General features: G+C 43.5%; 3 protein-coding genes across 3 annotated transcripts; all 3 read left to right on the top strand.

Moving 5' to 3' along the window:
* Nucleotides 1-12,798: 12,798 nt before the first annotated feature.
* Nucleotides 12,799-20,047, top strand: LOC144493662 (uncharacterized). Its single transcript, XM_078212953.1, has 6 exons — nucleotides 12,799-12,954; nucleotides 13,213-13,329; nucleotides 13,412-13,595; nucleotides 15,154-15,299; nucleotides 17,268-18,237; nucleotides 19,939-20,047. The coding sequence occupies exons 1-5, from the start codon at nucleotides 12,907-12,909 to the stop codon at nucleotides 18,207-18,209; spliced, it is 1,437 nt and encodes a 478-aa protein (XP_078069079.1). The 5' UTR covers nucleotides 12,799-12,906; the 3' UTR covers nucleotides 18,210-18,237; nucleotides 19,939-20,047.
* Nucleotides 20,048-39,818: 19,771 nt separating this feature from the next.
* Nucleotides 39,819-76,193, top strand: plrg1 (pleiotropic regulator 1). Its single transcript, XM_078212942.1, has 15 exons — nucleotides 39,819-39,998; nucleotides 44,098-44,204; nucleotides 49,041-49,174; nucleotides 50,672-50,725; nucleotides 51,203-51,296; nucleotides 53,316-53,406; nucleotides 53,557-53,658; nucleotides 57,798-57,890; nucleotides 59,110-59,259; nucleotides 59,398-59,499; nucleotides 59,709-59,811; nucleotides 67,604-67,712; nucleotides 68,535-68,674; nucleotides 69,228-69,421; nucleotides 75,474-76,193. Exons 1-15 carry the CDS (start codon nucleotides 39,990-39,992, stop codon nucleotides 75,531-75,533), a joined length of 1,542 nt encoding a protein of 513 aa, XP_078069068.1. The 5' UTR covers nucleotides 39,819-39,989; the 3' UTR covers nucleotides 75,534-76,193.
* Nucleotides 76,194-81,861: 5,668 nt separating this feature from the next.
* On the top strand, nucleotides 81,862-130,421 carry dchs2 (dachsous cadherin-related 2). The gene is made up of 6 exons (XM_078224929.1): nucleotides 81,862-87,188; nucleotides 100,499-100,690; nucleotides 104,315-104,546; nucleotides 110,860-111,096; nucleotides 128,315-128,326; nucleotides 129,280-130,421. The coding sequence occupies exons 1-6, from the start codon at nucleotides 85,404-85,406 to the stop codon at nucleotides 130,287-130,289; spliced, it is 3,468 nt and encodes a 1,155-aa protein (XP_078081055.1). The 5' UTR covers nucleotides 81,862-85,403; the 3' UTR covers nucleotides 130,290-130,421.
* The last annotated feature ends 13,758 nt before the right edge of the window (nucleotides 130,422-144,179 follow it).

Raw genomic sequence — 144,179 nt, 5'->3', positions numbered from 1 at the left:
AACACCATTATTACAATAAGCTAATTACAAACCAACAAATGTTACAATAAAATATTCGCAGATCTGAGATATATTTCAATAGTAGGATTTCCAACGGCTCATTAGTATAAATCGCAAAATGGCAGGTTTCCTGTAAACATTGCTTTACTGAATTAGCGGGGACCGTGGTTCAAGGGCGGACCCTACATCCTGCCTCCAGGTGATCCGCTTTTTCCATCGACTGAATTGGACTGTGAGGATGATTAGATACACCAGGGTGAACAAAATCAGTAATTCTGCCAGGTGTGACATTATGCAAACAAATGGGTGAATTTGGATGTTTGAGCCCCAATTCCAAAGATCATTCCATCACGAGGTGACTTTAATTTCTTTAATTCCCCTTTTCACCTCTTGTTCTGCTGTATTACTTTGGTGAAGGTTCTGTGGGCTATAGGCAATTTTATCCGAATCTGGTTCAACTCCTCCAGCAGGGGTTTTAGGCTTGTGTCATATTTCTCATGATACTCCCCTAGAGCCTGTCGGAGCTCGTCAGTGGCATTCAAATCTACCCGCTCCCTCTTATAAATGTTGATTAGTTGAATGAGGCCCACCCTGGCTGGAATGTCTGGTTTGATGCAGAATGTAGTGTTAGTAATGTTACAATGTGTCGCGCCAGTTTCAGGGAGGTGGTGAGACAGTATCTCCTTGCTCCCTTGTAAGCCACCCGAGTTATGTCTGTGTCCAGGCTACGAGCTTCTACTGAGCAATTTGGATTAGTGTTTGTTCTGAAGCCACACAGTGCATGCTCATTTAAATAAACTGGGTACGGGCATGCGATTATTTAGTCAGTTTGCTGACATCTGTCTAGAGTAGTGCCTATGAGCCTCCCTTCTTTCTCCACTGCGTACGGTAAAGTGCCGTCGTGCCCTGTCCAGGTATTCTCATGGATAGTCCCTATATTTTCCACTTCAAAGACCCTCAGTGCGACCCGGCCGTCAGTGATTATGGGGGAGCCCTAACATCATTCCCAGGGCTTTCCCTGGAGTCCCTTTGCAGTCGTCATTGAACCAGACTTTGGTCAATTGTCGCATCTGGCAGCCAGATAACTCAGGGTGTTTCTTACCCGTAAATAGGTGTTCCATCTGTTCATCACTAATCCAAGATGGAACCTGTCCACTGCGTACCTGCTGTAGGTTTTCCCTTGGCTGTTCTATCATCCACTGTCCATATGCACTACATAAAGTCCCGTTCTGTTGTCGCTCATCATCCTCTCATTTTTCCCTGATAATTTGATTGATTGTCTTGGTGTGTCCTTCTAACACAGCTACCATGTGGCTGCTGGCTGCGTTCCCAGTCAGTTCCCCTTCAGCATCTTGCTGATTGTCCTCATTGATGGAACTTAGTGTCTGTTTAACCTGTTGGGTCAGAATCCGAAGTTTATTTTCCGGGTCAGCTAAATCAAGGGCGTTGATGGTTGCTACCCCTGCCCCGTATGCTGTGATGTGGAGATGCCGGCGTTGGACTGGGGTGAACACAGTAAGAAGTCTCACAACACCAGGTTAAAGTCCAACAGGTTTATTTGGTAGCAAATACCATAAGCTTTCGGAGCACTGCTCCTTCGTCAGATGGAGTGGATATCTGTTCTCAAACAGTGCAAACAGACACAGAAATCAAATTACAGAATACTGATTAGAATGCAAATCTCTACAGCCAGCCAGGTCTTAAATGTACAGACAATGTGGGTGGAGGGAGCATTCAACACAGGTTAAAGAGATGTGTATTGTCTCCAGACAGAACAGCTAGTGAAATTCTGCAAGTCCAGGGGGCAAGCTGTGGGGGTTACTGATAATGTGACATAAATCCAACATCTCGGTTTAGGCCGTTTAGGCGGTTTAGGCCGCAACAGACACCTCCAGACGCTGAAAGATGCCCTCATAAGAACAGGATATGGCGCTCGACTCATCGATCAACAGTTCCGACGCGCCACAGCGAAAAACCGCACCGACCTCCTCAGAAGACAAACACGGGACACGGTGGACAGAGTACCCTCCGTCGTCCAGTACTTCCCCAGAGCGGAGAAGCTACAGCATCTCCTCCGGAGCCTTCAACATGTCATTGATGAAGACGAACATCTCGCCAAGGCCATCCCCACACCCCCACTTCTTGCCTTCAAACAACCACACAACCTCAAACAGACCATTGTCCGCAGCAAACTACCCAGCCTTCAGGAGAACAGTGACCACGACACCACAAAACCCTGCCACAGCAACCTCTGCAAGACGTGCCGGATCATCGACACGGATGCCATCATCTCACGTGAGAACACTATCTACCAGGTACACGGTACCTACTCTTGCAACTCGGCCAACGTTGTCTACCTGATACGCTGCAAGAAAGGATGTCCCGAGGCATGGTACATTGGGGAAACCATGCAGACGCTACGACAACGGATGAATGAACACCGCTCGACAATCACCAGGCAAGACTGTTCTCTTCCTGTGGGGGAGCACTTCAGCAGTCACGGGCATTCAGCCTTGGATCTTCAGGTAAGCGTTCTCCACGGCGGCCTTCACGACACACGACAGCGCAGAGTCGCTGAGCAGAAACTGATAGCCAAGTTCCGCACACACGAGGACGGCCTAAACCGGGATGTTGGATTTATGTCACATTATCAGTAACCCCCACAGCTTGCCCCCTGGACTTGCAGAATTTCACTAGCTGTTCTGTCTGGAGACAATACACATCTCTTTAACCTGTGTTGAATGCTCCCTCCACCCACATTGTCTGTACATTTAAGACCTGGCTGGCTGTAGAGATTTGCATTCTAATCAGTATTCTGTAATTTGATTTCTGTGTCTGTTTGCACTGTTTGAGAACAGATATCCACTCCATCTGACGAAGGAGCAGTGCTCCGAAAGCTTATGGTATTTGCTACCAAATAAACCTGTTGGACTTTAACCTGGTGTTGTGAGACTTCTTACCCTATGCTGTGGCCATGTCATTGACTAACTCCCTCCTGGATCTTTCCTGTCTTTCGTCCATTCCTATCTTCCGTCCTAACAGTCTGCGAGTCAAGTAGAGGTATAATCTCTTAAGTTGGGGAGAGCACCACTCTGGCAGTTGGGTCCCAGCTATATCCACCACCACAGATACCAATTTGTGGTGAATGTTGTCATACAGGGTTTTCCCTGTGTGTTTCAGTATCCGTCCATTCTGTGGTCCGGGGGTGGCTTCAGGACAAATCGAGTGGGATGGGTCTGGGGTTGGCTTCGGCCCCTTTCTTATTTCGTACAATGCAAAGTTCCCCTCTGAGTATCCTGGGGAATCGCTGCCCGAGCTCCAATCTTTTTTCTGGGCTGTTGGCCAGACATCCAATTTTGGGGCACCCATTATTTGAAAATCCCCACCAATCCCCTGCTACGGTGACACTCAGATAACATTCAGTTGAACTGCCATTTGGTCTTTTGTATATCAGCCGCTGGTTGTTACACCCAAACATTATACTGGAGAAAGATGGCCAAAGAGTACGGTTTTGGACAGTGTAAATAACCCGGTTAATCGTACTAGCAGTATACAAATGGTATGGAATGAGTTGGTTGTATTTAACCGTGGACATTTTACTGTCAGTCGGTCATGGTGGACCTGCAGGTTAAGGGGTTTTAAGTGGGTGTTTCCATCAGAGATTCTTGTACCTTGCATTGGTCTGCACTGTAAGCTGAATTTCATCATTTGGAGCACCTTATATTCCTTCATTCAGCATTTCCGTAAACAAATTGCCCAATGGAGACTCATCCTCTGAATCATTTGTCTCATGGGGCTCCATCATTGCCTCTTCATCTGGCCTTCATACCCGTGTCTGTTCATTGGACTGCACTGTGGGGTCTGCATTTGGATCTGGGTTCAGGGGTCCTTTATCCTCGTCTTCCAGTCTAGTTAATCTATGTGTCTGGTCCCTTCCCATGTGGGGGTGCAGCATCGGGTGTCCCCATCAAAATAACCCGGTGTCATTTAGTCAGGGCCTCACTGTTGGGCCTGGGGCTAATAAGGCTTATATTTATGGGGGAATCCATAATGCTGCAAGGGCCAATATCTAGCAAGTCATGCCAGTCCTCTAGGGTGCAGAAGTCTCCTGTTATGTCTGGGTCAATCAGTACCCCTAGGGGCACTTCAGATGTAGATGAGGCTCTGGGCAATAGTGTGGTAGGGGTAAGGGTCTGGTCTGAACCTGAAAGTGGATGAGAAGGTGTCCGGGGAAATACATTTCCTGGGTGAGGCCATTCCGGTCACCTAGTGTCATCCTCCCCTATCTCTAATGAGAGATGGTGGAAGTGATTATTCTGAGTCCCGTAAGCTTTCAGTTGATTGACGTGGAACCAACCGGTTTTCCCGTTGGCGATCAGGACCTTATACACTGAGGGGCTTATTTTGTCAGTGATGGTGTGCGGGCCTGCATATCTCGGGGACAAGAAAGAACTAAGGTTGTAGAGTGAAATCTTCTAACTTTAATAATTCCATATGTACACCCTTCGGTGGCCTGCAGAATATATTTTAATAAGGGGGCTGATGGTAGGGGCTTTCCGTCCGCAGAGACGAAACCTCTGGCTTCCCATAACGGTAGGAACTCAGTCAGGCTGTTGCGCACGTACATACTATCGGACTGTGTGTTGGCAGGGGTTGGAAATAAATCTGGGTGACTCACTACGTATGCGACTGCTGCTAGTTCGGCAGCTTGAGCATCAAATGGCTGGGTAGTTTGAGGACGAGTTGTATTAGTGGCTGTCCCTCATAATTTTCCACATAAATGCCACATCCAGTGATTCTGGTCCCATCCTCTATGGTGGATGAACCGTCTACATAAATTCTCATGGCTGAGTCCGCTGGGTGGCTGTCTGATTTTTCCCTGACCGCGTCTTCTATTGTTTCGGGATAAATGGACCTGTCGGGTCCTCTGTGGCTACAACCTGACACTCATGCGGATCTCCCCCATAATTTAAATTATCTGCCAGGAACGTGGACACTTTGGTTCACTTTACGGTGATGTCCCTACCCTGCAGTAGGGGCAGCGCGGACCTGGCTTACTGAGCTGTCTTTAAGGCGGCCATCCAGCAGAAGCTGGGTTGGGGTGTGTTCAGTGAGGACGGTTATTGGGTTCAGTCCGGTGATTTCGGCGAAATGCTGTACGGCCCAAACTACATATGAGCAGGTGTCGTTCGCACCCGGAGAAGCCCTGTTCGACTGGGTCTAATACTCGTGAGGCGTAGCCTACTGGGCCTGGTCTACCATGTCTTTCTTGTAATAATATTGCTGAAAATGTGTGGTCAGTGGCTGCAACTTCTAAGGCGTACGGTAGATCTGGGTCGAGGGCTAGTAAGGCTGGCGCTGTGGCGAGAGCGCGCTTTAAATCGGTTACTGCAGCTGTGTGCTACACAGCCCACTTCCAGGTCACGTTTTTCTTTAGCAACTCGGAAAGTGGGGCTGCCTTGGTGGCGAAGTTATCTATATGGTTCCGACAGTACCCTACTAGACCTAGGAAAGATCGGAGGGCACTCACATCTCGGGGCAGTGGAAGGTGCACTATGGAGTCTATCCTTTTTTATTCGATCTCCCTCTTCCCATGGGTAATCACTGTATCTCGGTGATGCGCGTTATCACACACGAGGCTTGAGATGCATAGGAAATAAAGGCTTTTATTTGCTGTTACAACGAAGCTACTAATTAGATACACGATCCCAGACTGAGGGGTCCCAGACAGAGCAGTGACCTTTATACCTCTCCCAGGAGGCGGAGCCCGACTGGGATGTACCACAATAACTATAATACAAGGTGTAACAGCCCAACCCTAACCCCAACAGCAACAAGTAGAACAACCCATCCCTAACCCCAACAGCAACATATATACATACTTGTAGTACTGGCCAGACCCTGTCTCAGTACTATCTAGTGGGAACCAACGATGGTTCACCACACTCGGTATACTGATCTTGGGTTGCAAAGTTTGGGTCTTTTTAGGGTTGACTTTGCAGCCTAATGAATGGAGCAGTGCGAGCAATTCATCTAACAATGTTACATGCTCCTCTTTGGTGTTAGTCTGTAACAATAATTCGTCTACATATTGGACCAAGCACTCGGGTCAGGAAAACTTTTCTAGTCCGGTAGCTAGTCGCCTGTGGAAGATGGATGGGGAATTATGGAAACCCCTTGGTAGGCAAGTCCAAGTGTATTGCTGTCCCTGGAAGGTAAAGGTGAACTTGTACTGGCAGCAGTGCTGGATTTAGGCATAAGCTAAACAAGCTACAGCTTAGGGCCTCACAATCCGCAGGGGCCTCACAAAATTTCAGAAGGTTTACAATGAAGAGAACATTTAAGAGCGGATACCAGAAAAGAAAAAGAAAGCACCAGCTTGAAGAGCAACTCAAAAAATTACCAAAAGTTGACAGTTACTTTACTCCAGAAACAGATAAGGATCCACAAACCCAAGGTGATCAGAAAATAATTTGTATTTTTCACTTTAAATACCTTGCTATTAAATGATTAAAAGGATAATTATGTTTTCAATTTTTTTGTGGCGACCCAAGGTCCTGTTTTGGTACGCAACTTTGTGAGACCTTTTGGTGTAACTTTTTAACAAGGGGCCTCCAAGCTTTATATAGCTTAGGGCCTCACCAAGTCTAAATCCAGCACTGACTGGCAGGACCGATTTAAAGGAATGGACCAGAAACCGTTACTGATATCCAGCACTGTGAAAAACTTTGCCTGGGCTCCCTGTCTCATCATGGTGACGGGGCTTGTGGCTACTTGGGGGCCATGAGTGGGGTAACCTTATTTAATTCCCGATAATCGATTGTTAACCTCCATGATCCATCTGCCTTTTTTACAGGCCATATCGGCGCATTGTTTGTGGATGCCACTCGTCTCAACACCCCCTGCTGTAATAGACTATCAATTACTTTGGTCACCTCCCCCTCTGCCTGTCTGGGGAAACCGTATTGTCTCTGTGGTTTCAGATCCGGCCCTTCAATTAACACCTCCCCAGGTATCTGGTCACAATCATGTTTATGCTGCGCAAACACCCCATTCTTCCTTTGAAGCATCTCCCTGATGGCTGGATCACTGCTAATCGTTAAGGGATCAAACCAGAATTCCCCTATTGTGCTAACCTTATTAGCATACGTCCCGACTCGAATGATTGATGGCGCTCTGCTAATTGTAGCTATCTGCCAAATGCATCGATTAGCTGGATCAAATGAAATATTACATTTATTCATGTAATCGGACCCAAGAATGTGTTCAGCGTTTGGAGGAAGGTCAACTAACACCACCGGATGGTCACACGCCATGCTGCCTTGGCGGACCTGTACAGGGGCTGAAATGCACCCCTCCTGCATGTGTCCTGTGCATCCATTGAGCGTGATTGTGCCTGTAGTTGGCCAAGAGATGTCTGTTTTTAATTTTGATATATTCAGGGTAGTTTGGGAGCCTCCGGTATCCCAAGGGAATTCTACGAGGTGGCCTCTTGCCTCGCCGTTAACTAGAGGTCTCCCTACGCTATCCCACCTGGTGCTACAGACCCAGGTTGGGGAGGCCGGACACCGTCAATCTAGGGTTCCATAAGCGGGGACAGTTGGATATAGTGGTGGGCTAACGCTTACAGTATGCATGGGGTCACCAGAACCTTTTATCGGTGGTGGGCGGTGCTCTCTCTTGTACCTAGGGGCTGGCCTAACTGGTGGAGCCGGTGGTCCTGCTAGTCTCGGGGACCGTGTATATGGTGGTGGGGGTCTCCTACAATCTCGGGCGAAGTGTCCTGGCTGCCCGCAATTAAAACATGTCCCTCTATCTCTCCCCGGGGCTGCTGTGTAAGGTGGAGCTGTACCTCTCTGGTGTTGGGGATCCCCTCGACCCTCGTTTCTCCATACTGGACCCTGACTAGCCCTCATCGGAAGCATTCTCGCCTCCCTTTCTGACCATGACGTTGGGGCTCCCTGAACTTCCTGTTCCCAGACTCGAGCTAACCATCGGAGAACCCATGCTTCATTGTGTGTGGTCTCTGCGGGGTCAAAATTAGCGCAGGCTTTCTTGCCTTCCTCTGTGGTGTGCGAGACTAATGTCTGAGCCCATTTGGATGAATCAGCCTCATTTAATCCAGCCCGATCTAATTCCCCATATACTCCCGTGAAGTGAATCCACAAACGACCGGCAAAGGCAGTCGGATGTTCCCCTTTCCTCTGTCTACATTTATTTAACAGGATCCCCTTTATTAAACCCTACCGCGGTCAATATCGCTTCCTTAATTTCGTTTAAGGTTCCTTCCCCGACATTTTGAGGGGCTGGCAGGGCAGACCGTACAGACTTGCTTAAGCACATGACTATCAGCTTCACTTCTTCCCTTTCATTTAGCCCGTGCATTATCTTCTGCTGCCTAACATCCTCAAAGAAACTGTGGGTCAGGCGATGGATCAAAGGTTGTGATTTTATTTGCGATTTCAGCCAATTGTGCCACCGTAAACGGGGTCGTGTATGTAATAGCTGGGCCCTGAGACTCTCCTACCCAATGATCAGTCGTCACTGGGTGCATCGGTACTGGAGGTGAATCTGGGGGCACGGTGGGTATGACTTCCCCTGGGAAAGATGGTGGTGGACTCCAATCCTCGGTTCGTGTAACATAAAGTTTAGTATTCTCTTTTAACTCTCTCCAATCTGCACTCTCTATCTCCTCTTCCTCTACTGTCCCGAAGGTTCACATAAATCCGTTTTGGACCGATGATAGGGATTCCAGCCGTGAAATTTCTCGCTGGCATTTGGAGTGGTCAGCGGTTGCCTGTCTCTGTTCTTTACTGGCTTGATGTAGCGCTTTTATTGCCACCTGCAGATCAGTGCACTTAGCTTCCAATCGTGCTACCGCCTGCTCGGCTTCATCTTTTGCCAAGACAGCGCGCTGGGCGTCTTGGTAGGCTCTCTCATACTGGGTTTGAAAATTGTCCAGATGTAATAAATTTGCCTGGTTGGCTCTTTTTAATTCATCTACCTCTTTGTCCTTTTCGGCTCTTATTTGCTCTATCCTCTCCTCCTGCTGTTCCTTTAGTTTCTTAATCTCCTCCTCCTTTTCCTCCTGTGCCCGCTTCGATTCCTCCAGTTTCTTACGAACTGTGTTTAATTCCTTTTCTGTTCCTAACAGCTCACCATGGCAGTTGCTTTCTCACATTTGCCCGCCCGTTTTCCCTGAACTTTCCTCAGATCGTCCCAATACTTCTGCCCTAGAGATCCCGGTCCCGTCTCAGTATTGGCACAAGATTCTGCCCATCAGGGCCACCCTTCTTAATATATTCCCTGATTTTTGTTTCCCATGTGGGACACTTCTCTGTCTCTGTGCTGCTTCCTGCCATTCTATATTCAACAACAAGGGGTAGGGAGTTGATCGGACTGCGGGTACGACTTTGGGCAATGTTCCGGTCCTAATCCCTCCAGATTCTAATGTAAACCTACGGAGTTTCCCTATCCTCCTTGTTAGTAACAACCCATGTACAATAACAACTCCTGAAAGCAGTAATTTGTCCAATAGGGAGTTTACACCAGTTGGCTCTGAGTTTTAAATAATTGTTCAATATAGACCTTTCACACCCTTTGATTTACTTGAAATCCTGGCCATCACGTGGGGAATTTGCCATCTTAATTCGGGCTCAGGCTAAATCTTCAGGAGCATTAGGTTCTGTGGGATTCAGTATCGGAGCAACAAAGTTACTTCTTGCCAATGTCTCACCAGAGTCGCCAATTTGTTGTGCCTGCCGCAGTCTGTTTTAACCCTTATACGGTGGACAAAGAATTGCGAGCAGACTTCTTGTTAGTACAACAATATTTATTTAAATACACAATCAATAATCACCCACCCAACCAACAATAAGTTATCTTACAGAAATATTAAAATTCAAGTCCAATACTAGACCTTGACTTAACTTTGCGTGACTGACAAGTACCCAAGCAGATATTGGCCTTTATCTGTGCGCTGGTCTCGGTCGTCCTCTGCGTGGTCTGGTCCTTTGGTCTGGTCTGGCACTCTGGCTCTGGTCTTCCTTCCTTCTCGGGTGGCTCTCCATGTGCTGGCCGTTGTTGGCGATGATGACCACTGTTGCAGCTCATTCGTGGGGTCAGAGAGAGATTCTTGGTTGCGCAGCACCCTTTATACCCCATTGGGTTTCGTGCCCCTTTTGGCCATTGCCAATCAATCGATCAGGACTTGATCACTCTGATCGATAAAGTCCAATCATGTGCTGCCACACCAATCTCTGGGTGTGTCCCCAACAGCCATGTCTGTAGATGCTGGGGGCACGTAGGACACACACCTCCCTCCAAAATAAAGGGTTAAGGTGCCCCTATGTCTGGTAAACAACCCGATTTGACCAGAAAGTCCCCTTTGTCCTGGAGATGGCCCACATCCTGTGTATTCAGTCGTCTGAGCTGCAGCCTGTTTATCCCTGTCTTTTAAGCTGCTGTTTTAGTTCTTGCCCAATTGCTTTATAAATCGCCATTTTAGGTGGCCCGTTTGGCCAGACAGGGTAGAACTGAGGGCCAGATTTTACCATCACGTTGCACCCATTTTCAGGAGCGAAAACTTGGTAAAGTTGAGAGTGAGGTGAGTAGCATGATCTGCACCCGCTTCCGCGCTGGTTTTCCCCTTTACCAAGGCCTGAAAATGGCTGTGATCGGGACTGTGCCTGAAACAGGCGCGACGGCAATGGGTTGCACGCCCAACTTTACCAGCACTTCCCCCTTTACCACCGTGTTCGCCCATCCAGAATCGGTATGAAACAGACATGCTCCAGATAAGTCTGATTCGGGCACTCCAGTTAGTGAGGAGGTAAGTGCCGAGCGTCTGACGGCTCTCTGCTTGAGATCGGTCGTGGCGGGGTGGCGGGGGGCAGCATCCGCTGCCACTCTGCCTGAGATTAGTGGAGGGAAAGGGGGGTCTCCTGCCACTCTGCCTGATATCGGTGGGGGAAGGGGGGGTCCACTGCCACTCTGCCTGAGATTGAAACGTGATCGGTCTGGGTGGCAGGAGGGTGGAGGATAAGGAGGTCAGTAATGCTGTGGGGGGTGGGGCAATGTCTGTGGGGGCCAGGGGGAGGCATTATCTGGCCCAGGAGGGATATGGCAGGGGAGATGCATTCCATCATCTTTTTTCTGCGAATGCGCAGTTGGAGGCGCCGATCGGAGCTGCAGGGTTTCGGGTGCGTTAAGCCCCGCTCACAGGCTTGTGCAGCACGATTCAGACTCGCTAATATTTCTGCAGGCAGAGTGTTTATGGGGGCACCTGAGAACGCGTCTAAAAGTCAGATCTGAAACACTCCCAGTTTCAAGTCTGCCCAGGACTTAGAATCAAAATGGTAAAATAAGGCCCTGAGAGATTGTTTCTGCCAGTTTGGGGGTGGGGGGAGAGGGTCTAAAACACAAGGGCATACTCTAAGGATAAAGACAAAGAGGAAAAATTACTTCAGTCTTGCGTTGTGAATTTTTGGAATTCCCTGCCCCAGAGAGTTGTAGATGCTTCATCGTTGATTACCTTTAAGACTGGGACAGACAGATTTTTGTTCTTACAGGAAATTAAGGGGAACAGGGTGGGAAAATGGAGTTTAAGCCCCAGAGCAGCCAGGATTGTATTGAATGGCAGAGCAGGCTCAATAGGCCATGAGGTGTACTCCTGCTCCTGTTATTGTGTTTTATGTCCCATCTGCTGGTGAGTGTTGCAGCCTAAATTCCTGTGTGGCATCCTTGCTTACTCGTATCCTTAGACTGCCTGATGCCCTTAGGAATGTCGTTTCCAGTGAAGAGAAGTTGCACTTACCCTGGTGGAATACAGCAGATCATTCATTCTCTTTCTGCACTCTACACTGGTCCCCACAGGAGCTAGCCTCTGCTGTGGCCTCTGCCCAAGTCATCCTAATCAGCTGTCCCAGGTAAACAGTAGCTCCGGCCTCCCCTGGAGAGTCTCCAGGGAAGTTGTGTTGAACAGTGGGACCGCATGTTTCAGTGACATCCAGGATGACCCCCTGAGGTAAGGGTAGGGAGGGCAACGTCCTGCAGCGCCAACCATATGAATTTCCATTCTCCAAATGGATGCAGTAATGAGCTGAATAGTGCAAGATTGCATACGTTCAGCCATCCTGCTCTCCAAGAGATATTGCTCCAATTTCCTCTCCCCCTCGCATAACTTAGACTTCAGATCATTAGACTTGGTTACAGCAGGGATGACTTGGTAAAATAGAGCATGATGAATGAAGTGAGGGCATGTGCAATGAACAGTGGAGGACACACAACTTACAGGCCCAAGGCTTTCTCTAAGGCCTGTGCAGTTGTTGTGCCCAGGGATTTGAACCTGCTGTGACTCACTAACAATGCAGTTTGGTACATCTACATCAACTGTTCATGCAGTCTTTTCACAATATACCAAGCGGCTAGTATAGTTTGGCGCATCTGGAGGCACCCACACCATAGTGCTATAGAATTCTCTTATTGAGTTGCAGGTCACAATGAAGAGGGAGTTTTCTGCAGATGAACAAAATCTGAAGTCCACCAATGACTTCCTCATTTTGTGTTCTGACTGGGACTTGCTTCATTAATTTATTTTCTATACTTGATGATTCTTGCAGAATATAATGTTCGACTCATCAATTTGAGGAGGTGTTTGTTGAAACTGCAGAGGCACATTGAGGCCACGCAAAAGCACTGATCCTTAAAGTGTCAACAGCAATCTGGAACAGTCTGAGATAGGGACAGAGCATTGTGCAACATTTGAGTAGTAAATAATTAACAGGGTGTCCACATTTTGGGTAAACAGGATGTCCATGCATGACTGGCGCTGATTTTAGGGTTGAAATTGGATGAAAACAAGGGAAAAGAGACATTTCCTCAAGTGGCTGTCGCAGAGCTGGTAAAATGAAAGCAGTACTGGCCTTGGGTTTGCAGCTTTGTCTCGTTAATGTGGTAAGTTTATTTTCTTTGGCCAAAATGCAAATTTAACCATTCAGTAACTCAAAACCGCATGTGTTAATTTCTGGAAATTGCTTCTTCCACATGTTAAAAGTAAATGAGTCAGTTATTCAATTTTTTTTCTCCAGCAAACTCTTCATTCACACTCCCAAGCTTAAATTGATCTAGAGAACTTTGACGAGTTGAATGTTGGCGAGTCAGTGTTGTGTGCGTTAAACTAATGCCCTATTCTTTAATTTCTTACACTTGAAGATTCTTGCAAGCATTGTCATAGAACCTCGTGGCCCTCGACCTATCGAAAATCGTGACCGGTTTAAATCCAAGCAATGTTTAGAGAAGGAATGGCAGATTTGCTCAGATGAGGACTGGGTAGGTAGTACAAATGTCATTTCATTTATTTGTGAAATGATACATTATAAATAATGGGTCTAATTCTGTCTTATTGCAATAGGGCCCTAAATGTCCATCTGGCTGCAGATTGCAAGGACTAATGAACACTGAGAATCAGAAAAGTGCTGACAGAATAAACGACATTCGACGAATGTTGGAGTTGTATTCCGCATCTTTTGGGAAAACTCATATTACTGTGAATGAAGCTGTTAACAGAATCAGACACACTCTGAATGGACTTGGAGGTGAGTGGATGGTGTGTTCATGGTGCCTAAAAAAGGTTTCAGCTTTTATTTCCACATCTAAAAGTTTTTAAATTGTTGACTTTTGGCAGTTACTGGGTTTTGCCTTAAAATCAAATTGCTACCTGACTCAAGTTGTTGAAATTTATGGATTTTTGTGACTGGTGAATTTTTCCTCCTGTGTCTGCAGTTACCTGTGGTTTTCTTTCAACTACCACCCCTATTCCTGCACAATATGTGAACCCGCTATCAGATTAGTATCTTTATTGCAACGGTGCTTCTTTAACTGCAGGATTTCTAGCTAATATTGTCCAAAGTCTGGTATTGTGACTGCTAATAGTCATTCCATCTGCTTTGATTTCAGCATCTTTCATCATAGAAAACAACTTGCTAACCAATTTTATTGTATTATATCATCATAACCACTCCTTGAGTCTCAGCAGTGGAATCCTCACTGGCATTAGACTGTCTAGACATTCTGCAGGGTTTATTATCATCTTTGTCTATTGAATCAACACTGATGTATTCTTTTAACTCACTTGATAGCCTTTTAAATCGAGTCAATCTTCATTGTTAGCACAAAGAATACTTTTCAAATAATAAGTTATATAAGAGCATAAGAACTAGGAGCAGGAGTAGGCCACCTGGCCCCTTGAGCCTGCTCAACATTCAATAAGATCATGGCTGATCTTTCCGTAGACTCAGCTATACTTACCCGCCCACTCACCAAAACACTTAATTCCTTTACTGTTCAAAAATCGATCTATCTTTGTCTTAAAAACATTCAATGAGGTAGCCTCAACTGCTTCACTGGGCAGGGAATTCCACAGATTCACAACCTTTTGGGTGAAGAAGTTCCTCCTCAACTCAGTCCTAAATCTGTTCCCCCTAGTTCCCCCTGCCAGTGGAAACAATCTCCCTGCTTCTATCTTGTCTATTCCCTTCATAATTTTATACGTTTCTATAAGATCCCCCTCATTCTTCTAAAAATTGAAAACTTCTTCTCGCCATTTTGCCACACTTAACCAGTTCCATCATTTCATATTGCCATGCCTTCTACACCCGTCCCTCCCTCCCATGCTCTACCCATTCCATGCCCTTCCATCCTTCCCATGGCATCCCCATTCCATTCCTTTCATCTCTCCCATGCTATCCCCAATGCACTATTGGTTTCCCCATCCCTCAGTCCCATCTCAGCCCTCACAGACACAATCCTTCCAGCTAGGGTAACTTTGTTGTTGGTCTCCCCTCACCTGTCTGTTTTTTTTCTCCACCTCCACACTTGGCAGCCACATGTGTGTCAAGTGCTTCGGTTCTCTGTGTGCGACTGGTACTAGGCACCAAATAGATCTATCAACAGATGTAGCCCTTAAGTCGACCCATCAGATTAGTCCAGGTATTCTCTAGTGTAAGTAAGGCTACCCATGAAAATCCATAATTTTATATCTGTAAAATTAACTTTAATCTTCTCTTGGAATTTAAATAAATGAAGGGCTTTTTGCAGCTGGTTCCACCATGATTATTTCTAACAGAATTCTTGTATCATTTGCTGCATTTTCAGGATATGGGAACACTTACAATCAGCTGGTGGAACATCTGAATAAAAGACTTATCATCCTGCGGAACAGAGTCAATGACCAAATTGTTGAACTAAATCTGATCAAATCTATGTTGATCGAGCAATTCAATGAGGTTACAAGATTGGAGGTAAGCACGTTATTTGCTTTAACATTTCAATGCTGCAATTAATTCCTTGCTTTGGGGAAGTGGAGGTTCAGTTCATATTTTAGGCTAAATTAATTATTTCTGTGGCATATTATCAAAATTTATGGATTTTGACCCGTCTTGTTTTGTTAAACCTTAGATAGTTTCCCCTTTTTGTTACAAGGCTCTGCTTTCAAACTTTGCACTCACAAAATTGCAATTCTATGCATTAGATCATAGATACCCTATAGAGCAGAAAGAGGCCATTTGGCCCATTGAGTCTGCACCAACCACAATCCCACCCAGGCCCCACCCCCATATCCCTACATATTTACCCACTAATCTCTCTAACCTACACATCTCAGGATACTAAGGGGCAATTTTAGCATGGCCAATCAACCTAACCCGCACATCTTTGGACTGTGGGAGGAAACCAGAGCACCCGGAGGAAGCCCACGCAGACACGAGGAGAATGTGCAAACTCCACACAGACAGTGACCCAAGCCAGGAATCAAACCCAGGTCCCTGGAGCTGTGAAGCAGCAGTGTTAACCACTGTGCTACCGTGCCACCCGGTTAAGTGCAAATCTGTCTACGTGGGTTTCCTCCAGGTGCTCCGGTTTCCTCCCACAGTCCAAAGATGTGCGGGTTAGGTGGATTGGCCGTGCTCAATTGCCCCTTAGTGTCAGGGGAATTAGCAGGGTAAATACGTGGGGTTATGGGGATAGGGTCTGGGTGGGATTGTTGTCAGTGCAGACTCGATGGGCCGAATGGCCTCCTTCTGCACTGTAGGGATTCTATGATTCTAAATCTCTTCCTGCTCAGGGTAGGAAAAAGTACAGACGAATAGCTTTTGCAATCGAGGCTGTGATACAAAATGTAAAATGTTAGCGAATTGTTGTTTACTATTTAAAATAATCAAAGACAGAATTAATTTTGTTAGATGCACGAAACTGGATCTTCGTGGAGGTTTACAGGTCAGTACTTACAATGATGAAAATATTATAACTTCAAAGCTGAGCAATGAAAAGGAAATTGAGCTGGATTTTCACTTTTGGGATCGCGAACAGGAGTCGGGACAGATTGTGGGAACTAAACCTTCCCCCCAGAATGCTGATTGAAACAGACTGGGGCAGGAATAAAAACTGGCATGACTAAAACTTCTGTGGAGTGAATGCTTTGCCGGGTACCATCTTGAATTGGCAATTGGGCCGGATAACACAGGATAGTAACATATTAACAGGGTCTAATCCTTCCTTAGATGGGCATTCCAGCCTCTCACTGGTCTGCCTTGAAGATGACTGCATTGATCACATCATCAATGACATTCCCCACCTTTTTGAAAATTAGTAGTGCCCAGTGCCTGGGCGAGTGATGTCAAAAAATCTCTTTAGTGTCGGCTCTCTGCAGCAAGCACATGGAATAGAAATGAGACTGGAACAAAGCATTCATTACTCAATGCTATCGCAAATGGGAACTTCAGATACTAATAAGCCTATTTCCTTACAATCACTCACAACTTGCCTGCTGTCAGGAAAATAGGCCTTCTTGGGGTGGGAGCAATTTGAGCTTAGGTTCCATGACCTTCGGATGGAGCTGCTAGCTCTACAAGCAAGCAGCAGCAAGGAGCACACATTCCGTGTTGAAGCTATTGTAGTTCCCATTCACATGATACAAAGTTCCTCCTGATCTTGTAAATTCAGGCAGGGTCAGCTTTTAAGTTCATGACGAGATATAAGTTTTGCCCTTTTATCTTTATAGCGGCAGAGTGTGATCACAGATTTTCGGACCCAACAGAGCAACATATTGCACCAGCAGCTTGGTTTGTCTGAATGGAATTAAGTGTTTTTAAATTGTTTTTAAATATGTTGGAATTTGGCAAAGAACAATATTTCAATTTGGAATGTAAAATAAGCTGTCAATGTATTCTTTACAACATTTTAAAGCACTTTTAAACTATGCTTATTTTCAGGTTGACATTGATATGAAGATACGGGCTTGCAAAGGATCTTGTAAACAAGCATTTACTTACAACATTAACAGAGAACAAAATGCACAAATTGAGAAAAATCTTAGATCAGTGACTCATACCAGGTTGGAAAGGATTCAGTATGAAAGAACAACAAGGATATTCAAAATGAAGCCACTAAAGGAAGCTTCGACGGACACCCGTTATAAATCTGCACAGCCACTCGATGAAACACAAGGGAACTATCCTAAATTCTGGCGCGAAATAACTGGGCTAACATATTCCCTAGAATCAAGTACTGCAGATGCAAGTGTTAGTCCAACCAGTAGTGTTGTTAGCGATAGAAAAGGAGCCAGTCTAACTCAATTTTCGGGTGGAAAATATGCAAGCCAGGCAGGCAGCAGAACAAGTGAAACAAGCACAACGCATTTCTATGGAATAGATCAGCCAAGTTTTAATTTCACAAAAAACTTCGGCCATAGTTCTTTTTTTGAAACACACTTTAAAAATAGGTCTGGAATGGCCATTTCTCATCCTCCTGACTTTGCGGAATTTTTAACGGGGACAAGAATAAAAACTGGCATGACTAAAACTTCTGTTACCACTTTAACTCACACAAGTGAATTACAACATACTAAACATGGTGGTACAAAATCAACTAGATTTCAAACTACTGATCACAGAATGATAGATACAAATAATGGTGACTCAGAAGGTGATTTTCTAATTCGAGGGGAAGGCACCGATTTCACTTCACATTTTGGCTCGTCATTTCCCGGAATAGATGGGGCTAGCAGCTTCCACCTAACTCATGAAACACAACCTCAAACCCTGGGTGGTTTTCCCAAGGGATTCAAAAGTAGCTCAGGTACTACTCCTGCCCGTCTTTCTGATGATGAAACTGGAGAAAGCGATCCGAGCGCCGATCTTCTTCACAGAAAATAGTAATGAAATGAAAATAACACTGCAAAAGGTGGGTTTAATAAGCATAATTTCATGAAGTAAAAACTAGTAATTGCTTATCTTTTTGTGTGCAAACTCAGGAGAGAAAATTTATCAGTGGAAACTGCATATAATTTCCTTAGTAAAGCTGACAGATGGCTTAGTAACAGAAAAGAAAGGGTAGTGGTCGATAGCTGCCCTTGTGACTGGAAAGCTGTTTCAAGTGGTGTTCCAAAGGGCTTGGTGTTGGGACCCCTTGCTGTTTGTTTTATATATTGATGATTTGGACTTGAACTTGGGGGGCACATTTGGGAAATTTGCAAACGCCACAAAAATTGGCTGTGTAGTGGATAGTGTAAAAGATAGTTGTAAGCTCCAAAATGATATAGATGGGTCTGCGGAGTGGGCAGGAAAGTGGCAGATGAAGTTCAGTTCTGATAAGTGTAACTTAGGGAGGTCAAGCAGTAAAATGGAATACACAATAAATGGGAGTGTACTGTGAGAGGTAGATGAAGTGAGAGATCTTGGTATGCAAGTGCACAGGTCCACAAACGCAGCTGTACAGTTAGATAAGGTTGTAAAGAAGGCATAAGCTCTCCTTCACTGGCAGAGGTATGGAATACAGAAGTAGCAATATAATGATGGAACTGTATGACACTGGTGAGGCCACAACTGGAGTATTGTGTGCAGTTCTGTTCGCCACATTACAGGAACGATGTAATTGCTCTGGAGCGAGTGCAGAGAAGATTTAGCAGAATGTGCCAGAGCTGGACAATTGTAGCAAAGAGAAGAGATTGGGGAGGTTGGGGTTGTTTTCCTTGGAACAGAGAAGGCTGAGGGGGTGACATGATTGGGGTATATAAAATTGTGAGAGGTAGAGATAGAGTAGACAGGAACCTATTTCCCTTGGCACAGAGTTCAAAAACCAGGGGTCATAGATTCAAGCTAAGTGGCAGGATTAGAGGGGGCATGAGGAAAAGCTTTTTTACACAGGGGTAGTGAGTGTCTGGAATTGGCTCCATGAGTTGGCAGTGGAAGCAGAGACCCTACACTCTATTAAATAGTACCTGGATCTACACCTCAAGTGCTGTAAACTGCAGGGTTATGGGCGATGTGTAGAAAGATGGGATTAGAAAGGGCACCTGGGTGTCTTTGGGTCAGCATGGAAAAGATGGGCCAAATGGCTCAATCTATGGAGTATCATTTCTATGAATGTTGTATTTTTAGTTACGACACTGAGTTTGTCACCTCAAAAAATAAGTTTAGACATTTTCACACTCTTAAAGAAGCATCCAATGACTTCTGAGATTTTAGTTTTCAAAATGAGAAGCTTTGATATTTGCACAAGATTAATACTTTGTTTAAGCAGAGACTTCCACATACGCTTTCATTCTGCTTACATTGGAATCAAGATAATATTAAGTAAACAGCCATATTCAGATTTGTCATTTACTATTTTCTTCAAGCATCAACTGTTTGTGTAGTAACAGAAAGTAGAGTTTATAAAGTACAATCCAATTCCAGACATCCTACTCAGTCTTAGCCCCAAATTTTCTTGGGCTTTATTAAAATTAACCATCACCTATTTATCATCACTAATTGCAGTGTTGGGTGAGGGATAAATGTTGATGCCTGTTCTTCTTTGAATATTGAAATTGCATCTTTTTTTAGCTTTTCATAGGTGCAATACAATTTGTCTAAATTTTCAATGTGCCTCTGTTCTATTTTGCAGCAAATCTACACAGATTTCCAGCTCTTCGCAGCAATCTTCCCATTTTGCTTATTGCTTTAAGAAAGGATGTTCACCAAATGCAGGTCAATAAAATATTTTACAGCAGAAAGGAGTCCTGTTTTTGTTCTCTTACTGGCATTTCCAAAAGAGAATTCGAACATTGGAAAGGGTTGATGGATGTGAGGGTTCAAAGGTAGAACTCTTGAATAGGATTGGATAATTGCTTGGAAAGAAAAACATGTTGCTCTTTGGGGAAAAGCATTGGATTGGGACTAATTGAATAGCTCTTTTCAAGAGCTGATAAAGGCCTAATGGGTTGAATGGCCTCCGTGTTATATCATTCCATGATTCTATTTTGATGTGCAAAGTTGCCAAAGCAAACAGTAATTTAAAAAATCAGCATTTTCAATGTGAAATCAAACTTGAAGCTGTGAAGAAGAGTCATACTGGACTCAAAACTGTAATTGTTTCTCTCAGATTCTGCCAGACTTGCTGAGGTTTTCCAGCATTTCCTGTTTCCATTTCGATTTCTAACATTTGCTGTATTTTCCTTTTATGAGAGGTTTTGAAATTGTGCTAGTTCATCAATCAGCAAATCACTCATTAACCTGGTCCTCACTCGGGTCAAGCTGCTCTCCCTCCTCCTTGGTCATTGAGTCTCTAAAGTTGAATTTTGTTTCAGCATCATTCTCCTGCACAAACTCCATCACTTAGGCTGGAATGTTTGGCGATCAGTGGTAAGAATGACAGGCGGGAAGAACTTACTTTGATGTGAGACCAAAATCCCAATTTCCCAACGTTGGGACAAATCTTTAAAATTTTGTTCTTGGGACTTTTAAAGTGGGTTAAAGGCAGGTTGAGCCTCCTGGCGAACTATGTCGGGAAACCCTTTAGTATCCATCAGCATATCACACATGCTCATTAAAAGACCACCTTGCCAGAATTAAGTTCCTCCTCCAAACTAAGCCCCCCCACCTATCAGAAATCAGTACATTCAGATTTATAATTTGATTTGATTTATTATTGTCACATGTATTTGTATACAGTGAAAAGTATTGTTTCTTGCGCGCTATACAAAGCACACCGTAGTTAGAGTAGGAAAGGAGAGAGTGCAGAATGTAGTGTTACAGTCATCGCTAGGGTGTAGAGAAAGATCAACTTAATGTGAGGTAGGTCCCATTCAAAAATCTGAAGGCAGCAGGAAAGAAGCTGTTCTTGAGTCAGTTGGTATGTGTCCTCAGACTTTTGTATCTTTTTTCCGATGGAAGAAGATGGAAGAGAGTATGTCCAGGGTGCGTGGGGTCCTTAATTATGCTGGCTGCTTTTCCGAGGCAGCGGGAAATGTAAACAGGGTCAATGGGTGGGAGGCTGGTTTGAGTGATGGACTGGGCTTCATTCACGATCCTTTGTAGTTTCTTGCGGTCTTGGACAGAGCAGGGGTCATACCAAGCCGTGATACAACCAGAAAGAATGCTTTCTATGGTGCATCTGCAAAGGTTGGTGATAGTCGTGGCGGACATACCAAATTTTCTTAGTTCTCTAAGAATTTAGAAGCGTTGGTGGGCTTTCGTAACTATAACATTGGCATGGAGGGACCAGGACAGGTTGTTGGTGATCCGGATACCTAAAAACTTGAAAGTCTCAACCATTTCTACTTCATCCCCATTGATGTAGACTGGGGCATGTCCTCCACTACACTTCCTGAAGTCGATGATTATCTCCTTAATTTTGTTGACATTGACGGAGAGATTATTTGTTGTCGCACCAGTTCACCAGATTCTCTATCTCTTTTCTGTACTCTGTCTCATCACATAACTGCAAATGCGTGGCATTTACCCAACGAGTTTCACTTCTTCCATGACTTTGAGGTCAGCAGACATTGCCGTCACCTTCTTGGGAACTGCTCATAACTTCATTCATATTAGGTGTTGCAGAAAAAGTTGCATCAAGGTTGGTGATGGGAGGCAGGCAAGGATGGAAGGTGGGTATAGTGGAGCAAGGGCTGGAAATGGGAAGCATGTGAAAGGTGGAGGGGACTAAGCTGGAAACATGGAGCAAGGACTGGGCAAGGGTTACAGGCAAAGGGTGGAAAGAAGATTAGGACGGTGCGAGGGCTGATCATGGGAATCATGGAAAAGGGTAGAAGGGGGTCCAAGACTGACTGGGGAGGAGGGAAGAAATTGTCTAAGAGGGCAGGGTCGATGCTGTCAATGGTGGGGTCCTGAGGATTGGTAGGGAATTGGCAGGTGTCAGCTTTGAAGTAAAGGAAGGCATGTGGATGATAATCGGGTCCAAGGTAATGGGGACAGATTAAAGGGTGACAAAGGGGAGAGGAATTATGACATTGGGTGGGTCAAGCATTATGGGGGACGTTGGTGAGTGACCTGAGCTGGGTGGAAGGTGGTACAGTGAGTTTCAAAGGTGACACCATTCATTTTTCTAATCTTACCTAGAGAACATTGTTAGTCGGTAAGTGCGATCCTTCAAAGTGGGTAGAGGGTCTTTTCGGGTGGATGGAGTTCGATGTCAGTACAATTGGCTGACAAGTGGAACATCCTAATAATCAAGAAGCAACTGGATGTCCAACATGCACATTTTTGTTCTCACTGTGGTGAATCCCGTACAACAGCAGGTTTGTCCCTGAGTCATGGGTCTCATTGCAGAGATGGAGCTGCTATTCATTCTGTGTTGTTTGCCATCAACTGCCATCAGGGCAGGGGAGAAGGGAGGAAGGGGGATGATACCAAGGTGGATGGCAGCCAACTCATGACTCTAAGCCTCCATGCTCAAGGGTGAATGGTCATGACTGAAAAGAGCTCATATGGTTAGGCTTTTTATGCTGCCAAGCCAATAGTCTCTCCATAGAGTCTCAAGTGTAGCAGAGGCAACAATATAGTGTCAGAGGAAGGCTTCTTGCATATTGCTCTTATCACCCGTGGTCAAAGAGCAATGTCTCCATGCAGAGTCATGTATGAACTGAAGGAACATCCATCTCTGGTCCTCCAAGAAGTCCTTCAAGGTGGGGCGGGGATGCAAACATTGGTCCGACCACAGGTGTAACAAAGGTGGTAAAGTTATCGACAATTGAGCTAAAGGCAATGCTAGAGGCACCTTTAGATGTCCGAGAATGTGGTTGCTCATATCTGATAATCTCGCCACAACAGACTGAGGCTACAGGAACTTGTAGAGAATCCCATGCCGAAGGCATTGAAGATTGCCACAACCTGGAAATTCTTTGCCAGTGGATCCTTCCAGGGCTCTGATGGGGCCAGTGTAGCAGTTGCCAGTCAGTGACACAGAAGTGCACATGGGAGACAACAGATGAGAACAATGCGGAAACATAGAAAATAGGAGTTGGTCATTCGGCCCTTCACACTTGCTCCACTATTCTACATGATCATAGCTGGTCCTCTATCTAACTGCCATACTCATTTGCTCTTCCTGTACCTGTTGATGCCTTTGGAGTCCATAGAAACATACCAATTTGTCCAATTCCATCAGAATACTGAAAGCCAGTCTGCAAAAGGATTGGGTTTTGCACCAATCTCAGGTTTCCTGCAAGTGCAGAGCGCTATTGATTGTACGCATGTGACCTTGAGAGCTCGCTGGCAACAACCAGTCACATTCATCATCAGAGGTTCCACTCTTTGGAATGTGCAGTTCATATGTTTATGCACAGTTCCTAGAAATGTCCCACAACATCTACATTTTGAACCACTACCAGGTGCCTCAACTCTTTGAAGGACCTCGGAGATTGCAGAGCTGGTTCCTCTGGGGCAAGGGATACATGATGTGGAGATGCCGGCGTTGGACTGGGGTAAACACAGTAAGAAGTTTAACAACACCAGGTTAAAGTCCAACAGGTTAAACCTGTTGGACTTTAACCTGGTGTTGTTAAACTTCTTACAAGGGATACCAACAGTAGACCTGTCTGATGATTCTGTCCGCAATGCTGTTGTGGAGAGCAACAATGCTGCCTTCACATGCCTACACAAGGACCACAACTGACCAAATGTTAGGTTTCCTAAAGATAAGGTTCAGATGTTTGGATAGCTCAGGTGGGGCACTTCAATACTTCCCATGGAGAGTGTCCTGGATTATCATTGCCTGCTGTGCCCTGCACAACCTAATTCTACGAGGTGGGTATCTCCTGGCTGAGGGAAACAAGGAGGAGTGAGATGTCTTCTCCATGATGAGGACAGTGAAGGAAATGGAGCTGAAGGAGGCCAGGGTGTTGTGAAACCACATACAAAGGCCACAGCAGGACTACAGCGGGGCAGACACACTTGTGCCAATCTAACAACTACCACATTCCAGGCAGAGCAAGCTGCTGAAACATTTTTTAGTTTTCTATTCTCTGCTGGCTGGAAGGTCCCAGTGTTGTTTTGGTAATGGACATTATTTTTCCCTAATATATCTGGATTTATGATAGCTGAATTAAACTGCACTAGTTACTGTCTGCCCTGCTGTTGGTTTGTTCATTTGATCATCCGGTTTCCTCTCATAGTCCAAAGATGTGCGGGTTAGGTTGACTGGCCATTTTAAATTAACACTAGTGTCAGGGGGATTGGCGGGGTAAATGTGTGGGGTTACAGGAATAGGGCCTGGGTGGGATTATGGCTGGCGCAGACCCGATGGGCCGAATGGCCTCCTTCTGCACTGTAGGGATTCTATGATTTGCATTTGCCAAACTATATTAATATGCAAAGACCTAGTGCTAAATTTGCGCATCAGAATCTGCAAAGCATTCAGTTCTCCTGTGATCTCAGAGGTCTGCAAGTGGAATTGCGATTTTACCCAGGCCTTCACAAAGTCTGTGTGCATGGCAATTGGAAGCAGTATCAAATCTAGAATTGGCAGGGATGTCAACCTCACGTCTGCTCCCAAAGGGATCTGGCAAAGAGCTCTTTCAGGCAGTACCAGATAGACGTGTCCAGGGGGAGGAGCAGCATTGGGCTAGTCAACATTGGCCCATGCAGATTGATCAGGGACAATCGTGTTCCTGGTGTCTGATCACCATTCACACACTGTAAGCTCATATCCCTTCCGTGTCAAGCTGAGAAGTTTTAAGGCAATTTTGTAATCGACTTACTGGGAGTCCCTCATCCACACTATGTTGAGGTGCAACCACTCCAGCCAATCACAGAGACCCCTATAAGTCTCAATCTAAGATGGCCTTGGCGTTAGTGCAAGAGTGCAACCCATCATTGTGGACACCTCAGCCAAGGTAAACTTCTTCCTAGATGGACACTGCAGAGGCCTGCAGAGTCGCAGATGTTTTTCTTGCATAGGCTCACAGTCCTTGGCACAGACCAGTACACAGTCCCATTACTCCCTCTCTCCTCATGCACTAAAACACCGATCCTTCAATTATGACAAAGCACTCTTTGCATCACATACTCATGTATTTTGTGGGAAAAGCCAGTGGGACAATAGATGATCAATCAGGAGTTAGATGCTGATAGAGAAACTGAATAGGGAGGGCTATTTTGTCTCGAGGCCAACTGCCCAAAGAGGGTTCCTGGCGCTGAAACTGTCCAAAAGGATTGAATAACTGGAGGGATGTAAGAACAGTGGATGGGTAGGAAAATCCAACTGGAAAATTTCAGAATTGGTTGAATTTCCAGGATGATGGACAAGCAGTGAAGGTCATGGACTGGGACAATGGAGTGTGGGAATGGTAAAAAAGGAAGAGTAGTTCGACGTACAGTAATTGGCTGGGTGATGAATCCTGGTTGAGGAAACGTTCACCTATGTGGAAAGGGCCTCAGTGGGGCCCACAGGGGATCTAACAGCAGTAGCTCAGAAAGACTTCAGCAGGTGAGTAGAGGTCACAGTCTGACTAGACAACACAGTATACACAGGAGAATGCAGAACAATCCCAACAAAATAGCAGAAGTAGATGTCGGTGCAGGCTCAAGGGGCCAGAGGGCCTTTTCTGCGTTGTATGATTCTATGATTCTAAGTCCCCATGACCAAGCCATTTTTGTAGCTACCAACAAGTTAGGGGATAAAGCAATACGGGAAGCTAAAGAGGAAGAGCTAGGCAATTGGTGAGAGTTTGGCGTGTATACAGATATCCCAGCTAGGAGCTAGGCGTCAGGCAACATTATCACTTTGATGCTTTTACACAGAAAAGGTGCTACCAGATGAAATTTAGAAGGTGATGACTCGGTTCATGGCCCAGGATTTTGAAGAATGCTTAGGAGACAAAGAGATTAAGGTGGACTCACCCACAGAGGGAAAGGTCATTTTGATTTTTCTTTGGCACTTCTTTTGGAAATGTAAGCATATAGACAAAGCTACAGGGGGAGCACCTCCAGAGGGAGGTTTTCTCCAACTTCCTAAGGCGCTACCAGATGTAGAAGGAAGACTTTGGAAGTTAAATAAGTGTGTCTAGATTTGAATGATGTTTCCCGAATATGGTATTTTTCAGTTACATCAGTTTGTTAAAATAGGGTGGTCTCCAACTGAAGGCAGATCCTGCCATGTTTTATTGGCACCATGGTGGGAACCTTTATGATGCAGGTTAATGACTTCCTATTTCACATGAGAGAAATGGGCAGAGACAAGCCATCGATTCTCCAATTGCTTCACCAAAAGAAATGTTTCCGGTGAGAAGTTATTGGCAATCGTAGAAGGGTGGCTCCTAATGTGAGTCTTGAGTGTGTACAGTTTATTTCTCTTTCTTCAGTTTTAAAAAAAACTTTTGTCTATAAATATGTACTTTTTTTTCTAAGATAGAGGGGAATTTGTTAATGTTGCAATCCTGTCATAATGAAGTGAAATGAAAGGTTAGGGCATTATTCTTCAGTATATAAAAGAAACAATTTGCACCTAGGGTAGGGAAGGTGAGGAAAAGGGAGTCTGTGCCTGTGTCCTCTGGGTTATGTGAATAACACAATGTTAAAGAAAGACTGGCTCCAGCTTTCTCCTTTAGTCAATGGGTGAGCAGTGAATTATAACACCTCCCTCCCTTCATCCCTGCCCCTAATAGCAGCAGTTGCCAAATTGTACAGAACGAACATCAATTCCAGACCTTGCTGTGTTCTCGCTGGAATGTGACCCATTAGTCATGGAGCAATAGGACAGATTGGGCCTGTACTCGTTGGAGTTTAGAAGGATGAGGGGTGATCTTATAGAGACATATAAGATAATGAAGGGGCTGGTTAGGGTAGAGGTGGAGAGATTCTTTCCACTTAGAAGGGAAACCAGAACTAGAGGGCACAGCCTCAAAATAAGGGGGGGCCGGTTCAGAACAGAGTTGAGGGGGAACTTCTTCTCTCAGAGGGTAGTGAATCTCTGGAATTCTCTGCCCATTGAAGTGGTGGAGGCTTCCTTGTTGAATATGTTTAAATCACGGGTAGATAGTTTTCTGATCGATAAGGGAATTAGGGGTTATGGGGAGCGGGCGGGTAAGTGGAACTGATTCGCTTCAGATCAGCCATGATCTTGTTGAATGGCGGGGCAGGCTCGAAGGGCCAGATGGCCTACTCCTGCTCCTATTTCTTATGTTCTTATGTTCAATGCTGGGTTATTGGGCATCATAACCTTGAGAGCAGAACTCAGCTGAGCTTGGAGTAGAGTGGAATAATAATTAATAGGGAGCTGCTACACTCAGCCCAAAAGAGGAAGCAATAACTCCTTGTATAAATTCTGTGATCATCTCTAACCCCCACCGCCCTACCATATCATGAGGTGTTTGAGAGGTTTTACAAACTTGATAGTTGAGCAACACCTTGAGAGTTTCAGCATGGTGTGTGTGTGTGAGGTTTGCCAATAAACCAAGCGCTTTCCAAAACATCCCCTGTTACCCACCAAGTTCCTATCCCCTTCCACAATTTTGTCATTCCTCTCCCTCCTCTAACCATTCAGCTGCTTCCCTCTTCCTGCCCCTGCCTTACCCTGGGCCCTTTTTCATTAATGTTGACATTCCTGCTCACTTCTCTGTTCCCTTTATTGTCCACGTGCTCATGTCCCTCCTGACTCCATCAATTCTTGAGATCAGATGTACCCTGGCTTTTTGCAACTTTGTCCCCCACCTGCCTCCCATTAGACCATCCACTAACAATCCATAAGACTAGTACTTCCACCTTAACTGATGCAAATCTGCCCTCTGACTGTGACTGTCCATGTGAGTTCCAGACCCTCCTTCAAATCTCTAGGACTAAGTGCAAGAACTCACAATCCACACCGTTTATGATGCTCACTTCCCAGAGAGGTTTTCCACTGGCCTACAATGTGACCAAGACATTCAAGAAGGCCTGAAAGAAGGCACAAAGTAGAAGCAAGCTGCAAAACTCATTAATGCAAACGTTCATCCAGCTATAAGAAAGATGTTATTAAATTGGAAAGGGTGCAAAAAAGATTTTACAAGGATGTTACCAGGGCTGGAAGGTTTGAATTATAAGGAGAGACAGGACAGGCTGGGACTTTTTTCCCTGGAGAGTAGAAGGATGAGGGATGACCCTATAGAGGTTTATAAAATCATGAGGGCCATGGATAGCCAAGGTCTTTTCCTTAGGGTACGGGAGTCCAAAACTAGAGGGCATAGGTTACGGTGAGACAGGAAAAATTGAGAAGGGAAAAGAACAAAGAAAATTACAGCACAGGAACAGGCCCTTCGGCCCTCTAAGTCTGCATTGACCATGCAGCCCAACTGAACTAAAACCCCCTACCCTTCCGGGGACTATATCCCTGTAATAATATTCATGCATTTGTCAAGATGCCCCTTAAAAGTCACTATCGTATCTGCTTCCACTACCTCCCCCAGCAGCGAGTTCCAGGCACCCACCACCCTCTGTGTAAAAAACTTGCCTCGTGCATCTCCTTTAAACCTTGCCCCTCGCACCTTAAACCTATGTCCCCTAGTAATTGACTCTTCCACCCTGGGAAAAAGCTTCTGACTATCCTGAAGGGCAACTTTTAACACAGAGAGTGCTGCGTATATGGAATGAGCTGCCAGAGGAGGTTGTCGAGAATATAGCATTTAAAAGACATTTGGACGAGTACATGGATAGTAAACGTTTAAAGGGATATGGGCCAAATCCAGACAAATGGGACTAGTTCAGTTAGGAAACCTGGTCGGCATGGATGAGTTGGGCTGAGGGGCCTGTTTCCATGCTGTATATCTCTATGACTCTATGCCACTGGGAGGCTAATTTTGGACTCATGCCAAATTAGGTTCTCCTGCCCGCCAAGCTTCTTGCTGCAGGCAGGCCTGAAAGATTCCAGATAGAAATGTACAAAGTGGAAGCAAGCTGCAAAACTCAGCAGCCATCTTGTACAATTATGGTGGCAGAATCTGCATTAGGCATAGTACAGAAAAGATTCACGAGAATGGTTGGTTCCAGGGATGAGGAACGTCAATTACATAGATAGACTGGAGAAGTTGAGACTATCTTCCTTGAAGAAAAGAAGATTGAGAGGAGATTTAATAGAGATATTCAAAATCATGAGGAGTCAGGACAGACAGGATAGAAACTGTTCCATTGGTGGAAGAATTGAGAACCAGAACACATAGATTTAATGAAATTGGCAAAAGAAGTAATGGCAATATGAGGAAAAATCTTTTCATGTGGTTATGATCTGGAATGCACTGCCTGAGAGTATAATGGAGGCAGGATGAATTGAGGCATTCAAGAGGGAATGACATTATCATCTGAAAAGGGCAGGGTTACAGGAAGAGGGTGGGAGAATAAAACTTTAAAAAACATTTGGAGTCCTTACAAATGTGAGGTAATGCATTTCGGAAGGACTAATACAGATAGGAAATATACAGTAAATGGCAGAATCCTTAATAGGCAAAGGGATCTGGGTGTACAGGTACACAGTTCACTGAAAGTGGCAATACAGGTGGAGAAGGTAGTCAAGAAGGCATATGGCATGCTTGCCTTCATCGGCCGGGGCATTGAGTTTAAAAATTGGCAAGTCATGTTGCAGCTTTATAGAACCTTAGTTAGGCCGCACTTGGAATATAGTGTTCAATTCTGGTCGCCACACTACCAGAAGGATGTGGAGGCTTTGGAGAGGGTACAGAAAAGATTCACCAGGATGTTGCCTGGTATGGAGGGCATTAGCTATGAGGAGAGGTTGGAGAATCTGGAGAAACTTGGTTTGTTCTCACTGGAACGATGGAGGTTGAGGGGCGACTTGATAGAAGTCTACAACATTATGAGAGGCATGGACAGAGTGGATAGTCAGAAGCTTTTTTCCAGGGTGGAAGAGTCAATTACGAGGGGGCACAGGTTTAAGGTGCGAGGGGCAAGGTTTAAAGGAGATGTACGAGGCAGATTTTTTACACAGAGAGTGGTGGGTGCCTGGAACTTGCCGGGGGGGGAGGTAGTGGAAGCGGATACGGTAGTGACTTTTAAGGAGCGTCTTGACAAATACATGAATAGGATGGGAATAGAGGGATATGATTCCCGGAAGGGTAGGGGGTTTTAGTTCAGTCGGGCAGCATGGTTGGTGCAGGCTTGGAGGGCTGAAAGGCCTGTTACTGTGCTGTAACTTTCCCACTTGGAATATAGTGTTCAATTCTGGTCGCCACACCACCAGAAGGATGAGGAGGCTTTGGAGAGGGTACAGAAAAGATTTACCAGGACGTTGTCCCACCCTGGAGATCTGATTAGTTGGCAGCTCTGGCAATCCTAGCAGTCCCAGTTCCAGCAAAGAAGAGGACATGGCCCCTGACTCTCAGAACCACAGAATTGTCACATGATAGGAGGCCATTTGGTTCTTTGTGTCTGTGTTAGCTCTTTAATTCACCCACCTTTTTGTTATAAAGAACAAAGAACAAGGAAGAACGAAAACTACAGCACAGGAAGAGGTCCTTCGGCCCTCCAAGCCTGCACCGACCATGCTGCCCGACTGAACTAAAATCCCCTACCCTTCCGGGGACCATATCCCTCTATTCCCATCCTATTCATGTATTTGTCAAGACGCCCCTTAAAAGTCACTACCGTATCCACTTCCACTACCTCCACCGGCAATAAGTTCCAGGCACTCTACTCTCTGTGTAAAAAACTTGCCTTGTACATCTCCTTTATACCTTGCCCCTCGCACCTTAAATCTGTGCCCCCTAGTAATTGACTCTTCCACCCTGGGAAAAAGCTTCTGGCTATCTGCTCTGTCCCTGCCTCTCATAATCTTGTAGACTTCTATCAGTCTCCCCTCAACCTCCATTCTTCCAGTGAGAACAAACCAAGTTTCTCCAACCTCTCCTCGTAGCTAATGCTCTCCATACCAGGCAATATCCTGGTAAATCTTTTCTGTACCCTCTCTGTGGTGAACCATAGTTGGTTACCACTATGAGTGCTGAGCCATGGATGGTCAGCACTATGGGTGTTTGTAGATATGTTACTGTTGTCACTGTTGGGGTTAGGGTTGGGCTGTTCTACCTGTTGATATTGTTCTGTGGTACATTCCAGTTGGCTCCGCCTACCTGGGGAAGTATAAAGTTTACTGCCTTGCCTGGTGACCCTTTAGTCTGGGATTGTGTTGTATATAGTGTGCTCCATTCTTGTTAGTAATAAAAGCCTTTATTTCCCGGGTACAATCTAGCCTCCCGAGTGATTTAATCGCGCATCAATTTTATTACTAACAAAATTTTGAAAAAAAAACCATGGAGCAAATGTTGAAACCCGAGCGGCTTACTTTAGATCCACGTGCGGCAGGAGCGTCGAACACTTTCAACCATTGGTTAAAGTGTTTTCAAGGCTACATCGATGCCTCAACAGCCATTCAAATCGACGCCGATAGACTGCGGGTCCTCCACGCGAGGGTAAGCGACACCGTATACTTATCAATCCGCGATGCCCAAGACTACAAAGGGGCCATCGAACTACTTAAGAAACGGTACAACAAACTGCCAAACGAGATCCATGCTCGACACCTTCTAGCCACTCGACGGTGGCAGCCCGGCGAAATGACAGGACAGTACCTGTGTGAACTTCAGCAGCTCGCCAGAGCCTGCAACTGCAAGCCAGTGTCGGCGGCCCAGTATACGAACGACTTGATCCGATATGCGTTCGTGGCGGGAATCGGCTCGTCGTATATTCACCTTCAGCTGCTAGAGAAAGGTAATCTAGACCTCGCTAAGACAGTAGAATTGGCTGACGCTATGGAAACGGCCTCCAGAAGTCTAGAAACGTACCCCACCGACCACGTGGGAACATCGTGGCAAGTACAGCCACCGACTCAACTTTATTCAGCGGTTACGAAAAACTGCGCGATTGTGTTTCCAACCTCGGATCTGACGATGGCGTCAGCTCCAGGAGGCCCGCGGTGTTACTTCTGTGGATGGGCGAAACACCCTCGGCAGCGATGTCCAGCTAGAACGGTATTGTGCTCCGCGTGTGGAAAGAAAGGGCATTATGCCAAAGTCTGCAGGACCAAACCACTCTCCAAACATAGCAGCGCGGCGTGTGATTCTCCAGAGCCTGTCTCCTTGTCTCCAGCGTCTTCCAGGTCTTCCACCACGTGCGATTCCAGAGCGCCGCCATTCCTGACGACGGAGACGCAAGACACGTGCGACCTGCAGGGGCCGCCACTTTTAGCGCCACCGACCACGTGTGATCCATGGGCGCAGCCATTTTGGTCGGCACCGACCGCAGACGACGAGCAGGGATCATCATCATCAACCATCTCAGCTGCCTGCAGTTGCACCCAAGATCCAACGGTGGCATCAATCATCCTGGACCAGGCCAAGCCTCACAGACTCAACAAGTCCATGATGGGCATAGAGGTAAATGGACGCCAAATTCATTGTTTGTTTGACAGCGGGAGCACGGAGAGCTTCATTCACCCTGACACCGTGAAACGGTGCGGTCTCCGAGTACGGACTGTCAGACAGACAATTTCGATGGCGTCGAGGTCCCAGTCTGTTACCGTGCTAGGGAGCTGCGTGGTCAACCTAATGGTGCGGGGCACAGTTTACGAGAACTTCAGGCTCCTTGTGTTACCGCACCTTTGCGCTCCGATACTCCTGAGACTAGACTTTATGGTCCACCTGAGGAGTGTAACCCTGCAGTACGATGGGCCACTCCCTCCACTTTCAGTGGGAGCACAACAGCCTCCAAATTGCCCAGCGTGCTCCACGTGTAGCCTCTCGACACTCAGAATCACCCCACCATCTTTATTCGAGAATCTCGTGCCAGGCTGAAAGCCCATCGCAACCAAGAGTAGGCGTTACAGCGCTGAGGATTGGATCTTCATTCGATCTGAAGTTCAGCGGCTCCTCAGGGAAGGGATCATCCAACCTAGCTCTAGTCCATGGAGAGCGCAAGTAGTGGTGGTTAAAACTGGACACAAACCCCGGATGGTCATAGACTATAGTCAGACCATTAATAGATATACGCAGCTGGATGCGTATCCTCTCCCGCACATATTTGACATGGTCAATCAGATTGCGCAGTACCGGGTGTTCTCCACCATTGACTTGAAGTCAGCTTACCACCAGCTCCCCATTCGCCCAGAGGACCGAAAATACACGACCTTTGAGGCGGATGGTCGTCTTTATCACTTTTTAAGGGTTCCCTTTGGCGTCACGAATGGGGTCTCGGTCTTCCAGCGTGCTATGGACCGAATGGTGGACCAGAACGGGCTGCGGCCATGACCAGCAGGACCACGATGCCAACCTCCTTAGATTTTTACGCACTGCGTCTCGCCTGAATCTGACCTACAACAGGGAGAAGTGCGTATTTCGCAAGCGCCGCCTAGCAATTCTCAGATACGTGGTGGAAAATGGGGTCCTTGGCCCTGATCCAGACCGTATGCATCCCCTCCTTGAACTTCCCCTGCCCACTAGCATCAAAGCACTGAGAAGATGCTTAGGCTTCTTTTCATACTATGCACAGTGGGTTCCCAATTATGCGGACAAAGCCCGTCTGCTCATCAAGTCTACCTCCTTTCCCCTAGCAGCAGAGGCTCGCTTAGCCTTTGAAGGGATAAAAGCCGACATCGCGAAAGCCACGATGCATGCTGTTGATGAATCCATCCCCTTTCAGGTGGAGAGTGATGCATCTGATTTCGCCCTGGCCGCCACACTTAACCAGGCGGGCAGGCCCGTTGCCTTTTTCTCTCGCACCCTCCAAGGCCCTGAAATTCGGCACTCTGCGGTGGAAAAGGAGGCCCAGGCCATTGTTGAGGCTGTTCGGTATTGGCGCCATTACTTGGCGGGAAAACGATTCACTCTGCTCACGGACCAGCGGTCCGTGGCGTTCATGTTCAACAACACATTACGGGGTAAGATCAAAAATGATAAAATCTTGAGGTGGAGAATCGAACTCTCCACCTACAACTATGATATCATGTACCGTCCGGGGAAGCTCAATGAGCCCTCAGACGCCCTGTCGCGTGGAACATGTGCCAGTGTGCAAGAGGATCGGTTACAGGCCCTCCACAATGATCTCTGCCATCCGAGGGTCACTCGGCTCTTCCATTTCGTAAAGGCCCGGAATCTACCCTACTCAGTGGAGGATGTCAGGTCCATAACCCGAAGCTGCCAGGTATGCGCTGAATGCAAACTGCACTTCTACCGACCTGATAGGGCACACCTCATTAAGGCCACTCGCCCTTTTGAAAGACTGAGTGTGGACTTCAAGGGCCCCCTTCCTTCGACAGATCGGAACGTGTACTTTCTCAATGTGATTGACGAGTACTCACGATTCCCTTTTGTCATTCCCTGTTCTGATACGACCGCTGCCACGGTTATCAAGGCATTACGGGATCTTTTCACCCTGTTCGGTTACCCCAGCTATATCCACAGTGATAGGGGCTTGTCATTTGTGAGTGACGACTTGAGGCAATACCTGCTCTCAAAAGGGATTGCCTCAAGTAGAACTACGAGTTACAACCCTAGGGGTAACGGACAGGTTGAACAAGAAAATGCTACAGTCTGGAAGGCTGTCTTACTGGCGTTGAGGTCTAAAGGTCTTCCAGTCTCCCGTTGGCAAGAGGTACTCTCTGATGCGCTCCATTCCATCCGCTCACTCCTGTGTACGGCAACCAACGTTACTCCACATGAGAGGATGTTTTCCTTCCCTCGCAAGTCTTCCTCTGGGACCTCATTACCGTCTTGGTTAATGTACTCAGGACCTGCCCTCCTGCGGCGGCATGTTAGGACCCGCAAGTCCGACCCTTTGGTTGAGCAGGTCCATCTCCTCCACGCCAACCCTCAATATGCCTATGTGGCATATCCTGATGGGCGAGAGGACACGGTCTCTATTAGAGATCTGGCGCCTGCAGGGGACTTGGAAACCCCAGTCGCTCCCACACCCCTAGTTAGGGACCCCCTGACCCTTATCTCCCCTCCTGACATGGCACGGGCAGTACCGGGACCACCACGTAATCCTCTTACTCCCGTGTACAGCTTGCCTGAGTCCAGGAGATTGTCACCACCTCGAGGCGTGATCGAGTCCAGCAGATTGTCGCCACCTCGTGGTCCACCTGTCCGTGAGGAACTGGAGGAGTCACTGGACACCGCCTTGGAGAGAAGGTCACCACGGTTACCTGAACCGGCGTTACCGCCAGTGTTGAGGAGGTCGCAGAGACGGTGCGGTCCCCCAATACGACTGAACTTGTGAATATATGAACAGTTGTTCTGTTTTTTTTGCCCCGCCGGCCATTGTTTTAAAGGAGGGGTGAATGTGGTGAACTATAGTTGGTTACCACTATGAGTGCTGAGCCATGGATGGTCAGCACTATGGGTATTTGTAGATATGTTACTGTTGTCACTGTTGGGGTTAGGGTTGGGCTGTTCTACCTGTTGATATTGTTCTGTGGTACACTCCAGTTGGCTCCGCCTACCTGGGGAAGTATAAAGGTCACTGCCCTGCCTGGTGACCCTTTAGTCTGGGATTGTGTTGTATATAGTGTGCTCCATTCTTGTTAGTAATAAAAGCCTTTATTTCCCGGGTACAATCTAGCCTCCCAAGTGATTTAATCGCGCATCACTCTCCAAAGCCTCCACAGTTTGGGCGACCAGAATTGAACACTATATTCCAAGTGCGGCCTAACTAAGGTTCTATAAAGCTGCAACATGGCTTGCCAATTTTTAAACTCAATGCCCCAGCCGATGAAGGCAAGCATGCCGTATGTCTTCTTGACTACCTTCTCCACCTGCATTGCCACTTTCAGTGACCTGTGTACCTGTACACCCAGATCTCTCTGCCTATCAACATTCTTAAGGGTTCTGCCATTTTCTATGTATTTCCTATCTGTATTAGACCTTCCAAAATGCATTACCTCAGGTGAAGCAGTCCTTCATGTGCACCTCCTTCAATCTGGTTTATTGCATTCGCTGCTCCCAATGTGGTCTACTCAGAGAGACCAAACGCAGACTGGGTGACCGCTTTGCTGAATACCTTCGGTCCGTCCGTAAGCAGGATCCAGACCTTCCTCTCGCTTGCCACTTCAACACACCACCCTGCTCTGCTGTCTCCACATGTCCATCCTTGGCCTGTTGCAAATTTCTAATGAACCCCAATGCAAACTGGAGGAACAGCACCTCATCTTCCGTTTGGGCACTTTACAACCTTCTGGACTGAACATTGAGTTCAACAACTTCAGAGCATGAACTCCCCCTTCCACCCCATTTCCATTTATTTTATTTAGTTTCATCTCGTCCTTCCATTTTATTATTCTTCTTTTTCGCTTCCATTTTTCCCCTCCTCCATTCCAGCTCTTCTTCTTGCACACTCCCCTCGCCACTTTCAGTTCAACCGGCACATTCCACAGGCAGTTCTTTAACAATCTTTACCTCTGTTCTACCATTCAAGCATTCTGATCACAAAATGGACAACTTTAGCACCTTCTCAGCTTTCTGTATCCTCATTTACATTCCCTTTGTCCCATTTCACCCCCCCCCCCCCCTCCTCATAGTATAAATCTCTGCTGATTCTCTTTGCTCTCAGTTCTGATGAAGGGTCATCTAGACTCGAAACATTGGCTCTATTCTTTCCCCACAAATGCTGCCAGACTTGCTGAGATTTTCCGCCATTTTCTGTTTGTTTTCAGATTTCAGCATCCACAGTATTTTGCTTTTAACTTGTAAAATTCAGCTCTAAACCATAACTTTTTCCCACCTTTTATGATTAGTCTGTTTGATTTTATTTCCCAGTCCATATCTCTCTTGCTAAATTATTTTCTGCATATCTTCATCTCCAGTATTTTACCCTTTGCAATTAGCTGATTATTATAGGTTTTATTTTCTTCCTCTTTCCAAATTCAATCTCTTTGTTACTTCCCAATTTAACCATTTTGCAGTATTTAGCACCCTCTTTGCTCAGATGAAGTCCGTCCTCCATGAATATCCTTTGTGCCAAAATTGCTGTCATAAAAGAAAATTCCTTCTTCCCAACACAAACAATTTTATCCTGCATTGATTTCTCTAATCTTGCTGCCCGACCCTAGTCTAGCACCTGGGTGGGGAAATAATCCTGATCACATTACAACTCCTGCACCTGCCCTATTCGAATCTCTAAAGTTTACCTTGCAGGATTTTTGGCCTTTCTTTATCAACATCATTGGCTTCCAGCAATGCTGTCGGTGCCCTAGGACTGCTCTGCCTGTTCCAGCTTCTCGTGTGTGTGTGCGTGCTGTGCCCTCGTCACTTTGCACAACCCTTGGAACCAACAACCTAATGCCCACTGACGTGTGAGTATCAGCGTTGGTGCCTAGTTCCGAGAGATATTTGTGCAGGAGCAATGTCTTCTTCTGAGGTTAACAGTGGATCCTTGGGGTTGCTGGCACAGAAGAGAGAAGCGCTTAATGTTTCCAGTACCCACTGCACACGCATATGTAACCTGCAAAAATAAAAAGAATTAGTGGACCAACACATCCATCATCACGCCTCACTGCCTTCACATTCCACTTAGAAAGCAAACAGACTCTTCATTGCAAGCAACAGGTTTTTATTGTCCATCTCTTATATTTTTAGTGCTAATACAAGAAAATATTCAAAGAACATGAAAAAGAACTGTGTTATGGAGTTAATCATGTTTCCTTCCTGACGAGACCAGCCCTTTCCCTGATTGAGGCTGAGTCAGACATTTTGCAAACTTTTTGTCCTCCTGGAACCTGAGGTCTGCTCCACCAGCATCAAGATTGCCTACTTCCACCTCTATAACATAGCCCAGCCCATCACCCCCGCAACTCACCTGACACTGAAATCCTGATCCTTGTCTTTGTTCTGACTCAGCTATTTCAACACAATCCTGGCATACCTCCCATTTTCCACTCTGCATAATGAGTTCATTCAAAGCTCTGCTGCCACATCCTAACTGGCATCAATCCTTGTTAACCTATCACTTCTAGGCTCACCGACCTACATAAATTTCCAAGATCTACCACCCCCATCCTCAAACTCTCACCAGCGCAGACCCTGCTTCTGAGGTCTTACCAGTAAGCAATCTCCAACCTCCTGCAGCCCATGCATCCAAAGTCTTGGCACCACTCTGCTCCCAAGGTCCCACCAGCAAACACCCCCATTGCAAAGTTCCCTAATTTTCTTCACCCAGAGTTGCTCACTCTGCAGGCCGGCCACTCCTCAATTTTAAAATTCTCATCCTTATTTTCAAACTGTCTCACTCCCTCCCCGCCTTTGTAGTCTCTTCCATTCCAATCCGAGCACCTTGAGTGATCTCTGTGCTCAGCCTTTTGTGCAGCCTCAATTTTAATTGCTCCAGCATTGGCAGCCACATCATTAGCTACCCAGGGGCTAAGTTCCCTTCCTAAACCTTTCCACTTCTCTGTTCTTTTCAGATAGTCTTTGATGAAGTTTATGACATCTCCCCAACTATCACCTTAATGTGGCTTGTTTTCAAATTTTATTTTGAGGGCCATGGACGGCTTATGGTGTTAAAGCTGTTGTTATGTTACTATGGACGGAATTTTACCTGCTCGCCTCGCCCATCGATAGGCAGAGCGAGCCGGTAACATCGCATGAGAGCCGCGAAATCAGGATCACGCCCGATTTCTCGGCTATCGAGATTTTATGAGAGCCAGATTTCCGGCAAGGTCAGCCTCTTGCCGGAAATGGGCGAGAGGCTGAATAATTTGCTTATTTGCACCTGTTTAGTGGGCCCGGCACTCAATCATCCGGGTTCACTTGTCCTTATGGCCTCGCTTGGACAGGTTCTCTCCTGCGAGGAAAACACCTGCTCGACATGAATGGGGAACTGCTGTGTTGCTCTTGCCGGTGGAACTGGAGGCCATTGGCCCCCTGGGATAGTCGAGGGCAAGGGGGGTTGCCCCTTGGACAGCACCAGCCTGATACCTTGGCACTGCCAGTCTGGTATCTGTGTCGGGAGCTCCCTCTGCAGGCAGACTGGTGTATTAAGCCCATCCCACTACCTGCAGCAACTAGAAATGGTCTACATCATTTTTTCAATGACTAAGTGCATAAGATTGGGTGTGAAAACTCACCCAAAAAATAGATCAGGCACTTTCCCATTTTCATGCTAGCTGGACACTTAGAATCACTCTCGTAACATTCTGCCTTTATATCTGTGGATCCAGGGTATAATTTGAACAATCTCCATCAATTGCCAGCTTGTAGCTACAGAATGATTCTGGACAGTGTGAAATCTTTTTTTAAGTTTATTTATTAGTCACAAGTAGGTTTACATTAACACTACAATGAAGTTACTGTGAAAATCCCATTTTAAACTTTGTGGCTGAAGAATGATTCTGGACACCGGGAGGTTGGGCATCCTTGGGATTGATGCTCATACACTGCTCGGAAGTTAGATTATTAAAATACTCTCCATAACATGCAGCAAGTCCATTATTATGAATCCAGCTGAAAAGTGGTCTTAAACCAGGAAGGAGCATGTGTTCAGCACTGTCTGTATGCTCCATGGCCGCTAAAGGGGAATGTCGCTGTCGCTGGCGGCCAGACCCAATATTGAAGCTTTCCTTGTGGTTCCGCGGCCTCCTCCTTCAAAGGGAAGGCGCGGCTGATCTGGCGAGCGGTGTTGGCTGTTGCCAGCGCGGGGAGGAAGGTGCCGGAATTCCAAACCCGCTTTGGGAAAGCGGCTCAAGCTGCAGTCATGGTGGAGGTGGGAATCTAGGCTCTTGTTCTGTATTAAATGAGAGAAAGTTGGGTTCTCTCTCTCTCTCTGCCCTGAGGCTGTTGGGATGGGCCTTGCAGCAATCCATAGAGTCTCTTGAGTATTCCGGGCCTTGCCCGAATACCCCGCACTGTAGAGCAAGAGGGAAAACTCTCAACAAGTGGCCCAAAGAAGATACAAGAGGGAAAACCTTTCCTGTTCCAGAGGAAAGAAGTCTGGGAACGCTTACCTTGCAGGCCTCCCCCCATTATCATACTGAAAGTAAAATGCATGCTGATTAAATACAATATATATTTCTTACACCCCCCCCACACACTCCACTGTGGTCTATCACAGAAAAGAGATGCACTGGACTTTCTTAATGGAGTGACCTCACACATACTGTTTTAAAGTTTATTTATTAATGTCACAAGTAAGGCTGTAACACTGCAATGAAGGTACTCCGACGCCGGTTCTGGTCAGTGCAACTAATCAGCACGTCTCTCAAACGGTGGGAGGAAACTCATGCAGACATGGGAAGAGCATGCAAACTCCACACAGACAGTGACCCAAGCCGGGAATCGAACCCGGGCCCCTGGTGCTTTGAGGCAGCAGTGCTAACCACTGTGCTGCCCACTCTGCATAATTACTCAATTGTTGATCCTATGTTTCTCTGATCCTATTAAGTGGGAAAGTGGTATTGAGATAGATGATCAGCCATGATCTTATCCTAACTGAATGGCAGAGCAGGGTTCAAAGATGTATAGATTAGATTGATTGGCCATGCTAAATTGTCCCTTAGTGTTAGGGGGATTAGCAGGTTAAATATGTGAAGTTATGGGGATAGGGCCTCGGTGGGATTGTTGTTAGTGCATGCTCAATTGGTTAAATGGCCTCCTTCTGCATTATAGGGATTCTATTCTATGGTTCTATGATTGATGGGCTAAATGGTTACTCCTATTCGTATGTTCCTGCTCTTATGTCCCTAGCCAACTTTCAGTTATACTCCAGTTTGTAATTATTGGACATTTTTCTTTTTTAATCTAAATTCATCTCTCCCTCACAAATTAAGGTTCGTCTGAATAAATATTGGTCATGCACCCAATGTGTAAACCTTTAAAAATGTGACTACCCTTTTTGAAATAGAGGATGTAACTGTTAATGAAATATTTGTGAAGAGATGGAAAGAAGTGGATGGAAACATTCCATGCTTGAGGGATGGAGAATGAGGGAACAGTGGATTTCTGAATGATTTACAGGAGGGTTGTGTTATGCATTCTTGTATATTTATTAGAGGTTGTGAAGCTTTGAAATTTTCTGCGCCAAAGAGCTATGGAAGCTGAGTCATTGAATATATTCAAGGTTCAAATAGATTCCTGAACTGTAGGGGAGTCAGGTGTTTGGGGAACAAGTGGAGTTGAGGCCACGTTCAGAGCAGCCAAGATCTTGTTGAATGGGGCAGGATTGGGAGGCCATATGGCCTACTTTTTCTAGTTCTTATGAGCAAGAGTGTTACATTTATATCAGTGCTTTAATCATATACGGTGCTTGCTAAAATTAGGAAAGTCAGTGCTGAGGAATGGATTCTACTCCACTCAAGTTACACAGTGCTAGTATTGAACATTTTAGGCTAGTTACAGTATCATCAGAGGCAAAATAAAACTCTTTGACTCTACCCAGCAGTGTGCTTTTGTGACAACTTGGAAATATATAGCCCACAACACATACAGAAATATGCCTTGGGATGCTTTTGACAAAAAAAAAATGAGTATAGTAGACACCAAATATTTTGATTTGATTTATTGTCACATATACCGGCACGGTAGCACAGTGGTTAGCGCTGCTGCTTCACAACTCCAGGGACCTGAGTTCGATTTCCGGCTTGGGTCACTGTCTGTGTGGAGTTTGCACATTCTCCTCGTGTCTGCGTGGGTTTCCTCCGGGTGCTCCGGTTTCCTCCCACAGTCCGGGTTAGGTCGATTGACCATGCTAAAATTGCCCCTTAGTGTCCTGAGATGCGTAGGTTAGAGGGATTAATTAGCAGGTTAATATGGAGAAATATGGGGGTAGGGCCTGGGTGGGATTGTGGTCGGTGCAGACTCAATGGGCCCAATGACCTCTTTCTGTACTGTAGGGTTTCTATGAATCTATGAATATTAGTTTACAGTGAAAAGTGTTGTTTCTTGCTGCTGTACAGACAAAGCATACCTTTCATAAAGAAGGAAAGGAGAGGGTGCAGAATGTAGTGTTACAGTCAAAGCTAGGGTGTTAGAAAGATCAACTTAACATAGAGTCATAGAGGTTTACAGCATGGAAACAGGCCCTTCGGCCCAACTTGTCCATGCCGCCCTTTTTAAACCCCTAAGCTAGTCCCAATTGCCCGCATTTGGCCCATATCCCTGGATACCCATTTTACCCATGTAACTGTCTAAACGCTTTTTAAAAGACAAAATTGTACCTGCCTCAAATACTACCTCTGGCAGCTTGTTCCAGACGCTCATGTGAAAAAGTTGACCCTTTTGTATCTCTCCCCTCTCACCTTAAATCTATGCCCTCTAGTTTTAGACTCCCATACCTTTGGGAAAAGATATTGACGATCTAGCTGATCTATGCCCCTCATTATTTATAGACCTCTATAAGATCACCCCTCAGCCTTCTACGCTTCAGAGAAAAAAGTCCCAGTCTATCCAGCCTCTCCTTATAATTCAAACCATCCTAGTAAATTTCTTCTGCACTCTTTCTAGTTTAATAATATCCTTTTTATAATAGGGTGACCAGAACTGTACACAGTATTCCAAGTGTGGCCTTACCAATGTCTTGTACAACTGCAGCAAGACGTCCCAACTCCTGTATTCAATGTTCTGACCAATGAAACCAAGCATGCTGAATGCCGTCTTCACCATTCTGTCCACCTGTGACTCCATTTTCAAGGAGCTATGAATCTGTGCCCCTAGATCTCTTTGTTCTGTAACTCTCCCCAATGCCCTACTATTAACCAAGTAAGTCCTGCCCTGGTTCAGTCTACCAAAATGCATCACCTCACATTTATCTAAATTAAACTCCATCTGCCATTTGTTAGCCCACTGGCCCAATTGATCAAGATCCCTCTGCAATCTGAGATAATCTTCTTCACTGTCCACTATGCAAACTTACTAACCATGCCTCCTATATTCTCAACCAAATCATTAATATAAATGATAAACGTGAGGTAGGTCCATTCATGGCTGTAGGGAATAAGCTGTTCTAGAGTTGGTTGGTACATGACCCAACTTTTATATCTTTTTCCCAATGGAAGAAGGTGGAAGAGAGTATGCCCGGGGTGCGTGGAGTCCTTGATTATGTTGGCTGCTTTTCCGAGGCAGTGAAACTAGATGGAGTCAGTGGATGGGAGGCTGGTTTGCGTGATGGACTGGGCTACGTTCACAACCCTTTGTAGTTTCTTGCAGTCTTTGGCAGTCAGGAACCATACCAAGCTGTGTTATATCCAGAAAGGATGCCTTCTATGGTGCATCTGTAAAAGTTGGTGAGAGTTGTAGCGGACATGCCAAATGGAAGATTGGTTGGAAATACTAAAATTGGGAACCGATGACCCGGTTGAAAATAATTTTAAAAAGGAAGTTGCCAGAACAGAGACTGAATAGAGAATTCCAGAAAGAAGAAATGTAATGGTGTGAAAGTATCTCTGCTCTCCAGGAGCACTGCCATTCTCACAATGTGGGCAAACCAATTTTCTATGCCAAGCATTTCTAAAGACTGTCTGAGATTGTCTTTTTGATAATTTTGTGACGTGGATCTACTCTCGCTGTCCAAACACATGTCGCATTAGAATTTGGTAGCAGGAGGTGAATTATCTTTTCAATTTGTTTTTAATTCTATTACCAGAGATAAAGTGTCATTGTACTAATCCATCATAATGACTCAGTAAGGTTGTTGAAGTGTCTGCAAGATATATTCTATAGTAACATGGTGTATTTAAATGTGTAATTATGTGAAATTGATCAATACACTTTGTTCAGTGATTCCATTCATTTTGCATTTGTTTTAAATATTTTAGTTAAGCTTCACTATTGGAACTTCATATATGTTAAATGATTTTCTTTCTTGGCAGGAGGTGCAGAAACACTCTGTACACACACTGGTGTTCAGATCTCTGAAAAGAACCCATGACATGTTTGTTAGTGATCATGCTAAGCCCATTGCAGTAGATGAGAAAAGGTGAGTGCCTATTTTGATCTTAAAAGTATAATATTTACTGAAGGCATAAGTATTCTCTTTGGGCTGCAAGTGCATTGATACAACAGGCACCTAACCTTATTAGCATCGATGTCAAAAGCCCAAGTGTTTTATGTTTGTTGCATAATATGTGCAAGTTTTGCAGAACATTTAGAACATCTGTGTTGTTGTTTCCTCTTGCCATGCCTTAATTTTATATGCTGAAACCACTTATTTGTATTGATATTCATACCATATTTCTCCGCCGTGTACTCTGTTTAAATCCATGGACTGCCCTTACATAGTCAGCAACGTCATCTGCAAACATGAGATCAATTTCCACACTCTGCACCACTTCTCCAAAGCCCATATCCACTTTGTTGCTGTTGTACGTGTCGGCCATGGCTCAGTTGGTAGCAAAAGGTTGCGGGTTCAAGACCCACTCCAAAGAATTGAGCGCAGAACTCAAGGCTGGCAATCCAAGTACGGATTGTTGCACTGTTTGTGATCCCAACCTTCTGATAAAATATTAAACCAAGGCCCATTCTTTCTCAGATGAATGTAAAAGATCCGATAACATATTGAACAAGAGCAGGAGATTTATTCCCAGTGTTCCAAATGATATTTATCCATCAATCAACATCAGTAAAGCACATTTTCTGGTCATTGTCACATAGCTCTTTGTGAAGATTCGCTGTGCACAAATGGACTACAGCGTGTTTAACATTAAAACAGTGATCACACTTCAAAAATACCTCATTGGCTGTAAATTCCTTTTGAAGATCCTGAGGTGCAGACAGATACTGTCAGGTTCTCGGGATTTGGGGTCAGCCTAACAAGGAAAAATAGAAAAGTTGCAGCAGTGCAGGAGCCTGTTTAGCCTATTGTGTCTATGCCAGCCAGAAAAGAGAAATCCCCCGACTAATCCACTTTACAGCTCTTGCTCTGTAGGTTCCAGCATTTCAACTATGTATCCAAGCATTTTATAACTGCAGTGAGGGTTTTTGTCTCTACCCGCCTTTCAAGCAGAGTTCCAGATCCCCCAGGGATGGTAAATTTCCATCATTTGGCAGAGTTCTGAATTTTCAATTTTTGAATCCCGCTCTATGAAATGTTTTTGCTGATCTATTTATCTTCTATTCTCGTTGCTACTTCTACCATCCTCTGGGTAAAAATATTTCTCCTTGACTCATGTAGGCTTGCCAACCCTCCACAATTGGCCTGGAGTCTCCAGGAATTGAAGATAAATCGCCAGGACACTTGTGTACAATCCTGGAGAAAAATCATTAGAGAAAAAGTCTCATTAGGTTCCCTTGTATTAGGGTCTTAAAATAAGTGGTTGCAAAGATAGTAGTTGCATTGGGTGCATTCTTCCATAAATTTCCTAGATTCTAAAAAAAGTCCCAGCCAATAGAAAAACAAAATGTAACACCTCATAGAAAGAAAGGAGGTCGAGACTAAAAGCAGATAGGCCAGTTAGCCTAACATGCATCATTTTTCAAAATGTTGGAATACAATATAAGAAAATAGTTGCGGGACATTTCGAAGATCAGGCAGAGTCAACATGGTTTTATGAAAGGGAAATCATGTTTGACAAATTTATTAGAGTTCTTTGAGGGTGCAGCAGGCAGGGTGGATAAGAGCATAAGACTTGGGAGTAGGCCTTTCAGCCCTTCAAGCCTGCTCCATCATGCAGCCAGATCATGATTGATATGTGGTCACAACTCCAACCTTTCCTCATATAACTCCTTCATGCTAGGAGTCGAGAGAACCTTCTCTGAACTGCTAATGCAGTTACATTCTTTCTTAAATAAGGCAATCAAAACTGGACACAGTACTCCAGATCTAGTCTCACAAGGCACTGTACAGCTGCCATAAAACCATCCTACTTTTTCCATTCCCCATTCAATAACGCCAACGTTCCATTTGTCTTCCTAATCACTTGCTATACCATAAAGATTTTTTTGCGATTCATGTACCAAAACAGCCCAATCTCTGTACTACTGAGTTCTGTAATATCTCTCTATTTAAATGGTATGCATTTTCTATTCATCCTGCCATAGTTCTTCGCACATTTTACTCCATCTGCCAAATTTTTGCCACTCACTGAAACACATTCAGGAGAACTCTTCTTAGCCAATGAGTAGAAAATCTGGGTTTAATTTTAGAAAATGAAGTTGGGCAGGTGGAAGAGATCTGTTGGAGGATATTTTTTTCAGAGACTTAGTAATGCAGAAACTTCAGCTAATACAAAGCTGTGAAGAAGAAACTTCAGTTAATACAAATAATGCGAAGTCAGTATCCTGGTTAAAGATGTATCTTTATTTCACCAATGATCGCTGGGAGAGATAGCATTTGGCAGTCCAACACCTCTCTGAGAGAAGACCCTGAGCATTCCAATACCACTCTAAAGTTACAATACATCAGATAGGACAATTATACGTTTTCAAGTTCATTTTTCCCACCTTTCCATTAGTTATGAACCAGTCATCATTAGTACAAATCAATTATTGTTAATAGCTGTCATATACCTTAGCCAATTACATTCTACCCTCTGACATCATGGGATTTCATTGGTCTGTAGAATCCGGATGCTTCCTCCCTCTGTCGCTTAGCAACTCCTGATGCTTAGCTATAGGATTAAAAGGTACTGTTTCCATCAACTCTTAATGACATCAAATGGTTGAGTCAGACAGTTGATATTCCCATGTCTAAGAAGCACTGTCAGATCAGTACAAATTGAACAACTCTATTCATACTATGGCTTTGGGAACCTATACTGTCCATAACTTATGCTGATAAGAATAAACACATTCTGTGTTTTCATTGTTCCAAAGAATGCGGTTTGTCTCACTAAGTCTTCATCCCATCGTGCCCTTGGAGCAGCCTGCTTTTAAAAATACATATGAAATACATTTTAAAATCCAAAATACATGTTTAAATCGGAAATACCTGTTCAAATCTCTTACTATGATCTTTATGCAGACAGTATCTCTGCTAGTCTGTAAGCCTGATCTGGAATCATTTCACTTAGTTCTAGTAATTTTGTTAATGTCTTAAATTCCTGATTATTTGAAATTTCTCTAACAGGATCTTAGGCGAGAGCATTTTGGTGATAGTGATTATAATTGCATTCCATTCAGCAGTCATGGAGGAGGACAAAGACAGGCCAAAAGTTTTAAATTGGAGACAGACAATGTTACTAAACTTGGGTATGATCTGGCACAAGTGGACAAAAACCATTTCTTGGGAGGCATGTGAGGAGGTGCATGGGATTCACAACAAGTATCTTCCTGAAAAGAAAATTAGTTAGATTCCCAAATCTAGGTCCAGCAGGATGTCAAAGAGCAGAGTCTAGGAATAGTTTTTTAAAAAAAGGGAGTCTTGTGTCAGATATTGTAATCACTCCAGTCTGGAAATCCAAAATCCAAAAACATCAGTTGTCTGGAATTCTTTCAGCAGGTCCCACAATTCACAGACTCGCCACTTGCAATGTTGCAACCAATTGCAAAGTAGGAGAGGGACAGGGTGGGTGATGGAGGAAATACTTCAAAAAAAAATTATTTAAAAAAGTTTTTTTTAATGTCCCAATAATTTTTCTCCAGGATTGTAGTGTCCTGGAGAGAAAAAAAAATATTCCCCAACCAATCACCTACCTGCTGTCTTTGTCTTGTCGCGTTTGATTCTTTTAGATGTTTTTGGAATTACTGAATGTATACTGCAGTCACTTCTCAGATCTTCTCTCCTCTGTTTGAGCTTGGCTTATAATTTTTCATCTTTTAATACAGTAATTAATCCAATTTAAATAAAAGGTGAATTTGATTAAATGTTTATCTGTAACACAAACCACCAAATATTGGAGGCAAAAAGCAGCGTTTCCTTCTCTCTACCACATTTCCGACTGTTACACTGTTTGCGATGCATTCTTTATCACTCCGTGAATCAGCAAATTATGGGTGGTATTTTACCATTTTTTAAATCTAAGTGCTGGGTGGACTTGAAACTGGGTGAGTTTCAGATCCTTCTTTTGGACGTGATTTTAGCACCCCCCCCCCCCCCCCCCTCTCCCCTCCCCCACCCCATGCACACTCTGCCTGCAAAATTCTGAGCGAGCCTGTTGCGCAGAGGCCTGTGGGTGGGGTTTAACATGCTCAAAAGTCTACAGAAGGAGGTACAGGCCTCTGGTGCTGCACATGCACATTAACAGTAGCTGACAGACAAAGATGTGTTTCCCTTGTGTCCTCCTGGACAATAATTTTAAATGCCTTTTCTGTATTCCTAATTTCCTCCTCCATTTTGCACCTTTTTATAGTTCTGTAGATGAAATGAGTAAAAAGAAAAGTAACTGTCAGTGCAATAGTAATTTAAGAGGATTTACTTTTATAATTTATAGTTACTCACTTGTATAAGCCCTGCAAAACTCCTTCGACAGCACCGTTCAAATCTGTGACCCCTGGAAGACGGTAGATGCATAGGAACTCCACCACCTACAAGTTTCCCTCCAAGCCACACACTTTCCTGACCTGGAACTACATTGCCATTCTTTCACTCTCACTAGGTTAAAATCCTGGAATTCCCCAACAGCACTGCAGCATTTTAAGAAGGTGGCTGGTCACCACCTTCTCGAAGGCAATTTGGGATGGGCAACAGATGTTGGCCTGGCCAGTAATGCTCCCATCCCATGAAGAAATATTGAAAAAAAAAATTATGGCTGAGGTTGCGCACTGCATCAGCAATAAAGGGCTTTAAACTATTTGATGAAAATGTTTATAATGCGTAGCTGTTTCAGAGAACTGTTTTTTCTATTCATTCACTGTTTTTGCATTTATATTTAATTAGTTACAAGCTCAAGATGAATGTGAAGCTTCAAACAGAGTACAGTCCTGTGCTTCATATGCCTATTCTTAAAGAAATCAGAGAAAAAAGTTCACAATCTGATTCCTACAATCATGGACATTATGATCTTAATCATGGTATGCTTTTACTTCACAATAGAGAAAATATTTTCAGTTTTATAGAAATGAATGTGATTGCATGTTTATGACCTTAGTACGCAACTTAAGATATTAATCCGTCTTTAACATCTGGAGTGTTAAATGCTGTTCCCGATTTCTTAATTGATCCCTGTGTCTGTGTTTCTGGGAGAAAACTCTTGTTTTTAAATAAATTTCATTCTGGAACTGTGAAATGAGAGAGATTTAGGAACAGTTTTCAGTGGTGCTTGGAACCAAATTGATATAAAGGAAAGCATATAAAAGTAATGCTTTCCTAAGATAAAAGTATTTTTGTAACTTAAGAAAAGCTGACTGCTCTAGTAACTATAACACTCGGGCTCTGAAATCAGTAAAATGAATGTTTCTAGTGGAGGATTTCATGGAGTTATAAGTTGTATTCTTCCCTGTTTTGGCTACTAGTTGTAAATTTCTGCCTTAAATTATTTTCTCACGCAGCAGCAATGTGGATTATGTATAACAGCTATTAAAAGTAATGTGCCTTTGCATTTATTACTGATACTTTAGTATAAGCCACTTTAGTGTAAATAAATCTTAGTTTGTAGTATCCTTAAAATATTTTTTAAAAATTACATTCTGCATGATATTCAAGGAAGTCTTTTCAGTCCAAGATAGGTTGCTTCAGAGTGCAAATTGCAACCAGCAATGCTAGAATTATATGTCAGTTGCAAACTCGCCTGAGCCTGCCAAACAAGTAATCTGTGCATTTACTCAAGTTTTTTCCTAAACTTTGGAAAGTCCAGGTGGCATTAGATGTTTTTGATATTCTGCCAAGCCTAAGCCTACCATTGGAAGTAAAACTGTATCTATGTGATGTTGCCTTTTGTTTGGAATGGCATACATCCAAAATTGCCATCTTTGCTTCAACAAAATGCAAATGTAGTTGAACTTTATGCCTAGTGTTTTAGTGTAATTACAATCATGTAAATTTCATGATAATTTAACTTGCAAGTGTGAAGATCGAGTATTTAATCATGCGTCAAGGTAATATGAATTGTGTGGAGCCTGAGCCTTAGGCGTGGACTAAGTTGCCTACTTCTGTGCTATAAAATGATACATAAAATCTGGAATGTGCTGTTTAGTGCAATGTTTATAGTTGAAGTTAATTAAATGGTTTTTGTATTAATCTTGTTGGTATTTAATGTTATGACATTTAAAAGGCGCCCTCAATTATAATTTTATCAAGTGTTATTGTAGCATGTGTCTAGAACATGAGTAATCTTGGGCTATCAGTGTTGACCATTACGTGTGCCACCTTTTAAAGTTATATTTGAATGTTTGTATGTAATTTTGCGCTGTTTAAAAGTCCCTTAAAAAAATCTTGAAGGAAGTGATACATCATCTGCATAATTTTTAATTAAAATATAATTAAATTATAAAATATAATTTATTTTGCTGTTAAATGACTTTCTGAAATCCAGGATAAAAATTTTATGTCTTGGCTGTACTATGTTTTAGGTGAGGAGTCTGAATACATTATAACTGGTACACATCCATATCCATCGGGTCCAGGTCAGTAGCATTTTTTGAAAAAGAAAAAAATGTTTTTGAGGTTTATAATCTGCAGTGAGTTCCAGCAATGTCCGATGTATCAGACTGCCTGATTCACTGTTACTGAGCTGAGCTGTGGGGCAAAACAAAGCAACTGCAGAAAAAAATGAGGATGCAAACAAAGTTTTGCTTTACTGTTTAAAATGGTTTAACTTGAATTTTGCAAATGGGTGGTCTAGTCATGATGTTCAAGTAACGCTACTGCGGACTTTTATCAAACCAAATCTCTTCTAAATATGCTTATTACAGATAGGGATATGTTAAAAATGTGTGCTTGGTAACCAGAAACACTGCAGAATTTTCAAGGTAACTGTCAACAGTTCTGAAATTACGGATTTTGCATTAGTATTTATTGGCACAGCAGCATAATTTAGAAATAAAGTATGTACTTATTCTGCTTTAATATGCAATTATTCATTAAGTCTCTGTGAATTGTAGGTGTTTCTCTAACAGCTGATACACAAGTTCAGAAAATGCCCAGTGAGACAAGTGCTCAGGCCTTGGCTCTGGCGCTTCCTCCTTCACAAGCTAGGTAAGTTCCTTGTTTAAATTCTGGGAACAATTATCAGTGCATTGACTGATTTAAATTAATATCATTCTTTGAAGCAAAGAAGGAATTGAGTTGATAGTTGCTTTGGAATATTTAATATTTTGGAGTCTAAATTGGGAATGTCATTGTGAAACTGTTTAGTTGCATGCAGTTTACTGGTTTCTACAACTAAATATATAATAAACTTTGAAAAAGTTGTGTTAAACACTTATCGTTGGTCAACTCCTCAAGTCTACTAAAGTACATCTTGCGGAATAGACATTTGACATTAATATTTTTTGTTTTTTTTATGTGATTCTTGCATACATTCAGGGCAAAATTTTTCCAGACTGTGCAAAGGTCCATTGACTTTGGGCAGGATTTTCCGGCTTTGGGGCAAGCGCGGTCAGAAAATCCCGCCCTCGGTGTGAATGACAACACTCAATGGCCTCCTGTGCCATAAATAACTATTTTAAATGGAAACATGTTTTGGTTTCTTACGGATCTTTTAATAAGATCAAATAAAGTATGAGGAATAGGACAATATAATGAAAAATGTGTTATAGTGGGGAAATGGTTCACATTTCCAGAATTTTAATGAAGTTTGTTAAAGATTGTCCGAGAGACAGGGAACTGTCTACAGAGGGTGGAAGTTCAGAAGCTGGCTAGAGGTGTGCTGGGATAGTCGAGTCTAGAGGTAGAAGACATGGATAAAGGTTTCAGCAGCAGATGAGTTGAGTTGGGTAGTGTTGAGTAATTTAGAGGTGGAAACAGGCATCTATGACCTGAATGATCAGAGTAACTAACTATGTCCTTAATCAGTCCGATTGAAAGTTAAAAGGAACAACTAAGAAGGAAATATCAATTAGAATGGGTGAATTCAATGTTAACTCAGATATCAAAAGAAATTTGGAAGAAAGATTGGATCGAGAGGGAGAAGGGACAAAGGAAAAATACATCTTTACAAAAAAGGTTCCATTTTTTAAATCTTTGACCATTGATACCTAAGGGAATGAGACACCATTCTTGTAATAATTTTTCAGCAGCTTTGAGGTTGGTGATAAGAACATTGTAAGAAGGTTACTTAGAAATATTGACTTAATTTTTTTGGTGGGTTTCATTCATATGTATTATACAACTGCAGCAACTTCATGCAGTTTAATGCACGTCAGTGATGAGGCAGACCGCAAACTGCATTTGTTGTGCAACTAATGGTAGAACAAAGTGGTACAAATTGGACAGTACCTTCTGTGCTGTAAGTTGGTGTACTATTTGTGCATAAATAATGACATGCTGCTTTGGCATTTCTGTTATTTGACAGCAAGATCAAGCCTATTGATAACTTTTGAAATATGTATCACTTTTGAATTTTGATGTTGCTGTTCCATTACTTAAATGTTCTTTTCTCCAATATGCACTGGAAAGAATAAGAAATCCAACCCAAACACGAATTTTAACTGGCTAATAAACAAGTTTTAGGTAATAAGTAGTTAGCTTATTTGAGTTTGATATGATTTTGTCATAAAAGCAAGTGCTCCAACTCCAGCACATTCTCTACATGATAATGGAGCATTTGGGTAAGAAAAGTCTTCTCCATGAAATCACCGAGGACATTGCAGTCTGGTATGAAAACTAGTCCAAATGTAATTACAATACATTAAGTTCTGAATCCGATGGCTTAGAAGCTCAATAATGAAAGATTTCAGTTGAGTCTGTAAAGAACTAATTTCTGTGCAAAGCAGTAAGATTTCTCAATTCATTGTTTCCATTAATTTACCTGTTGATTTGGAGTATTTATTAATTGTAGCTGTGTAAGGAAACTAACTGACCTACAAATTTGAAGCGCGAGCTCCTTGGCTGAACGCTGAATATTTCAGCATTTGTTGTTTAAGAACAAGTTATTAAGTGACATTGAGGGAATGTTGAGTGACTTTTGTAATTTTCTGTTTTTAATTGCATACTAATATTGACTCGTCTCTATATTTTATTCATCAAGTGGGATACGTTTTATTTCCATTTCAGACAGGATGCTAATCGTAATGCAGCCAGTGTTGCTGATATCCACAGACATGCAGGCATTGCTGAACGGTCACAACCTCCAGTGTCTTCCATGGTAAGATTTCTATGATAGATACAAAAAATTGTAAATGCTACCACAGATTGCTTATGATGGAGTGACAGAATTTCAACAATAGATTTTAAAAGAGTAAAAATACACAAATTTGACTTCTCTTACCTCTGCTTATGTTTGAACGTATTACAGGCTCTAATGGAAGTTGGAGGCACAAAGAATTCTTCACTAATTTCAAGGAAACTTCCTACAATGCCAAAACCACAATGGCATCCACCTTGGAAACTGTACAGAGTGAGGAAATGATTGTGTGAATCTTTTGTATAAATAACTTATTTCTAGATATTCAGCTAAAAATTGTTCAGGATGTGACAACAAAATGTCGTTGTTTTTGTCTAATTACATACAAGAATGTTTTCAATTCAAAAGTGACTTGTACAAAAAAAGATTAGCAGAACTCAGGGCGGGTAAGTCAGTAGCCCTGATGGCAAGCACATAAGGCTTTTGAGGGAAGAAAACAGTGACGGCTTGGACCACAGTTTTTGAATCCGCAAATATGTAAATTGTGCCAGGAGACTAGAGGTGAGCTAGGGGAATGATTCTCTTTTCAGGGAGAGAAAAATAAATCGTGAAAATATGGACTTGCTATACTGTCAGTTATGGGCAAACTCTGAATCTGTAATTTGTGATAAAATTGAACTTTTAGAAATTAATTAATCGGCGAGCACCAACAACCTTGGAGCGACTGATTAAGTAGGTAAAGAGAGTGCAGCAATAGTGCATATGGATTTTCAGAAGACATTGAATAAATTGTCTTAGAAGAAAAATTCAGGTATTTGTCTAAGAGGAATAGGCACGTATAGGAGGGGATGACAAGCATGTATAAGAGAAGCTCAATTTGAAATTTGGAGACCACACAAAAACAATGGGTTGGGGGGTGGGGTGAGGTTGTGTGTTTGCAAGCAACAAAGAGGACTGTAAAATATTTCAGGAGAGCAGTACAGCTCAACAAAATGGCTAGACTAGTGGGAGATGCAAATTAATGTCGTTAGTGTTAAGTAAAATGAGGAATGTGAAAAACACTGAATGATGTGAATGAACAGGAAGACCTGGGGTTTAAGTATATCCCTGAAACTTGGTAGATAAAACCATTCAGAAAAATCTAACTGTATTTTGGATTTTTTAAATAGGATCTAATGAACAAGACTACATTTTTATATAGTTCCTGTATAGATTTCGGTATTGATTTGTGAATGGAAATTAGCCATAGATAATGATTTTGGAGATATGAAACTATAGTTATAAGGAAAGACTTGAGATGTCAGTGTTATTTCCACTTGAGCAAAGAAGTTGAACAGATTTAAGATTTTTAAATTGTGATATTTAATAGGAAAAATGTGGAGGGAATGTTTCCTTTTGGGGTGACATGGTGGCTCCAGCACCAAGGACCTGGGTTCAATTCCAGTCTTGGGTCACTGCCTGGCGTTTACATGTTCTCCCCATGTCTGCACGGTGCTCCAGTTTCCTCCCACAGACCAAAGATATGCAGGTTAGGTGGATCGGCCATGCTAAATTACCCCTTAGTGTCTCAAGATGTATAGGTTGGATGGATTAGCCGTGGTGAACGGAAGTTGCTCTTTCAGACAGTCAGTGCAGACTCGATGGGCCACGTGGCCTCCATTTCCCTCGTCATGCCATTATCAGTTCAACTTCCCCATCCATGAGCCAGTCTAATGACAGATGCCATTTAGATGCCCTGCAATAGCAAAATCGGGACGATTGTGCATTCTTTTTAAATCTATGAACATAATTGATAAAAACATGAATAGAAATATTTCAACTGGAAAATTTGGGAAAAGTGGTATGAAAAGCTCTTGAAATCTTTTGCAATAACGTTCAGTCAAAAACATGAGAGATTTTATTTTTTCATTAGGAATGATTAACCAAGTAACACATTTGTAATTTTATCTTTTGTTCATTCTTCACATTTGATTTGGTTTATTATTGTCACATGTATTAACATAGTGAAAAGTATAAATATATAAAAAGGAATAGAGTGGCTAGAGTGAATGTTGGACCCTTGGAGGACGAGAGGGGGGAGTTAATAGTGGGAAATGAGGATATGGCTGAGTCTTTAAATAAGTTTTTTGTGTCGGTCTTCACGGTGGAGGACACAAATAGTTTGCCAAATATTAACGATAGAGGGTTGGCAGCGGGAGAAATACTTAATACAATTAATGTTACCAGAGAGGCAGTGCTGGGTAGACTAATGGGACTGAAGGTGGACAAGTCCCCGTGTCCGGATGGAATGCATCCCAGGGTATTGAAAGAAATGTCAGAGGTAATAGTGGATGCGTTAGTGATTATTTATCAAAACTCGTTGCATTCTGGGGTAGTGCCGGTTGATTGGAAAACGGCTAATGTTACGCCGCTGTTTAAAAAAGGAAGGAGACAAAAGGCGGGTAACTATAGGCCGGTCAGCTTAACGTCTGTAGTAGGGAAAATGCTGGAATCCATTATTAAAGAGGAGATAGCAGGGCATCTGGATAGAAATGGTTCGATCAATCAGACGCAGCATGGATTCATGAGGGGAAAGTCGTGCTTGACGAACATGTTGGATTTTTATGAAGATGTGACTAGGGCGGTTGATGGAGGAGAACCGGTGGATGCGGTGTTTTTGGATTTCCAAAAGGCGTTTGATAAGGTGCCCCATAAAAGGCTGCTGAAGAAGATTAGGGCACACGGAGTTGGGGGTAGTGTGTTAAAGTGGATTGGGGACTGGCTATCCGACAGGAAGCAAAGAGTCGGAATAAATGGGTGTTTTTCCGGTTGGAGGAAGGTAACTAGTGGCGTGCCGCAGGGATCGGTACTCGGGCCGCAACTGTTTACCATTTATATAGATGATCTGGAGGAGGGGACAGAGTGTAGGGTAACGAAGTTTGCAGACGACACAAAGATAAGTGGAAAAGTGAATCGTGTGGAGGACGGAGAAGATCTGCAGAGAGATTTGGACAGGCTGAGTGAGTGGGCGAGGATATGGCAAATGGAGTATAACGTTGAGAAATGCGAGGTTATACACTTTGGAGGAAATAATAACAAATGGGATTACTATCTCAATGGAAACAAATTAAAACATGCTACCGTGCAAAGGGACCTGGGGGTCCTTGTGCATGAGACGCAAAAGCCCAGTCTGCAGGTACAACAGGTGATCAAGAAGGCAAATGGGATGTTGGCCTATATTGCGAGGGGGATAGAATATAAAAGCAGGGATGTCTTGATGCACCTGTACAGGGCATTGGTGAGGCCGCAGCTGGAATACTGTGTGCAGTATTGGTCCCCTTATATGAGGAAGGATATATTGGCATTGGAGGGAGTGCAGAGAAGGTTCACCAGGTTGATACCGGAGATGAGGGGTTTGGATTATGAGGAGAGGCTGAGGAGATTGGGTTTGTACTCGTTGGAGTTTAGAAGGATGAGGGGGGATCTTATGGAGACTTATAAGATAATGCGGGGGCTGGATAGGGTGGAGGCGGAGAGATTCTTTCCACTTAGTAAGGAAGTTAAAACTAGAGGACACAGCCTCAAAATAAAGGGGGGTCGGTTTAAGACAGAGTTGAGGAGGAACTTCTTCTCCCAGAGGGTGGTGAATCTCTGGAATTCTCTGCCCGCTGAGGTGGTGGAGGCTACCTCGCTGAATATGTTTAAAGCGCGGATGGATGGATTCCTGATCGGTAAGGGAATTAAGGGTTATGGGGATCAGGCGGGTAAGTGGTACTGATCCACGTCAGATCAGCCATGATCTTATTGAATGGCGGGGCAGGTCGAGGGGCTAGATGGCCTACTCCTGCTCCTATTTCTTATGTTCTTATGTTCTTATTGTTTCTTGAGTGCTATTACAAAGCATACCGTTCATAGAGAAGGAAAGGAGAGAGTGCAAAATGTAGTGTTACAGTCATGGCTAGGGCATAGAGAAAGATCAACCTAATGCAAGGTAAGTCTGACAGCAGCAGGGAAGAAACTGTTCTTGAGTCGGTTGGTACGTGACCATAGACTTTTGTATCTCGTCTGGGAACCCCATCTGGGCCAGTCACTTTCCATGGCTTGACCGTTGAGAAAGCTGCTCTGATATCTGCAGCGGTGACCCCCAGATACAGGTTCATCCAGGGTGGAGGGCATGCTGTTGCTGACCTCTTGCTCAAAACGGGCGTAGAATGCATTGAGCTCATCAGGGTTGGAGCTGGCAATTTTACATGCTTTCATCTTGTAGCCTGTTATGTCTTGCAGACCTTGCCATAGTCAGCGGAGGTCGGTGTGGCTAGCCTAAGACTCTAGCTTGGTCTGGTACTGTCTTTTGGCACCTTTGATGGATGTCCTTTAAGGTCGAAAAAGTATGATTTAGTGTTTCTAATCTTGAATCTCTCATTAACCTATAGGTCATCAGCGGCCATTTGGGTTGGGTCAGATGTCTTGCAGTTGAACCTGGAAATCAGTGGTTTGTTACTGGCTCAGCTGACAGAACTATTAAGGTAAGATTGGATGTTGAAAGTGCAATTTTCAAATGAGATTTTGTTTCTTTTGGAATACCCAGGTGAATTCTCCTTTATTTCCAATCCCACTTTTCCTTCCTTGTCTGATGCAGCAGGCACGCCTGATGCTGTTATAATTTACAACCATGTTTTACAACGCTGACCAGCATTAAATATAATGCTGGCAAAGTGAGATTCTCCACTTTCTAGGAGATGCTGCAGTCTTCCCTGTAAAGTACCATTTTTATTTTGTTTGTTGTATTTTTGGGGATTCACGGTTTCAGATATTTCACTGGAGTGATTTACAGCTTGTCCATGTTTTGTTGGACTTTGCGTTTGGCTTTGACTTGACCAGTTTCCAGAATTTCTCCGGCAGTCAATATCATTAACCTTTCAATGGGGTCTTTGCAGACATTACCTCGTGTCAGAGCTCATGATGAAGAGATAGTAATTCCATGATGCTTATTTAACAGCATTATCAAATCCATTTACTGTTATCAGTGAGGCAATTTTCCTGTTTCAGAAACATTGAAAAAGAAGCTGTGAAGAGAGGTTGGGGGCGAGGAGGCAAACTGGAACTGTTGAAGTATAGGAAATAAATAAAACATCTATCGTTGGAAATAGTTGAATGCCAGGGCATTACTACCAGAAGAAAAGAAAAAGACTTCACATAAAAGTGGTTCAATATGATTTAGTAAATACTGCACTTATAATTGACTCCATTTTATTGCATAATCCTTTTAAGAATGCAGTTCATCAAATAGAAATAACCCAATAGATGATATTGAAGTAAAACAAATATTGCAGATGGTGGAAATTCAAAACAAAAATATAAAATGCTGGAAATATAGGGCAGTCAACATTTGTAGAGAACAAAGCTTGATGTTTTTGCTGCAGCCCTGGATCTGAAGGGTATTTATCTGAAAAATGAACCTCTACGTGCTGACTAATCTGTATGTTCACTGCATTTTGTTACTAGCACTAAATGCTATTTTAAAATGAGATTTTTTATTGTTGATGGCATTTGTCTAATTGTACTTGAAGTTTGTAATGCTGATTATGGCAGAGGAAATAATTCTGTAGTTGTATAATAACTAAGCTATTGTTTTAGCAACTTGAAATGATTCCTTGTAAAATCTGGCAAAAATTATAACATAAGAGACTATATTGATTTAATCTATGCCTTCAATGCTGTTTGGTTTTATATTTTTCTGCATAGATCTGGGATCTGGCAAGTGGTAAGCTGAAGCTCTCTCTGACTGGGCATATCAGCACTGTACGAGGAGTGGCAGTCAGTTCACGTAGTCCATACCTTTTCTCCTGCGGAGAGGATAAGCAAGTGAAATGCTGGGATCTGGAATATAATAAGGTATGAATTTTCACAGCATGGGCATTACTAAAATTAATTTGAAGTTCTACAGTTTGGCTTATCACGCTTGGCACTGAATATGCATATTTTGTAAATTTCTGAACAATTGTACATATTTATTTCTGTTTTTTAATTTAGGTTATCAGACATTACCATGGTCATTTAAGTGCAGTGTATGGGCTTGATTTGCATCCAACCATTGATGTCTTGATAACGTGTGGCAGAGATTCAACCGCAAGGGCAAGTGATTTTCTAAAATCTTTACGCAACTCAGTGCAGATGTAAAACATGCACCATGAATCAATTATTAACCTGATCATTGATTAATGTCTCTTGATAATGTGATGTATAAAACTTTCTTCTCCATTTTATCAGAAATACTGAAGCTTGGTTTTGCATTGCAGATTGTATTTCCTCTAAGAATATTTTTTCCTTTGTTTTTGGCATAGGTTTGGGATATTAGAACAAAAGCAAATGTACACACGTTAATAGGGCACACAAATACAGTAGCAACTGTGAAATGTCAAGCTGGAGAACCACAGATTATTACAGGTAAATGTAATTGTATATTTATTTTAAACATTAGCTGGTTGAATGAAGAAAGATATTTCATCTTATTTAGCTTCCCTTGATACTTAAGATTATGCATTTTGTAGTGACTGAGTATTTTCACCTCCCTCCTACCTTGATTGAAGTTCAGCATTCAACTTGATGCACTTATTGGTAATTGCAAACCTTTCGAAATGGGAAGCTTCAGATGAATTTGAAAATGCTTGATCTCAAATGATGCTTCTAAGCTCACAGACATAATTAAAATTCTGATTTTAAACTTGTTGGTGAGGGATGATTACTTCAGCTATCCTTGAGGTTACCTTTGATCAGAAACTCAACTGGACTTGCCATATAAACACAGTGACTACGAGAGCAGGTCAGAGGCTAGGAATACTGTGGCGAGTAACTTGCCTCTTGACTCCCCAAAACCTGTCCATCGTCTACAAGGCACAAGTCAGAAGTGTGATGGAATACTCCACACTTGCCTGGATGGGTGCAGCTCCAACAACACTCAAGGAGCTTGACACCATCCATGATAAAACAGCCTGCTTGATTGGCACCTCATCCACAAACATCTACTCCTTCCATCATCGATGCTCAGTAGCAGCAGTCTGTACTATCTACAAGATGCACTGCAGAAATTCACCAAAGATCCTTAGCACCTTCCAAGCCCACGATTGCTTCCATCTAGAAAGACAAGGGCAGCAGATACATGAGAAATCACCACCTGCAAGTTTCCCTCCAAGCCATATATCACCGTTCCCACACAGTCGCTCTGTCAAAATCCTGGAATTCCCTCCTTAATGGCATTATGGGTCGACCCACAGCACATGGACTGCAGTGTTTCAAGAAGGCAGCTCATCACCACCTCCTCAAGGGCAGCAAGGGATGGACAATAAATGCTGGTCAGTCAGCAACACCCATGTCCCACAAATGAATAAAAAATTGCAGGATCTCTAAAGCCATTTTACTTTGTTTACCTTGCATGATTCAATTTGCTGATTTACTCCGAAGCTGCCCAGTTTGACAAATGGTGACCCGTAGAAAGATTTGCTTTGTGCCTTATGGCAGAATCTTGTAACAGTAGTTACAGTTCTAGAGGCTATAGCACAAGATCACAGATTTTGGGGAGGGTGTGATAAGGCTACTGTTTATGCTTGAGGAGGCTACTGCAAAGTTTGTGTTACTATAGTTTGCTGGGCAGATTTTTGTTTTAGTTTACTATTTGAAATCTGATTTTTCTGATCCCTTGTGCCCTTTGTGATTAGTTGTTTCCAGATGTCCTTGATAGCACTTTCCTGTCTTTTGATTCGTACATTCTCCATCAGATGTCATGATTTGCTGCTGGTTTCCTTTGTGCTAATCAATAAAGTCATAAGGCAGGAATGTGGTCACCAACCTAAAGTTGGACTAACAAGAAATATGGGCAAGATGCAAAGTCGGAAATCGGTGCAACTGACACATCTTGAGTCCTGTGTAAACACATCTGTATGATATTTTACCATTTATATGTTTCAGTACCCATTTTTAATGTTTGGACGAAATCATTTTCCTTTCATTCTGTTAGGTAAATGCAGATCTGAGTTAGATAGATTTTTGATCCAGCAGAGAGTCAAACAGGCTGGCGAGAAAGCTGCGTTAAGGCCAGAATCACCACCATGATCTTGTTGAATGGCAGGGCAAGCGTGAGGGGCCAAATAGCCTAGTCCCGCCCCGATTTCTCATATTTCTTGTGCTTTTCCCAATGCATCACTAAAAATGCTTTATAGGAAATGTGATTTAAAATTTTGGCCTGCCATTTCCCCAGTTCAGTATCTGATTTTTAAAATTTCAAATATAATGGTTTCAGTAAAATAATACATTTTACAGTAACACAATTACACTTAACCTACTGTGTATATTTGTCTTACAATGGCTTAATTAAAGTTTTACTTGAAGATCCCAAGCTCTACTAAAAGACTTACCTATTGGGTATCATTGCTAATCTAGAGCAGCGAGCTGAATTTGAGGTAGGAAGTCTGAGCATTCTGCTTTGATGCCACTCAGGCAGTGTTGAATACGAACATACAAATTAGGAGCAGGAGTTAGGCCATTTGGCCCTCGAGCCTGTTCTACCATTTGATAAGATTATGGCTGATCTGATAGTGACTTCAATTGTACTTCGTATAACCTTTGATTCCCATGTCAATCTAGAATCTAACTCGGCCTTAAAAATATTCAGTAACTCTGCCTCCTCTGCTCACTGGGGAAAAGAATTCAACAGATGAATGATTAAGATAAAAAATCCCCTCGTTTCTGTCTCAAATAGGAAGCCCTTTAGAACAAGCTTGTCCAACTTTTTTGAGCGGGAGACATTTGCACATTTTTCACTCAAAGAACTGATGAACAAATATCAGAAAGATGAGATTGGCACAAAAATAAATTGAATTTTAAAGAAAAAACAGTAAGGTTTTGCTGAGCAAGAGTATAGCAATGTCATTGTAATTAAGTTTAAAAAAGTCATGAAAATAACCAGCGTGCGTGTACATGGCAGATAGAGTCACACTCACCCCCATACACATACTCAGCTATTTGCTTCTCCCTGACACTTTCACTCAGCCACTCGCTTCCCCTGATACACACACTCAGCCACTTGCTTCCCAAATGCCACCCACCCAAACATACAGGGTGGAATTTTCCGATTGCGTGTGTCCAAATGCCAGAAAATCCCGCCCGAGGTCTTCGGACTTTCGCATGTATTGTTACAATTTACCTGCCGGGCAGGACAGGAAAATTCTGCTCTCGCACTCTCTCTCTCGACCACTCCCTCACCCCCCCCTCACACACTCTCACTAGGTCAGCGACAGACTCTCTTCTCTTCTCCCTCACCCCCCCCCCCCCCCCCCCCCAATGTCCAATCTTTCTTCATGATATAACCCCTTCATCCCAGATCAGTCGAGTGAATCTTCTCTGAACTGCTTTGAATGTAATTATATATTTTCGTAATTAAGGAGAACAAAACTGTACACAGTACAGCAGATGTGGTCTTACCAATGTCCTGTACAACTGTGACAAAATTTCCTTTTGTAATCTATTCTCCTTGCAATAAATGGCAACATTCTGTTTGCTTTCGTAATCATTTGCTCCATCTGCGTGCTAACTGTGTGATTCATGTATAAGGACATCAGATCTTTCTGTTGCAGAGTTCTAGACTCTCTCCATTTAAATAATGCACTGCTTTTGTGTTCTTCTGCCAAAGCTACCTAGTTCACTTTTTCCTACTTTATACTCCCATTTGTCATTGTTTTGCCTGTTTGTTTAACCTATACCCTTTTGTAGACTCCTTATGTGCCCTTCACAACTTACTTTTCCAATTACGTTTATGCAATCAGCAAATTTAGCAACCATATATTTGGTTGTTTCATCCAAATTATTAATAGATTGTAACTCATTGAGGCACCAACACTGATCCCTGTGGCATTCCATTAGTCATGATGTGGAGATGCCGGCGTTGGACTGGGGTAAACACAGAAAGAGGTCTAACAACACCAGGTTAAAGTCCAACAGGTTTATTTGGTAGCAAAAGCCACTAGCTTTCGGAACAGGCTGTTCCTTCGCCTGATCCGAAAGCTAGTGGCTTTTGCTACCAAATAAACCTGTTGGACTTTAACCTGGTGTTGTTAGACTTCTTACTGCATTCCATTAGTTACAGCTTGCCAACTTGAAAAAGACCCATTTATCCATGCTTCCTGCTAGATAACTAGTCCTCCGTCTATGCTAATATGTTATCCCCTACATAACTTTGTGCATAGAACCATGGAATTCCTACAGTGTAACAGAAGGCCATTTGGCCCATCGATTCTGCACTGACTCTCCGAAAGAGCATCCTATCCAGTCTCATGCTTCTGGCTTATGTGCATAACCCTGCGTATTTACTATGGCTAATCCACTTACACATCTTTAGACACTAAGGGGCAATTTAGCATGGCCAATCCACCTAACATGCACATCTCTGGACTGTGGGAGTTCCCATACAGACACTGGAAGAATGTGCAAACTCCACATAGGCAGTCACCCAAGTCTGAAATTGAATCTGGGTCCCTGGCGCTGTGAGGCATCAGTGCTTGCCACTGTGCAGTAACCTTTTACGTGGCACGTTATCAACTGTCTTTTGAAAATCCAATTGTACCATATCTACAGATTTCCTTTTATTCACATTCCTTATTTCTTCTTCATTCTGAATCTGAATAGAGGTGTCACACCAATCTGAATAGAGATGTCATATTTGTGGTTTTCTAATTTGATGAGATCTTTCCAGAATCTAGGAAATTTTGGAAAATTCCAAACAATGCATCTACTATCTTTGCAACCACTTCTTCTAAAACTCTAGGATGAGGTCTAGCAAGTCCTGGGAACTTGTCAACCTTTAGTTCTAGTTTTCTCAGTACCATTTTCCTAGTAATTGTTTTAATTTCCACCCTTTCCTTTCATTTACAAGTGCTTGTAGGGTGTTACTTGTGTTTTCCACAATGAAGACAGATGCAAAACATGTGTTCAATACTTGTGCTATTTCCTTATTTCTCATCACTAATTCTATAGCCAGTCCTGTCTCCATACCCTTGTAGTTGTGTTTTTTTAGGTTTAAAATACTAGGTTTAGACATATTCCCTTCCTCAAATTGATTGCGAAATTGAATCATGTTGTGATCACTGCTACCGACAGGCTCCTTTACCATGAGGTAATTAATTAATCCTGTGTCATTGCACATTACCAGGTTCAGAACAGATTGCTTTCTGGTTGGATCTAGTATATGCTGCTCTAAGAAATGTTTCAAAAACACTCCAGGAACTCATCTTCCAGGCTACCTTTACCAATCTGATTTTGTTCAATCCAAATGTAGATTAAAATCACCCATGATTATTGCAATACCTTTCTTACAAGCCCCCATATTTCTTTGTGCATACCCTGCCCTACAGTGTAGCTACTATTAGGGGGTTTATAAACTATTTCCTCACGTGACTTCTTACCATTTCTATTTCTTATCTCTACCTAAACTGATTCTACACCTTAGGTTATCTCTTCCTATTGTAATGCCATCCTCAATTAACTGAGCTACTGCTCCACCTATTCCTAGTCTCCTGTCCTACTTCAATGTCAAGTAGTCTTGAATATTATAGTTTCTAGAAGTATGAATTGAACATTATTTGTACAATTATAACTCTGTAAATAACAGATTTAGAAGGGAAATAAATGTCACTTTGTGGAGGTAACATTCCAAAGGAACTGTGGTAAGCTTGCAATGCATTCTCCTAGACTTCTTAGTCTTGGAACAAAATTTTAAACAAAAAGCTTTTAGGTTAGCTCAAAGCAATGGTTGCATTCAGGGTAAATCTCTGGTATTGATAACAAATTGGTGAAGAGTAGAAAACAAGTACTTTTCCAAAAGGTTGCGTATTTTATTTCCATGAGAATAAAAGCAAAATACTGTGGAAGCTAGAAATATGAAATAAAACTGCTGAGCTTTTACAGCATTTTTTGTTTCTATTACTATTTCTTTATCCCCTGGTTTCCAATTCTATTGTACCTTCCCTCTCCAGCATCACAATCCTTCCCTGGCTGTGGTCTCGGTAAACACAGTAAGAAGTTTAACAACACCAGGTTAAAGTCCAACAGGTTCATTTGGTAGCAAAAGCCACACAAGCTTTCGGAGAGTGGCTTTTGCTACCAAATAAACCTGTTGGACTTTAACCTGGTGTTGTTAAACTTCTTACTGTGTTTACCCCAGTCCAACGCCGGCATCTCCACATCATGTGGTCTCGGTATCCATTGGTAAGCCAATGTGATTTTGTTAATCTTTTGAATTTTTTTGACCATTTTCCCCAAATATTTTGGGAAATGTTTACATTGGATTACCTAATATATACGCACAGAACAGGGGCCAGTCAACCCGGCCACTCCATCCTAGTGTTTCTGCTCCACTTGAGCTTCCTTCTATCTTTCCTCATCTAAATCTACCATTGTAATCCTCTATTACCAACTCTATATGCTTGTTTACCTTCCCCTTATTTTCTTTCTATTGGAACTATTTCGCTGTTCCTCATTGTCACTATCAAAATCCCAGAACTACCTTCTAACAGCATTGTGGGTATATCTACTCAATGTTAACCGCAGCAGTTCAAGAAGCAACTCTCCACCACCTTCTCAAGGGCAATTAGGGAGTGGAGATAAATTCTGGCCTAGCCAGCAGCTCCCATCCCATGAATGAATTAAAAAAGGTAATATGTTCTCCCTATACTCCCTGACAAAATGTACCACCTCACTTATCCATATTGAACATCATTTGCTAATTATTTAACAATGCTGCAAGTTTAATTACGTCTTCTTGTAACTTACTGATGCCCTTCTTGGTATTGACTATTTCTCTGTTTGCGTTGGTTATAAATTTAGAATTAGTTTGATTTAAAATATGCATTTTAAATCAAAGTGGATTCACACAACTTTAAAATTCTTCTCAGCTATTTTCTGGAGACAAAAAAGGGATTGATCTATTAAGGGGCAAATAATTTTGCAAAACAAGGGATATATAATTTTTTGGTAATACTCGTGTCAAGCAATGTCTGTGAAAAGAGAAATTGCGTCAACATTTCAGCAGGACTGGGAAATGTATTAGGTTTTGCACATGTGAGGTCTGAAATAGTTGAACTCTGAGCTGAGGTCAGCCCTCTAGAGTGCCTAATTGCAAGAAAAGTTGTTTATTAAGCTTATATTGAACTTTGTTGAAAAACTGCAGGAGGCTGAGAGCAAAGAGATAAATGTGAGAGCAAGATGGAGAATGAAAACGACAGGTGACCAGAAGCTTAGTGTAGATGATCTTGTCTGTAAAATCAGTTCACTGATTTCTATATGGTGTCATTCAGCTAATGCGAAAGATTGGAGAAGTGCAAGTGAGAATAAATATAACAGGCACAATACCCATTACAGATCACTGGAGGGTGCTAGTGTTACATTCTCAGACTATGATGTTGGGTAATATGAGCTGTTGTAAGGTGCAGGGGGGACTCTGTTGACTGCTTATGGGAGTAAATAGCACTGACTGCTGAATCTGAAGCAGACACAAAACATTGAATTCTATTATGCACAGATATAAGACATCGACGGACTTGTATGTCTTATATATGACATGCACTTCCCATCCACAAACTGAATTACTGTTGTCCTTTAATTTGTGAGTAATGCATTCATTTCTATGATGGAAAATATCTGGAATGTACCAACAAATCTAAATAGTTACATATTTGACAGACTTGTCTTCTGAGAATTTTAATATCTTTAAAGAATCAGTATACTTAAAGTCTAGATTTGACCAGATGTTTAGGTGCACTTATTGATCATGTATTTTGCTGAATTTCCCAAAAAGTATTTTGTGCATCAGAATGATCTAAAGGATTGAAGATTGTCTCTTCATTCTGTGTGGATTGGAGAGTTTCCTTGCTTTTTCCACAACATTTTAAAATTGTGAATTGAATTCTCCAAGCTTTATTTTTGGCAAGCATGTTAAATCAACAAATGGTCTATCATAAACTGCACAAACTGGCAAAACTTGTGCAACACCTTGCTTTATCTTGATTTCTTTGTTTATAGAGATGTATATTTATTATAGAGTATACAAATCATGAAAGATCTATTAGAGTAATTTTTATGCTGCTGTAGGCTGAGGTACTTCTCAGTTTATTTTGACTCTGTTTATTTTAAGAATTGCCCTTTCTGTACAATATAAATGTGAATGTTATGACATCTGTTTATTTCTTTATAGGAAGCCATGACACGACAATACGACTCTGGGACTTGGTAGCAGGGAAAACTAGAGTCACGTTAACCAATCACAAGAAATCTGTTCGTTCTCTCATTTTACATCCAAGACAGTATGTTTAAAGATTATCTGTTCCTTCAATATTTTTTACAATATATATTAATGACTTGGACAAGGGAAATGAATGTACTATGCCAAGTTTGCAAATGACACAAAAATAGATGGGAAGGCGAGTGGTGAGGATGACCAAGTCTACAGAGGGATATAGACAGATCAGGTAGGTGAGCAAAACTTGGCAGACTGGCATGGGAGGCAGTCCAAAGAAGATTCACTAGGTTGATCCCAAGTATTTTCTTACGAGGAGAGGTTAAATAGGTTGAGCCTGTACTCAGTGGAGTTTAGAAAAATGAGAGGCAACCTTATTGAGACATACAAGATTCTCGGGGGGCTTAACAGGGTAGATGCTGAGAGGCTGTTTCCCCTGGTGGGGTATAAGACCAAACGGCATAATTTCAGAGGAAGGGGTCGTCCGTTTAAGACCGAGATGAGGACGATTATTTTGAAGGTAATGAATTTGTGGAATTCTTTACCATAGAGGCCAAGTCGTTAAGTGTGTTCAAGGCTGAGATAGACAGATTTTTGATTAGTAAGGGAATCGGGAGTTATGGGGATATGGTGGGAAAGTGGAGTTGATGGGAAAGTGGAGCTGAGGATTATCACATCATATCAGTCATGGTCTCGTTGGATGGCAGAGCAGATGGGTTGAATGGCCTACTTCTGCTCCTATGTCTTAGGTTCTTGTGGTCTATTATAGATCCTGGTTGAAACATGGATGATAATTGGGTGATGTGCAAAGATTGAAGTTCTTTGTTTTTTATTGATATTTTGATTTTTTTGTTCCATGCTTAATACAAAGTATTCCTTTTTGTTATAGATACACCTTTGCTTCTGGTTCTCCAGATAATATAAAGCAGTGGAAATGCCCAGATGGTATTTTTATTCAGAACCTACCTGGTCATAATGCTATCATCAATACACTTTCTGTCAACTCAGATGGTGTGCTGGTATCAGGAGGTAAGCTTCAGAGAAAGATGTAATGGAGATAAGCTGCAACTGAGCAAGATAATTAGAATTTAGATAATGTTTTTATATTAAATTCTTAATTGTACCTTAATTATCTGACCATATACTTTCCTTATGTAATCTGCCTCATTAACAACGCAAAATGAAACTAAAATTTCATAATTTTGCACAGCATTGCAGTTTAATAATGTACAGTACTTTTGTAAAACGTGTGGTTAAGATGAATTGTTCAAAGATCACTCAACTTCAATAATACTAACTATAATTAACACAGATCTGTCTCATGGTGATTTGAAGTGGACAGGTTTACTTTATACATTATTATTATATTGATGCAGATTCTAAAAGTGAATGAAAGTGTTGGCATTTGGTCTGTTGGAAGAAGAATGTTGTCTTTCCAAAATATAATACAAAAGGAACTTGCTGGCAAAGATGTCAGACTTCAAGTAAAATTGTGTCATTTCAGAAATTATTATACTTGTTTCATATTTTTCATTTAACTGCTTGTGTCTAATCAGTCTTTACATTAAATTTATATTTACAGCTGATAATGGTACCATGCACCTGTGGGACTGGAGAACTGGATACAACTTCCAACGAATACATGCTGCTGTGCAGCCAGGCTCCCTAGACAGTGAATCTGGGATTTTTGCATGTACTTTTGACCAGTCAGAAAGCAGATTACTTACAGCAGAGGCTGATAAAACAATCAAAGTTTACAAGGAAGATGACACTGCTGTATGTATAGATTTTAATAATCCTTTATTTAGTAAAAAAGATTGTCTTTTTAAAGCAATAATTGGCCATAGTTCTGTGTGTATTTCTCTTTATAGGCATAACTAGGGAAAGCAGGAGTAGACACCACCATTTTGCCTTTAGGACTTCAGTTCAAATTTAGTCCAGATTACTGGGGTAAAAGCCTGATCTACTCGCTGTAAATATGTTGAAGTTTTAATCTGGTTTGTAGGGATATTAACCAATAGCACTAAATTATCCTTAACTTGGTATTAAATCAGTAATGTGACTTATTGCTGAAGAAGAGTGGCAAAAATTTGATTTGGATGCACATCTCTTGCATGTAAGAATCTCTTGTGCTGACATGAAATGACTAGAATGGAGAATGTGCTATTTCATAGCTGCAACATTGCTCATGCTGATGTATACAAATTTAATACCATATTCTAAAAATGGAATTGGTGTTTATTTTAAAAATGTCAAACTTGAGATGAATTTTGAGATGGTGTCCATTTTTTGCCACATTTTTTATTTCACCCTTGCTGTAAGGTTCTCTTGTGGCATATTGCTTGTCACCAAATTAAAGCAGGGCAGTGACTTATTTTCAGGTTGTTGCCCAGGGGCATTCTTGAATTAACCATGAGAGTTGCCCTAAAGTCATGTTTTGACACATTCTCACAATTTAAGTGCTGTCCATGCTTCTGCCAAATGGCACCACTAAATGGAAATTTAAGGGCAATTCTTAAAGCTGTGTTGAAAATAACTCTTGATGAAAATAAATATTTTGTGGGTATTGATGTATAAAAAATGTAAAATGGGTGGATCTGTCTCATGAGCAACACGTCTAGGACCTGTCTCACCAGATAGCTCCAAGAAAAATAGTGTGGTAATAGTTGGGGACTTTAATTTTCCCAACATTGACTGGGACAGCAGTTGAGTGTATTCAGGAGGAATTTCTCATTCAGTATGTGGATGGCCCGACTCGAGAGGGGCAAAACTTGACCTCCTCTTGGGAAATAAGGAAGGGCAGGTGACAGAAGTGTTAGTGAGGAATCACTTTGGGACCCAGTGACCATAATTCCATTAGTTGTAAGATAGCTAAGGAGAATGATAGGTCTGGCCCAAAAGTTAAAATTCTAAATTGGGGCAAGGCCAATTTTGATGGTATCAGACAGAAACTTTCAAAAGTTGATTGGGGGAATCTGTTGGCAGGCAAAGGGACGGCTGGTAAGTGGGAGGCTTTCAAAAGTGTGTTAACCAGGGTTCAGGGGAAGCACATTCCTTTTAGAGTGAAGGGTAAGGCTGGTAGAAGTAGGGAACCCTGGATGACTGGGGAAAAGGAGGCCCTGGTCAAAAAGAAGAAGGCATATGACATGCATAGGCAACTGCGAACAAGTGGATCCCTTGAAGAATATAGAGGTTATCGGAGTAGAGTTAAGAGAGAAATCAGGAGGGCAAAAAGGGGACATGAGATTGCTTTGGCAGATGACGCAAAGGAGAATCCAAAGAGCTTCTGCAAATACATAAAGGGCAAAAGAGTAACTAGGGAGAGAGAAAGCCTGTTAAGGATCAACATGGTCATCTATGTGCGGATCCACAAGAGATGGGTGAGATTCTAAATGAATATTTCACATTGATATTTACTGTTGAGAAAGGCATGGATATTAGGGAACTAAATAGTGATGTCGTGAAGAGTGTGCATATTACAGAGAAAGAGGTGCTGGAAGTCTTAAAGCGCATCAAGGTAAATAAATCCCCGGGACCTGATGAGGTGTATCCCAGGATGCTATGGGAGGCTAGGGAGGAAAAGCAGGCCCCCTAGCAGAGATGTTTGAATCATTGACAGCCGCAGGTGAGGTGCCTGAAGATTGGAGGGTAGCAAATGTTGTGCCAGAAGGGTTGCAGGGAAAAGCCTGGGAACTACAGCTTGGTGAGCCTATCATCTGCAGTGGGGAAATTGTTAGAAGGTATTCTGAGACTGGATCTGCAGGTATTTAGAGGGGCAAGGACTGATTAGGAACAGTCAGCATGGCTTTGTGAGTGGAAGATCGTGTCTCAGGAATTTGATTGCATTTTTGAAGGGATAACCAAGAAGGTAGATGAGGGCAGTGCAATTGACATTATATACATGGATATTAGCAAGGCCTTTGACAAGGTGCTGCATGGTAGGTTGCTGCGTAGGTTAAATCTCACGGGATCCAGGGTGAGGTAGCAAATTGCATACAAAATTGGCTTGATGACAAAAGACAAATTGTCAAGGATTGTTTTTCAAACTGGAGGTCTGTGACCAGCAGTGTGCCTCAGGGATCGGTGCTGGGTCCACTGTTATTTATATTAATGATTTGGATGAGAATTTAGGCGGCATGGATAGTAAGCTTGCAGATGACACCAAGATTGGTGGCATAATGGACAGTGAAGAAGGTTATCTAGGATTGCAAAGGGATCTTGATCAATTGGGCCAGTGGGCCGATGAATGGCAAATGGAGTTTAATTTAGATAAATGTGAGGTGATGCATTTTGGTAGATCGAATCGGAGCAGGACCTACTCAGTTAATGGGTTGTTGGGGAGAGTTGTAGAACAAAGAGATCTAGGGGTACATGTTCGTAGCTCCTAGAAAGTTAAGTCACAGGTGGACAGGGTGGTGAAGAAGGCATTCAGCATGCTTCGTTTCATTGGTCAGAACATTGAATACAGGAGTTCGGATGTCTTGTTGAAGTTGTACAAAACATTGGTCAGGCCACGCTTGGAATACTGTGTGCAATTCTGGTCACCCTATTATAGAAAGGATATTATTAAACTAGAAAGAGTGCAGAAAAGATTTACTACGATGCTACCAGGACTTGATGGTTTGAATTATAAGGAGAGGCTGGATAGATGGGACTTTTTTTCCTGGAGCGTAGGAGAAATAGGAGTGATCTTATAGAGGTCTATAAAAATAATGAGGGGCCTAGATCAGTTAGATAGTCAACACCTTTTCCCAAAGGTAGGAGAGTCTAAAACTAAAGGGCATAGGGTTAAGGGGAAAGATACAAAAGGGTCCAGAGGGGCAATGTTTTTCACTCAGACGGTTGTGTGTCTCTGGAACGAGTTGCCAGAGGTAATAGAGGCGGGTACAAGTTTTGCTTTTAAAAAGCATTTGGACAGTTACATGGGTAAGGTGGCTATAGAGGATATGGGCCAAATGCGGGCAATTGGAACTAGCTTAGTGGTAAAAACTGGGCGACATGGACAAGTTGGGCTGAAGGGCCTGTTTCCATGCTGTAAACCTCTGACTATGTAATAAACACCTGTGACTCCACTTTCAAGGAGCTATGAACCTGTACTCCTAGATCTCTTTGTAATGAACTAGGTAACTTGTTACACAATAAATGTGAAACATATTAAATTTTCAGAAATTAAATTGTAATAATTGGTTGTGCAATACATAATGAAACAAAGGGGGACATATGGCTTTTGTCCTTGGGTATAATATAAATCATGTAATTAAAGAGCAATAGAATAGTAATCAAGCTACTGCAACGTACCTTGTAACTTCGGTCAATAGCAAAACATCTTTTATTTACATATTGTCTTTAACAAAATTAGAAACTAAGGTGCTCCACAGGGGTGTTATCAGACATGCAAAGTTATTAGGATAGGTAACCAAACGTTTGGTCAGAGAGAGAGGGAGAGAGATGCCAGGATGAGATTCCAGTGTTAAGGGCCCAGAAGGCATAGCACCTATTTTTGGTGGGCTGAAGGAAATTTGGAGTGCACAAGAAGCCAGAGGTGGAGGAGAGTGTAGGGCTGAAGGAGATTAGAATTGGGGAGGGGCTAGGTCATAGGCAAATTTAAACATCAGGATAAGAATTTAAAATTTGAGGTGTTGTTGGGTCAGGAGCCAGCATAGCGAACACAGGGATAGGGTGAATGTGTCAGCATAAATTAGGAGATGGGCAGCAGAATTTTCATTGATCTGTAATTTATACAGGGTGGAAGATAAGGGTCTGGCCAAGAGTATCTAAAATCGAACCTGCAGGTAGCAGAAGCATAATTGAGGATTTCAACAGCTGATGGGCTAAAGTAGAGATAGAGGTAGATGATTGTGTATTACAGAGATGCAAGGAGATGGTCTTGCTGATGGAGAAGATGTAGGGTCATAACCTCGGTTTTGGGTCAAGTAGGATCGCAATATTATAATAGCCTGGCTCAGCCTGAGTATGTGGCCAGAGAGGAGAATGGAATTGGTGGGTCAGGAATGGAATTTGTAGTGGGACACAAAGACAATGGTTTCAGTCTTCCCAATATTTTTGTGGAGAGGAAATTTCTCCTCATCCAGGCCCCCACCACCCTCTGTGTAAAATACGTCCTTCTGATATCTGTGTTAAACCTCCCCCCCCTCTCACCTTGAACCCATGACCCCTCGTGAACATCACCACCGACGTGGGAAAGAGCTTCCCACCGTTCACCCTATCTATGCCTTTCATAATTTTATACACCTCTATTAAGTCACCCCTCATCCTCCGTCTTTCCAGTGAGAACAACCCCAGTTTATCCAATCTGTCCTCATAACTAAGCCCTTCCATTCCAGGCAACATCCTGGTAAACCTCCTCTGCACTGTCTCTAAAGCCTCCACGTCCTTCTGGTAGTGTGGCGACCAGAACTGGGCGCAGTATTCCAAATGCGGCCAAACCAACGTTCTATACAACTGCAACATCAGACCCCAACTTTTATACTCTATGCCCCGTCCTATAAAGGCAAGCATGCCATATGCCTTCTTCACTATCTTCTCCACCTGAGACGTCATCTTCAAGGATCTGTGGACTTGCACACCCAGGTCCCTCTGCGTATCTACACCCTTTATGGTTCTGCCATTTATCGTATAGCCCCCCACTACGTTAGTTCTACCAAAATGCATCACTTCGCATTTATCTGGCTTGAACTCCATCTGCCATTTCTTTGCCCAAATTTCCAGCCTATCTATATCTTTCTGTAGCCTCTGACAATGTTTCTCACTATCTGCAAGTCCAGCCATTTTCGTGTCGTCCGCAAACTTACTGATCACCCCAGTTACACCTTCTTCCAGATCGTTTATATAAATCACGAACAGCAGAGGTCCCAATACAGAGCCCTGCAGAACACCACTAGTCACAGGCATCCAGCCAGAAAAAGACCCTTCCACTACCACCCTCTGTCTTCTGTGACCAAGTCAGTTCCCCACCCATCTAGCCACCTCCCCCTTTATCCCATGAGATCCAACCTTTTGCACCAACCTACCATGAGGGACTTTGTCAAATGCTTTACTAAAGTCCATATAGACGACATCCACGACCCTTCCCTCGTCAACCATTCTAGTCACTTCTTCAAAAAACTCCACCAGCTTAGTGAGGCATGACCTCCCTCTCTCAAAACCATGCTGACTATCGTTAATGAGTTTATTCCTTTCTAAATGCGCATACATCCTATCTCTAAGAATCCTCTCCAACAACTTCCCTACCACGGACGTCAAGCTCACCTGCCTATAATTACCCGGGTTATCCTTCCTACCCTTCTTAAATAACGGGACCACATTAGCTATCCTCCAATCCTCTGGGACCTCACCTGTGTCCAGTGACGAGACAAAGATTTGCGTCAGAGGCCCAGCGATTTCATCTCTCGTCTCCCTGAGCAGCCTTGGATAGATTCCATCAGGCCCTGGGGATTTGTCAGTCTTTATATTCCCTAAAAAACCTAACACTTCCTCCCTTGTAATGGAGATTTGCTCTAACGGGTCAACACTCCCCTCCGAGACACTCCCAGTCAACACATCCCTCTCCTTTGTGAATACCGACGCAAAGTATTCATTTAGGATCTCCCCTACTTCTTTGGGCTCTAAGCATAATTCCCCTCTTTTGTCCCTGAGAGGTCGGGAGCGATTGGTGTTGTTAGCATATATTTGGAAATTAGTATTGTTTATAGATGATATTGAGAAGGAGCGTGTGTAGATGAGAAATAGGAATGAACCAAGGATAGATTCTTGAGGGACTCCAGAGGTAATCTACAAAATTTTAACTGTTTTATCTTTTTTTGCTTAGACGGAAGAAACTCATCCCGTCAACTGGAAACCAGAGATCATCAAAAGGAAGAGATTCTAAGTGACTTTAATCTTAAAATCATAATGGATATTATGGTGAATTTTAATGGTTTTAGTAATCTTCCTTTAAATACTCCCCTGTACTCGTGCCCCAATCCAAAATCTTTCACTGGCTGAGATGCAGACTTCTGTTAGACCACCAATCAATGCTACTTTGTAACCTGTTGAGAAGAGAATGTTGGTAGATTCTCTGTACGGCACTTTGTCAACATGCAACAAAGATTATGACCATGTCATGTCACAGGTGCAAAATAGTATCCTATCAAACCACGTACAAGAGTACATCCATGCACTGCTCCTGAACCAATGTGTTTTAAAATGTAATTTTGCTCACAACCAGAAGATGACTAAGTGGCTAGGCAGTGTTTCGAGCATTTGTAACTCAAGTTGTGTCTTGTTTTATGACATTGTACAAATGTTTTGTCAGTGATGAAAGGTTAAACTATACTGTTGAAGACGTGCTAATAATTGGAGCTGCTTGAATCTGGAGTGAGTTAGAACTTTAAAAATGTACAGTTTGGACTGGCACAGTTCCTACAGTGGAAATAAATGTGTGGAAGATGTTTATAAAATAATTCTTTTTCTTTTGAGCTGGTGGATGGGATTTCTACTGTAAAAAAATGTATTTTTTCTGCCTCACCATTAAATTTATTTAATACTTTTGAAGCTTAAAAGAATTCTAATGTTGTGTGCCATCACTTTCTAAAGCAATCAAAACTAGTAAAATCTATTTTTAGCCATTTGTTGTGGGAATAGAATGGTTATGGAATGAGGGAAGCAGTGCAGAATTTGATAAATCTGAATTCTGATTCACCATTAGAAAATAGCCAAAGCTGGATTGTTCTAAAAATTCAACCAGCACTCTTCATTGTAACCCTATTTCAGATTATGTGGTTGGCAGTGTTCACAGGGTAACCAGCTAAGGCAATAAATACTGGCCAAAATTGTCCAAGAACACACAGAAAAATATCTGTCAGATTGTTCTATGATGAGAGCTTAAATATTTAATTAAAACTGGTAAAAATACAAGTAAAATATGAACAGATTGCAGTCATAATCTTGTGCACTCAAGATAAAGATAGTGATCTGGTAACTGCGAAAGATAGTAAAAGAACAAAAGTTTCAACTAGAGTTGCTAAGATATGAAATGGAGAAAGAACAAGTATGAATCTGAGAAGGAAGTTGTACAGTTGAAATGGTTGTCATGATAATAGGGTGATTGTGAGCTTCAGTATTAAATGCAATATTGTGTACTTCATGGGGACACCTGATCTGAGAGTCAAAAGTCAGACAGCACATGAAATGGTTGTAATAAGGCTGCAGAAGCCTTCAGTTGTATGCTCATGTTCTGTTGTTAATAAAGTTAGTTTACAGTAATGATATTCATCCTGCAGCATAAAAACAAGACATCGGCCACGATTTGACTGGCTCACCCTGCCCATCGATGACACTGGCAGCCTGACACTATGGGTGGGGGCCCAATCGGGGAGGTAGGGGCAGCTGTAATCGGTGGCGGGGGGGAGCTCACTGCCGCTCTGCCTATGATCGGTGGGGGAGGGGGGGCTGCTGCTGCTTTGCCTACAATCAGTGGGGGGGGCGGGGCTATATTTTCAGGCGGTGTGGGGCTTACACTTGGCTGCGGGGCCCCACAATTGCGGGGCCAGGGTTGAGGCTGGCTGCAGCAGCAGAGGCCTAACAGATGTGTCTCTCTCTCTGCCAGGCCTCTGCTGTTGCAATTGCACATGTGCAGCCACTGCCTGTTGTAGCTGAAAACAGTCTAGCCCATTTTTTCAGGCACCGCACAAGATTGGGATCTGCAACTCTCCCATTTTTATGCTAGCTGGACACTTCAAAATTTTCTCAATTCCACCCATGGTGGCAGGGGTAAGCCAAACAGCACAATGGAAGTTCTAAAATCACCGACAGAGCTCAATTTGGAGGGCAATCTCGCATAAAACTGGAGGAGATTCCAGCAGCTCTTTGGCCTGTACCTTACAGCGACAGGTAGCGATAAGAAATACCCACGGGTACAGTCTTCCATCTTCACATAGCAGAGGAAGAAGCCAAAGAAGTTTATAACACATTCCAGTTTGAAAGTGATGAGAAACAAAATAACGTGATGGTGGTAGGGGATGGTTTTGTTGAGGGGGGGGGGGAGGGGAGAGAGAGACGGTGGTTGTGGGGGGTGTGGCATCACGCGCAAGGTAAGAGGCTTTGCGAGGGGTGTTGCGTGCATGGGGGCATCAGAGGTGGGGCATGTACGAGTTGTGGGGTGGGATGGTGAGGGCAACATGCGTGCAGAGAAAGCGCAAAAGAGGTGAGTGAGCAAGCATGTGTGTAAGAGGTGAGTGAATGCATGTGCTTCTTTTGGTGCAAGTCTACGTGTGCATGGCTGAAATGAAAATCTAGCTCTCTAGCAGCACTGTCAGTATAATCAGCATTACTCCTCCATTACAAATGACAAAAAGGTATGACTTGGCTGTATTTCTTGAATAAGAGAACTTTTTAATAAATGTAGACAAATAAGGAATAGAATTTTCTGTATGTTCGTACCTATTACATGAATTTTGTATGTCGTTTAATTCTTCAAGATAACGTTTCTTAAGGGAACTTCAGTACTCTTGGGAGGTCAAAAGGCTGGAAAGGTTTGGGAAACCCCGGTGTAGGTCATTTACTCAATTTCTGTGCTGGAATAAATTTTCGCAAATCTAATAGGACCTTTAATATCAAATGAGAGAATATTGATAATTGCATTAGCTTTTAAATTATTCACAGACCATTGTAAATGAAACAAGTATTTGGTATGAATATCAGCTCCTCCTCCTTAATGGTAAAGTGTTTCTAACTTTTATTTGCTTGAGGTTAGCTTTTCCTAATAGATCCAAGAGTAACTATAATATTAAAAGGTGGCACAGTGGTCAGCACTGCTGACTCAGCTCCAGGGACCCAGGTTCAATTCCGGCGTTGGGTGACTGTGTGGCGTTTGCACGTTCTCCGTGTCCGCATGGGATTCCTCTGGGTGCTCCAGTTTCCTCCAATAGTCTAAAGATGTCCAGGTTAGATTGATTGGCCATACTCAATTGCCGCTTAATGTCGGGGAGATTAACAGGGTAAATATGTGTGGGGTTATAAGAACATAAGAAATAGGAGCAGGAGTAGGCCATCTGGCCCTTCGAGCCTGCCCCGCCATTCAACAAGATCATGGCTGATCTGAAGCGAATCAGTTCCACTTACCCGCCTGCTCCCCATATCCCCTAATTCCCTTATCGATCAGAAAACTATCTACCCGTGATTTAAACATATTCAACGAGGAAGCCTCCACCACTTCAATGGGCAGAGAATTCCAGAGATTCACTACCCGCTGAGAGAAGAAGTTCCCCCTCAACTCTGTTCTGAACCGGCCCCCCCTTATTTTGAGGCTGTGCCCTCTAGTTCTGGTTTCCCTTCTAAGTGGAAAGAATCTCTCCACCTCTACCCTATCCAGCCCCTTCATTATCTTATATGTCTCTATAAGATCACCCCTCATCCTTCTAAACTCCGAGTACAGACCCAATCTGTTTAATCTCTCCTCATAAGCTACACCCCTCATCTCCAGTATCAACCTGGTGAACCTTCTCTGCACTCCCTCCAAGGCCAATATATCCTTTCGCAAATAAGGGGACCAAAACTGCACACAGTACTCCAGTTGCGGCCTCACCAGTGCCTTGTACAGTTGCAGCAAGACCTCCCCTGCTTTTATATTCTATCCCCCTCGCGATAAAGGCCAACATTCCATTCGCCTTCTTGATCACCTGCTGCACCTGCAGACTGAGTTTTTGCGATTCGTGCACAAGGACCCCCAGGTCCCTCTGCACAGTCGCACGATGTAATTTTTCTCCATTTAAATAATATTCCAATTTACTATTATTTCTTCCAAAGTGGATAACCTCACATTTGCTAATGTTATATTCCATCTGCCAGATCCTCGCCCACTCGCTCAGCCTATCCAAATCTCTCTGTAGACTTTCCGCGTCCTCCACGCAATTCGCTTTCCCACTCACCTTCGTGTCATCAGCAAACTTGAATACCCTACATTCAGTCCCCTCCAGATCATCTATGTAAATGGTAAACAATTGAGGCACCAGCACCGATCCCTGCGGCACGCCACTGGTCACCAACTGCCAACCAGAAAAGCACCCATTTATCCCAACTCTCTGCTTCCTGTTAGATAGCCAATCCCCAATCCACGCCAACACCTTACCCCTAACTCCGTGTACCCCAATCTTCTGCAGCAACCTTTTGTGAGGCACCTTATCGAACGCCTTCTGGAAATCTAAAAACACCACATCCACCGGTTCCCCTCTGTCAACCGCACTAGTGACATCTTCATAAAAGTCCAGTAGATTCGTCAAACACGACTTTCCCTTCATGAATCCATGCTGCGTCTGCTTGATCGAACCATTCTTATTCAGGTGCTCTGTTATTTCCTCTTTAATAATGGACTCTAGCATCTTCCCAACTACGGACGTTAAGCTAACCAGCCTGTAGTTACCCGCCTTTTGTCTACTTCCTTTTTTAAACAGCGGCGTAACGGTAGCTGTTTTCCAGTCAGCCGGCACTACCCCAGAGTCCAGCGAATTTTGATAAATTACTACTAATGCATCTACTATTACCTCAGCCATTTCTTTCAGTACCCTGGGATGCATTCCATCCGGGCCCGGGGACTTGTCTACCTTCAGTCCTATTAGTCTACCAAGCACCACCTCCTTAGTAACAGTAATTGTATTAAGGACCTCCCCTCCCACCAACTCTCGATCTTTAATATTCGGCAAACTATTTGTGTCTTCCACTGTGAAGACCGACACAAAGAACTTATTTAAAGTCTCAGCCATTTCCTCGTTTTCCACTATTAAATCCCCCCTCTCATCTTCCAAGGGTCCAACATTCACTCTAGCCACTCTATTCCTTTTTATATACTTGTAAAAACTTTTACTATCATTTTTTATATTTTGAGCTAGTTTCGTTTCATAATCTATCTTTCCTTTCTTAGTCGTTCATTGTTTTTCTTTAAAGCTTTCCCAATCCACTAATTCTCCACTATTTTTGGCCACTCTGTACGCATCTGATTTTATTTTAATACTCTCCTTTATTTCCTTCGTTATCCACTTCCGGTTATCCTTTTTCTTAGTTATAGGGATAGGGCCCGGATGGAGTGGTCGTCAGTGCAGGCTCGATGGGCCTAATGGCCTCTTGCTGCAATGTAGGGATTCTATGATTAAACATGTGATTCTTAATACCGATATGACAATCATAAGTATATAGCCAAAACTACAAGGAATTGAAGACAGCTGTCTCCTAATCCTAACTCATTCATTATATTTTGAAACTGTGTAAAAGGTGATAACATAAAAGATCATTGTTCATGTTGAGAGTGGTTTCAGATGATCTGAAAATATGGTTATTTGGCCAGAAATGTAGCCTGTTAGATGAACAAGCAAACCATGAACCTCAGTTGTATCAAGATACTGGAGACTAAATGTGAGATCAGATGTACCTCACCAGTCAGAGGAAGAGACATTGTGCCTGGTGTGTTTCCATAGTTGCAAGAATCAGGAAGGTTATTAATTTCTAACAGCAATTTTGTGAGAATATCTGGAAAGTGCAGTATTTGATAATCCAGACATGAGGCCAAACATTAATTATGAAGTCAACAGCACTGAATACAAAATATAGCATTCCCTTTTCAACTCTTAAAGTGAATGTTCTTGGATGAGTTAATGTGTTACTGGATGTATCCTAAGATTGTTTCAAACATGACTCAAAGACTGAAAATGCCCAAAATCTGAAATAAAAATATAAAATGTGAGAAACACAAGTTAGGCAACATTGATAAAGAGAGGGCAGGTCATGACACACCCTTCAGCAATCTATTCTTTTAGCCTTCAGTCTGAAAGTTGTGGCATGTAACTTTGGCAATTTCCATTGGATTGCCACTCTGAATGAACTTACTTTTGCTGGGATTCTGAAGCCCGTCTCACCCAATCTTCCTCACTTGGGCTGGGTGAATGAGACAGGAGCAGCAAATCACGCCCTGGCAGTGTTGGTGTGGAGAGGTGAGTTACTCCCTCTTTTTACTTCATTAATGGACTGGGAGGAGCAGACTGGATAGAGGGGGGGAGCGCAGAGGTACTGTGATGGGTCCCCTGGAGGGGTTGTATGTTTGCAGGATGAACCATCCAAGGTTGAGTCTGGGTATTTGGATAGATACTCTGGAGTAAATATTTTTTTCCCCTTCTACTTTCAGAGTAACTGTCATGGTAAAATGAGCAGAACCATCCAAAGTTGGTGAATAAATGAGTATCTACACTTCACCCACACTTTATTGCAGAATAAGGGAAATATGACTCATGTAGCTCGAGAGGAAAACAATACTTTTCACTGTATACTAATACATGCGACAACAAATCAAATAAAATAGCTTTGGTTAAAAAAAATGTTAAGAGCCTGGAGCTTCCCTAGAGAGACTGCAAACTTCCCAGCCTCTGATCTGCTTTTGCAGCCACAGTATTTATATAGGAGGTCCAGTTAAGTTTCCAGTGGTAACCCTCCAGGATGTTGATAGTGGGGATTCAACAATGGGAATACCATTGAATATCGAGGAGAGATAGCGAGCTTCTCTTTTTGGAGAATGGTTATGGTGTGGCACTTGTGCTATGTGAATGTTAGTTGCCATTTATTAGTCCAAGCCTAAATGTTGTCCAGGTCTTGCATGTGGACACAAATTGCTTCAGTATTTGAGGATTGCCAATGGGAACACTGCGATCATCAAATATCTCCACTTTTGACCTGATGGTGGAGGTTGTCATTGATAAAACAGCTGAAGAAAGCTGGGCCTAGGACATTACCCTGAGGAGCTTTTGCAGTGATGTCTTGGGGCTGAGGTGAATACCCTCCAACGACCACAACCATCATAATTCATGGCCGTATGACTCTACAGCGAAGAGCTTCCTTCATGATTCCCAGTGACTTCAATTTTGCTTTGGGTTCTTGATGTCTCAGTTGCTGCCATGTCATCATGGACAGACACACTCCAACTTTTGAAATCAACTCTTTTGTCCATGTTTGGACCAAGGCTGTAATGAGATCTGGAATTAGATAATTCTGATTGAAAACGTAATGGAGAATACTGGCACAGAGATGGAGGGGGAGGGTGGAGGAGAGATATTAGGGAGGATGAAGAGGGAAGTTCCAATCAACAAAGTGATGTTCAGTGGGTAGGTGATGTGCTCAGAGAAAAGGTTAACTCCTATTACTAAAAAGATGCTCAGTACATAGGGAAATTGATTTCAGCTGAGGAGTGTGGTTCTAACCACTTAACTGAAGATTTTGGAAATAGGCAACAAAGGAAGCATGTGACACAGGATTTACAGACACTAAAGGTCCATTGGAAATGCTGTTGTATAAAGGTGCAAGTCACTCATTTAAGTCTTAATCTCTTATTTTTAGGGATTTCTAACTAGCATGGAATCAGACTAGTTACAGCACAGAAGGAGACCATGACGAAAGGTCATCCAGACTCAACATTAGCTCAGTTCTTTCTCCACAGGTGCTGTCAGACCTGCTAGGATTTTCCAGCATTTTCTGTTTTTGTTTGAGCCATTGCCATTCCCCTATCCGATCTGTAGAGGCTCTATCTCCTGCAGAACAAATCCCAATATCCCAGCCATCTCTTCAGTCACACATTTATCTGCTCGCTCTTCCTATTTTGATAGTCATGAGCATGTGATACTGGGAGTAATCTGGAGGTTACTACTTTTTGTGGACCTGTTTACTCATTTCTTCCCTGGTTCCCTTTACTCCGCAAGATATCATCCGCCTTTCTATCTTTGTCATTGATACTAAAATGGACCATGACCGCTAGCTGTTAACCCCTCCCCAAGTCATTCAGTTCTATCAACCTGCTAGTAGTGATTCAAGAACAAAGTCCACCACCATCCGCTTGAGGGCAACTAAGGATACCCAATAAATGCTAGCCTTTCCAACGCTGCAATCCTGAGAATGCAAAAAAATGTTTGCATGCTACTAAATTATACAACCACGATTATAAAGGAGATAATTTTCAATACAATGGGTAACTTAAATGTTGCTTACAATCTTAATTGAATTGGTCTATGACTCTAAGTCATTTTAACAATGTGGCTGTAACAGTAGGGTAGAGGCCTGAACCTCTCTGGTCAGTGGTTTATCCTCTGACCCCCATGAAAACTTTGCCCTCTTTTTAGGTCAAACCAAATAAACAAACTCAGATTAAGTCAGGACAAAGTAAAAGGGGCAGCTCCCCAAAAGGAGGGGTAACAGCCCGAACAGAAATCAAAGTACAAAGGAAACTTAAAAACATCAAATTAAAATGTGATTGTCAGGGTCAATAATGCACCCCAACCCCTGCGGTGCCCAGAAGGCGTCAACTGCGCCCGTGGACACCGCATGCTCCTCAAATCAGCACTCTGACCACTTGTTTAGATTTATGCAGCGGAGTCAACATTCACGAAGCTGGAGATGTGGATAAGTCAGTTTCATTGGTGCACTCACGATTAAACTCAACATCCAGCTTGTCCAAAAAGGCCACATACTACTTATAAGATGTATTTCAAACAATCCATCAAGCTTATTTCATTATCTCAGCTCTGTGACGACTACCATTGAGAAAAACATCATGGAAATGCCATCAACCTCGCAAAAAATTCTCAAATTTGACGTTCATTGTTGTCCAACCATTGTAGAGATAGCTTTTAGAATGAGGACTGCATCAGTTCAAGGTTAGCCTATATCAATCACCCTGGCAGAACAATTCAGGATGTAAAAAATAATAATTTCAAGATTAAAATAATGTCAAAATCAAAGTCCAACTGAAACCTCTAAACAGAGATTTTGAAAATTGTTTACCACATGAAATAATGAAACTACAGAACAGGGAAACACTATTATTCAGACGCACTCCAATTAGGCTTTCTAAACACCAAATCAAAGGGGCTCTTTCCTCCAGGCAGGTTGAAAAATGTGAATTGCAGCCAGCCATCTGATATCGACAGCTTTTGATAGTGAGAAAACCTTTCCACTGGTAGAGGATGTGTAACCAGAAGAGGCACATTGAAGATAATTGTCAAAGTCAAATTCAAGAGGAAATCAGGATTTTTATTTACACAGCGAGTTGCTACGATCTGGAATGTACAGACTTAAGGGGTGATGCAAGCACATCGAATAGTAATTTTCAAAAAGGAATTGGATATATACTTAAAAGGAAAGTATTTGCAAGGCTATGGGGAAAGACGAGTAAAAGGGAGTAGGTACAGATATGATGAGCAGAATGGGCTTTTCCTGTCCTGATTGATTCTGGGCAACGATTAGCTTTCCTCTTGTAGGCTGGGAGTTGAATTCATCAGAAGCGATACAAGTCCGACTTTGTGCTTCGTTCTTTAACCAGCTGGGATTCGTCACATGTTCCAGTCACTAATTAATAGCAAGGACAGCCAGCGAAAACAAGAAGTCGAAGAGATCACAATAAGATGTGGTGTCAGTTCGGTACCTAATACTTAATACAGTCAGTCTTAAAATCTAGTGTCGGATCAGACTTGGAGTTTCAGGAACAAAACTTGTAATCATGATGCATTGGGACTAAGCGAAAACGCAAGACGCAAGTCATAGACTTGGATAAAGTTTCCACCGTAGCCCAATCGCCTGGGATTTTGACACAGGAATTCTGCACCACGGTCATCTTTGGCATGTTATATTAACAGAAACGTGAATATCAGGTAGATGCTTATGCAAAGATTTGATTCATCTTGAAGAATATTATTCTATTTATTTTAGTTATATCAAAAGCACCGAAGAAAGAATGATAAAACTTTGTCCTTATCGGAAAAAATGCCTCGGAATATTAATTCAAACCCTGTTATTTGGGGGAATTTCTCAGGCTGTCCTACCATACAGACTGAGTTTGTCGATAGAGGAGGGACAACCACCGGGCACTATAGTGGGGGATATTAGCGCGGTTTTATCCGATGAGGCACCAGCCAGTGGTTTTTTCATTTCGGAAAGTGAAGAATCGGTTGTTTTCAGTGATCTGAGTATCAGTGGGGACACCGGAATTATAAAAACAGCCAAAGTCCTGGACCGAGAGAGGACAGATCGCTACGAGTTTGTGGCTGTAACTTTAACGGGGCAGGTGGTGACGGTGGAGATCCTGGTCAAGGATGTCAATGACCACACACCGGTTTTCCCCAGGGAGAAAGTCCAGCTCAATATCTCGGAACTGACCCCGATTGGGACAACATTTCAACTGGACGAAGCTTGGGACCCAGACACGGGAAAGTTTAGCACCCAAGGCTATGCGATCACTCAAGGAAACCCGGGGATCTTTCAACTTCAGTCCGAAAATGGGGTCCACAGTCTCCGCCTGGACCTGGTTCTGAACGGCCCCCTGGACCGGGAGATCAGGGACTTTTATTCTCTCACCGTCCAGGCTTTCGACGGTGACACTCCTCCCAGGACGGGGAGGATGCAGCTGGACATTAAGGTGCTGGATGAGAATGACAACCCTCCCCGCTTTAACCAGACCGAGTATGAGGCCTGGATTTGGGAAAACGCGGCTCCGGGTACCCGGGTCTGTCAGCTCCAGGCCAGCGACCCGGACCAGGGCAGCAACGGCTTCATCACCTACGAGATCGACCGGAGGCAAAGCGACCCGAGCGGCCACTTCGCCATCGAGAGCCGGAGCGGCGAGGTCCGGCTGCAGAAGCAGCTCGACCGGGAGAGGCGGCCCTGGCACCAGCTGGTTATCCGAGCCCGGGACCACGGCTCCCCGGCCCAGCTGGGCAGCGCCTTCCTGTCGGTGCGGCTGCTCGATGTCAACGACAACGAGCCGTCCGTCAGCGTGCTCTTCCTGAGCCCGAGCGGCCAGGCCGAGGTGTCGGAGGGAGCGGCCCCGGGCCAGCTGGTGGCCAGGGTGTCGGTGTGGGACCCAGACCTGGGCCCGGCCGGGGAACTGCGGCTCTGGCTGCAGGAGGAGGAGGAGGAGGAGGCCGGCGAGCATGATGGCGGCAGCTTCCAGCTGCTGGAGTCGCCGCTCCGCTCCATCTACCTGCTCCGTGTGAGGGGCCGCCTGGACCGCGAGCGGCGCCCCGCGCACCGCCTGACCCTGCGCGCCACTGACTCGGGCGCGCCGCCGCGGCGCACTCAGCTCGCGCTCGACCTCCGCGTCACCGACATCAACGACAATGCGCCCGCCTTTCAGCGCCGCGTGTACACCGCGCGCGTCCCCGAGGGGCCGCCTCCCAGCGGCGGGGCCGCGCTGCTGCGGGTGCGCGCCCAGGACCCGGATGCTGGCGCCAACGGCACGGTCAGGTACGCCATCTTGGAGCACGAGGCGGCGCCGGGAGTTCAGATTGACCCGCTGAGCGGCTTCATCAGCACCACCGCCGCCTCATGGCTGGACCGGGAGAGCCACCAGGTCATCCGCCTGCTGGTGGTGGCCCGGGACCTGGGCCAGCCGCCCCTCTCCTCCACCGCCACCGTCCTGCTGCACGTCGAGGATGTGAACGACAACAAGCCGGTCTTCGAGCAACAGCTGTACAGGGCGACCGTGCGGGAGCACTCGGAGCCCGGGACCTGCTTCCTTCAGGTGGGTGGATTGTACTGGATAACAGTTATATTGCAAGTGTCGCATTTTGCGTTTCTCCTATTTTTCCAAAAGCAAAGTGCTGAGCGGTCGAGTGAACAAAAAATCAGCTGTAAACCAACAACTAATTTATTTTAGATGACGTGTTAAGACACAAGATATTGACAACAGGTTTTATGTATTTCTTACCACTGCTCATTGCTTCAAAATAATAAAGTACACGAACTTTCCCCTTGACATGCACCTATTTCGTTTTATGAGTCAAAATAGTTGATTGGCTGGTTAGAGTGTGAGACTTATTTGTCTCTTGCTGTCCTAGATACGTTCCTCCTGAAGTCTTTTTTCACAGAGAGAAAGCAAAAGAGGGTAATGCCAAAAGTTTTCCCTTTGCCCATCATAATATAAATTAACCTCAAAATTTATTCTGTGTCAAATAGGCAAAAAGACATGCTGGCTGACACCTCTATTACTTTCCTTCAGTGTGATTCCATGCAGCAGTGCCGCACAACCGTAGGATTCACTGGTTCACGGGCTCCGAAGACTGCCCTTTCTGTGGCCTTGTGGAGTCCGTGGACCATGTCTATGTTGTGTGTCTCAGGCTGCACTCCCTTTATGTTTTCCTAAAGAACCTTTTATTGATGTTTTGTTTGCACTTCAGTCCCACGCTCCTGATCTACGGACACCCGGTGCGGAGAGAGGAGGGTCGGGATGGCGACCTCCTCGTGAACCTGCTCCTGGGCCTGGCGAAACGCGCCATTTACCGGTCCAGGCAGCAGGCGATCAAGGGGGCCGTCCATCCTGACTGTCTTCCCCTCTACCGCGGCTACGTTCGCGGCCGGGTGTCGTTGGAGAGGGAGCATGTGGTGTCCACGGGCGCGGTTGACGCCTTCTGCGCCCGCTGGGCACCGCAGGGGTTGGGGTGCGTTATCGACCCTAATAATCACATTTTAATTTGATGTTTTTAAGTTTCCTTTGTACTTTGATTTCTGTTCGGGCTGTTCCCCCTCCTTTTTGGGGAGCTGCCCCTTTTTACTTTGTCCTGACTTAATCTGAGTTTGTTTATTTGGTTTGACCTAAAAAGAGGCAACCGTACTTGCCAGCACAGCCAGAGTGACATTAAACTGTCTTGGGCAGCCTCGCAGCTGAACTGGCATGTCACTGCCCCACCATCCAATTTTGCCAAAAGACAGTAGCTGATTGCTGTTCACTAATTTTGCCATGTACTGTACCTGTCAATTCACCTGTTTAGCTTGTGATTTTTAATTAATATTTAAATATGCAATCACAGGAACTGACTACCTGGAGAAATTGGTTGGGAGAAGAATGACCAAGAAGAAGAAAGTAGCTACAGATGGGTTAGTGGGAGAGACTGATGGGTAGGAGTGCTGTGTAGGGTGACTGGGGCCTGACAGTCGAAATTTATCTTCTATTTTCTTGGGTCTCCACCGCTGCAAGATTGCTAGACTCTGCTTTGCCTATAAATGCTAGATTTCAGCAATCACCCCAAAACTGTCAGGGCCCTGTTCCTAAACCTACTTATCAGTCCTACTGGATTATATTGGAATTCTTCTCAAGTGCTGGCAAGCTCTCAATCAATTTTCCCAGTACTCCCTGATGCTACAACCATCCCCAATGCCCCCACATCCTGAGATCTTTACTTTTAACGTTTCCAAGCCCCAGGACTTTTCTAATGATCTCAGTCCCTGCCAAGTATTCATGTTTTCTTTCTGTGGTGCTCCCAAAGTTGCCACACTTGAAACATCACCACCTACCAAAATAGTGTTAGATCCTAAGATCATCTTGTACCGTCAGGCCGTGAGTCTACTTCCTAGAGGTTCTGGGCTTCTGATCTGTACCCAATGCTGATTTTAATCCTAGTAATACCAATTAGCATCATGCTTGTGTTCTTAAAATACCTATTGTTTGCCTTGAGCAAATGGGAGACCTGCTAGTTTACATTAAACTGATTGTCTACTCAAGGTTGGGACACATTTCTGAATAACATTCAGAATTAATGTCGGTAGGAATTCACATCTCTTTAGAGACAGATACAAGAACTGAATATGAGAAATCTGAAATTAAAAAAGGAGGAAATTCTGGAAGTAATTAGCAGGCGAGTAAGCGCTTGAAAGAGAAATAGAAAAAAACTTGTTACACTTTCCTGGCCATTTCTTATTATGCTTCATAATATTGTAGAATAACTAATATAAAGGAATCTTGTACAGTATTATGCTTACAAGACTTATGGATTAAGGCGCACTAATTATTTTCTTGGCTTCTGTAGCATGACAGCTGTATTTAGACTGAAAAACAATTATTGTCTCTGAACAAAAGCAGTCAGTGTTATTTGGCTTTCAGCCAGTGTTAATGACCTGTTTTCAATTGAGTATGTGCTTTATATAATATGTATTTCAGTATAGTTCCGTTTCTCTCTCTTCCCCTTCATTTCTGAACTTTCATTCTCTGCCTGGTACTACCATTAGATGTTTGCAGTGTACTGTTAAGTGACACAATGAATAAATGTCTTCAATACCATTAGGATGCCAGTAGTAAACAGAATTCAGGTCATGGTAACGATTCAAGTTCTGATCTGGAAAAAAAATCTTGAGTGAATATTTATTACACATTTACTTTGGACTTACCTTCTTGTATCTTGATGCACTGTAGTTTCAGATTTATGAATCGGAACAAGACAGAATCAGCAAAGTATTGTCAGATATTTTGAAAAACTAAATACAAAAACTAGATCCTAAATATTTTGTCCTAAGTATGCTATGAGGAAAAAAATGTGAGAAATGTAAATGCAAAGCTTTGTCTGCTTATTGAAAACATTTTAGTCCTTGATCTGTTGATGTACTGGTTTTTATTATGGAGTTGTTGAAAACATGCATTGTTTTTCAGAAAGTTTGTGGAGTATTTGGTGAACATTTCCCGAAGTATTTATAAACTTGCTGAAATCGGATATTAAATGAGAGAAAGAAATTGTTGATGTTGGCTCAGTGGAAACGTTAAGCTACATCATGCATTAAACATTTGTTGAATTTTATTTTTTATCTCACGCTGAGCTGAGCCTTTAGGTTATGAGAAAACACTAGTTTATCTGTTGGTATTTTGGTATAAATCTCCAGATGTTGTCTCAATTTTTTAAGACTGCTATGTTTATTACAATTATCTTAAATGATTAAATAATAAGGACCAGTCTGCATATTATTTTAAACAATCATACTGTGTGATATCGAATATATATATGTTTTGCATCTGGAGTGCCCATAGGTCTGAATGGATTGTTAATATGGCTTTACCCAATAGGAAAATGTTAGCAGTAAACTCATCCATGGGGAATATGTACTCTTCTTTGCAGCTACAACCAATGTTCTGAAAGTTATATAATCCAGTGCCAGGATTAAAGACATCTCGCAGTTCGAAAAGAAAAAAGTGGAGGGGGAAGATCGCTTGCTGTGGTTCACATGGAAACAAACAATATAGGTAGAACTGGAAATGGCGTTTGGTTGAGAGAATTTGAGGAGTTAGGGTCCCAATTAAAAATCATACCCTTTTGGTTTTGAGCTACTTGTCAGTTGATATATAGATAAACAGATTAGATTAAATGTGTGGCTGAAGGAGTGGTATGGGAGGCAGAGGTTTTGCTTCATGAGCCATTGACATCAGTACAGGAGGAAGCGGCTTGTTTGGGAAGGACTGCACTAGTGTCCTCATGGGTTGAATAACCAGAACAGGAGACATGGCTTTAAACTGAAAGTCGGGAGGAGAGATGATGGTGGGAGGATTCAGGAAAGGGTAAATTCAAATGCAGTAAGTCTTTAATAGAACATAGAACAGTACAGCACAGAACAGGCCCTTCGGCCCACGATCTGGTGCCGAGCTTTATCTGAAACCAAGATCAAGCTATCCCACTCCCTATCATCCTGGTGTGCTCCATGTGCCTATCCAATAACCGCTTAAATGTTCCTAAAGTGTCTGACTCCACTATCACTGCAGGCAGTCCATTCCACACCCCAACCACTTTCTGAGTAAAGAACCTAGCTCGGACATCCTTCCTGTATCTCCCACCATGAACCCTATAGTTATGCCCCCTTGTAATAGCTCCATCCCATCCGAGGAAATAGTCTTTGAACGTTCACTCTATCTATCCCCTTCATCATTTTATAAACCTCTATTAAGTCTCCCCTCAGCCTCCTCCGCTCCAGAGAGAACAGCCCTAGCTCCCTCAACCTTTCCTCATAAGACCTACCCTCCAAACCAGGCAGCATCCTGGTAAATCTCCTCTGCGCTCTTTCCAGCGCTTCCACATCCTTTCACATTTAGAGCAGAATATTGTTTTAGATTTGATTTGATTTATTATTGTCACATGTTTTGGCATACAGTGAAAAGTATTGTTTCTTATGCACTATACAAACAAAATATACCGTTCATAGAGAAGGAAAGGAGAGAGTGCAGAATGTAGTGTTACAGTCATTGCTAGGGTGTAGAGAAAGATCAACTTAATGCGAGGTAGGTCCATTCAAAAGTCTGATGGCAGCAGGGAGGAAGCTATTTGTGAGTCAGTTGTTATGTGTCCTCAGACTTTTGTATCTTTTTCCCAATGGAAGAAGGTGGAAGAGAGTATGTCCAGGGTGTGTAGGGTCCTTAATTATGCTGGCTGCTATTCCGAGGCAGCAGGAAGTGTAGACGATGTCAATGGGTGGGAAGCTGGATTGAGTGATGGGCTGGGCTTTGTTCACGACTGTTGGTAAACCTAAGCAGAGTTCGTCACGAAGGGACAGTGAAAGTAACAAAATGGTACTAGTAACTAAGATGATGTCAGGGAAAATTAGAAAACGATGAAAGCTGAAGTCACTGCGCCTGTATGTGCAAAGCATTTGCAACAAATTAGATGAATTAATAGGACAGAAAAATTAATTAGTTTGATCTAATAGCCATTACAAGCTGTTGTTGAAAAGTGACTAAGCATGGGAACTAAATATTCTAGAATAATTAACTTTCTTTGATCAATATTGCTCCTTGCTTCACCAGCTCCTTTTTTTTCTTACCTTCCTTATCTTCCCTAGACTCTTCATAGGCAGTAATATTTGTAGACAGTATAAATAATTCCATTAAAAGTACTTAGAAATTTGGGCCAGTAAAATTCAAAAATGTGGGTAAGTATTAAAGCTGTGTATTAACTAGTGAGTTCAGCTTGATAGATGATGGATATTTTTGGAATATCTCCACATATTTCCTGTGTAATTGTACATAAACTCTTTGATCCAGGTCTCTGATATTGTCACTATCATGGTTGCATGTGGCTATCTATATCTACAGATAGCCAACCTCGTTATGCACATGTAATCCGAGCCCATCTTAGACTGTCTCACATTTGCCCCTTCCTATTTCTGAATACCTTTTACTCTAATGGCATTTGTGTCTCCCACTCTTCTGGGCATCTTCTTTTTCCAGTCTAATGTTTCATCCAGGTGCCCATCCCTCTGCCAAGTTAATGTAACCATCTACACAGCATTAGTTAACCTTCCTATTATGTGGGCAAGGGGTGAACAATTAGAAACCATTTTTTATGAATATAGTGTGCATTTCAGGTGTTATTTATTTGCTAAGCCTGGGTAAATCACTCAAGTAGGAATGCTTAGAAATTTGGGCCAGTATTATTCAGTGATGTAGTGTTAAAGCTGTGTGTTAACAAGTGAGTTTATTTTGTTATATAATGGATATGAATCCAGCATCCCTCCAAGTGCTGGTTCCCTGGGACATACCTGCCTCTGCCTGCTGTGGATCTTCAGCTGCGAGTTGCTCACCAGTGAGTGACCCAGAAGCCCGCCTAATTTCTGGACCTTCCGGGGTGTTAGTATCTGCGCTGGTGCCGGATGTGGGTCCCCTGCAGTCGTTATGGAACAAGTGCTGCAGGCTGCAGGGGAACCATTTATATGAAGCTCCCCAGTGCCTGCAGCAATTAAGTCATTGCGCTGCAGATGAATCAGAGTGAACGTGCCACTGGAATGGTGTGAAACTTGGGGGAATAGAAATTAATACTAAGATTCGGCCCCAAAACACACTGGCGGTGTTGGCGCAAAACACATTTTTTCACACTGCACCTAACACTCAGCCAGTTTTGGGTAAGATTTCACCCAAAGAACACATGGAACGAACTTTTGGTGGATATATGAATTAAAATAGGCTGAATAGCAACCCTCCTTATTTGCCTTTGATCTTGTGAATTTAAATATATCATCTCAGTTTAGAATATGTGCTCTAACAGGTTTATGCAAGCATTTTACCAAACTAAACCTTTGCTGCCATCCTACAGGTAAAATCAGAATCTAAGGCTACTAAATGGCTGGACAGACTGCAGCAGCATGATATGGATAAATATACATTTGAGTAGTTTAAAATCAGCAAAACAGAAGCTATTCAAATTCATATGAATTATTTCGCTAGTTTAAATCTAGCTAAAATAAAGGCATCTGGACTGCAAATATTATTACCTACCTTGCACTAAGGTAGCTAGATTTCTAATGTGTAAATTACTGTCAATTTCAATAATTCTAGTTGTGTACCATCTAGAATTATCATACTTGTGAGAAATAACATAACTAATTTTCAATACTGCTAACAATCACTATGCTGGAAGTAATGGCATAATTTGAGCAGAAACATGAGAAAGGAATGTAGAAATGAGAGTGCTTTTACAAAATTGTGCTCCCAGTGATTTAGGACTTTGGTGATGCTGCTTCCATGATATTCTGTTCATTAATTGGACAGTTATGGGAAATGCACCCACAGACTACTGATATACACTTCCAATGAACAAGTTGTCCATTTGCACTGCGATGGAAGGATGGAATGGAAAAGCTCTGAGCATTTGCTCTCAGACAGATAGATGTATGTAGCGTGATTTCTTGCTGATAGTTTTTATTTACTGAAAAGAGGTGATTGTCTTTTGCATTTACTTAATTTGCACACTGGTCATGGAAAGTAGGACTAATATGTGAAGTCCTCTTCAGGTACTTTCACCAAATTTAGTGCTGCCGAATTGCGCACCACTGTTTGTGTTATTTATAGAACATAGAACATTACAGCGCAGTACAGGCCCTTTGGCCCTCGATGTTGCGCCGACCTGTGAAACCACTCTAAAGCCCATCTAACCTACACTATTCCAATATCATCCATATGTTTATCCAATGACCATTTAAATGGGGAGAGTGGCATGTTTGTAATGCATCTTGAAAGCTTATATCAATTTAAGTGAATGAGACAGAATGGGCTCCAGTACAGTACCATCTTCCCTGTCCAATCTTCCTCCATTTCCGTACCCATGCAGTCCTTTATGAAGGAAACTTGCCCGTGTACCTCAGTTAAACATGTGAAGTCTATACCTGTGGTCTTCAGTCTCTGTCACAAACTCCATTCCCTAGCTACTGATTCTTTCCCCTTGCCTAGCCCTGTCACATACAGAACCAGTTGTTGTGTTCTTTTCGATCCAAAGTTAAGCTTCTGATGCCGTATCCTGTCCTCACCAAGACTACCTACTTTCACCTCCCTAAAATCACCATTCTATCTATCCCTGCCTCAGCCCATCAGCTGTTGAAACTCTTCTGTTACCACATGCCTCAACCACTCAACCATTCCAATGTTCTCCTGGCCTGTCTACTAACTTCCATTGTGCATAAACTGGAGCTCATCCAACACTCTTCTGCACTACCATCTTTTTGTACAGTGTCCACCTGCCATCCTTGTACTCACTGTTCTATCTTGGCTGCCCAGCCTTTGAATGTCTCCGCTCTAAACTCTGTAACCACACCACCCTTGGCCTCACACTTCCTCCAGCTGTCCAAGAACTTTGAAATCCCCCACTTACGGCCTCTTGTTCATCCACTGGATGTTTTACCTCGCTAAAGGTGCTGTTATCAGATGGACAATCCAGCAACTTTTGATTTCCATCTGCTAACTTCCTTGCACTGAAGGTTTTGCTCTGCCACACCAGGATCTTGTACAAAATTTGCCAGAGGAAACAATGATGTTTCTCATAACCTCTTTTGACCTCAGACATTTCTGTGTTGAATATTGCTCAGCTAATCACACTGCCATGTAGTGCTCTTATAGTGCATTAACCCCCACTCCAGTAACATACTATTAATCTTAGAATATATTTGATTTTTCCACTGTCTGAAACTAACCTCTGTCCAGTTTAATTTCACTGCTTTCAGCTTTATGATCTCTCTTAAGGTTCATTAGGAGATTATCCAGTAATTTACCAAATTATGTGAGATGTAGGAATTGTGACCAATCTCTTAATTCCTAACTGGAATTTAAATTTAGTTTTGTCCAATTCCATCCTTTTATCAAACTGTTGAATAATTGAGATTTATATATCAGTGCTGTAGATGAATTGTAACAAACTTGGATGGAAGAATCTGATCAGTAAAATGTGATGGAATTGATAGTAGAATGCCTGGATTGAGCACAGAATCTGATTGTTGGATATTTACCCTTAAAGTGCTGTGTACCCATTCTGGATAGAGGATGCTTGGGCTGAAGTTTACCCTGAAAGCAAACTGTTGGATATTGAAGCCCAAGGTATCATTGCTGCATTGTGACCAGTCTTAAGAGGTTATTAGCCTGTGTGGAGGACTATATCACGGGGAGCTTCAGATCTACCTTAGTACCCAGATACGTTGTAGAGATATGTTTTTCAGATAAGTGACTATGGGGGCGATTCTCTGGGGTCACTAGCCTTAGGTGGGAAATCATGAAGGCCCGTTGAATTGGGCGTTCAGCAAAAAATGGGATTCTCACCAGGCGAGTCTCCCTGCCACCACCAAAGCGGGAATTTGGTGTAGGTCATAGAAATCATAGAAACCCTACAGTGCAGAAGGAGGCCATTCGGCCCATCGAGTCTTCACCGACCACAATCCCACCCAGGCCCTACGCCCATATCCCTACATATTTACCCGCTAATCCCTCTAACCTACACATCTCAGGACACTAAGGGGCAATTTTAGCATGGCCAATCAACCTAACCCGCACATCTTTGGACTGTGGGAGGAAACCGGAGCACCCGGAGGAAACCCACGCAGACACGAGGAGAATGTGCAAACTCCACACAGACAGTGACCCAAGCCGGGAATCGAACCCAGGTCCCTGGAGCTGTGAAGCAGCAGTGCTAACCACTGTGCTACTGTGCTACCGTGCCGCCCGAGGTCCTGCCCAGAGTGGTCCTGGTGCCTTGGATTTTGGGGGGTGGGGCAAGGAGGTAAGTGCTTTGCCCACGTGCTCCTCTACTGAGAGGGTTCCCCCAAGGGATCCGGGGAATGGGCGGGCTCAGACTGGGATGACGTCTGGATTCTCCCCCGGAATGGGTCTCATGGCTGGACTGTCCTTCTACCCCTCGGAAAAATGGAGCTCACTCTTGGCATGGTGATCTCATGCAGTTTTCTGTTCAAAACCTTCATTCTGGTCTGTTTACTGTGAAACCTTTTGAAGTTGCCTGGTCGCTTTAATATATTGTCTCCTGAACTCCTGGAAGTCTTCAAAATCACAGCAGCACTCTGTTCTACATAAAAGGATTGTCCTTGCTCTGTCTCAAAAGTTCCAGGTGTGTGCAGACCCCTTTGAAGTCTTTTGACTGACAGGCGATGTCAGTTCCACCAGAGGGATTCCCTTGCTCTGGCTCTGAAGCCCCAGGTATGAGTGGATCCTTTTGAAGTCCTCTGACTGACAGGAGATGTTAGTTTCACAAGGGTGATTCATTTTTCTTGCCTGAATGAGCAGCACGGGTGCAGCCTGGCCACTTTGAACTGCTCTGATTGACAGCTCCAGATCAAGTCAAATAATTCATTTTTGATATAGAATCATAGAATAGAATCATAGAATCCTACAGTGCAGAAGGAGGCCATTTGGCCCATCGATTCTGCACCGAACACAATCCCACTCAGGTCCTATCCCCACAACCCCATGCATTTACCCTAGCTAGTCCCCCTGACACTAAGAGGCAATTTAGCGCAGCCAATCCACCTAACCCTCACATCTTTATACTGTGGGAGGAAACTGGAGTACCCGGAGGAAACCCACGCGGTTATGCGGAGAATGTGCGGACTCCACACAGATAGTGACCCAAGCTGAGAATTGAACCCGGGTCCCTGCTGCTGTGAGGCAGCAGTGCTTGCCGCCCTGACATAACTGCTGCTGGATAAAATGCATTGAATATGAACTACAAAATGAGAAACAATGATAGGGCAAGCATACCGAAAAACATTTTGTTTCATAATGCTATATATACTTTAGCATACTAACTTATTTACAGATTTTGAGAGGAATAGGATCAAATCAACTAACAAAATACTTCTCCTGAATTAAACTGAACACTGATGGTCAAAGCAATTCATTCCATCACAGAACTATGCACCAAGGGCTGGGGATAACAGCTCTCGCACTTGCCTGAACCAAACAGTTCCAATAATTTGCTTGACTCATGTAAATGTATTTTGGAGCAGGAATAATGGGTTGAACATGGTAGAATATTCTACGTAGCACCAACTAATAAACGGCAGAACACCTGCAGAAATTACTGCACCCTGCTTCATTATTTGGAGAAGGGAAATCATTACACAAATATATCCTCTTTCGCTGCATCTTACTGACCAATGGTTGTACCCATGCCTATGTCACGGTTCATGCCCTAGATTTACTGTCAATGATTCAACATTTACTTGCATCTATACAGCACCGTCAACTTATCAAATCAGATAAAACTTGTCAAAGCCCTGGATCTTAAAGAGGAAATGTTTCTCAGTTCTTTCTTGTACTTCCATGTTAAAAAAACAGTATGCCCACTTATTTAAACTCTAATGGTCTGTTTCACCTGAAAAAGAGTAGACAGTGTCCCTACAGAGCCCACTTTGGCCTGTTAACAAAGGCAGCAGGAAGTTAGAGATAGGAATGCAATAAGTTGCTGGAAGAATCTGACACCATGAAGTGTGAGAGGTGTAAATGCCAAACGAGCTGCTACTGATTGGTAACGGGCTGGTACCATTTCTATCACATACAAAAAAGGTTAATTTATGTTACACATACCAAAGAACTTTGCTGTCTTCATATAGACGATAATTAGCACAAAATAATAACCACATTTGATATTCAGTGATCCTTTTGAACATAACATCATGCTATTAGGTTTTGGACGCAATCAATACCCACAGGTTTGTAAACAAAGAGAGAGAGGCTGCTTTGTTTCAGTAACACAAGGTCCATGTAGAACATAACAGCTTCAAATTTTGGAAGTTCCTTAGTAGGGGATCAATGATAATCCAGTAATAAGTATCAGGCAAGTGCGAGAGCTGTTATCCCCAGCCCTTGGTGCATGGTTCTGTGATGGAATGAATTGCTTTGACCATCAGTGTTCAATTTAATTCAACCAATGATATAATCCAGTAAGCCTCAAGAACTTCCTCTTTTCACCACAGCAGTTCACTCAGCTCTATTTGTTTAACACAGCATCTCTGTTCAAGTTTCTGAGCCTTCCTAGAAGGCTCAAATGCTTTGAAAATCCTTGTTTACATTCAATTTCACTCTTCAGTACCTTTAACTAGCCTCTTGAATGACAGGTTCAGGTTATAACAGACAGAAACGTTGTTTGTTTTTATTTCCCTTCATAGTTGAATGCATCTCAAGACTCCCTTTTGTTCATAACTGCAATGTTTATAAATACGCTTGTTCTGATTGCCAGGTTGAGGCTATTAAACAGCAGGCAGGAACTTTCATCCGTATCAAAGGCTGCAGACCAGTCTGTGATCTGGATTAAATATGCTAAGTGTGTCAGTATGCTATTTCTGCTATATAAATGGAGCATATTTTGCCGGGGCATACAACAAGACCATTTTTCCAAACAATAAAGAACATCAGCAAAGGAGCTGAACATTCATATTCTGGAGTTCCTGGATTTCCAAAATATAAAGCCTTGTCAGTGAACTTCTTCAAACAATGCCATGCAATAATGAACAGAAGGAGATACTTTTCTTGAGTATTGCTGAAATTCCATGGAGTATTCTCTGGTATGTTCTTCATGGCAGTCGGTCTACTTGCCAACCAGTCAGCACCATTTTCTTTTACTGTTGTTGCTCCTTTTGAAATTTGGCATTCTTGTCTCTTCTGATAAGTGTAAAACTCTCATTTTTCAGCAATGCTTAATATACCTTTCTATTTAGCTGAACCTGTATGTGTTATTGGAGCTGGAAGTAGATTAATTTATCCTGCTCCAGTGTCAAGGCCCACTATAAACCTATTGCTGTTAGAAGGGCAAGAATGCATCCTAGAGCTCTAATTGATGACAGTGGTGTGGAATCCCAAAGCAACAGTGGAAGAAAATATGATAACAAACCTCTACACAAAGCTAATCAGAACACTGAGATTGATCAAACAGTGTTTCTATTTTTTGGATTGTCCAAGGTGATGCTGCTTTTACAACTCTGGAAAGTTATCTTATGATTATTGTTGTGTGTCAAGAATGTTGTCATTTTGTCTTTGAGGACTAATTCCTTGAGGGTAGAGAAAAGTTTTTAAAAAATTAATCCATAATAGAATCGTATAGATCTATGTTCATTGCCTGCAAGTCCTCTCTAATAGAAATTACAAAGTGACAGTCACTATGTTGAGGGATAGTTCATGTGTGCCATGGAGCTTCTGATTTGGTGGAGGTGGGCAATGGGAGTTTCGCACCTCCTCCACTTCCTAGCTCCACAAAGTAAAAGCTTGCCTTAAATAGCCCCTTCTGCTCCAAGATCCTCTATGTCCACCAGGAATGTTAGCCAATGTTAGAATTGCAGTAAAGTTAGAATTGCAGTTCAGGACCTAATTATGTCATCAAATCCCAATCTATGTATTAAAAGGGCTTTACCAGCTTCAGGTGTATATCTTTGTTGGAGAATGGATTAAAATCCACATCAGCAGAAAGCAGGCAGGAAATTGGCAGCTATTTAATCTGCCTGGTCTCCCCAGGGAAGATTAAAATTGCCAACTTTGTGTCAGTAAAATTTAGGAACACATATGTAAATTTCATTGATTCAAAATGAACAGTAACCCAAGCATTCGAGTTATCCATTGTAACCAAGTCTTTGACGATAAATTAATCCTGGCCAATTCTGGGAAGATTTATTCAAGGTTACTAGGTAGTTTGGCCCTTCTTTATAACATGTTGGTGGAATTAAATTGCAAGTGCTCAAACAAGTGTATTGTCTTGAGCAGCTGAAATGGTTTTCTAACTGCAATTTCTTCTCAAATGTATTATTTCCTCCCTCTGCTTGCAGGTTAGTGCAAGAGATGCGGATAGTGGTCATTTTGGTACCATCTATTATTCTCTTTATGAGGGTGTCATCAACTATGAAAAATCACACTTCTTCACTATTGACAACTCTACTGGTAAAGTCTGTACAGCCCAGGATATGGATAGAGATGATGGACCCCCAGTTTACGATTTGTTAGTGATGGCTGAGGATGGGGTAAGTTCTATTTGTAAATCCTTATTTCCTCCTAATTGAAGAAAACCTTATATATCATCTAATCAGTACTTGGGTCTGGCACCAGTTATAATCATTTAGAAACTAGAATTTGCTCTCTTGTGTAAAACCACAAAAAACACGACGGCGAACCCATCAACTTTTTTGAGGTAATTTTGAATGCGTACTAACTGATCTCTTGCAACGCCTGTTGGCATGTATAGTAGGAGAGCAGAACACGTAGCTCAAAATAAATCTGCAAGGTGAGAAGAAACTTTGGTAGGTTTGGTACGATGACTAAAAGCAAAATACTGTGGATGCTGGAATCTGAAACAAAAACAGATATTGCTGGAAGATCTCAGCAGGTCTGTCAGCACCTGTGGAGAGAGAATAGAGCAACATTTTGAGTCAGGTGACCCTTCGTTAGAGCTGAAGATGGGGAAAATCGGATAAGATTTATACTGTGGGATCAGGGAGGGTTGTAATTGATAGGAATGGCATAGACAAAAAGACGAAGGGAATGTAAATCGTGATGATAAAGGTAGGAATGGTGCTAAAAGCATCCATTAAGAGATCAGAATGTGTAAATGGCAGAACAAAGGTGCAGAGTGTAGGAATGTGGCAGATGGCCCTGGTGGGGAGGCGGGGTGAGGGGTAAAACAAGATGGAAGGTGAGATTTTAGCAGTGGAAAAATAAAAAAGAATATAACGTAATAAAAATGGATGAATAAAAGAAATGAAATAAATGGAAATGAAGGGGAGGAATGAGTTCATACTCTCAGTTAGCACTGCTGCCTCACAGTGCCAGGGACCTGGGTTCAATTCTGGCATTGGGTGACTCTGTGGCGTTTGCACTCCATGTCTGCATGCGTTTCTTCCCACAGGCCAAAGATGTGTAGGTTTGGTTGATTGGCTATGCTAAATTGCCCCTGCTAAATTGCCCCTTAGTGTCAGGGAGATACACAGGGTTATGGGGAGAGGGTCAGGGTGAGATTGTTGTCAGTGCAGGCTCAATGGGCTGAATAGTCTCTTTCTGCAATGTAGGGTTTGGAAGTTCAAATTATATTTAACAAAGTGACATTGGAAAACTATAGGTGCGTTGTTAATTCCAAGTTTCAGGTCATAGGTGATCAAAGGAGTTCTAGCCTGCACCAGCTTCCTCCTGCATGTTCATCAAAGCAGTTCTGAAGCAGACCCCGAAAAGACAAGTACCCGCTTTCACTTACAGGTAGCTGAGCCAGGGACTTTAGAAATGGTTAATGCCATCTTGGCAAAAGCAGCCTTTTGTTGAGGACAAACGAGTCTGTACCATAAATCTCTCCAGTTCCTCCCAGACACTTGGAGTGAACTGATTTATGCATTCTTACAATGATTCCCTAATCCTTTCCCAATTAGGGACAGCTGTGCTTAATTACAATTTAAAGCATGCATTTTATTGCAGCACATACTTAACCTGGCAGGGGTGAAACCATTATCAGGCAGGGGAAGAGGCCAGTCCATTGCACTTGGGGTGTGCTGACGCCTGCGACTGTGGTTTGCCTAAGCTGGGGTAGAGTAAAGGATCAGGGTAGCCAATGTGGTTAAACCGAGGCTTTACTGATGCAATTTTTCAAAGCCATCTCGGCCTTTTGGCTAAGTTGAAGCATTGGATCAAGTCTAACTCGTCGAGTTGACCAAAGAGAACCAGTGGATGCGGTTTATTTAGACTTTCACAAGGCTTTCGACAAGATCTCACATAGCAGACCACTATGTAAAGTTAAAGCACATGGGATTGCAGGTAATATCTTGAGATGGATAGGAAAGCTGGTTAGCAGATAGGAAGCAAAGAGTTGGCATAAATGGGTCTTTTTCTGGTTGGCATATAGTGACTAGTGGGATACTGCAGTGATCTGTGCTAGGAACCCAACTGTTCACATTATATAGTAATGATTTGGAAGAGGGAACTAAATGTATTGTCTCCAAATTTGCAGATGGTATAAAGTTGGATAGGAGGGTGAGTTGTGAGGAGATGTAGACATGCTTCAGTATGATTTAGACAGGCTGAGTGTGTGCGCATATGCATGACAGGTGCAGTTTAATCTGGGTAAATGTGAGGTTATCCACTTTGGTACCAATAATAGGAAGACAGATTATTACTTGAATGGGTGTAAATTGAGAGACCTTGGTGTCCTCATACATCAGTTGCTGAAATAAAGTGTGCAGGTACACCAGGCAGTAAAGAAGGCAAATGGTATCTTAGCTTCATAGCGAGAGGATTTGAATATAGGAATAGGGATTTTACTGTAATTGTATAGGGTGTTGGTGAGGCCACACCCAGAGTATTGTGTGTTGTTTTGGTGTCCTTATCTGAGGAAGGATGTCCTTGCTATAGAGGGAGTATAGCGGAGGTTTACCAGGCTAATTCCTGGGAAGGTAGTCTGTCATATGAGGAGAGACTAACAATGTTGGATGAGGGGTGACCTGATAGAGGTGTATAAGATGTTGAGAGGTATTGATCGAGTGGATAGTCAGAGGCTTTTTCCCAGGGCAGAAATGGTTGCCACAAGAGGACACTGGTTTAAAGTGCTGGTGAGAAGGTACAGAGGAGATGTCAGGGGTAAGATTTTCACTCAAAGGGTGGTGGGTGTGTGGAATGGGCTGCCAGCAACGGTGGTGGAGGCGGATTCGATAGGGTCTTTTAAGAGACTTTTAGATAAGTACATGGAACTTAGTAAGATAGAGGGTTATAGGTAAGCCTAGTAATCGCTAAGGTAGGACATGTTCGGCACAACTTTGTGGGCTGAAGGACCTGTATTGTGCTGTAGTTTTTCTATGTTTCTATGGTTATGGTTGTATTCATTGGAGTTTAGAAGTGTGAGAGGGGATCTCATAGAAACTTAGAAAATTTTAGCAGGATTAGACAGGATAGATTCAGAAAGAATGTTCCTGATGGTGGGGGAGTCCAGAACTAGGAGTCACAGTTTGAGGAGAACTGAGGTGAGCAGAAATTTCTTCACCCAGAGGGTGGTGAAAGTGTGGAATTCACTACCACAGGAAGTAGTTGAGGCGAAAACATTGTGTGATTTTGAGAAGAAATTCAATATAACTCTTAGCTAAAGAGGGGAAGGGAGGTATTAGGATATCGAATTTGATGATCAGCTATGATCATAATGAATGGCCTACTCCTTCTAGTTTCTATGTAAGCCCAGGAGGGGATACAATGCCTCATCCTGTTTGATTTGAGCCCAAGATGGGATGCAATGTCTTGTCAGCTTGGATCTTGTTTGCCCCTCATGCGGAACCGTGTTGGACTCGAGTTGAATTGGCTTTTTTGATTAGAATTAAAATACCGAAAGGTATATTAAAAAAAAAACATGGGTATCTAGCATCACAGGTCCTCATCCCTGCCCCAATATCGGACATATTACAAGTGGTAAGAAAGAAGAAAGTCCTGTCTTAACTGTTAGCTTTCAACGCCTTTGAGTTCATATTAATCTAAAATTGTACTATATGTTTTTGTTGCAAGCATGCTAATATGCCATAGCAGGCATCATTGATGTTAACTAGAACTCCCAGTTTTCACATACAGAAGCATGTAATTACATAAATGTTATATTAATGTCAATTGTACTGCCTTTTTTTCTACAGGGTGGTTTGAGTGCTCAGTCATTTATCCACTTAGAGCTACAAGATATCAATGATAACCAACCTGTTTTCAACCCATTGACATATGTAACCAGTATCAGCAGCTATACGCAGCCTGGAACAGAGATTATAAATGTCATCGCCTCTGACAGGGATTCTGGAATCAATGGACAGGTGTCATATGAACTTCTATCTGGAAATTTCTCTTCTCTCTTCTCTGTAGATTCCTCGACAGGTACAATTTTATTTCTTTTGATTTGGATTTTACATTGTTCACACTGTAATGTTGCAATAGTAAGCAATTAATTAAATTCTGGCAATTTAATTGCTTGTTTGATAAATTAGAGAAGAGAAGAGAAACCCTACAGTACAGAAAGAGGCCATTCGGCCCATCGAGTCTGCACCGACCACAATCCCACCCAGGCCCTACCCCCATATCCTTACATATTTTACCCACTAATCCCTCTAATCTACGCATCCCAGGATACTAAGGGGCAATTTTAGCATGGCCAATCCACCTAACCCGCACATCTTTGGACTGTGGGAGGAAACCGGAGCACCCGGAGGAAACCCACGCAGACACGAGGAGAATGTGCAAACTCCACACAGACAGTGACCCAAGCCGGGAATCGAACCCAGGCCCCTGGCGCTGTGAAGCAGCAGTGCTAACCACTGTGCTACCGTGCCTCCCATTAGACAAACCTAATTCTTGTTAGATAAAACTGATAAAGCTACCTTTTCATTTTTAGTTCATGGCATGTACCAGTCCCTGACTGAAAAAGCGGGTCTTCGCCAATGCTTAGCTAATGGCTAGAAAATTGAAGCTCTCCAAATTTGCATCCCTCTGGAAAACCACCTTACCTCCACTCATTGCTGCCCAACAGCCTTGCTACTATTAAGAATTTAATGTGCATCCTGAATGTTAGTTTGTACATTTGTGTTTTGCATTAAGTGTTCTGACTCTTCTCTAGAACAGGCACAGTAATCTTGATACCTGTGCCATTTTAACATGTTACCAATGGCAATGTTCTCCCACCAGTATTCCAATAATAATCATTTGATGACTGATCCTTACAACGTGATTTTCAATTGTGCCCAAGATTAATTATGATTAAAACTAATTTTTTAATGATGGTTTTATTTTCCTAAATCCACATTGGGCACGCTTCACCCATCGATCAGCGTGACAAGATGGGAAAATAGCATGTGAGGTGAAAAATCAGCATCGCATCCAGCATCAGGCAGTTTGCAATCTTCTCATCCACTTTTTCCTGGTGTGAAAGGCTTGGTGCCCATTTTGAATGGATTTCAACATCAATAGCACCACTACCTCTCCCCGGATACTTCCCACCTCATTGGTGAGATGTCATGCCGGCATGAATCACAGTTGCTCTATGAAAGTCTGAGTCAGGTGCAGTAGTAGCAAAGGGTGAGGGTGGGGCACGAGGAGGAAGTCTCCCCACTGCTGCGCCAGGTTGTGGAGTGCACAACAGACCACAAAGACAGAGGAGACCCTCGGAGCTATATTGGAGAGCTACACCCAAGTGGCCCAGGCAGCGGAACCACATTTTGAGTAGCCCAATGCACTGCTCGATGATGGACTGGGTGGGGATGTAGGCCTCATTGTAGTGGGTCTCCGTCTCAGGCCTTCACACTGAGCACCACCTTCCGGGGTGCAATGGGGAGGTCTCGGCTGTCTGCGGGGTTGGGTGGGGGGCTTGCATGGGCATTGGGGAGGGAGGGGGTGCTTGTGCCGATTTGGGGTTGTGTTGCGTGCATTCCCCTGACTGCTAAACCCCCTGTTGTAGGTAAAAAACCTCTGACACTATTAGTAGATCAAAATGCAGGTTTATTTCCACAATTGTGGGAGAAGTGAGGTTCCTAACAGTGGACCCAGGGCTTCTCATCGAACACAAGTAAGAACAGAGTTTATATATGTCCCGGGCCCCGCCCTCATTACATTGCAATTCTCTAAGATGTCTGTCATTGTTCATGGTGAGATTCTTGTTGTTTTCATAGAATCATAGAAATCATAGAAACCCTACAGTGCAGAAGGAGGCCATTCGGCACATCGAGTCTGCACCGACCACAATCCCACCCAGGCCCTACCCCCACATATTTTAGCTGCTAATCCCTCTAACCTACGCATCTTAGGGGCAATTTTTTTTTTTTTTGAACCTGGCCAATCAACCTAACCCGCACATCTTTGGACTGTGGGAGGAAACCGGAGCACCCGGAGGAAACCCACGCAGACACGAGGAGAATGTGCAAACTCCACACAGACAGTGACCCGAGCCAGGAATCGAACCCGGGATCCTGGAGCTGTGAAGTTTTAGCAGTATCTTCCTCTGCGTAGTTTGTTCGATCTCCAAGGCCACGGTCGTTCGCCATTGCCTTGAAACAATATTACAGGTTTTGCACAAACAAGTTAACTAATCTACATACAGGTTTGTATAATACTTTATATCAGGATAAGATGAATAACGTATGATGAATATTTATATATGAATCTATGGTTATACAAAGACAGAAGGCATACATGTCAACTCCATCGTGTTAAACAAAGGTACATAAAACTGGAGACTGTTTAGCTTCTTTCGAGCTGGGTTAATCGCATTTCTTGATAACCAATGGAGACAGAGGAATAGCTGTTCCTTTTATCTGGCACAGACATGAAAAACACCGAACTCTGACAAAAACATGGACTCTGCAGTGTTCTCAACAAAATCACAGAGTTCGGGTCTTACTGCTTAAGTGTGACAAGGGTCATTAACCCATTCCCGACTGCACCCCCCAAGGGGTTGTACATGCGTTCGAGTTCCAACTCCCACGAATGCTGCACTGGTTACCCTGACTGCTGGACTGGCTCCGTGGTCTCTGCCAATGTTCCATCCCAGGCCCCAATAGCAGGAACCAGAACTAGGTCGAGCAGCTGTTGCTCCAATATGGGCAGCTCAGTAGGTGTTAACACGGCCCCTCACATTCATGAACTCTTTAGTGCTCCTTTCAATGGGAACCCATCTCATACTTGGAATGAGCATGCATTTCCATCCTCTGCCTGGAGTGCTAGCCATTCCTGGAAACTACTGCAACAAACGTTCAGGTGGGTGCACTCATGTCTATGCTTCAGGGGTTCCCACTGGGGACAGAGAAGATGGAGACTCGGGGAGACCCACATATCCTTCGATGGGGTGCTGCTGCAGGCTGCGGTTCTATAAGGTCTTCGTAGACCTGATACCTTGTGGCATAGGAGGATGCCTGCTCCTGGTGGCAGTGAAGGTCACAGTGGCCCTCAACCTCTATGCCACCGGATCCTTCGAGGTCACCAGCAGGGACCTCTGCATCCTTCAGCCCGCTGTGCATAAGTGTGTCCATGAGATGATGAAGCCCTTTATGCCCGGGCAGGCCACTACATCAAATTTGATGTGGACCAGGCATAACAGGAAGCCTGGACTGCACACTTTGCCACCATCAACGGGATGCCCCATGTGCAGGGGGCTGTAGATGGCACGCACATCGCTCTAAGTTCCCTGCACAATCAGGCACTGCGCTTTGTCAATTGGAAGAGGTTCCATTCTCTGAGCATGCTGATTGTGTGCAACCAATGGATGAACATCATGCGCATGTGTACACGGCACTCGAGGAGTGTGCACGACAGTTACATCCTCTGGAGTTCGGACATCACCAGCCTCTTTGGGGCTAGCCCAGGCTGTCGGGATGGCTCATTGGGGACAAGGGCTACCTGCTAATGTCGTAGCTATTGACACCAGTGTGAAGGCCTGAGACGGAGACCCACTACAATGAGGCCTACAACCCCACCCAGTCCATCATCGAGCAGTGCATTGGGCTACTCAAAATGTGGTTCCGCTGCCTGGGCCACTTGGGTGTAGCTCTCCAATATAGCTCAGAGGGTCTCCTCCGTCTTTGTGGTCTGCTGTGCACTCCACAACTTGGCGCAGCAGTGGGGAGACTTCCTGGATGTGGAGGAAGACCAGGGGGACGACGCCGAGGTGGTGGAGGGTGCTTAGGAGGATGTGGTGGATGATGCCGAGGAGAAGTTGGTGGATGGAGGAGAGGCTGCAGCAAGGGAAGGGAAGGCCAGGGTGATGAGGGAGGCCCTATTTGCTACAAGATGCTCTCAGCGTGAGGTGTGAGATCCACCAGGACCAACCACTTGCCCACCACCTCGGGGGCCTGCAGCCCCCTGCCATGGGTCCCAGTGATATTACACCACTGATGGGCCTGAGGTGGCCATATTAGCGAGTTTCTGGTTCAGGTAGGAGGTTGATGACAAATCGCTATGTGGTACATGCTGCCCTGGTGCAACACAAGTCTCACTCCTCCCTGTTCTCTGACTGCACACTGCTGCTGCATCTCCTGCAACTTTGGGAGAACTGATCCCAGCGACCTGGCACCTGGCTGGGGGCCAGCTGTGTCTGTGGCTCTGTGAGACCTCTGCCTGCCCAAGCCCTCGAACGTTCCAGCCTCCACCTGATGTACATGTACGCTGTGTTTTGTGCACCAGTAAGTGACTCGAATTTCACCGCTAACATGCCCCACCGTGGTGATTGTGTCCGCGCTGGTGGATGCTGCGGTTGATGCTTGTGTCGAATGCAATATGCTCTCTTTGGAGTTTCCATGCTGCTTTCCTCCTGGGTGTCATTGGAAGTGTCTTCAGGCATTGGAGTGGGCAACGACCCCTGACTGGTCGGTGACAACCCCTGACAGGCCAATCTCATGGGGCTGTTTCCTGCAACAAAGGACACGTGGTTCAGTGCAAGGGAGGAACAAAAATTTGGCCAGATCACAACTTATTTGCAATATGTCATATGGATAAAGGTTTTGTGGATCCTGACTCCATGGCGTTCTGCAACCTGGCTGTCCATCACAGCTCTGTCCTCAGCCTCCCTCAAAATCTCCAGTGTGTGCTTCTCGAATGGGGTGAAGAGACACAACTCAGGAAGCCCACCTCCGGTCTTCTCCCTCTCCCAGCGATTATGGACCGTCTTCTCCTGTAGAAACAGAAATGGGCATTAAATTTCTGAGAGCTAAAAGGCACAGGATGTCGGGGATGGGGGCAACCGGGTGGTGTAGACTGGCACTGTGCCACAACAGTGGCAGGGTTTGCCAAGAGGGGTGGCAGAGGGGCTGAAGGCATGTGGTAGGGGGTCAGGTGCTGGGGAGCTGTGGGGTGTCGAGATGGATCGATGTGGACATTGCAGGCATGATGGATAGGACTGATGCCAGGACTGAATGGACATCTACTCTTGCTGCTCGAAGGAGGTAATTCAGTTCTTCCTACACTGGCTCCCAGTCCTCTGCTAGTGAATGGGCACTGACTGCCGTTGCCACTGCTCCCCTCAAACGGTGTTGCCAGCCCGACCCCAGGGCTGTTGCCCGTCCTAGGGAATAAAATGACCCTCTCCTCAATGGCATCCAGCAGATGGCCCAGCTCTCCCTCTGTGAGCCTTGGGGCTGCTCTTCGTGGTGCCATCTTCCTGGCGTGAGTGATTGAGAGTCCATCGTTAGCGTTTAAACGCCGCTCCCCTTGTTAACGCCGAACAGCTGCGGCCATGTTTGGTGAGTTAAGCGGCCAGAGAGTCCATGCTGGCGCGAATCGCATGGATGTTCTTTCATTGTACTAAGTATCGTAAGATTGTGGTGCATGGCGCGCCAAAAAAGACCAGCGTGGTTAATTCCCATTTTCACACTTTTCTGACACTTGGAAATGTTGGGCGTGATCTTCCCAAACAAATTCTATTATTGTAAGGGTGGACTATAGCAGCCAATGTATCTTGAAAGGCAAGTCAAAAATGCTTCTTTATTGAGAAATGATGAAGGAGCAGTGCTCCGAAAGCTCGTGATTCCAAATAAACCTGTTGGACTTTAACATGGTGTTCTGAGACTTCTAACTCTGCGCACCCCAGTCCAACATCTCCACATTATTGAGAAATGAGGGACAGTAAGTCCTCCTTTTAAAGCTGTGGCTGTGCATATTGCCCTGAAAAGCCAATGTCCAAGCTGAAATACTGTACTGTACATATGCAGGATTGTGCATTCCTAGCTGGACTAACTTACAGTATAATTGAAATATTACCTACGTAACAAATCACCCAAACAAGCCCTGAGTATAACAGCTTCTATGTCATACCCACAGCATTCCTGAAACTCAGCTCAACGTTTTGCTTGCTTTCCTTTCCCACTCTGGGTGGGAGTTTCAAGCCCCGTCGTGGGCGGGATGGGAAAATTTGGAGACCCGTTTCAAGTTGAATTTACAAATATGTTCAAGAGTCAGGAATAGAAAATGTCAGCCAAGGCTGAATAAGAATTCTGTGTAAACAAAAGAGAGAAAAAAATTCAGGAACGTATTGTTTTCATCACTTCAGTAATGTATATTGGCACACTTGGTCTTTTTTCCAATCATTTAAATGGGCTAAAGGCAGGACTACAGGAGACAATCTCCCATTATTTTATTGTTAAATCACTGAACTATGTCAGTTTAAACTTGATAACATAGAGACTAATATTCAGGTGTTTTTGTTTTCCAGGTGCAGTGTATTTAACTTCTGTCCTCAGTCACCTACAGGTTTCTAATGTGCAATTGAAAATTTCTGCACGAGATGGTGGGAACTTGACTTCGCCTATCAACGCAACTGTAACTGTCCACATTCTTCAAAGTTCTCTTGCTCCAACAGTGTTTGAGAGATCTTATTATTCCTTTACCATTACAGAAAATGCCCCTGTAGGAAGTGCTGTTGGAACAGTACGAATTGCAAAAATCCAAGGTGGGTTTCAGACTCCCAACATTCTTCAGAGACAAATCAAGCTATGTTTCATCAATGTGTATGAACTTTGACATATAATTCATAAACTACATCGGACTTTTAAATCTTCACTGATTACCAGCTCAGTTGGGGCTGATTATGCTATGGCTGCCCCTGAATGAGAGGTCAGCTCATTAATGTGATTTATGGTAGTTTGCTGCATAGTGAAATTAGAGCTGAAATTTTAAGTACTGGTGGCTAAAGCACTGAGTTCTGACAGCATTTCCTGTGCATTATAAACCTCTCAACTACTGTTCAGTACTTATTTGAGATGCCCATTAAGCCTAGAGGAGAAGAAGCTGAAGACTTCTCAAGCTAAAATAAGGTGCAGACATTGTGGAGCATCTGGGAGGGAGACAATATGATCTAGGAAGCAGCCACACTCCTTCGGTTAGGTTGTCTGATTAGTGGTCAGGAACAGAAGGGTTTGACTGTGAGTCAGGCATTTGACAGGACCTGAGGTATAGTGTTGGGGGACTCTCAGAGTTGGCCCTTATCCAACCAGCACAAGGTTTCAAGGTTTTTGTTGTCCGTGTGGATGAAGGCGTAGGAATGGATGAGGAAATGGTCCTTGGCAAAGGTACGCGTGGCCATTCAAGCAACAGAAGTGAAAAAGAATGCAGTAGTGATAGGGACAGGTATGCTCTATACTCTGCAGTCGCAGTCAGGTATTTTGAAGGGTGTGTTGCCTGCCCGGAATCAGAGGTAAGGACATCACCTCGTAGCTGGAGATGAGGATCCTTTTGTCATGTTCCATATAGGAACCAACAACATAGGTAGAACTAAAAATGGAAGTTTGCTGCAAGAGCTAGAGAAACTGATCAAAATTAAAACTCAGAAGCTCATGTAATGATTTTTAGGATTCTTAGGATCAGGACAAAGAGAGTGCAAGGTTAAGTGTGTAGCTGACAGAGTGGTCAAGGAGGCAGGAGTTTTGGGTATTGATGCCAGTACTGGAGAAAGAGGGAGTTGTTTCATTGGAATGAGTCTATTTAAATCTGGATCCAGATCCTGGATTCTTTTAAAGGATCTATCTGTTAACATTGGGAGATATGAAAACTTGACTTTTTCTTTTAGAAAGTTATGGATTGTTTGACTTCGAATATTATTGATTGTTTTAGAATGATATCAATCTCTCGCCTATTATTGTGCAATTTCTTAAAGTTGTTCAAATGTGGAGTTTTCAGAGCAGATTGGGTAAATAGACTAAAAGATTGGATTTGGATTGACATGAAGTATTCTCAGTGAAGTGGATAAAAAAAATTTTATTTAAATATTTTTTCAGTATTGTAATTACAACGAGGCAAGGAAAAGCCTCAAGGAAGAGCTTTTTCTCTTATATTAATTTCCTCACTTTGTCTATTCTGGTATGGAATGTGTGTCTTCTGCAGTGAAGACATACACAAAATATTTGTTCGATATCTCTGCCATTTCCTCATCCTCTATGATAATGTCTCCTGTTTATGTTTCTAAGGGACTAGAGCTTACTTACACTACTCTCTGCCTTTTTATATACTTTTAAAAATGCTAAATGTTTGTTTTTATGTTTCTAGCTAGTTTACACTCATTCTATTTCCCCCCTTTTTATCAACTTCCGCTGGCCCTTTGTTGGTTTCTAAAACACTCCCAAACTTCAGATTTGTTACTGTTTTTTGCAACATTGTAAGCCTCTTCCTTTAACCTAATATTATCCTTAACTTCCTGAGTGAGTCACAGATGGATCTTTCTTGCTCAGCCTTTGTTTTCCAATGGAATGTATTTATGTTGAACATTTTGAATTCTTTCTTTAAATGTTTCCCAGTGTTGATTGACGTTCATACCTTTTAGTTTATTTACCCAATTAACCATAACCGGTTCTCTTCTCATAACTATGTCATCAGTTCTCTTTAAGCTTCCTGTTTGTGATTGGAGAATATTACTTTTAATCTTAACATATAATTCAGTGGTATTATGAGGGGGCAATTCTCCCAAAAGTGCTGAATTGGTGGGAAAAGTGTTCTAGATCACGACTGTTTTCTCAGTTCAACTTCACACTCGAATCTCTCTACTCTGTGCACTGCAGAGGTCCCAATCGTGAATCTCATTAATAACCCAGGGGGGCTGGGCCTATTCGCACTGGAGCCTGACAGTTCTGGGTCTCTGCACATGCGCAATGGCCCTGATCTCAGTCTCCCCGTTTGCTGGCCAGCCCGGGGCCCCCACAACAATTCCTGGGCCAGCCCTAGAGTGCCCTGATGTCCACCCCTCATGCAGTGGCAGTGGTGCCCCCTTGGCACTGCCCTGATGTCCTGTAGGACATTTAAAGTATATTTAAAATACATCAAAAAAAGATTCAAATCTTCCTGTCGGTTTCCAGCGTGGTCTGGTGTCCGACTGTTCTCCAGCTCTGGGAGATGCGCATGTGCTCCCGGCGCATGCACAAATCCCGGAACAAGGCTGACGACGCGCATCTCCCACCCTGACTCGCCAGAAAAGTTGTGGGTTGGAATGGGAGAATTGCCCCCATGATTACTATTTCCCAGTGAATCTTTTACTATGACATTACTAATTAATCCTGCTTAATTACACAATACCAGATCTAAGATAGTTTTATCCCTGGTTGGTTCCGTAATACGTGCGCCAAGAAACTGTCACAAAAACATTCGACAAACTCATCTTCTAGACTGTTACCAATGTGTTTGCCCCAGTCTATATGAAGATTAAGTTCTCCACATTTATTCCATTGTTTTTGTTACAAGCTCCAATGATTTCTTCTTTAATGCTCAGTCCAGTGGCATAACTACTATTAGGGGCCTATAAACTACTCCCACCAGTGTTTTCTGATTCTTGCTATTCTGAATTTTTACTCATACTGATTCTGCTTCACAATCTTCTGAGGCCAGATCCTTTCTCATTAATATCCTTATGTCATGCTTTACTATCGGGGCTTTTCCTCCTCCTTTCCATTCTGTGTCTTTTTCCAAAATATTATTTATCCTGAACTATTTATTTCCCAATCTTGGTCATCTTGTAACCGTGGGCGGAACTTTCAATTATTCAGTCTTAGATGTCGAGACAGAACTGTAACTCGGCATTGAACCCAACTCCTTGGCGAATGGGAAGAACTGCTGCATTATGTGCCTCTCAGCTCATTACCTGTTCTGCATGAGGAAAATCTTGAAGTGGGGCAGGCAGGAGGTTGGTGCCACTCCTGCTACCTAACAGGCTTGAAGGTGTAAATGCCATGTTTAAACACACCCAGAAGAGCATTCGTCTGTGACCCCCCCCCCATCACAGCCAGATGTTTCTCACCAGACCACGTGTGGCCCCATGTTTTAGCAATGCTTTGCTACAGACTCTCCTGGCTACCCAGAGGTGGCAGCAGGAGGCCATCCTGTCAGAGCTAGGTGGGCGGGATGGAAGTAGCAATGCATGGCAGTGGCCGTGAGATCCACAGGAGGACCTGGCTGTCATGCTGGAAGAGAATGAACAATCTGAGTGCTGCCAAGATGAGTGCCACTGTCTACTTAATGCGAAATTAAACTCATATGGGCATGAAGCATTGTAAGTTTGCAACTGCAGAGAATTGTCACACAGGAGGTTTGTTGGCAGGCATCTCCATCAGGTGCACCATGTGAACTTGTGCCCGGCGCAGCCAGAGGCTGCCCATTTCTTTTAGCCTCTCAAATGAATATGACCTCGGAGAAGCACAGCCTTTAGCTGCACGTGTGACATTGGGGGTTCACAATGCATTGTGTAGGCTGTCAACTGTTTTGGCAATTGTGGAATGTCCTTTGGACAATGACCATTGAGGGATATCTGTTGGACATGCATTGTTTGTTAGAATTTCCTCTGGACAGATTTCATGGTGTTTCACCCCATTTGTGTAATGTTCCATGTTTCTGAAAGTTTCTCCAATACCACAGACTGTTGGCATCCAATGGTACAAAAGATTCTTCAGTATACAACCATCATTCATCGATGAATGTGGTCAAGCCAGTCCAGATGACCTTAGCTTGTCAATAAATTGGCAATGATGTAAAAAACATGTTCCAGGACTTGCAAGTTGCTGACCTTGTCCTGCCGAGAGGTGCCAAGGATATTTCAGAGGCAACAAAAGTTTAGCCTTTTCTCCTTTTTGAATATGTGTAGTCCAGGTCTCACTGCTGTGCTGAGGGTGCAGGCTGTGTGGAATCATGGTTTGGTATGCAGTCAGTTTGCTGTTGTTACCCTGTGCTGATATGGAAATATATCCCCCATTCCTTCATCAGCCGGTTTTTCTACTCCCGTTCGTGTTGGGTGGGTTTGGGGTCGTGAGTGGAAAATATCACGAGAAGGCCTTGGACTCATTTTACGCACAGTTCACTGTTGAAACGTCATTATAATACATCAGCATATCATTATTGGGCCCATATGCTGGAATAATAGCTTCACGTCAAATAAAGCATGATGTCAGAACGGCGCATGCACCTGGCAAGCAGGACCCAAGGGGAGCTTGGAGATGCGTGCACTCAAGCTGACCCAGTGCATGCGGAGTGGTTCCACATCTTGAATATCTAAAATACATGTTTAATTTCTATAACCGTAGTTATGTGTGTGTCTATGCAAGTAGTACCTTTGTATAAAATAAGTATATGGCACGTTGTGATCCTTATTCTAAGTTAATTTTTCCTGTTTAGTAATCTTATTAGTTTTTAAATCCCAGGGTTTTCGGAATCCCTCTAACATATTTCTCCCTTTTGGCCCTTGGCTAGCCCAAAATTAGGCTACTGGATAGATGTTTGATAGTATGTATTCTCATACCCCGGATGGTTATTTGGCATTGGGGACATCTCTTTTTCCATAAGAATTGGTGTTACTGCTGCTGCACCCCTCATGGACTTCTCTGCTAAAGATTTGAATATTTGTATAATTACAAGGAACATTAAGATGACATTGAAGAAGAGCACTATTCCTTGTACAATTGATGTTCCCAGAGAACCCAGCCAGCCTGTAGCCCATTTCCATAGGGAAAAGGATGTTGGTTGTTTTGAGTTTTTAAACCTCCTTTTATAATATGGGTGTCTAAATTGGTTATGGCTTCTGAAGTATCAGGTATATATGTATAACACTCTGATCCAATTAAGGCACATGTTCCACCCTTAGCTCCCAAGATAAAGTCTGGTGCCATTTGATTCTGTAGCACCACAGTGCGCATAGCAATTATCTCATTAATTTCAGTGAGGGCAGTAGCTGTTTCATTGGCAACCTGTTCCAAAACTGAGATAATGGCATAACTCTCAAGTGCCAACCTGCCATATGCGTGCGGGGGAATCATTATACCAAGGAAGCAGTCTATTCCCACAAGAGCATGTCAATTCCTCCAAAAAGGAAGATGGTGGGAATGATAGATATATGGAACCACATATCCAAGGTAACATGACCCCTTCCATCCAACAGATAGCCATAGTTATGCCTTGTTTCTGCAAATCCAATATGTGCCATTAGGAGTTGGATAAGTGTTCTCCCCACTGAAACAATATGGAATATTGCAAGATGGATCACTACTGGGTGGATTCATGCTTTTCATTAAATTCACAGAGTTGTGGCATCTCCTTGTGCCCAAGTCCTTTCCAGGGCCTCCTTTATTTTCAATACACAATATCCCTTTTGGTTTTGGTTCTATTTCATTTAAAATAAGATTGGGTGCTGGGCTTGATGTGTTAAAGACAGGTGTATACCTATTCATGTGTCCTGGCCCTCCAATACAAGATCTATTACTATAAAATTCCACTCTATCGCAAAATTTAGTAAAACCTGATGCCAATTTCCTCGGATCTTTAAAAGACCGGGAAAGCTGATCCCACATTCTGATCATGACAGAGGCACTGATTGCAAAGGTATTCTTCCCTCAGCATGTATAGGAATGTGCAAGCAAACCCAACATTTAGATAAATTGGCAGTTCTAGCATATGTGTATGTCAAAAACAGATAACTGTTAGTATGCAGTTCCCAATGGAATGTCTCTGTCAAAAATAGTAAATTCGACAACAAAAGAATAGAAAAATTTGCAATCATTTTTGATGATTATCAACTGACAGTCTCTATATATCTCTTTTATATTTCCTAGCTATTGGTCAATATTAAGTGAAAACTTTATTTACAAATTTGCATTGCAACCCACATTACATTCAATTATGAGCCAACTCTTCAACGTTGGTCCTGCTGGTCTTCTTTTCAGTGTTGCTTGTTAATCCAGTAGTGCCGGCAATATTCTGTAAGTATAAACAAATTGCCTTTTGGCACTTAATTAGTATCACATCAGTAACACCATTTCCATCTCCTCCCTACGTACACCCTCATGGTTCCTTTGTCCCATGTTCTGACCCACTCTAGTGGCCCATCTGCAAATCCTCAGTTGGGTCATGAGATAAGGGGTGTTCTCAGCTCCCTCAAGGAAGTCTGTTGCCCTGGGCTGAGGAACCAATGGGTAGTAATTCTGTAGCTTACAGTGCAAGCTTTTGTCAAGGTTGAAAAAAGAGACCAAGTATGAATCAGGAAGTAGAGTAAAGGTGGCCCTATACTTGATGCTCTTTCTAAAGCTTAAGATTGTAAGTTGATGGAAAGACAGAGTCAAAAGATTCTACAGTTTTGAGATCCTGAGTTAAAGATGTAGGAAGTTTCATAGCTATGACAAAAATACAGGGGTCACAGAAACTGAGTTGCTGTTAGCCAGAAAGAGCACAAGAGGCTAAATGTCCTCCTGCTGTGCTGTAATCATTCAATGATTCTGTATAATATGTTAAAGAGCAAAAGAAAGAAACAGATCATGAAATTTCCAAAGAATGACTTCTAAGAATCAGAAGGAAAGAAAGTTTTTTTTGAAGTTGTGACTATGTGAATACATGTAAATGTACTTTGTACACAAGGGGATTCAATAATAACTATGTTCCATTTAGTTAAAGGAGAATTTATGGATTTTCTGAAAAATACATTGCATGTCCATACATTGTGTTTTAAATAATTGGCTGAATATTTTGAGTGTGCAACACTGCTAGTGCAAATAAAAGAAAGACCTGGGCAACACACTGATTGTTTTCCAATATGTGCTAGCAACAGGCACAGTTCTCTTTTACTTCCAAAATTTTATATTTCAGCTTACATATTTATCCAAAGATGTGCGGGTTAGGTTGATTGGCCATGCTAAAATTGCCGCTTAGTGTCCTGGGATGTGTAGATTAGAGGGATTAGTGGGTAAAATATGTAGGGATATGGGGGTAGGGCCTGGGTGGGATTGTGGTCGGTGCAGACTCGATGGGCCGAATGGCCTCTTTCTGTACTGTAGGGTTTCTATGATTTATATATTTTCAACAAAAAAAATGTTGAAATTCTTAGAAACATAAAATAATTGACAAAAGTTTTTTATTTCATCTTTAGATGTGTTAGAAATCATCAGCTGTTTTGTGGGAAATTGTTACTTCTGATATTTTAGATAAAAGTTGACACATCTAGTGGGTAGGAAGATGAATAGAGTGAGGGTATGCACAAGTCCTTTTGACTGTCAAAATGCTGGATGAAAGAGCACCACTCTAATTAATGGGGAAACGCAATGCAACGAAGACTCTTCTAAGCAGGATGAGCTTTTCTTTTACTAAATTAAACTAAATGCATTGTGTTTTATTTTCAATATAGATAGCATGACCAGATGATTAATCATTTTCTGTTGTCTGCATGCATCTTAGATGTGACATTGTCCCAGTAACATTGTGTTACCATTGTTCTTTCATGATTGTGAAAATTACTGAACGCTTTTCTCATGAGTGGGAAAAGCAATTGAATTACTGACACTGGTGTATTCTGTGGATATTATTGTTAAGTTTTAAAGATCAATTGTCTATTGGGTACATTTGGCAACAGAATTAAGTTCAGTGTAATTTAGTCCTCCTACATGACTGGTGACATTTTATTTACAATTCTTATCCAGCATGCTGATATCATTGCTGCTTCTGGTTAGTCTGATATACTGTTTTATAACAGGACCAATATACCATATTGCCCTGAGCTTTTAGACCACAACATCTAAAGAGTCGCTTGCAAAGTTGTAGTCTTCTTAGGCAGTCTCTCGGAATCGAAGATGACTTACTAAAAATGAGTTCTCAGGTGACTAAGGAGACCCAATGCATGACCTACAGTCTCTGTCACAAGTGGGCAGAGAGTGGTTGGAGGAGCTGGTGGGTGGCGTGCCCAGGTTGTCACACATTCCTTTTACTGTCACACTTGGCTTCAGCTTGCTTGCAGCGATGAAACTCGGGAGTTCAGTTCCTTCCCGGGAGCTTTTCCTCCACTTGAGACGTCTTTGGTCAGGGATCCCCAGGCTTTGGTGGGGACGTTGCACTTTTTTGGGGAGGCTTTGAGGCATTTCCTCTTGCTTGTTTTGTTGAAACTCCAAGTAGAGCACTTGTTTGGGAAGTCTCATGTTAGGCATGCAGGTGATGTGGCTCAGCCAGCGAAGCTGATCGAGCGTGATCTGTGCTTCGATGCTGGGGATGTTGGCCTGAGGAAAAACACTGACGTTGGTGCGGCTATCCTGCTAATGGATCTGCAGGATCTTGCAGAAGCAGCATTGGTGCTACTTCTCCAGGGTTTTGAGGTGCCTATTGTACATAGTCCACATCTGTGAGTTATATCACTACTGCTCTGTAGACCATGAGCTTGGTGCTGGGTCTGAGGACCTGGTCTTCAAATAGTTTTCCTCGGGTGACTGAAGGCAATAGCGAAGCTCGTCATCGATGTCTGCTATTGTTGACAGGGTACAGTAAGTGGACCAGCTGTCCAAGGCCTCGTCGTGGATTTTGATAACTGGGAGGCAGGTTGCTAGGGGAGCTTTTTCTTAGGATGTTTTATGTAAAGCCCAAGTGCTCATACATCTTGGTGAAGGTGCTGACGATGGCTTGGAGCTTGGCCTCCGACCGTGTGCAGATGCAAGCATCGTCTGCATACTGTAGTTCAATGACAGAGAATAGGACGACCTTGGATCTGGCCTATAGGTAATGCAGGTTGAACAGATTCCCGTTTGTTCTGTAGTTTAAATCCACTTCAATGGCGTGGTTGCTGAGGGTGAAATGAAGCATTGCAACAAGGGAGATTGAGAAGAGCATCAGTGCTTGGCCCCAGTTCGAATGTGAATTAGCATTATGGTGGATTCATCCTTCAGGATCATATCATTGTGGAGCAGACGGAGGATGAAAACTAACTCTGAGGGTAGCTGAAACGGAGGAGGACGCTCCATAATATCTTGTGGTTGACAGTGTAAAAGGCCTTTGTGAGGGCAAAAGGCCATGTACAAGGATTGGTGCTGTTCCCTACATTTTTCTTGTAGTTGCCGCATGATGAAGGGAGAAGGCGATTTAAGGATTATTCTTGCAATGGCCTTGTGGCCAACAGCAGAGAAATTCCTCTAATTCCTGCTGTCGGACTTGTCACCTTTCTTGAAGATGGTCACTATTACAAAGTCTCTGAGATCTCCTGGTATGTACTCCTTCCAATAAGGGAAATCAGATCATGTACTTGCGCCAATAGTTTTTCTCCACTATGTTTTAATGCTTTAATGGGGATTCCATCTGCTCCTGTTGACTTGTTCTTTAGCTGCTGGATTGCTTTTTCTACTTTGTGCCGGGTTGGGGTTGTGCTGGGTGGTGGCAGGTAGCATGCTGTGGGATGGTGTTGAGGACACTCACATTGAAGACAGAGTTGCTAAGGAGGTCTTTCAAGTGCTCCTTCCAGCAGGTGCTGACTGCCTCTCTGTTTTTGATGAGCACCTCTCTGTTTCTTGCCAGCAGTGGAGTGGGATCTTGGGTGTCTGGGCCATAGATGGTCTTGATTGCACTAAAGAAATCTTGTGCTTCGTGATTGTCGGCTAACGGCTGGACCTCCGACACTTTCTCCACCCATCTGGTCTTTAGATTGTAGGTTTTTTGCTGGACTTCAGCCACCAGCCGTTAGTAGAGCTGCTTTCTTGCTCTCGAGTTGGAGTGCTGTTTCAGGTTCAGAAAAGCCTTGTGCTCTCAGCTTATCAATTCTTGGGTCTCCTGGTCATTCTCCTCAAACAGTCTTGGTGTTTCCTCAAGTGCTGATTATAGAGGCCTTCGGGAAGACCAGGCACTGAGGACTGTAGCGCTGGTTCTGGACTAAGGTGAGGTGAAGGATCATGAGGCATTCGTTTATCCTACAAGGGGAATCCGTGAGACAGCGAACTAGTTTGTTTTTAATGGCAAAGCAAACCCCATCGAGGCGGTGATCTTCTTATGGTTTACCTTGCCAGAAGTTGTCACTATCACCTTGTTCCTTGAGCTGCTGTTCCCCTGCCTGCCAGGTCTCGTTTAGTATGGGGATATCAATGTGGAAAGGCCTGAGCTTTTGGGCAGCAATAGTAGTACACTGTTCCAGTCTCACTGTTGGGGTTTCCCATGACCGTACTGATGTTCCAGGTTCCAAACTTCATTTTAAGCCATGGAGGATGCCTGTGTATGAGTTCTTTAAATGTGGGGTGGCCGTTGCACACCTGTTACCACATGGGCTTGACGGAGTGAGGCCTTGATCTAGTGGTAAGTTGGTCCGAGATGACTGGAGAGCACTATATGGGCCTAGGATACACAAGCACACATACTCCTACTGTCCTCCTTTCTCCTTTCCACAGGACCTCTCCTTGGGATTCATAAAGTGCAGTGGTGAGTTCATGAGGGTGGTACTGGCCTCTTGCTGTGAATGGCCCCAGTGCTCCCCTCTTGCTCTTAATGGCCCTGTTGTTCCACTCACATTATTCTAGATGGTGGTTACTGCCTTCAGGTCCTCTTCACCCGCTCTTCAAAAGTTGAAAAGATGGCACTTTCCAAACCCAAGACCTTACCAGTTAGAAGGACCTGGGCAGCTGACACATGGGAACACCAACCCCAATAAGTTCTCCTCCAAGCCACACACAATCCTGCCTTGGAAATATATCACTGTTGTTTCATTGTAGCTTGGAATGCCCTTGCAGCACTGTGGATCTATTTACACCACATGGACTGTAACAGTTCAAGAATGTACGTCACCACCTGTGTACTTTGCAAAAGCAGTGAAATTCATACATGATGTTGTTCAATAGTGTGATAGAACATCTTTTCAGTCTGACAGCAGCATCCTGTTGGTGGAAACTACCTCTTGCGCAGCCACTGTACAGAGCAGTGCTCTGAAATGGCTCACTGAAACTGTTCAAATTTTTGTGATACTTGGTCTTTCTAGGGTAATTTGTGGTAGAACAGTATGAATTTCAGTTCCACTGCAATGCTAAGCATGTAGGCCATACATCTCAACAACTGACTGATTCAAACAGCATGTATGTTCCTTGGATTGTTCATACTAGGTAGAGGAAAATCGTATTCAACTAGTCTGCATTTGGAAAGCCAAAACCAAACTTCTGCTGATATTCTGCAACTGGACAGCGCTTGTTGAAGAATCCTGAGTGCATTGATAACTGCATGAGTAACCAATTGAAAAGAATTGCAGCAAGACTAGCAGGAGAGCGAAAGCTCTGGGGAATTAAAGGAGAAGTGAGAGAGTCACTGCAAGACTGACAGGAGAGGCTGCAGCTCTGCACAGATGAAAGGAGCAGCAAGAAAGTGAGAGTTTTCTCAAGACCAGCAGGAGAGAGCACAGCGAGGATACAAGGAACAGTAAGAGAGTCACTGAGAGACCTGCAGGAGAAGTGAGACCACTGCCTGAATAAAAGAAGCAGCAAAAGAAATGCTGTGAGACTAGCAAGAAAGATGAGTAGGGATAAAAGAACTGGTGAGAGAATCACTGTGACTAGCGAGGGGGGCGGGTCCAAAGAAAATCAAAGTATGTAATCACAGGAAACCAGCTAAGTGATTTGATGGTGAGTATTTTTCACTTTTTTGTTAATTCAAGGAATGTGGGCTTTGCAGGTGAGGCCAGCATTTAGTGTTCATTCCTATGTGCCATTGAGAAAGTACTGGTGAGCAGCCACCTTGAACCGCTGCAGTCCATATGGTGTAGCTACACCAACAGTGTTGTTAGGGAGAGAATTCCATGATTTTGACCCAGTGACATTGAAGAAACGGCAATGTATTTCCAAGTCAGAATGGTGAGGGCTTGGAGGGGAAATTATAGGTGGCGGTGTTCCCATGTATCTGCTGTCGTTGTCCTTATAGGTGGTAGTGGGTTTGGAAGGTGCTTTCTAACGAGGCTTGGTGAGTTCCTGCAGCACATCTTGTAGATGGTAGACATTGCTGCTGCTGTGTGTTGGTGGTGGAGGGAGTGAATGTTTGTGGTACTGGTGCCAATCAAGCTGGCTGCTTTGTCTAAGATGGTATCAAACTTCTTGAGTGTCTTTGGAGCTGCAATATTTCAGGCAAGTGGAGAGTATTCCATTGCATTCCTGACGTCTTCCTTGAAGATTATGGACAGGCTTTGGGGAGTCAGGAGGTGAGTTAATCGCTGCAGGATTCCTAGTCTCTGACTGGCTCTTGTAGCCACAGTATTTATATGGCTAGTCCAGTTAAGTTTCTGGTCAATTGTAATCCCCAGGATGTTGAAAGTGAGGGAATTCATCAATAGTAATGTAATAATATGTCAAGGGGTCAATGGTGATGGTCTTTGCCTAGCACTTGTGTGACACGAATACTATTTACCATTTGTCAGTCCAAGCCTGGATATTGTCCAAGTTTTGCTACATTTGAACATGAACTGCTCTATTATCTGGTGGCCACTCCTATCAATGCATGTGTCATGGACAAATGCATCTGCAGCATGCAAGTTGTGAGGCTTATGTCAGATATGTTTTCCCTCTTGTTTGATCCCTCACCACTTGAAACTTGTGTAATTGTTTCACATTAGGTGCTGGGAGCTTAAGAATTTAGATCGGGTTGGTATAATTGAATTTATTGATTTATCAATGATAGTAAGGTTTACTTGGCAGCAGTAAAGTTTATTAATGGTAGTAAGGTCCATTTAATAGTAACAATGTTTCTTATCTAATTGTAATGGCAGAGCTGCTCCAACCTGTAGAGTGTACATCTTGTACTATGTGGGAACTCCAAAATGCTTCTTGTATCCTGTTTGAGCATTTTTGTAGGAAGTGTTGTCAGTTCAGCAGCTTGAGCTCTGGGTTTGGAGATTGAACAGTAAATGGCAGCATGAGAGATTGAGTCGTTCGTGGATAGCGCGTTTATAGGTATGGTCAGCCCACTGCTTAACTGTATGCAGGGGTAGAGTGAATTGGTGACCACCAGACAGTCAAAAAATATGCAGATAGTGCGGGAGTCTCTTGAGTGCATCCCACTCTTGAACCAGTGTATGGTACTGAATATTGATGAGAGTCATGGTTCATCTGGAGAGTGCAGCCAGATCCAAGTTCATAGCACCACGTGTGGCTCAACTGTACAGAGGGGGAGCAAAGAAGACTGGAGGAGCAATCATGGATAGGAGGTTTGATAGTCTGGGGAATAGATATGTGTTTCTGAGGCCACAGATGTGAATCCAGAATGGTGTGTTACCTTCCTGTCGCCAAGGCCAAGGTTGTCAGTGAATAACTGCAGAGCATGTTGAGAGGGAACAGTGAACATCCAGCAGTTGCGGTCCTCATTGGTATAGACAACATAATGTGGAGATGCCGGCGTTGGACTGGGGTAAACACAGTAAGAAGTTTAACAACACCAGGTTAAAGTCCAACAGGTTTATTTGGTAGCAAAAGCCACACTTGTGGCTTTTGCTACCAAATAAACCTGTTGGACTTTAACCTGGTGTTGTTAAACTTCTTACTGTATAGACAACATAGGCAGAAAGAGAGATGTTGTCCTGGAGTTGAGTAGGAAATTAACAAGCAGGACCTCAAAAGTAGTAATCTCCAAATTTAATGGAAAAAATGTAGAAGAACAAATTTGCAAGGAAATTACAGAAAGGTGCAAGAATTATAAGAGTAGTTACAATGGCATATTTTAATTATCCGAGTATAGACTGGGGTGAGTAGTGTAAAGGGCAGAGAGGGGCAAGAGTTCCTGGAGCATGTTCAGGAAAATTTTCTACAGCAGTGTGTTTCCAGTCCAATGAGAAAGGAAGCACTTCTAGACCTGGATCTTGAGAATGAGATTGGCCAAGTAGAGGACAACATTTAGGGGACAGTGATCATTGTAGCAGAGGGAAAAGAAAAAAATAACAATCCTGAGTAAGAACAATTAACTGGGGGAAAGCCGACTTTGATGGGGTAAGAATGCATCTGGGCCAGATAAATTGGAATCAAACAGTGGCACGAAAAGCAGTGACTGACAATGGACTACCTTTAAAGAAGTAATTTGGGCATAGTCAAAGTTTGTTCCCATGAAGGGAAAAGCAAGGGCAAACAAATTCAGAGCTCCCTCAATGATGAAAGAGATAGAGATTAAGGTGAAGAAGAAAATGTCTGCTTATGACACATAGATATTACAAATGAAAACCAGGCAGAATATAGAAGGTTGAGAAGGGAGGTGCAAAAGCAGATAAGAGAAGCTGAGTGAGAGTATGAATAAAATCTAGCAGCCAACATAAAAAGATATCCCAAAATCTATAGGTATAAAAATGGTAAAAGGGTGGTAAGAGGAAAAGTGGTTTAGTGGCCAGAAAGAGGATTTACCCTGGAGGCAAGGGGCATGGTTAAGGTATTAAATAAATACTTTCCAATGTATTTTACCAAGGAAGAAGATGCTACCCAGGCCTTAATGAAAGAGAAGATAATTCAGACACTGGAAGGATTTAAAGTCAATAAGGAAGACGTGTTGGATAGACTGCCTGTATTTAAAGTTGCTAAGGCACCAGAACTGGATGAGATGCATCCAAGGATGCTCGAGGGAAGTGAGAGTGGATATTGCAGAGACGTGTTTCCCAGTCTTAGACTCGGGTGGTGCCAGAGGACTGGAGAAATGCAAATATTACATCCTTATTCAAAAAAAGGTTGTAAAGATAAATGTAGCAACCACAGGTTCCCCCTGATGGTGTGAAAGCTTCAGGAAACAATGGCAACCGGTGTATGTACTGTACTTAGATTTCCAGAAGGCATTTGATAAGGTGCCTCATCAAAGGTAATTGCATAAAGAAAAAGCTCATGGTGTAGGAGGTAACATGTTGGCATGGAGTGAAGATTGGCTATCTAACAGAAAACAGACAGTTGACACAAATGGGTCTTTTTCTGGTTGGCAGGATGAGACAAGTGATGTGCCATAGGGATCAGCTGGGGCCTCAATTTTTAACAATTTATATAAATGACTTGGATGAAGAGACTGAAGGTATGGTTGCTAAATTTGCTGACGACACAAAGAAGGTAGGAAAATGAATTGTGGAGAGGTGGGAAGGAGGATACAAATGGACATAGGTTAAGTGAATGGGCAAAAATCTAGCAAATGGAGTATAATGTGGGCAAATGCGAAATTGTCCATTTTGGCATGATAAATAAAAATGAAGCTTATCTAAATGGTGAGAGAATGCAAAGCTCTGAGTTACAGAGGAATCTGGGTGTCCTAGTGCATGAATCGCAAAAGGTTAGTATACAGGTACAGCAAGTAAGTAGGAAAGTTAATTGAATGCTATCATTCATTGCGAGGAGAATTGATTACAGAAGTAGGGAAGTTTTATGCTTCAGTTATACAGAGAACATATCTGGAGTACTGTGTACTGTATTGGTCTCCTTATTTAAGGAAAGACGTAAATGCGTTAGAAGCAGTTCAGAGAACGTTTACTAGATTAATACCAGGAATGCATCGGTTGTCTTATGAGGAAAGATTGGAGCGGTTTGTATCCATTAGAGTTTAGAAGAGTAAGAAGATACTTGATTGAAATCTTTAAGATCTTGAAGGGTATTGACAACATTGATGTGGAGAGGATGTTTCTTCTTGTTGGCAAATCTAGAACTAAGTGTCACTGATAAAATAAGGGGTCACTCATTTAAGACCGAGATGATGAAAAAAAATCCTCTCCAGAGGATCATGAGTCTCTGGAACTTCCTTCCTCAAACAGCAGTAGAATCAGAGTCTTCGAATATTTCCAAGGCAGAGCTAGGTAGATTCTTGATTAACAAGGGCGTGAAAGGTTATCAGGGGTAAGCAGGAATGTGGGGTTGAAGTTTTAATCAGATCAGCCATGATATTGAATGGCAGAGCAGCCTCGTGTGGCCTACTCCTGCTCCTAATTTGTATGTTCGTAATTAGGAACAAAATTAATAGTCACTTTGGAAAAAGCAAGTTAATTAAGAAAAGATTCCTTAAGGGTAAATTGTGTTTAACTAATTTTCTAGAGTTTTTTGGTGAGGTAACAGAGGATCGATGAGGGTAATGCTGCTGATGTGGTGTACATAGACTTTCAAACGGCATTTCATACAGTGTTGCACAACAGACTTGTGAGCAATGTCATAGCTCATAGAATAAAAAGGACAGTAGCAGCATGGATACGTAATTGGCTGAGTAACGGAAACTGAGTTGTGGTTAATGGATGTTTTTTTGGACTGGAGGAAAATTTGTATTCGATTTCCTGGGGTCAGTGTTGGGATCCTTGCTTTTCCTGATATATATTAATAATCTAACCTAGGTGCACAAGGCACAGTTTTGATGGGCAGGATTTTGAGCCCGCATTCTCCATTCATGAGATTGCTGGCGGGGGCTCAAGATCCTGCGAAACCTGAAAATGGTGAATCTTGCCGGCGAGATTGCTATTTCTGATTTTCGCCGGCAATGTCAGGCTAAATCACTAAATTTCACATTGGCAAGGTTTACAACAGGTTTGCCCAGGCATGAACCTGTTGTAGGGATCGCCTTGGGGGTGGGGAGTTACCTAATTATCCCATCGTCAATTCATTTCTCTTTGGAAGATTTAAAATTTTAACTGTCCCTTGTCACCTTTGCGTCAGCATTGCTAAAGCTCAAATGATGAGAAATATGTCCCATGATGTATTCCTATCATTTGCATCTAATTATCATGTGCCTACCTATATTTGAACAAATTACATAAATGCTGATGGCACTTCTGGTGATCAATGCTGGGACTGATGGGAAAGCATGGGAAGTTGGCGGAGTGCTCCCAAAATTCTAACACATTTTGGTCCACATATACATAGAGACTGGAGTAACTTGGGTGGACAACAGGGTGGCATAGTGGTTAGCACTGCTGCTTCACAGCGCCAGGGACCCGGGTACAATTCCAGCCTCAGGTGACCGTGTGAAATTTGCACATTCTCCCTGTGTCTGCATGGGTTTTCTCTGGAAGCTCTGGTTTGCTCCCACCCTTCAAAGGTGTACGGGTTAGGTTGATTGGCCGTGCTAAATTGCCCCTTAGTGTCAGAGTGATTAGCAAGGTAAATACGTGGGGTTAGCTGGATAGGACTTGGGTCGGATTTTTTTTGGTGCAGGCTTGGTGGGCCGAATGGCCTCCTGCACTGTAGGGATTCGATGAAAAGCCTAACCCTAATGTGTTGGACCCTGGGAACATCACATGCAACTTTGATCCCTTTCTGGTCCAAACCCTTGCAGTTAAACTTTTCAGTAAGAGTTGCAATATAGTATTTTGATCTACAGGGGAATCCATGTTATGAGGGACAAGCAGGAGAGTAGAATTGAGGCCATGATCCAATTAGGCATGACCTTATTGAATAACAGAGCAGGCTTGAGTGGCTGAATGGCCTACTCCTCCCTCTTTTTTATGTTCTTATCAGTGATCAAAGGATAAAATACCAGAAGTCTTACCTGATGCCAATCAATGCTTGTTTGGGTGAAAAATGGCAGCATAAGACCATAAGACATAGGAGCGGAAGTAAGGCCATTCGGCCCATCGAGTCCACTCCACCATTCAATCATGGTTGATTTCAACTCCATTTACCCGCTCTCTCCCCATAGAGCAGGCCAGTTGGAGTTGGCAAGGATGTGTTGCCTGCTGACTCTTGGCCCCCGCTATCTGAAAACTTCAGGCCATAGTTATCGGTGATGCTTTGAGATAGCAGGACTATTTCCATGAAGTAAAGAAGGAAGAGGTTCTTAAAATGGGAAAAGAGCTTTCATAAACACGATGGACTATATGGTTTCCTTATGCTATAAACTTCTATGGCTCTAAGGATTTGCCATTATACTTGATCTAAAATGTTTAAACTTTTTTTTCTCTTTTCAGATTCTTTAGCGTTAAAATATAGAATTTCTTCTGGTGATCCATATGGCTATTTTTCTATTGATCCTGACTCTGGTCTCATCAGAAGCATTAAGCAGTTGGATCGTGAAGCCGAACCTTTTGTGCTACTTACTGTTGAGTTTCAAACCAGCAGCTCTTTCATATCCAGCAGTACACGGGCTAACATAACAATTACTGATGTCAATGATAACGCACCAGCATTTCATCAAGAATTTGAAAGTATTACCATTTCAAAGAACACCTTACCAGCAACAGTTATCTACATTGCCCATGCCGAAGACAAAGACAGTGGATCAAATGGAATGGTCGTGTACAGTTTACAGAATGACTATGAACAATTTTTTACTATTGATTACATACATGGAACACTTTATCTCAACAGAACCTTTTCCTCAATGTCACAACAATACTGTATAAACATTGTAGCAAGTGATCGGGGAACTCAACCATTGAACGCTGTGTTCAAGCTATGTGTGAATGTTGACGATTTGGATGGTGATTTGACTTTTGAAACACTGGTTTACCAAGTTGGTGTCAGTGAAGCTGCAACATCAAACATGAGAATTTTGCAAGTTCGTGCTCACAGACAAGATCTGCAGGCACCTTCTTCAGGCTTAGTTTACTCACTTCAGCAAAATTTGGATTCATTGACATTTGGTATCCATGCAGCCAGTGGCTGGATTTACATTCAGAGAACTCTGGACTATGAATCCAAGCATAGTTACCACTTTAAAGTATTTGCCATAAATCCAAAGGATCACTTAAAGCGAAGTGCTGCTGCCACTGTAACTGTTAATGTTGCTGATGGAAATGATAATCCTCCTAAGTTTGAACAAAATTTTTATTTTTTCACAATTGAAGAAAACTCCATTCCTCAGGGCCTGATTGGAAAAGTACAAGCAACTGATCGAGATTCAGGAAAAAATTGTCAATTATCATATATGCTGTTATCTGATGGAAAATTCTTCAGACTTAATTCCAAAACAGGTAAAAATGAATGAAGAAATTGTAACAAAAAGAATACGATGATAGCAAGGGAGAATACCTGCATCGGACGGCACAGTGATTTGCACTGCTGCCTTACAGCGCCAGGGACCAGTGTTCGATTCCCGGTTTGAGTCACTGCCTGTGTGGAGTCTGCACATTCTCCCCATGTCTGTGTGCGTTTCCTCCAGGTGCTCTGGTTTCCTCCCACACTTTGAAAGATGTGCTGGTTAGGTGCATTGGCCATGCTAGGTTCTCCCTCAGTTTACCCAAACAGGCGTTGGAGTGTGGCGACTCAGGGATTTTCACAGTAACTTTATTGCAGTGTTAATGTCAGCCTTCTTGTGACTAATAAATAAAGTTTAACTTTAATCCCAGTGGCAAGTATGTGCAATTAAATGTGAGAAAAATAAATTAAAGAGAATAATATTAAATTACAGAGGGAAAAGCTAAGCATTTTTCATGTTAAATTATTTTAAAAGGAAATTGTTTAGTTGCTTAGAAAAGATGACAAATTATTTGAAAAGCAAACAGAAAAATGAGGAAAGTGGCTCACTCTGGTAATAAAAAGCTTTGATAATATTTTTCATTGGCAATTAATAACAAAAATAAGGAATTAGAAAAGAAGGAGTACAACATGGAATTGGAATAAACATAGAAAACCAATAGGGTCATAAATGGAAATTTTTTGGATTGGAACAGAGCCCTGAACAGAGTACTCCAAGGGTTAGTGTTGGAATCATTTGTTTTATGGTTTAAAAAATAACTTGAATGATGATTTAATAAATCGATTCCAAATTTCCACATTATTTTATAAATAGTGCTGTTAATTGTCTCATGAACTCTTAAAATTCAAATAGTACCTCCGGGAAAGATAAAGAGGCCTCGTCGCAGTGTACTTGCACCGAGTGGAAATTCGGATGTGAAAGTTATTAGGACATACGCTATATAGATTTTATGGTTGCATGAAATTATGCATGAAAGTTGATGTGCACAAGGACATTGTTTTTCTGCTGGTTTTCGGGTGGCTTCAATGAGATGGTAAGGGACCTATGTGAGTTTGTGTACATAACGAAGATCTGAAGATTACATGTTTCTGGTGGGAAAGCGGAACATATAGACAGTATTGTTCATGTCTGGTAAATGTGGCAATCAGGAATTGGCCTTCTTTGTTGGCAAGAATGTCTTTTGCAGCCAGTCATAGGCTGACCAACTGCATCCTCTTCATACCACTGCTACTCATTTGTCCAACCTGCTGCGCTTGAGTGCCTTTCTCTAGTTTTCCAGGAGAGGCCTCTATAAGGTAAAGTAATGCAGCTTTCAGCAAATGACCACAATCCTTGAGACCTAGCTGAACAATTGGACTTACTGATTATAAAGAGCAGAGCCCGGGATTGAAAAGAGGTAAAGACCGGTGACAAGAAAATATTAGCAGGGAACATCAAATTGAACTCCAAAACACACAGATACAGGCTGAAACATTGGTTTGGCCCAATTTTGGTTGTGAGCCAAATTTCTTGGAGGGTGGCACACACATTTGCTGCTCCAATTTCAATGCATAGTGTAGGGCAGAGCGAGTGCGGTATTGCTAATTTCTTGCACAGCTGGCTGCCTCTGGGGCTCAAAGAGCCTTGAATGGAGAGTTTGTGATGCAGATAACATTCCATTCTTAAATGCAGTCTGTACCTCTTAAAGGGCAAATAATATTGAAAATGGAACACCAGGGCATAGAGACTATCCTAGGGTGACATGCTGTGGCAGAGGTATGCAGGAAGAGAGACAGTATGATTCCACCGGGAATCTCCACTGGATGTTCTCAAGGACCGTATTCAGAAAGGAATAGAAACAGATGGTCAGAGAGATCAGTTCCCATCATCTGGACCTGAGATGGATCCAACCTTAAAGTTGGTCACATGGTCTGGACGGAATGCATCCTAGGTTACTGAAAAAATAAATATAAAAATAGCAGAGGAATAATCACAATTTTTCACTCCTTATTAGAGTAACGCCCAAGAACTAAAAGATTATTAATATTAGACAAATATTCAAGAAAGGGAAGAGGGCTAAACCAGATAACTGCAAGCTAGTCAGCCTAACATCAGTGGTGGGAAGTTATTGAAACCATCATCAAGGATAAAGTAAGCTTTCATTTAGAAAGGCAGGGTTCCCAAACTTTTGAGCCACAGAATCCCTACTGACCTGCCATGTGCATTAGGGAACCTCAAGCATTCCAATAATGCTGATGCCCCTTATTGCCACAAAATAGGTATGATCACAGAAATCAAATGTAAACAAATACTTTCTAACTGTATGCACATATTAGGGATTAGGCACACAGTCACAAATACATTCAGCAGCTACATGGCCTCCTTACATTAACCCCTGGTAATACCACCCTCCCTTGGCCCCTTAACATGAACCCCTGGAAGGTAGTACCCATTATAGGAATGGATAATCAAAAAACTTCTCTTATTAAAAGAATACTTAAGTCTTGCCTTTTGTAATTTTTAATGAGAGGAGTGATGCTGGTATCAGATACATGCACGTCTCTCTCCCTCATACACTCATCCTCCTCTCTCTCTCTCTCACACACACACACACACACTTCCCTCTCTCCTATACACACACACCTCTCTCACTCTCACGCACTCTCCCCCTCACAAACTAACCCCCCCTTCACACACTCTCCTCCCCTCACACACTTAACCCCTTCCTCTTTCATACCGTCACACGCTCTACTTCCCTCTCTCATAGACCCACCCCTCACATACACTCACCCTCCTCTCTCACACGTATTCACTCCCTCTCACACCCATATTCCCCCTCACCCCCTCTATCACACAAACTCATCCCCTCACATACACCTCTCTCACACTCATTCCGTCTCTCTCACACTCATTCCGTCTCTCTCACATTCATTCTCTCACTCAAACTCTATCCCCAACTCATATACTCACTCCCTCTCACACACACATTGCCCTCTCACACACAGTCACTCCCTCTCTCACACACACACACTCATCCCCTCTCTCTCACATACTCATCCTCTCTCATACACACACATCCCTCTCCCACACACACTCACTCCCTTTCTCACACATGCTTATCCCCCTCACATGCACGTTCACTCTCTCACAAACTCCTACCCTCCCCCTCTCACAAACACTCACTCCCTCTCTCACATATACCCTACTATACTGTGCTCTCACACACCTCTTGCACACACATTCGCCCCCCACACACACACATTCCCCCTTTCACACAAACTACCCCCTCGCGCTCTCACACATTTGCGCCCCCCCCCCCCCACACACATACAGTCCCTCTCTCACACAAACTCTACCCCCTCGCTCTCACACACCCCTCTTGCACACACATTCGCCCCCCCTTCCCAAAACACACTCACTCCCTCTCTCACACAAATTCTACCCCTCTGTCCCACACACCCACTACCCCTCGTTCTCTCACACATTTACCCCTCTATCCCTCCCTCCGAACCCTGGACTGGACACTGGTTGAGGTCACCCCTTCTCTCTCCCACAGTTAAACATTGTAACAAAACTGCTTGAAGAAGGTACCAGATTCCGATTGATGCTCATCTCTACTTGAAAAGAAAAGGGATGAAAGCTAGAAACCAAAGCAGAATTGGTTACGGATATTTTATGCATGTAGAAATATATACATTGCTTAAGTAGAAATATGTATGTTATATTTCTTGTTTTTTCTAGGTGAGATTATTAACTGGGTTGCATTAGATCGCGAGCATCATACTCAGCACCAGTTGTCAGTATTAGTTACAGATCATGGTGTACCTCGACAAAATGCCTCCACTACTATTTATGTCACAGTCACTGACATCAATGATAATGAACCATTATTTTCCTACCCTGGACCTGGGCATGAGTTCACTGTCAAGGTTTGTACACATCTATGGTACCCTTTTAGACATTTACTGTGTATGATAATTAAACAATATATAATATGTCTATAGTTGTAACTAACAATAAGCACAGAGAGTAAGCAAAGTTGAGTATTTGACATTATACGCAACTAGGTCCAGGGGTTATGATATTGGGAAAATGTAAAGCAGAGTCACATCCTCAAGCAATTTTCTGCCCCCATTCCTGGTGCGGAATTTTATGACCGTGTCCACCACCGGGACCATCGGTTCCCACTGAAAGTCAATGCACTTTTGACTGTGCTGCTGCATTCCCCACAGCATGTCCTGCCATGATGGGGCTGGAAAATCGCAGCTGAGGTCTTCCAATAGCTAGTGGCTGAGCTAATTTAGAAAATTCAAGATCTTCTTGTGGGGCTCAAAGTGTGTGTAGCCTCTTCTGGCTAGTTTTCAACTGCCACAAGGTTCCACTGGCAATTAAATGTTGGTGGGGTCCTACCTAATTATGAGTTCTTTTGGTGTGATCAGATTTGGCAGAACTAAGATTGTGTTGCCCCACAGAGCACTTATCCAGCATTTTAAGCATTTGCTTCCCCGTTCCTGCAAGGCGGGCAGGATTAAAATCACTCCTCTAAGTTCAGGTCCCAAGAGCCATTGTACAGTTCACTATTCCCAACAATGCATGCGTAGACCACAGACTCCATGCTACACATAAGCAATGCCACTAATGATTTTCCTTGCATTTTTAATTTAATTACTGGTAAATTGGCTACAGTTAAAAAGTTGTATCAACATATTGAAAATAGCATGTGTGCTACCTGTGATTTTTAAGTATTGTGAATGAAAAATTGCAAGCACACTTTAAATCCAATACATTATCTTGTTGAAAATATCATTATTTTATTTTGATACTTTGATATGCTGCATAGTTTATTAGTGGCTGAAGCAGTATGCTCTGTCAGTACTGTTACTGGTAAATATCAAACATTTGCCAAGACGTAATAGTTTTCAATTTCACTCACTGAAGAATTTAATAAAATCCATGGGCTATATTTTCATTCTTTGCCTCAATTGTAATGTGCTCCTGGTGCACAGAATTCTGCAAAAGGAACAAAAATATGAAAATACACCTCATAACTTACAATGAATCTAGATTTATATATTCTGAATCATGCTTGGATCTCTTAAATTTATCGTTATATGAATGCTTGATGTACCTGAACATTGTACATGAACTATTGAAATTTCTATACGCCTGGACGTAATGATATGTGATGTTACTTTACAAATACTTGTATCAAATTCTGTTTTTACTTTTTGATATTGATGTCCAAATAAATGATTAACAAGAGTAAAGTAAATTAATCTGCGTGTAGTAATCACACACAGCTTTAACTTCTATGGCCTTGAAATTCATAGAGAACTGGGGAGGTTTCTAGCAATCTCCCACCGAAGTTATAGTGAGACACCTGGAGAACCCCAATGGAATTTTAATGCCTATGTTTTTATTTTACAAACAATTTTATTTTGCAACTGAACTGATGTTCTGTTGTTTTAAAGTGGCAAATAACTTGTGAACTCATAACAGTCATAGAGACAAATATCGCCACCTTGTAGGAGACTATCACTATATGAGAAGATGTTGGGCCCTATTTTACCATTTTGATTCTAAATGCTGGGCGGACTTTAAACTGGGAGAGTTTCTGAGTTTTAGACCTATTCTCAGGAGCCCCCATATGCACACTGCCTGCAAAAATATCAGTGATTCTGAATAGCGCTGCACAAGCCTGTGGGCGGGGCTTAATGCGCCCGAAACCCTGCAGCTCCTATCGGAGCCTCCAAATGTGGGTGCGCAGACAAAAACTGATTGATTGAATAACACTCCCCTGCCACAACTCTCTTGGCCGGGTAATGCCTCCCCCTGGCCCCCACAGACATTACCCCTCCCCACAACATTAATAACCCCCTTATTTCCCCCCCACCAATCTTAGGCCGAGTGGCAGTGGACCCTCCCACCCCACCTCACTAATCTCAAGCAGAGAGGTCCACCCTCCACCCTACAGATATCAGGCAGAGTGATCCCCCACCCCAGACCCTCCCGCACAAGGCTCCCATGTCCTCTGGACTCCGATGGTTGCATGACACCTTTCTCCCTCTCCCCTGTCCCCAATCATTGAGGCACTTATGCATCACCACACCTTCTCGCTACACCTCTCTCTACCGCCCCCGTCCCCCCTTAATCACACCTGCAAGTGCTCACTTGCGTTCTCCTCAATGCTAACAAGCAAACTGCGTGTAACTTTCTGGAATGCTCTGCCAAACTGCCTACAGCTGATCTGCCCTAATGAGGGGTAGCTCCATTAAAAACTCAAGAATGGACAGGCAGGCAGGCATTGCCGCACAAAATGTGCGCACGACCAGCCCCCCGATTTACTACGGGTGACCTCGGAAGGATGCAGCAGAGGTGAGGTGGGACACCCTCTTACCCCAGGAGGATGCAGACCCAAGGGCTCTGATGGAAATGCAGCCTGGGAGGAAGTCGCCACCTCGGTCAGTGCCATGGCACTGGCTCCCCGAACCGGGAAGCAGTACCAGAAAAAAGTCAATGACCTTATCCGGGCAGCAAGGCTGAGTGCTGCACCCCATCTTGCATCTTCCCCCAAATCTCCCCCAGATCCTCCCATCCCCAGCACCCTGCACGTTTCCAGACCCTCAAGCACCTCCTTCCTATCCTCCCCAAAAGCCCCACTGTGCTTGCCCTCTAAGGGCCACCACCTGATACTCTGCAGGAGTCACGCCACCATTTCTTTCCTGGCTCCTCCTGTCTCCACAGAAGAAGATCAGCCATAACTCCCGTGAGAGGGCGAAGACGGAGTGGTGAGCCAGACCTCCGGGTCCTCACCTCCTTTGAGGAGCGGGCGCTGGAGTTCTCAAGAGAAGGGGAGATGCGGGCTGTCAGCGACAGTATAGTCAGGCTGCCGTCAAGACATGAGCACCTGTCTTTCCTCCACTCACTTTGAGGCATCTTCTCGGGGGTGCGAGTTTCGGGTGTGAGGGGCAAGATTTAAAGGAGATGTACGAGGCATGTTTATTTGCACAGAGAGGGTAGTGGCTGCTTGGAATTAGCTACCAGGGGAGGTTGCGGGCTCAGATACGATAGTGACCTTTAAGGGGCATCATTACAGCTATGTGAATGGGATGGGAATAGAGGCAGATGGTCTCCGGAAGGATAGGGGGTAACAAATCAGATGGGCAGCCTGGTTGCTACAGGCTTGACGAGCCGAAGGGCCAGTTCCTGTGATGTAATTTTCTTGGTGCTTTGTTCAATGGAGAAATGTGAACCACGTACTTGGCATCCCGGATTCCTCTCCCTCCCTTGCACTTAATCTTGTGTCCTGTGTTGCAGGGACGCATCCGAACACCCCGGGGCCTTCTGGACTCCAGGCCTGTACTGCAGCTCCCTGGTCCAGACAGCTCGGACGAGTCCTCGGAGGATATGGGTGAAGGGACCTCCAAGGCTGGCACTGTTTTGGCGTCAGCTTTCACCTCGCAGTTCACCATCCCAGATACTGACACGTCAGTGGGTCCAGTTAGTGGTGAGGCTTCTGGGTCAGTCTCTGGTGAGCACGACACATCTGATAATGTACATCGATTGGAAGAGGGAACATCCGTGGCCTCTAGCACGCGGGGCCTGCCAGAGGTGAGGATTCAGCTGGCCCCAGGCTACGTGCTGGGCCTCTGAGATCACTTCTCCCTCAGCTGCTAGAGATGCAGCAACAGAGCCAGGGAATGCAGGAGGGGCTGACAGCCACGCTGGACCAACTGTGAGGCTGTTGAGAGGAGTCCCAAAGCTTTCAAGCAGACCAGCTATTGCCTGTCTTGCGTGCTTCCCGGGCCAACACTGCATAGGTGGCGTCTGCAGTGGAAAGCCTGGGGCAGGGGATCCTCACCATGCGTGGCAGGCTCCAAGCAATGGCTGAGTCACAGCAGGCCACAGCAGAGTCCCAGAGGGCCGTGGCTGAATCACAGCGGGCCATAGCTGAGGGACTGAACAGGCTTTTCGACACTCTGCGGCCCATGGCTGAGAGGCTCGAGAGCTTTCATGAGACCCAGCAGGACAGCACTGAGACACAGCGGGCTACGGCAGCAGTCCTTGAAAATGTGATCCAGTCGCAGAAGGCCATGGCTGAGGGGTTGCAGAGCATGGCCCAGTCTCATAGGGCCATGGCTGAGGGGTTGCAGGGTGTTGCCCAGTCTCAGAGGGCACTTGCTGCGGCCATTGAGAGGTGGCCCCCAACTCAAGTGGCCATCGCAGAGGGCTCGACCACCAATGGTAGGATGCAGGTGATCCTCCAGGACTGGCAGTTCCAGGTGACGCTGGAGCTTCTGGCGCTCACTGCAGAAATACTGCTATCCCATGGAGTGGCTCAGGGGCCCACACAACCCCAATGGAGGAGGAAGGGCCAATGCCGGGACCTTCCAGTTAGGAGACTGTAGCTGTGGCTCCACCTTCTGACTCCCCCCTTCCTGACACCGGGGCATCTCGGGCAGCGGGATGGAAGAGGGTGTCATGGAAACATCCCGGACACCTAGAAGCAGGCCAGGGCCCTCATGGTCGAGGACCTCCAGAGGACCCTGCCACACGTATCACAGGCAACAGGGCGAGGTAGGCAGCTGGCTCCCTCCACCTATGATGTACATTCTGGGGAGTCACTGAGACATAGTGGTAGGCCATGTAAGGTTAGGAAGTTGTAGTTGCACTGAGATGGCATGGGTGAAGGGCTGCACTAGTAAGATATTTAAGCACCTTAACGTTTTCTTTTCACAAGTTTTTATGTTAGGACGTCTGATTTAAACACCTTTTATTGCGGTTAAATGTTTTTGCACCACCCACCTATGACTAATTTGTCTCGAATAGGAATCCTCTTCCATTGATGATCGCAAGAGGGATGCTTCATGTTGATGTCAGTTGGGGAGGCCCCTCAATGTTGTCACTGAGGAAAGGAAGGCATTGGTTCTCCAGAACCCACAAGCGATCCCCACCCACCCCAGGGCCCTTTATGGGGGTTTCAGATCCCTTACCCACTACACAGACGTGGGTCCAGGTGCCAGCGTGCATGCGGGCTCAGGTAGGGGTCAGACTAGTTTGCACCAGGGCATCATCATAATGATGCTTAGAGAGTTGTCATCACCCCCCTGCCTGCCAAAGAACTCACTAACATAGAGTACCCAGGCCCACAACTCTGGTGTGACAATGTTGCAGGAGATAGAAGGAATTTTTATGGGGGGGAGGAGGATAGAACCCACAGACACAAACCCCTAGCGAGTGGACCACCTGGTGATCAGGGCCTCCTTTGCCGCCCTCGCATGCCTCATTTGAGTTGCCAGCCCTCCAGTGCCTGGGTGGTGTTCCTCGGCATGCTCTTCCTCTTCTTCCTCCTCCTGCTGGTCATCGTCCCCAGCAACACCTGGCTGGTCAGCCTCCACCTCCTCCTCCTCCTCCTCCTCCGATATGTCACCTCTCTGTACAGCCAGATTGTGCAAGGCACAGCACACGACCACTGTGCGGGAAGAGATCGTTGGGCTGTATTGGAGGGCCCTGCCAGATTGGTCCGGGCACCAGAATCACATTTTGAGGAGCCCAATGCTCCTCTCCATTATCGCGCAGGTGGCTACATGGGCCTCATTATAGCGAGTCTCCACCTCAGACACAGGCGTCATCAGCCGTGTCCGAAGCAGGTAATCCATATCACCCACAAGCCACCCCCGTAGCCGGGGCTCCTCCTCAAATGCCTCCGAGATGTCAGAGCTCCTGACAACGAAGCTGTCGTGCACACTTCCTGGATGTCTTGCGCAGACATACATAATGTTCATATTGTGGTCACACACTAGTTGAACATTCAGGGAGTGGAACCCCTTTCTGTTGATGAATCCCCGCAGATTCTGTAGGGGGTGCTGTCGATGGCCCCCTTCTATGTTAGGCATCCCCACGATGACTGTGAACCTTGCAGCCCAGACTTCTTGATGGGCCTGGTCCAGGTTAAATTTGATGTACTGCCCAGCCCCAGGCATACAGGGCTTCTGCGACCTGCTTGATACAGTTGTGCACAGCTGATTGGGAGATGCTGCAGATATCTCCGCTAGGGGTCTGGAAGGAGCCAGTCGCATAAAAGTTCAGAGCGGCCGTCAGTTTGACAGCCACCGAGAGTGGGTGGCTCCCCCTGCCTCGAGGTTGCACAGGCAGAGACATCGGTGGCACACGGTGTCCGACATCTGTTCAAATGACACTCGTGCACAGAACTGCCGGGGTCTCTGCTCCCTCCTTCTCCTGCGCCCCCCATCCCCACCCCTCTGGATGAATGACAGCCACCTCCTGCCTCTGGTGGTTGTCTCCCTCTACTCCTGCAAGTGGTAAGGCCCGGGCCTCCTGTGCCCACAATTCTTCGTCCAGCTCCTCCTCCTCAGCTCCAGCAACAACCAAAAGAACAGCAAGATTGATTGGTTGCATCACAAAAGCCATCTCGTCACTTTGAAGGGGTGGGTGGGATTGGAGATGGAGAGGAACATGTAGAGGTTCAGGAACGCTGTTTGTCCCTAGCTCAGCAACAGTCACTGTCCATAACTCCAATTTCCCCAGCCACATGCTCCCCACAATCACAGCTCCTTGCAAGGTTGAGAGGCTGCAGCATTGCAATTTGCAAGGGCTTTCCATCAGCTGGAAGTGAGCTGAGTGCACTAGGACCCAGCAGCACCACAAGGCCCAAGTTCAGTACTGAGACCCAGGTCCGTGCTGCAAATCGGACATCAGAGACCCTGCAGAGCAACACCCCCCCACCCCCAAACACTTGCAGAGCCACCACTGACCCGCGAAAGAAAATGGCCGCAACGAAAGGACACCCGTGAGCAGCAGAGAGCCGTCAGACACTACGCACTTGCCTCCTCACTAACCCTCACTGATGAAGTGCCCGAATCGGACTTTTATAGAGCATGTCTGTTTCGTGCTGATTCGGGATTGGTGAATGCGGTGATAAAGGGGGAAGCGTCGGTAAAGTTGGGCATGCAGCCCATTAATTCAATTTAAATGTATTCAAATACATTTAAATGGCCATCGTGCCCTTTTCGGACCCGATCGCGTCCATTTTAGGGCCTTGGTAAAGGAACCGGTGCGGAGCCGGGTGTGGATCGTGCTACTCGTCTCATGTCCGACTTTACCAATTTTTCATGCCCAAAAACAGGCACAACTTGATGGTAAAATCGAGCTTGTTGGAATGCAAAATCATAGAATCCCTAAAATGCAAAAGGAGGCCATTCGGCCCATCAAACCTGCACCAACTCTTACCCAGGTCCTAGCTCCAAAATCTGTAATCGCATGTATTTTATCCTGCTAATCCCCCTAACCTACATATATAATCTTTGGGCACTAAGGGGCAATTTAACCTGGCCAGTCCACCTGACCCCCACATCTTTGGGCTGTGGGAGGAAACCTGAGCACCCAGAGGAAATCCACACAGACATGGAGAGAACGTGCAAACTCCACACAAACAGTCACCCAAGACTGGAATCGAACCCAGCTCCCTGGCTCTATGAGGCAGCAGTGCTAACCACTGTGCTACCGTGCCACCCCTACTCTTCTCTACTTGTCTTGTGCACGTCCACCGTAATTTTGTAAAAGGGCCACAAATTAGGCCTGGATCCTGACATGCCAGGTACCTACCCAAACAGCAAAGTGTATTGCATTTGGCGGTCAAGGCCATAGTCCTAGCTAGGACCGGCAAATAAATATTTGTGTCCACAGGTAAAGACAGTTGTGGGTGTAACTGTAAAATTATCTGTTGAGATTAGTATTTAAACACTTGACATGCATGCTTCTAATTCTGAAAAAGCAAATAAGAGAAGCAAACAGTATGAAAAGAGACTGGCAGATAACACAAAAGGGAATCCTATAGTTTCCCATAGGCATATCAATAGTAAATGGATGGTAAAAGAAGTAGAGCTGATTAAAGACTAAAAATCACATGGGCTTCAATGGCCTCCGAGCCCTCTGGCGTAACCATCGTGCTAGGTCTCCGGTAGTGGAGACCAGTAGTGATTCGCGCCGTCGTAACCTCTCGCCGGAGAGGTGGGAACATTCTGGGAGGAGGGACGATTGTGTGCCAAACTCGCTAATGAGATTGAAATCCAGGCAATCCAGAAAGGGTGCGATCTGATTTGCGCTAGTAGAAAAGGACCTGGATGGTTGCAAACTTTTTACATTGGGTACAAAACCGATTTTTAGGCCTGCACACTATTTTCGCAGATCAGCACGATCCGTGCCATGTGCAGCGAGGTGGAGAAATCGTCCCCATAGTCTCAAGATAAGGGATTGATCATTTTGATCAATTCTGTGTTCCAGCAGGTTGTGGATGCTCCATCATTGAGTCTTTCAAGTCTGAGATAGGCCCTTGGCGTCTCAGGGAATTAAAGGATGCGAGGAACAGGCAGGAAAGTTGATCGACAGAGCAGGTTCATGGGGGCTACATGATGTACTTTTATTTCTTATATTCTTAACTAATCATTAAGTGATTGTATGAAGGTAAATAAGGGAGCAAGTTTTATAATATTGACCAATATAGAATTTAAATATGTTAATTACTGTAAAAAGGAACCTATAAAAAGGCTGTTAAAGATCATCTTGGACATCTTTCCCAGTGCTGTGAGTTTACCGAGGGATCCATCCCAGTTATAGCTCCCTGCACCCTGAAAAAGCAGCTAACCTGGGGAAATTGATTAACTTGTTTCTTTACTGCACATGGGGAATGTATTTTCTGAAGTCCAATGCCCATCAAAATATAGCATCTGCCCCTTGTTGTATGCAGGTCTTCGACTGATGTACGAGACTTAAAAGAATCAGTGCCATAGAAAAGGTTTAGTCACCAGGTGCCTCAAGCAATAATCCTGTCCCAGGTAGTCCATAACAACCATGAACAGGCAATGCTAGATAAATACTTTAGTCTTCCTTACTTATAGATATAGTGAAGCCACTGAAAATAATTCCCTTTGGACGTGAAAAGTACTCTGATAAGTTAATTAGAATGAATTGCCAAACATGAGAGATGTAAGAAGAAACATTTTTAGACCAATTTTTACACAGCTGGGGCTAAAGCTGATGCTCCACAGCTTCAATAGAAACTTTGTTGGCCACCCAAGTCTGAGAACATTTGTTGGCTGGAAATTATGTCATTACCAGGTCATCCAAGCCGTATAACTGGCTGCAGTACAAATAATGGCCTAAAACCAGCAAATTGGCAATCACCATTAAATACAATGGAGAGCTGACCATCAAAAGTGAATGAATAGTGGCTTTGTCAAGGCTGACAGTGGAGTAGTGCAAATGGTTCAGCAACTTGTGGAGAATAATAAGCCATGGTGTACTTCAGTTACTTCACAAATTGCTGAATTTGTTTACACATTTGTAATAGCAACGCTGCTAATGTGTCATTGTTATGCTGCAATTTCCCATCAATTTCATGCCCATAATATACCATTTATATTTACCATTGCTAAATATTTTAAACATTTACTCATGTTTAATTTAACTTCTGAATCTTTGTATATTTATTGAAATGGTAGGTTTTGGTAGCTCAACCAGAAGGCACATTTTTGACCACCCTATTTGCCAAGGATCCAGATGTTGGCAAAAATGGCACTGTTTCTTTTTCTATATTAGGTAAGGATGCTTGAGAAAAGGATTTTGTGTAGTTCATCTGAATTGTACACTGCCTTTTTTGCATAAGTGATCTAAATTTAAAAAGTTAATAGCAGACATTGCATTGATGGTTCAATGCAATTCTCAGCATTATGCATTGCAGCTGCTATGTGATATTCATGTTCCATACTTGACCATTAAAAAATTTTGGCGCTTGCAAATGTCAATCATAATTGCCAGGCATTACTACACATCAATTAATTAACCTCCAACAATTGAATTGTATGGATAAAAATTGTGACATATCGACCTGTCCATCGCCAG

This window comes from Mustelus asterias, chromosome 1 (assembly GCF_964213995.1).
Source record: "Mustelus asterias chromosome 1, sMusAst1.hap1.1, whole genome shotgun sequence".
Classification (NCBI taxonomy): Eukaryota; Metazoa; Chordata; class Chondrichthyes; order Carcharhiniformes; family Triakidae; genus Mustelus; species Mustelus asterias.
This window is presented reverse-complemented; position numbering and strand designations above follow the sequence as displayed.

Excerpts from the sequence above, each read along its gene's own strand:
- LOC144493662 (XM_078212953.1), top strand. The coding sequence starts at position 12,907 with ATGAAAGCAGTACTGGCCTTGGGTTTGCAGCTTTGTCTCGTTAATGTG. Across the intron at positions 12,955-13,212 it reads AGCTTTGTCTCGTTAATGTG|ATTCTTGCAAGCATTGTCAT; the intron begins GTAAGTTTATTT and ends TTACACTTGAAG. Across the intron at positions 15,300-17,267 it reads ATGAGGTTACAAGATTGGAG|GTTGACATTGATATGAAGAT; the intron begins GTAAGCACGTTA and ends GCTTATTTTCAG.
- plrg1 (XM_078212942.1), top strand. Across the intron at positions 49,175-50,671 it reads ACATTATGATCTTAATCATG|GTGAGGAGTCTGAATACATT; the intron begins GTATGCTTTTAC and ends ACTATGTTTTAG. Across the intron at positions 68,675-69,227 it reads TGGTGTGCTGGTATCAGGAG|CTGATAATGGTACCATGCAC; the intron begins GTAAGCTTCAGA and ends TTATATTTACAG.
- dchs2 (XM_078224929.1), top strand. The coding sequence starts at position 85,404 with ATGATAAAACTTTGTCCTTATCGGAAAAAATGCCTCGGAATATTAATT. Across the intron at positions 100,691-104,314 it reads TAGTGATGGCTGAGGATGGG|GGTGGTTTGAGTGCTCAGTC; the intron begins GTAAGTTCTATT and ends TTTTTTCTACAG. Across the intron at positions 104,547-110,859 it reads CTCTGTAGATTCCTCGACAG|GTGCAGTGTATTTAACTTCT; the intron begins GTACAATTTTAT and ends TTTGTTTTCCAG.